The 119,236-nt window shown below is 42.5% G+C and overlaps 4 protein-coding genes across 6 annotated transcripts; 3 read left to right on the top strand and 1 right to left on the bottom strand.

Moving 5' to 3' along the window:
• Positions 1–3,669: 3,669 nt before the first annotated feature.
• Positions 3,670–5,777, top strand: LOC147889904 (uncharacterized). The gene is made up of 5 exons (XM_087390729.1): positions 3,670–3,702; positions 3,793–4,408; positions 4,555–4,629; positions 4,775–4,878; positions 4,990–5,777. Exons 1-5 carry the CDS (start codon positions 3,698–3,700, stop codon positions 5,249–5,251), a joined length of 1,062 nt encoding a protein of 353 aa, XP_087246855.1. The 5' UTR covers positions 3,670–3,697; the 3' UTR covers positions 5,252–5,777.
• A 15,891-nt stretch (positions 5,778–21,668) lies between these two features.
• LOC147889903 (transmembrane protein, putative (DUF2358)) lies at positions 21,669–66,392 on the top strand. Of its 2 annotated transcripts, none has more exons than XM_087390853.1 (5): positions 21,669–22,042; positions 59,655–59,893; positions 60,883–60,963; positions 65,798–66,154; positions 66,261–66,392. In XM_087390853.1, the coding sequence occupies exons 1-5, from the start codon at positions 21,901–21,903 to the stop codon at positions 66,360–66,362; spliced, it is 921 nt and encodes a 306-aa protein (XP_087246979.1). In that variant the 5' UTR covers positions 21,669–21,900; the 3' UTR covers positions 66,363–66,392. The 2 variants fall into 2 exon arrangements, with proteins under 2 accessions (XP_087246979.1, XP_087246978.1); XM_087390852.1 differs by having other exon boundaries at positions 21,670–22,066.
• Positions 66,393–82,472: 16,080 nt separating this feature from the next.
• LOC147889902 (uncharacterized) lies at positions 82,473–84,447 on the top strand. 2 transcript variants are annotated; one of them, XM_087390135.1, is made up of 3 exons: positions 82,473–82,642; positions 82,751–82,905; positions 83,735–84,447. In XM_087390135.1, exons 1-3 carry the CDS (start codon positions 82,481–82,483, stop codon positions 83,742–83,744), a joined length of 327 nt encoding a protein of 108 aa, XP_087246261.1. In that variant the 5' UTR covers positions 82,473–82,480; the 3' UTR covers positions 83,745–84,447. The 2 variants fall into 2 exon arrangements, with proteins under 2 accessions (XP_087246261.1, XP_087246259.1); XM_087390133.1 differs by having other exon boundaries at positions 83,717–84,447.
• Positions 84,448–101,499: 17,052 nt separating this feature from the next.
• Positions 101,500–103,733, bottom strand: LOC147889901 (uncharacterized). The gene is made up of 4 exons (XM_087390964.1): positions 103,626–103,733; positions 103,017–103,465; positions 102,309–102,918; positions 101,500–102,108 (listed from the first exon to the last, which is right to left on the bottom strand). Exons 1-4 carry the CDS (start codon positions 103,728–103,730, stop codon positions 101,653–101,655), a joined length of 1,620 nt encoding a protein of 539 aa, XP_087247090.1. The 5' UTR covers positions 103,731–103,733; the 3' UTR covers positions 101,500–101,652.
• Positions 103,734–119,236: the final 15,503 nt, after the last annotated feature.

Here is a 119,236-nt window from a genome sequence, read left to right as displayed (position 1 = left end):
GGACCAGAGAACATGATGCATGGTCAGGAAAGGTCTTGCCTTTTCCATTGGGAGCAAAGCCTACAGATCCACACCTCCCAGTACATGCATAGGAGCTTCCAAGATGAGCACAAATGCCTCTGCCGATTGCGGAGGTGTGCATCGACAGAGGAGGATGCAACCACATAGCAAACGTACATTCAGGCTTGGTGGTCCACATGGAAGGTTTCTGATTCGAACATCCCTGTGAGGGATTGTTGGGGCTGAGCTGGTGGCATGTTCGATATTCGCGTTGGCGGAAGCAATTTGTTGGTGTGAGTATCCATTCACAAATTCAAAATTTTATTTTCCCACAAAATTTTGCAAACAAACCACTCACTATACTTCACTCTTAATAGGACGTGGACGACATATCGCACGTGCCCACGATAAATCTTGCTGAGCCTCTACATGCAAGTTGGCTGGTTGCCGAAGGATTCAAGGGGACGTTGAATCTGTACGATGCGTGTGTCAGTGACTTAGCCAATGCGTTGTTGCAAAGCACCAAGAGACACACATTCATTAGAGGGAAGTACCATGGTGCCAGCCCTAGTGCAGAGAACCTTGCGAGGCGAGCTCAGCAAGGGAAAAGCCCAACCCCCGCAACAACATCGAGGATGCTGGAGGGTGTCATAAGCTGCACTCCTATGCATCAAGAGCCTGAATTTAGGGGCAACAACATAATGGTGGCTCGTAACTGTAAAAGCATCATGATATAAGGTGAAAACAGAGGAGGAAAATGCCACTCACAAGCCAGAATTTGTGGCAACAAACCAGCCTCGCGAGAAAGGAGCAAGACAACTCAACTTTGAAAGCGCAGCAGAACAAGTGGAAATGGAGCCCACGACGGTTGATACATCTCTAGAGAAGGTGGTGGAGACTGAAGTTCACAATACCGTATGGGCAATTAGAAGGATTCCACTGCATAGCAGAGTGCAATGTCAAGGATGGCTAGGGGCATGACAGGGGAAGTGCAAGAAAAATATCAAGAACACAGCAGTAGGAGTGCCAGCTCCATCCTTTTGGGGGATGATTGAGTTGTCCACCTCGCAATGGCAACCAAGCAATCAAGCAAGCTCGCAAAAGCAATACTTGTGGTTCTACAATGACCACGTGGACCATACTTGGAATATATGCTCCTCAATCAAAAATTCCCCCGCAAGAGTTCTGCAAGTATGGCCAATAGCTCGTGGAACAAATCTCACTAAGAATGAGATAAACTCCCTAGAGACGGGCGGATTTGTTCTACATCGGTGCCATTCGAATGCATCTGCACCAAAATATCGACCGGGAGTCTCGGAAGCTGCAGCTATAAGGATCAATTCCACCCTTGCTCTAGGAGCAACAGTAAAGGACCACACAGTATTGAAAGCCTTGAAACATGAAGTTTTCAAGATAGAGACTGAAAACTCTAGAGTGATGGGGGAAAGTTATAATGTTGAGTGATGGAGGGGAAGGCATTCCTTGCATGCAAGCATCTGTATTTTGTGTACCTCGGCGTGTTTGGGATGGATGCAATGCGAACATGTTCATACACCAATCCATGCTTTCAGATGACAATTTGCAAGTCATTTTTGACAACAGGAGAACATTTTCCAAAACCCCAAATATGTAGCAAAACTATTTATTTGCTTTTTTCCTTGGAATATAATTCCAGGCGCAATTATGTACCATACACCAATATTGTGGACAAATTTGGAGTATTGTGTCCCAAGTGGACTCAACCTTGAATAGTTGAGAGAGATGTCACACACACACACATACACACACAGAGGGTTGGGAGGGACTGAGAGAGAGAGAGAGAGAGAGCAGTTTTAATATGGTAGGAACAATCCCAAGATGCCTCAAAGGCATATCCCACGATACAAGTGTTGGACACAGGTGGGGGACTCAACCTTGAATAGTTGAGAGAGATGTCACAAAGAGAGAGAGAGAGAGAGAGAGGACTAACTGGAATAAGAAATAATGGGTTGCCCAAAAAACTCGCTCCTCGCACACACTCACATTGCAATGAACCTTCCCAATGCAGAACAACTCACAACCCCCCAATCCTTTCTTGGAAAGAGCCGCTAAACCTCCCCTATCTCTAATAGGTGAATTTACAAAAGAATCATACTGAAGGTGATCAAAAGCCAACCAAATACCTTGCTCCGATTTACACTTTACCTCTTGCAGAAGCACAATGTCTGGGTTCCAGCTTCATATTCTTGTAATACAGCTCTTCTGCTTCACTTTGTTGTAGCAAGCACGAACATTTCAGGTCACCATGGAGATCGTTCTGATCCCCTTCACCGCACCCACATGCCAAGTTTTTGAGTCTCTGAGAAACCTCTTTGACTGGCTTATTTTGAATCTTTAGCTCTAGCGGGGGATGAGTTGGGGCCTTCTCTTCCAATAGTCTCTTCTTCGAGTTGGCTTCTAACAGTCGTCTGTGATCGGGATCTCACGAATCACTTCACACATTCCCCCCATAGTTGTTTGCGAGTGTTTTTGCCTTTCTTGTGGAATTGCCATTGTATGCAGAGAACGGGTTGCTGCCACCACCTTGCCTTTTCTCCCCACCACCTTGCATGGATTAGCATCCTTGTGAGTTTCTTGACAGTTAGTGAGAACACGCTGCACACATGGGGGATCTTTAGTTGAAGGAATTGATTCACCTATTAATTGAGTCTCGGCTCTCTTCGAAGAAGCATGCATGTCACGTGAAGAATTGTTTGATGTCTTTTGGCCCAGGGATTGGATTACCAGACAGGATGGAACTAGATTGAACTTCCCCAACATGATCCTTTGATACTTGAGGAGGGATATGAGAAGGGGGTGGATTGAGCTGCTTTATCCTTGTCATACTATCACTTGCCACATTGCGATCTTGTTCCATGGATGGAGTTTCTGCTAGCATGCGAGACTGCTTGTCATGCTTTTGTGGAGCCGTTTCAACCTCAGACCCCTTTGGATTTGTTGCACTGCAAGCCAATCGAGTATTCTCCATGCAAGTTGGACAATTGACCTGTTAATAACATGAAGTTGGTGCTTGCTCTCTAGTGGCCTAAGAGTGCGTTCCCACTTTATTCTCGATAATGTTGCTTGAGCATTGATGAACATTTTCCAGCATTGGTTCCCACGAGGGTCTTCTTCGCCAAGCTCTGACGAAAACCTGCAAAGGAGCCTAAATGTCAGCACAGAAACCTGCAATCTCTAACTTTGATTGGTGGGACGGAGACACCATTTTCGTGTCTCCAGCGAGGCATTCCATTGCCAGATTTGGCTACATGGGGAGGAAATTTGACACTTTGTGGCATTTGCGCTCTCTTGGGAACTTCCTCTAGCAACACCTCATAGGCTGTCGAGGGGGCTACATGTCCACGCGTCTTTTAAAAATGCGAGCGGAAGTAGCTTGGAAAATTTCAAACAAACGGAGAAAATAGCAGGCGCCGCCCAAGCTGCATCCAACGTTACATTACACACATAAGAAAGATCCAAGCAACTGCGCTCGCTAAGCACAAACTATCGGACACGTGGAAGTGTTCACCGACACGTGTTGCAACTCGCCACCGCGGAAGGTTTTGTATAAAGAGAGCGGGGGCCTCCGGAGACTTGACTCACAAGCCCCTTCCCCTCTCAGTCAGTCCCCTTCACAACAATTCCCCTCCGCCCGCCCCACTACTCTGCATCAAATCAAATGAGGTAACGCCGCATCTTTTCATTCCTTCTCTCCCCTTTCTTTTGTATCGCAACTTGTTTTTGAGTTTCCTCCCCCCTCGCTCCCTTCCACAGGTTGAGAGCTCGACAATGTAGCTCCGTCACCACGCCTTTCGCACCCCGCACATTGCGCAGCTCCAAGTACCCGTCTTCCCCCCCGCAGCCGCTTACAACGCCGCCGCCCTTTTCCACCGACCCTATCCCCTCGAATTTTAAGTGTCTAGGGTCCGTTCTAGGTCCTCCCGTTTTAGTAGAAGAAGGGCAGCGTTGCCGAGGCCTTTCCAAACGCAGGAAGAACGAGGTCTTCGGCAAGGCGGGAAGAAGCCGGTCATCGAAAAAGGAGCCGAAAAGGAGAAAGCTCGTCAAGCCAGAAGATTTGACGCAACCTAGCGGCGTCGGTGTACTATGCCGAACTTCTTCCTGCACCACCATCGGAAGGAAGAGAGTAGTAGGAGTAGACGACGGGGAATGCAGCGAGATTTTGAGTGTTCCTGCACCTAGCCAGCAATTTGGATACCCTGCTAGGAGTCCTGTTGCGAGTAACTCTGAGTCAGAATGCACTCCAAGGAAGAGGATTGCTTCTCCCAAAATACCCTCAACCCCATCCATTCAAATATCGGTTGCAGCAGTTCACGAAGAAATGGAGCATGGCGGTGATTCGCGGTTGGAGTGGCTGCCGTTTGACTTGTTGGTATGACTGTAGCTGCTCTTATCATTTCCAGTTTCGGTCAATGTTATTTATTCTAAACGTGGTCTTTAGTTCCTTTGATGAGACAGACCCTAGTGATATGTGTCGCTATGCTTGTCTTGCCTTAATTATTTTCACCTGTCACGCAGGTGCGCATTGTATGCTGCCTTCAACACGACGAGCTGAAACCCGTCTTTCACGTATGCAGGCGATTGAGAAAAGCTGTAAGTTAATCTGAACCACCTTGGCTTCTACTGTGGTGATGTCTGCAGCAAATTCTTGCAGCTGTATTGCTTTCTCAAAGGTTTGTTGGCTCCATGTAAGTCTCTAGGTTGAGGTCTTTGATATGGGGTGTGCTAATGGATGTAGGTGTCAGTGGCACGTTTATGCCACTTCAACTTTACAACGCCTGAACGAGAAAGGAAACAGACACTTGGACCTCTCATTCTGCGGGATGATCAGAATTGGCCAACGTGAGTTAAGCGTTTGATTAAGTTGAGGAAATCGAAGAGTTTAACCAAACGGAGAATAGGCAGGATTTTTCTCCCAATGATTAAAATTTAAATTGGCGTTTGTGTGTGCAGTGCAGCTGAGGCTTCCGAGGCTGGATTTCGTCCGCCCACTCCCAAAGCCCCAAGGCAGCTTCTGAAGCCCACAGAGAGAAGGATTGCTTTTGCTGAAATGATTCCGATTGCTCCTCCGCTTTTTCAAGATTTTTCGTCTCCCTTATTGAACCCTAGAAAATCCTCGAGTTTGCCTCGACTGATTGTCAGAGGCGTAGCATCTCATCGAGTCTTGTTTTATGAAGAAGAACTTTGCAAAGCGGTGGCACAAAACAGCATTTGAACATTTGACATTGGCTCTCATTGTGTGGGGCTATTTACATTCTCAATTGGTCAGGTAGTCTCATCTCTATGATGAGACCTGAGACGGCAATTTCAATTTACGTATTGCGAAAGATTATTATTTGTTCAGTTTCATTGCAACACGTGCTGTCCTCTATTTGATCTCCTTTGATTTCATCTTGTACAAAAGAAATTGCAGCTCTATCAGCTCCTAGATCTGCAATTTGCAACGTGGTCAGAGGTGAAAGACGACTGGCTTCTCGCCGGTTTGGCGGTTTGTAGTCCCTATTCCATTGTATGTACATAATTGGCAGAAGGTAGATAAGTACAAAAGAAATTGCAGCTCTATGAGCTTCTAGATCTGCAGTTTGAAACATTGTCAGAGGTAAAAGAAGATTGGCTTCTCTTCCCTATTCAATTATATGTACATGATGTGCCAGAAGGCAGATACCGGCATCTCTTTTTGTTATAGAAAGTTTGAAAACAAAAATTCTCAATAGAAGGGTTTGTTCTCTCTCTTTGGAATACGTCAACAATTTGCAAATCATAAAGAGGTAAGAAAACTGATCTGTCACTAGTTACCTCATTTCTTTACACGATTGAGTGTCCATATTTTGACCGGAGTGAATTGGGATGATAGCTTCTGCGAGAGGTAATTTCGTGCATGTTAGTTCTGAGTAATTTCATGCATGTTAGTTCTGAGGACGTTGGAATTGGTTTCGTTTTGTTTATGCACAATTCATTGTACGATTGTAATGCTTTTTTTGGGTCCACACAACCTTTTTGAGGATCATGGAGAGAAGGCGGATATCATTTTTTGGCCTGCCACTTTTAAAGTGAAGCCTAAGTAACGGTGTTTCACCTTGTGAAATTGAAAATGGTTGTTTTATTTATTTCATGAAAATTAAAATTAGAATTGCACGTGGAGGTAGTTATTAATCATATGTTTGATATAACACTTCCGTATTTGAGAATTGAGAATAACTACTCATACTTGATTGCGTCTCTGCTTCGAAACACTAACCGCGTTGTCCTTTCTTTGTAGTCTTGGTTCCACCCACGTATCCTCTCGTTCTCTCTCAACTTGAAGCTAAATTTCTATTTATGCCCCCATCATTTTCTCCCCCTTTCTCTCTCTCTCCTTCTCACCTTTTAATTTGCCCCATTAGGCCTCTTGAATGTATTCAACTTGTTTTTTTTGGGGGGGAATAGCATTATCAAGGTTGCATGCGATTTGGCATGAGGAGAAGCAAATATATTATAACATTTGCGCCTCGGGCTTTATCCAGGGTCATTGCGCCTTGAGTAAATATTACTAATGTTATATAGCATGCTTGTAGCACATGCAACTCCTTTCCTCTAATGTCTCTCTCCCTTTTTAGTTTTTTCTAGTTCTATTTCAATCTTATTTAGCCATTGTCCCACGTGACTCAGGTCAAGGTACAGTTTTTGTTGACGTCGATTTTGTGGCATCAAATGACAATTGATGTTCTAGGGGAAGGTCAGTAGATTGCAAGGTAGCTAGTTTGAATCCCTTTGGAGTGGGATTAAAAAGAGCCCATCCCTACGAGAACACCTTTATGTGTAAAGTGCCATGTGAGGGAATTTATGTAGTCTTTAGATTTCAGGTTGCAAAGATGGTGGGGTCATTGCCAAGCTCCCTTGTTACACCTGGTAACTGGCTAGCAAGCGAAATAAAGAAAATAGTAGCAACCTTACAACATACTAGGTGAACCTTGGGAAGGCTTGGGAAGGGAGGATATAAGGGAGACCACAATCTTAGGGGTGGAGTGTGAAATAGCCAGACATTTGGAGGATGTGTCTTGACCCTTGCTTGAGGTGCATGCAATAGGGGACTTGCTTGGATGCAAGAAGCATAGAGCATAACAAAAGAGGGAGTTTGTAAAGCTACTCTCTTGCATTTGATATAAGGGATTAATGAAGATGATACTTAACGCGTTAGCTCCATCACGTGCAGGATATGAAAGAAAGGCAAATATAAATGATACAGGCAAAGATAAATGAAGCCATGTTAACATGCGAAAATAGATACGAGGATACAATGGGAAGTTGTAATATGACGTGCATGGATAACATGGTTTCTTGTATCCAATTGTGGTAGAGACGAGAAGAACAAAATATAATAAAATGGCGGGGGGAAATCTATAGGAGGATGAAGGGAGGAGAGGTAGAAGTGTGAAAGGATGAAAAGAGTAAATGGGGGAGAGAGAGAGAGAGGGGGGGTGAAATTGTGTGTGTGTGTGTGTGAGAGAGAGAGAGAGAGTAATGTGACGTTGTATGCACATGTAGAAAAGCTCATGCGCAGAAGAAGGGAGGGAGAAGAGGAAGATTATTAAAGGGTAAAGGTGGGTAAAATAAGTGTGTGTGTGTGTGTGTGTGTGAGAGAGAGAGAGAGAGAGAGAGAGAGAGAGAGAGAGAGAGAGAGAGTAGCCAACATTTCTCTGACGGGAATTAAAAACTAAGCTTTTACGTCATCACATATAAGATCTTTTTGAAATTTCCTTAAAACCTTTTTGGCCCAACACCCGAATCCAATTGTGGGACGGTGTACAATGTCCATTCATGAGTGGCTATCAGGTTGGTTTTAAACTATGATATTGGCCACAATATCTAAGACATTAGTCTAGGATAGATCAAGAAGATGTGTAGGAAACTATGTAACACCTGAATTTTTTCTTGATCATTGCATCCCCACTCTTTAACATATATAATGTGCTAGTAACTTGTGAGCAAATATTCTTGGGCAAACGCAATACCATAAGCAATGCAGGCTAAGACGTGGATGGGCAATCTTAATCTTGCATGTTCATCATTCGTGGGCATGCCCAAGATGGCGTACGTCTATAAACACCCTTAGGGAATATTAAAAAATACATTTATATGCCAAGTTCCCAATTTAGCATGTGGTCTGAGGACCTATGGGATAGTAGGTGATTCCAAGGCTTAGACTAAACCATGGACATGGGCTTTGCTCTACATGTATGGATCAAGAATGTCCAAGCCCACCTTTTCCTAAGGATCACTCTTTGCAATGCAAAGTAGGCCCTATGACATTGTGAACTAGTTGCCTAAGCTACCCCATGCACCCTCGATGAAAGAACAAATAAGTGTGAAAGTTCTCCTTGCAAGTGAGCCTCGTGGGTTAGCTCATAATTAGTGCAACTTGTTGCTCAAATGACATAGCAAACTTGACATCTCAGATATTGTGTTGTTTGGTTTCTTTGAATCACCTTGAAGCCTAGGGCATAACACCACAGAATAGAACTCTTTGCCTTTGTGACAAACACAATTGGTTTGTGTTTGTAAATCTAAGAGCATAAGTTTAGGTACGCAGCCTTGCTCCCAGATGCAAAAGACCCTCTCTACTCTACACAAAATTCTGGTGCCATTTGTGAATTGTATGTTAAGTTCTCATCATCGTCGACAGATGCATCTTATGAAATTGGGATCTTATATTAGTACCTAGGGCCTTTACTACAAAGAGGGAAAAAGATGAGGCCAAGTGGTAACCCTAGGCAATCGAGTGGGAAACGAAAAAGGCCTCAATTGTATATCCCCTATGAGTGGTCGTCTCAAATTACCAAAGTTGTATGTCCTTTGACAAGGCTTAGTTCACTGTATGAAATGCCTTCTTAAAATACAAATGGAAAATGGTAGCGTAAGAATTTTGTGAAAATATTACAGGATATGACTAGAGTGTTGTTTTACTACCATTAATGAATACTAGGTTTGTTCACTCACTTTGGAATCAGGCATATCATTAAACATGTGCATACTTTTAGGATGTGTTTGTCCCATCTAGGTCCCTCGTGGGACCTTGTCTTTGCATTGCCCAATCATTGACTTAGCAGCAGTCAAGACACTGCAAATGACAACGTTGTATGCATTGCCCTTGAGGATAAAGAACTCTATGTGGAGTGTAAGAAAAGTTAGGAAGCTCATGCTCAAGGTCCCTCCTCAGTTAGAAAAAATAAATCGCATCTTTTGGGAAGGGACCTAGGGATCTTTCAAAGGGAGTCCCAAGCTTCAAGATTGTCCTTTGTAAACGAAATGTTGTTGAAGTCTCCTCCAACAATCTAAGAGTCACAAAGGGAGATTCTGCTTCCTCTTTGTAGTCACAAAGGGAGATTCTCATCTTATTACATACCATGAACCAACACATAACAGGTGGGCCAATTAACACACACCCATGCATTTTACATTGAAGACGTTTGCTAAGCAACAATTATGTTTTCAACTAGAGTGACTACCACATTTACTTCTCTTAAAACACAATTGTTTATATTAGAGAAAGATAAAAGAGAGAGAGAGAGAGAGAGAGAGAGAGAGAGAGAGAGAGAGAGAGAGAGAGATACAAATCTTGACACTTCTCTACTTTTCAGCAAATAATTTTCTATTGAAATCTCAATGAAGCCCTATCACAAAGGGAGATTCTCATCCTATTACATTCCATGAACCAACACACAACAAAGGGGCCAATTAACACACTCCCATGCATTTTACATTCAAGACCTTTGCTATGCAACAATTATGTTTTCCACTAGAGTGATTACCACATTTACTTCGTTTAAAACACAATTGTTTATATTAAAGAAAGATGTAAGAGAGAGAGAGAGATACAAATCTGTTTTTCAGCAAATAATTTTCTATTGAAATCTCTATTGAAATCTCATTAAAGCCCTATCACAAAGGGAGATTCTCATCCTATTACATTCCATGAACCAACACACAACAAAGGGGCCAATAAACACACTCCCATGTATTTTACATTCAAGACCTTTGCTATGCAACAATTATGTTTTCCACTAGAGTGACTTACCACATTTACTTCTTTTAAAACACAATTATTTATATTAAAGAAAGATGTAAGAGAGAGAGAGAGAAAGAGAGAGAGAGAGAGAGAGAGAGAGAGAGAGAGAGAGAGAGAGAGAGAGAGAGAGAGAGAGAAAGAGAGAGATGCATTGAAATAATTTTCTATTGAAATCTCAATAATGGTAGGATGCATTGAAATAATTTTCAATGAAGCCCGACCTTTATTGAGATTTCAGTAGAAATTTATTTGAATGCACTCTGTCTCTTTGTGTGTGTGTGTGAGAGAGAGAGAGAGAGAGAGAGAGAGAGAGAGAGAGAGAGAGAGAGAGAGAGAGAGAGGAGAGAGAGAGAGAGAGAGAGAGAGAGAGAGAGAGAGAGAATGCTAAGAAAAATGTCTTCCCCAACTAAAATAGATGATAAAGCTTAACCGAGATCCAATTTAAAAATCCCCTAAAAAGAATTCAAATATTGAGATTTATAAATAAAACCTAAAATTCTATACTATTCATAGGTTCTGGATTCCCAACTAGAGACCTAAGGAAGGTGGGCGTCGTAGACAAGTCATGCTATAAAGAAGAAAAGAGATGAGGCCAAATGGTAACGGCAATTGAGTGGGAAACAAAAAAAGTCTCAATTGTATATCGCCTATGAGGGGTTGTCTCAAATTACCAAAGTTGTATGTCCTTTGACTAGGCTTTGTTCACTGTATGAGACACCTTCTTAAAATACAAATGGAGAATGGTAGCATAAGAATTTTGTGAAAATATTGCAAGATGTGACTAGAATGTTGTTTTACTACCATTACTGAATTCTAGCTTTGTCCGCTCACTTTGGAATTAGGCATATCATTAAACGCGTGGATACTTTTGTAAGATATGTTTGTCCCATCGTGGGACCTTCTCTCTGCATTGCCCAATCATTGACTTAGAAGCGGTCAAGACACTGCAAATGACAATGCTGTACGTGTTGCCGTTGAGGATAAAGAACTCTATTTGGAGTGCAAGAAAAGTCAAGAGGCTCATGCTAAGGTCCCTCCTCAGTTGGAAAATATAAATCGCATCTTTTGGGAAGGGCCTAAGAAAGGGAGGGACCTTGTGCGAGGAATCCTATCTTTGTAGGAGGGATCTTTCAAAGGGAGTCCCTTCCAAGCTTCAAGATTGTCCTTTGTAAATGAAATGTTGTTGAAGTCTCCTCCAACAATCCAAGGGTCCACATGATGCAATTGGCTCATATTCTATCTCCAAAAGAGTCCCTTTTTTTAAATGGTTGGGGCTATAGGCATTCAATATACCTTTCTTGAACTTTGTTGCCCTAAGCCAAATCAAGCCTCCTTTGCCATCAATGAACTCTCCCTAGTCCAAGCAAGTGACGAGCCCATAGAAATGCATACTTCCTTGCTAGAGACCATATTGAAGGGCCTCAACTTGGAATAAGCCTAAGCGCATGCAAATATCCACTTCAAAAACATATGTTAAAGCAATAGGATGTCTATGAGGCTGCATATATGGGTAGGCTACTATGGTGCTGCATATATGGGTAGGCTATGACTCATGTCAAAGGATGTTCCTTTGTGGCTAAGACCATGAAACTCCCATGAAAGCTATACAAGTCCACTTCACCATGGCCCAAATCGTTAGGAAGCTATGGGCTTTCGAACATGGCTTTTCAAGACCTTGAGGCTTGCGAAAGAAGTATTCCAAAACTGATAGGATTGGATCTCCAAAACCCCCTTCTACCTCTACAAAATAGTATCCTTTCTACATATATTGAGTGTGTTTGGATTTCAAACAAGCCCCCTTTGTATTTAGTACACCCCCATCATAGAGATCCCCCTTTACTTACATTCATGCTATTGCTATAGATACAAAGTGAGTGCCTAAGGTCCAATGTGCCAGACTTAGTGGTTCAGAGGAGATTATAGCTTGCACAAAACCACCCAATATGATTGGAAACAACTCTATGCCTTTACTCCACATTAGTAAAGGGACAAGAAACCTTGGTTGGCCTTGGCGCGGTGGCATGAATATCCACCCACATTGTGATGCTAAGCACCCTACTCTAAACATGCTCTCACTAAACAGAGATCGTGAGGGCTGTGTGGCCTTGAATAATATCTAGAGCAAAAAATGATGAGTCTAACCAAGTCTATAGATATTGCATCAATTGGTCACATAATTGGTAGTTGAATTACGATGGGCAATAGACTTAGAGAACATGATAGAAAACTTTAATCCCTGCATCAAATAGTTTGAGCTATCAATCATCACAATTTGGCCCCCTTTATTGGGCTAGAGAACAAGAAAGATAACCTCCAAGATGTAGTAGTCAGCTCACTGAGATATCCATATACCTCAAAGGGCCTAGTCGAATGCCCCATCTATGAGGTTGATCGAGGGGGGAGGTGTTCACTTGTGGTCAAGACGGACTCAGGACCTAGGGTCCCTCCTAAAGAAAGCTCTAAGGGAGGAGGGGTTGTAGGTTGGGGATGGGGGGGTTGTCACATCTACCTATGAGGTCGAGCATTGACTACATAGGATCAACCCTTGGAAGAATTGAGGAAGACTGAGGGAATAATAATGAGTCCAAGGGAGTAAGGGTGGGATCTAGCTAGCCCTCATGGATGGCCCAAATCAGCAAATACCATAGGCTCTTTGTAGACTCTTAAGGTAGGGCAATTACCATTGGCATATCTATGTTCATGGTATTTTTGACACGTTTCCTATGGGCCCACTTGCATAGACTTCAGGTTACAAACTTTTTTTCATTCTAGCCCTTAAGGGTCCATTGCTTGCTTAGTGGGTTTATATCTTCTTGAGGGTGGTATTAATGCATCAATTACTCATGAGTTGGGTTTGGTGAAACTTTGTCCTCCATGCTATGGAAAGGGATATGATTTTTGAAATGATGCATGCCTTGGTCAAACTGCTAATCTATGTGCACCTTAGACATGGCATTATTAATCTTCCATCTCTATTCACCGTAAGGAGCTCTCCATCACTCACGGTCTCTATGATTATCTTTCATAGGACAAAGTTTGCTCCCGTGTCAAGCAAGTGTACACTTGACACTCCAGCATTAATGAGGACCAGTTCCATTGTTGTGGAAGACTTCAGATGAATGCTTAAGTGTGCTTCGTCAATGAGCACCAATAGCATAGTAATGGATGACCCCATAAGAATGCCAAGGTGTGCCATGATAGAAAGTTAAATATCTTCATATTCTTTGGAATAACTTGGAAACCGTGAAATAACTAGGAAGTGCAGCCAAGTGCAAGAGCATACTTCGATCCATTGAAGTAAGAGCTTCATAGTTTATGTTAAGGTGAACTTGAGTGGAGAAACACCCCCCTATACTTGTTGATGTGTTTTATGTGGTATCTCTCCATGCTCACCTAAAACCTATCTTGAACCTATAATTGTATGGGGGGAAGCCAACAATGTGCCCTAGGACCACCAATCTTTATTGAAGCTCCTATACAACATGCTCAACCTTTTGATAGTGATGAGGTTAGGATGGACATTTGTGGCGGTCCCAACTCAAAAGGTGACCGCATAAGGGGAGGAATTTGTAATTCCTCAATTTCCCTACATGGTACTCCACATAGAATGTAAGAAGTTACTAGCATAGCATGCATGAATGTAGAAGATCTAGTTCATTTATGTGTGGTTGGCTAGATATATGGAGCAATGGACACATATTTCAGTCTCTTATGTCCACACAAATTTTGAAGGTTTGAATTGTGAAGCCTCCCTCCAATCTTGCAAGAAGCATCCATCCCCATTCAATTGTATTCTTCTTCAATTCTATCGTGTATTTTTCCTATAAATGTTTGGTTAGCTGTGCAATATCTCAAAGAGTCTCCATGATCTACATAGGGAAATACACCTTAAAGAGACTCCATAATCTATACACATCAAGAGATGTCAAAAACCTTGCTACAATAGAGGAGCTCGACAAAGGAAAATACATGCTTTGAAGTATGAGTCTCTTCTTTTTTCATCTTTTTTCTCTTTTCTTTGTCTTTTCAATCTCTTCTTTTTATCTATATAATTTCTTAACTAGTAGCTCTTTAAATTATTTCACTTGTTTAACAAAAATGTACTTTAGGGAGGGGCTTTATCAAGAGTATTACGACCATCAGAGATTGAGGATGTAGACCCGTTACTAATATCAAGTAGCATAAGAGAAACATATTATATTCATCAAGTTTATTTTGGCTTGAGATCTATCTAGAAGGGCCTTCATATTAGCTTGGTTAAGGCAAATTGTGTGATATCTAATAGAGACTCACCTAGGCATGCTAAGTTAAAACTCAAGGGATGTGATAACATTATCACAGAGGGCCATGCTAAAGGCAATTTCATGCTCTAAAGTATTACTAATGTAAGAATAGTGATGAAAAACAAGGGATGTAATAATTTATCACAAAGGAGAGGGCCATGATAAGGCAATTTCATGCTCTAAAGCATCAGTTTCTCTTGACTTTCTCTTTGCCTATCCTGCAACACCAACTAGCAACATCCGTGCTTGAGTTCTCCATATGAGCTACAACCCAATGGCCCATGTGGCAGTCAAGGAGGTTTTTCTCATGCATCACACAATCTAGCCAGCCTCATTTTTCTCAAGACCTCACATCCTCCTGAGGTTCTCCATGCTCCAATGTACCTTTACAACGTCACCAAAGTTCTAGGCTCTCTTAGCTCTAAGTCATCTGCAAAAGGATAGAGCACCTCTATATTTGTGAAGCTTTAGCAATTACGAGATGCTCATGGACACATGGTGCCTCATCCTCCGTGGGGTAGATAAACTACATTACTAGTCAAATACATTTGATCACATCCATCCAATGGACATGTGGTAGATAAAGTTTAGGATTAGGTCACAGCGTCACATGTGGCATCTTGATAAGAGCCTCTCTAGTAGTTGACATGTGGTCTCTGAGTACCACATTAGCTTACCTTTATCTAATGACATGTGGTAGGATTCCCATGTCAGCTTATCCTACCACATCAACAAGATACATGGCTTACACCACATTATTCCTATCACATGGGCCTTTCAATTAGTTATGCCATGTCAATTACATGAGACATCATAGCCAAATAGTCAAATCAAAGCACCCATACCGCCTCAACACTCACATGTAAGCATGACATGTGGCATGCAATGCCACATTGTCTACAACATAGGACCACTAGGTTTGGGGGTTTTCTTCTTTCTTTGTTTGTTAGTCATTGTTGTGCTTGGGTGTTATTTCTTGTGCTTAGTCTAAGTTTCTTTAGTGTTGGCCCTCTTTACATGAGCATTCAGTCCCTTTTAAGGAGAGTGAGTGAGTAGTCATTGGAGCTATCGTTCTATGCCATTGAGTAAAAATTTAGCTTCTAGCCTCTTTAATTCTTCAAGCCTACCATCTTTGTACTTTTTCATGATTGTTCTTGCCATTAGTTACTACATGGAAATTATTTCGAATATTGTTAAGAAAAATATTTTTTGTTATGATTTCCTTGCTTTGCTGTATTTGCTAGGTGATCCATAAAGCATCAGAAGGTTTATTTGGGGAGGCTTGATTAAGTCCATGTTTTATCAAGCTAGATGGTTAGTATTGTGGGTGATTCCATGTTAATACTAACATCTTTAGTGTGATTGGTGTTATTGCAATTGGATGTATTTTATGGCTATGTGTTTTGATGTCTATATATTAAGCATAGTTCATGTGTTGAGATTAATTAATATTATGGTTTCATTCAATTAATTTGTTACTAAAATGGTTGGCAAGACAATGACTTGCATATCGAGGAATGGATATGATGAAGATGTTATCAATTGATATATCACTCAAGAGGAATGGTCGAGGTCCAATCTTTGTAAAGAGTGCTAAGTTGTGGGAAAAAATATGAATGATGGTATATAAAACCTGGAAGTATTTGAAGCTCGTAGAGCTACATTGAGAATCACTCTAATTGGGATCAAGAGATGTCTTTAGATTTACTATTCCGTCGAAAGGGGGTGGAATATTTGACACTCTCACATTTTGTGCTCTCTCTTGTGTTTCCTTGTACTTTACTTGTTATTGTGAATCGTATGATTTATAATTGTCAACTCCATGGTTTATAACTGCCAATTTCATGATTTATAATTGTCAAGTTTTGTTTCAATGGTGAATTCAATCCTTCACACCTAGTTAGGAGCTACTGTAGCATAAGAAAAGACACACATAACTCTGAGAAAAATATAAAAAACAACTTTAATTGGACTCTTATACCATGCCCCCCCAACAAGGCGCTTCAACAATCCTATAAGGTCTCCATCCTCTCACAACTACTTGTCCTAGTGAAATAATTTTTAGGAAAATGGTTCAACTTATGTGGACTTATTAAGAGGCTATGCTATCAAGTTACTATATGGAGTTGGGAGATGGTTTAGGTCCTATTAGAGAGAGTCAATATTTGTGGGAAGAGGAATATGGGGCATTGTTGTAGAAGCTCATGGATGAAATGTTGCAAGTGATTTCTTCGATGATGGTGAGAGGGAAATTGGGACAAAAAAATATTTTGGCCACATACATAATAATGGTTTTTATTTTTTAAATATAGTGGTTCCCATCGAGGGCTTTGGCACTTATGGAGAAATAAGCTATATCAGCAGATGATGAAGGTGTAGTGGTGTTCAAGACAGCTTGAGATGCTTTCCAAATTTGAGTGTATCAATCCTAGGGTGTCAATGATAATCCTTTTACCTACAACAACACAAGGTAATTATAACTTGCAAAGTTCAACATTTTGAGAGGGTTGTCAACTACGATTTGTGTGATATAGGCTAAGCAACTCAATACTTATATCCAATGAAGCGCCCCCCTTGTGACTTGAGCATAAAAATTGCATCCAAACATTCGAAGATGGAATGCACTAGGCTTCATGCATGTCTATGACTCTTGGAGTGTGGTTTCCCTTATTGCTCTACTGTGACACATATTGATGGTATGTAGTAGTAAACACTGCCTGAAACCCAACCTCAAGTTAAAACACATTGGGCATACCGACATTAACTTGGATGTACAATCTTCCTCTTTGCAAGGGCCTTCTTTTCTAAAAGACAGAACATTATTTCAACAAAGGACAAACTGATATTTGTATGTGAAAGCAAATCCAAGGTCTACGCATTCGTTCGAGGTTGAGAAGATTTTTAAAAACCACGAAAAGAAGCATGTGGGACGATGCATTTATAGCTACAACTATGCTTGAAACTATAACAACAATTACAAAGCTTCCAGGAGTGCACTCATCCCTACCAAGAGGCTTCTACCTAGAAATATATAGACTTGCTATGATGCTCATGGAAACAAATACAACACAAATCTTTTAGAGTGTTCACAATACCTCTACTAGAAGGGGACAAACATGCAAAAAGAAAGAGAAGTAAAAATGACAAGGACATGCGAGAAGCAGATGGAAGCATGAAAGAAGAAAATGTAGCAACATGAAACAAAGATAAGGCTTGACATGTGGTATACTTAGCATCTAGCATTGTAGTCAAAATATGATTACATTATTGTTGGTAATGCTTAATACTAAGACCAAGTAAAATAAATAGATAAAAATATCTATGTGTATTTCCCCTAGTATATTATAGACTTTGCAAAGTTGATAAGTAAGTTGAACCTTTGCTTTGGAAGATGTTTTTCTTCCATAGGTTTACGTTGCCTTTGGGAAATTGGGAATTCTAGGAATTTTGGGCTTGATTTCATATCAAATCATGTGTACAAGTGAAGAAAGGGCAACATTTTCACAATATTTGCATGGAGACATGCTTGCTTATTGCCTATGACTAAAGACAGCACTAAAGAAGCTGATGGAAGCCTAAATATAATAAGCAAAAGTGAAATATCATTGCAAGCAAACACCTAGGTAACTATTGACTATTATCTTTGACTTATATACAACAATGATAATAAAGCTATATAGAGGAGCATACCATCCAATGGACTCATTGCCCTTTGTTTAATTAATTAATTATTTCATTTTATGAGTTACTGAAGGTATCTTTGATATTGAGAGATAGGGACATGTTGTGGTGCCACCTGACTAATAGCTATCCATCAATCCTAGCATGCATCAATGATATCATAGTAGTATGTGCATCTTTCTTGAGTAAAAAAAATATCTAAAGGTTGGTGAAAGAGAGAGTAAAATGCAAGTGAGTCGATCTCCTTCAGAATCATCTGGGTTACCAAACAATATTTCCAAATATGATAGCCTTACTTTTTATGCGAGATTGTGCCATAAATCTTGCGGAGTCGTTCGATAGTATGGAAACGGTTCTGGAGCTGGCTCTTGGAGATTTCTATTTCTGCGCACTCAGGATATTTGTTTTTCTCTGTTTTCTATTGGTAAGGGTGTTTGTGACAAAGTATAGGACTTTACGGTAGCGGTTGATAGGCAGGAACGAATGGCTATGACTGAAGATTACTTATCATACTTTACATGAGCCATGTTTCATGGATGGAGGCATGTGAGTGGAGCTCTTTTAACATCATTTGCATTTACTATACAATATTGCCAAATATGATTTGCCTTGGCTTCTTACAAGCTATTTATGCAAGATCGCACCATTGGATCTTATATGAGCCATGTTTTGCAATGTTTTTCCTAATATTCATGAGGACGATTGTAATTTAGGTAAAAGTACTCATGAAAACACACATATTATGTGGGGGGGATGGAGAAGTATTCTTGTGTCCAATATAAGACTATGTCATGGTGATATCATAAAAATGAGATACAAAGATCCTTTGTCAACACCTTCAATGAGTGTCCAAGTATTCTTCTTAATCATGTCCACAATTTCATGTCGAGTAGGAACCTTGTTTTCAAAACGTACTCATTCCTTCAATGGTTCTCCTCTTTTCTTATATACACGGTTAAATAAGCAATTATCTTTTCATGCTACTCAAATATGATTGTTGAGGGTGTAAGATGGCAGAGGTGTCAAATATTTGGTCAAAATGCTAAATCCAAACAAATCTAAGACTGTGATAACCTAGAAGCACTAGGGTTTCAAAAATTCCCTCCACACGTGATGGAAGATGGAGAGGTGCTCGTAAGAGAGGTGGGCTCAGTGCCCCCCCCTCCAGGAGGGGTATAATTTAAAACTTGGTTGAGTTATATGGTGTCCTCAGAAACAAGGACAATGGTTGGGCTCATCCATAAGAATTGATAGTAGACATGGAGATACAAGTGGTGCAATGCATGATGATGACGAGAGATGGCGCTCCTATAGGAGTTCACTTGTTGTTGAGGAAAATGGCCTACACTTTTGGAACATGGACACCTTTTTTTAAAAAGTACAAAGCAACGTGATTGTACATACATCATCGTGTCCTTTTTAATAACATTATCTTGGAGAGTATTGATGTTAAAAATGTATTTTGCCATAAATGTTGCATATGTAATTTTGGAATCACACTTCAGGATTCCACAAACTTGCTATCTTAATGTAAATTTCAGCTATATATGAGAGGGTCTCTCCCTACTCAAAGCATACCTAATGGGGAGCTTTAAGTGTAAGTGCATAGATCCAAACATTTGCCTAGAGAAAAGGCATCAAGTGCTTACATTGTTCAACAACCATGCTTCTTAGTTGTAGAGCATATTGATGCATCAAGGTGGAGTGCATTTGTCTCATTGGGAATATTCATAAAGAGGTAATGAATGTAGAAGAAAGAATATGTATGTTCCACAAAAAGTATAAGAGGCATAAGACATTTTAATTTATAGTGCAACATAGGAGAAAGAAGGTAATAGTAAATACAAATATGAATACATGAAAAACAATAAATAAAAGTTATCCAAAAGCTAGATTAAAGAGGGTGTTGTGACAGAACAAAGAAGTCCTACTATATGTATGAATAGCTAGCAATAGAAAGACCTTCAAAATAAGCGCAAATAGGCTGAAACACACATTTATTGTTGTATTCACAATGCAACAAAGACCAAGACAATGAATTAGCATTGAAGATTAGCAAAAGGTTCAAGCTTTATTTATGTGTGTCAATTCTTTTTAGAGGCAAGGCCAACTCTACTACCATGAATGGCTCATCGATGGGAAGTGGGGTGATGGTTTGTTTGCTTTTCAAAGCTAGATAAAAATCATAAGCCTCAATACCCCACACATCAACAAATTGCCATCCTTGGCTCAATCTTAAATCCTTAAGAAAAGAAGACATAATGGATGCACACAAACAATATGCCCATTCGTGCAAAGAGCCAAGTTGAGATAAGGCTGAAGGAAATTCTTTTTGTGTTTCACATTTGGATAGTTGGGAAGTTCCTCAAGCAAATCTAGATAGAGAATGTTGCAAAGGTCTCATGGCCTTAGAATGCTAGTAAGTTGCTGGGTAATACTTACTAGGCCAAAGTAGGGACAATAAGCATATTGGGTCATTAGTCATCATCAGATGACACAAGTTGGAGTGTAGGTACATGTAACAATGCTCGAACACATTTTTTGGATAGAGTGCCACATGACTCTTCAAATCACTAATTCCATAACATGATCTCTCTATTCATGGTTTCATAATGACATTGTGATACACCATTTGGCAATGCTAGGTCTTTGACATAGTAAATCCATGTGTGCATTCTTTGTTGCTTGATGCTTTTACATATTTCCAAATAACCTAATGAAGGAGGCAAATCCTAAACAATATACTCCTTGATCAGTTGATTCACAACAACCACATTAGTCGAAGCAAACACATACAACCATTTAAAAAGGAGATGGAAGGGGCTTCTACCTCTCTCAATATACGCAAGCAAGTGGCGCGAACTTCAAAAAGAGGTATTTTTGGGACATATATACATCACTCCCACCTAAATCATGAATGCCATCCCATGAATGTGCTAAATGAACAATGCAAAGTCTTTGAACACAACAAGGTGCAGGGCATAAGGATACCAATAGCATAAGATGCCTTAAGAAGAAGAGGATATGCCATGCTTGCTAAAGGAAGTGCATGAGCTAGATTAGCAAGCTTTTTGAAGAAGGGTTGCATTTCCAATTAGCAGGTGTGATGAAACCATGATATCAAACAAGGGTGCACAATTGCGCGTGTGCGCTACCTCTTAGTATTAAGGTAAAGCAAGTGCTTTTGGACTCACGAGAGAAAGTAAAGGATTTTAAAAAAGGAGTTGGGCTATTGGTAAGACGATCTCCATAAATGGCAATTCGAAACACACAAATTAGTTATTTTTTTTAAAACTTACAAGTGGCAATTCACAAAAGAGTTCCAAGAGGTAGTGCTAATAAAAGCCTTCCTACAAGAAATCAAATAGTTTGGATATAGATGCAACTTGTCAAACTCTCTCTCACACAGAACACACAACACACTCACACACACACACACACACACACTCTCTTTCTCACCCACCCCCACACCCACATCGGACCATCACTCACACACACACCCCTCGTGCACGCACGTGCACGTGCACACACGCACACACACACACTCAATACACTCACACTCTAAGTGCAAGAAAAGAGAGGACCGTGCTCCGCCGAAATAAAAGATTTTGGGATAAAAGTCTCCCCTTATCCATAGGACGTGGCACGTGAAGGATCCTCCTTCCAATAGTTGCACTTTGAATCATTAGAGCAACTTTGGGATTGTGCCTCTTGTGAGCCGCACCCTCTCCTAATGACAACTACGACCTCTTTTCAATTCTTCCGAGAGCATGCACGGTCAGGGTGATCCTTTCAGTCCAGAGCTTCGCTGATTTTCGACACGTAACTTGGCCTTTGCTGTACCGGGAGTTCACAATGCCGATTATCCTTGCCAACTCTGCGCATGCACCCAATCTCTGCTCATTTATTGCTCCTGGAAGAGTATCCAATAGGAACGCAGCGGGCAAATCGCTGTCACCTTTGGGTCGTGCTTTGAAATGTCGCTCTATATCCCAAGGCAAGAATCTCCAATTTAGGCCTGGTGAGTGGTCCTGTCTGTTGACACTTAAAACGTTTTGAGAAATCTTCTAGGAAGTCGCACACTTTAAAAAATGCAATGCGACGATCGATCTATTTTAAAAGGAACTAAGAAACGCTATTTGAAGGTCGTTCATCGGAACATTCTGTTATACATCGTGGATTTTGACTCGGACAACGACCTTCCTTCTCTCCCATATTGCTTTCGTGCGCACCTCGTTTCTCTTAGGTTGGGCACTGTTATGCGTTTGTAAGATTTTGGCCTTCCCTGTTTGCTTGTCTTGGTTGTGGACTCTTCGCATTTCTCGTGAAAACTATGGATGAATATTTTACTTTATTGGTGAGAAGCACCGAGACATTATTGGTCGAGATGCTTCTTTTGACAAGATTTGTTGGCTGTGTTGTACACGACCTCTTAATGTCCCTGGCTCACCTATGAAAATGTTTTATTTTATGTGGACTCACTTATTATATGACATGTATGCCACCATGTTTGGTGGAAGATATGGCTCTACTTATGGTCGTTTGGCATTGGGATCTACTAGTTTGCTACCAAAACTTCAAAGGTAATTCTTGCTGTTCATTAACAACTTTGTGTGTGTGTGTCTTTGTCTCTTTAGTGCGTGTATATGTGTGTATACATAAATAGACACATATACATACATACATACATATATACGTGTGTATGTATATATGTGTGCGTATGTATGTATGTATACGTACATATATGTTTATATTTATATATTTATGTACACATACATACATACATTCATACATGTGTATATACATGTATACACAAACACACTTGTTTTTTTTTTGGGTGAAATCAATTTGTATTATATTACAAATTGTGAAACCATCCCCCAAAAAAGAGGGGACAATGCACACACGCATACTTTTTTTTAGCAAAATCATACACACACGTATTTGTACATGTACACACACCACATGGAGATCATATGGATTTAAGTACCTAATGAGTGACTATTATGAGATTGAAACTGCACTATATGTTGTGTTTTAGAGGATGAGTTTGGGCATGCTTGTGGATTCATCTAGATGTATGTAGTTTAGTTTTGGTATCTCCACCCTCTAATTTATTTATTTATTATCGTTATTTTTGGTTTTAAAAACAACTTAAAGCGTTCTTGTTTGTGTTTGTTTTATGTTTCCATTGTTTTCTTGTATTTGGGTTGATTTATATTTTGTTATCTTGTGTTAGCATTGGTGTTTCTTTTGTTTTTAACAGATATCAGATATCTTAACATAATATCTCTCATTTACACTCACCGTCATTTCTTCCATTTTTAGACCTAGTGTATGGCCAACGAGGGCTATTGTGGCGCTTGTGAGGTGTCAGATAGCTACCAGGTGGTTATGATGGACCCCTCATCTAGATAGTAGTCATTGATCTATCACGGGCTTCTTGCCTACACTATCTAGTCCATCATCATCGCGTGTATCTTGGCGTTTTATCAGATGGCATCTTTCATGGAGATGTTGATGCGAGAGATGCTTTATGACTAGGGTTACATGTATGATGATATCATTGACTATGTCTACACAGTTTTTTCTAGCATGGGTTAGGATGCTTGCTTAGTAGCTTCATCCTTTTGCTCATTGTACCAGGTTTTTCTATCAGTCTCATAGATCCATTTTTCTTTGGTAGACTTTAATAAACTTTCTTTCTCTCTCTCTCTGCTCTTCTTTTCTTATTTGTTATCGTCCTTTTTGCTGTGACGATCTGTATCGTTTGGGTTGGGATTTTATAGCTTCGTACGCACTTTGTTTAAAGTCTTTTGAAACCTAGATGGCAGCTTTTGATTGATTGATGAGAATATGAGTGTAGCTTTGCTTATTATGTTAAAATCCCCCCCCCTCCCTTTGTTACTCTTAGTTTTGTTTTGCTTGGGCACTGATGACAACGTAAGTGTTGCTTTGCTTGCTAAGTATGTCTTCCTTTTGTTTTTCATAAAAGTTTTTGTTTACCTCTTTTTTCTTCTCTTTCATTTTTTCTTTTTATTTTCTGTGTAGATTTTTGGTCTTTAGAACAACAAAATATCTAAATTTGTATGATTGGACATATTCTAGTCTTACAAAGGTATATATTAGTTTTGTTTAATGTCTCTCACAAACTTGCTTCTTCTTTTTAACTCTGTTTTGCTTGATGTCTCACAAACTTCCTTGTTCTTTTGTCTCTACTTTGCTCTTTTACTCTTCTTATGAAAAAAATTAATTTGTAGATTAGATATCTATGTGTGTATGTGTGTGTAGAGACACACACACACAGACTCTTTTTTTTTTTTTGGGGGTGAAATCTAGTTGTCATATATTACAAAGAACGGTCCCAAGAAAAGGGACATGCAGTTCGATTGCCTTAAGGATGCCCGGAAGAATTGACATTTAGCCAGGGTTACGAGTTGTGGCAATCACGGCTTGGTGATCCAAACTAGACGGACCCACCGAACTAGTACTAACAATTGGCCTACTCTGCTCACTTTGTCCTTGAGTCCTCCTCCTACGAGCCCAGAGTCCATAGTGCCCAACAGCAAACCCAATAAAAAAATAGATCATATCCCTGCCTTACTGGATGAAAACCACACAGCCAAAATCCCTTGTTAAATCAAGCACTAGGAAAACGAGCCCGAAGCCTTTGCCGTAGCATAAGCAAGAAATCATAAGAGGGCATCGCCAAAAGAGATGCGACATAAAGTCCCGTGAGGACAGACATTGTCGACAAGTGACAGGAGCAATATAATGACGAGCCAAAAGCAGTCCAAATGGGAGAACTCCAAGTAAAACAAGGCATAAGAAAATTGTTTACCAAACGGAAGGTTGGAAGCCCAAATATACTGCACCCTTTGGCACCACCATCGAGTGGAGCGTGTCACAGACCAAATGCTATTGGCACGAAGAGGAACCCAAGGTGGAGGTAGCAAGATTTTATACAAAGATGCAACCATGATATTGGCTACCGGTAGCGCATGGCAAACACGATCATCCGATTGAAGAACCCAGTCTTGGAGACCGTCACAAATCTCTAGACAAGGTACCGGCTGAAAATCATGAAACATATATGATAGTAAATACCATACCGGCCTATAATGCTGTCCCAAAGCAAATTGTCCAGCAGCTGTAGGAAAAGATACGACCATGCCAGCTGCATCAAGCACATCATCAACATAGCATATGCCTTTGGACTAAAGAAAATAGGAGCGGCAAGATTCTTATAATGCCAAAGGGACCCATGAATACTCTCAGCACGCAAGGAGTTACCTGCCAAAGTGTCTCTGCCATTCCATTGAAGGCAGGAAAGTCTATGTTTCCAATCAACTATGGGACGGGAGACAAAAGGGAAGCCCTTTATTTTACTATCAATGTGACCCAAAAGAAAGCCCTTTATTTTAACATCAATGTGAGTGGGTTGCCAATGACCAAAAGCTGGATAGACAAGTGCAAAATCAAGTGTCTCATCATGAAAATCCATGGCTGATTAGTTTGCATAAACATTTCCCCTTGTGGGCTAGAATATGCATGCGAATATTCAAAATATGCAGTCCCCCATGCATTTTAGGTGTGCAAATGCGTTCCATCAAAAGTAACCTGAGGGCTTTCCTGTAATAACGTGAGCGCTAGAAGAGCTCCATGATAGCAGACAGGAAACATGAGATGTCTTGCTTGACAAAAAGCATCATAGGCAAATAAAGCTGGATATAGGCAACCGGAATGGATTGAACAATGCAGTATCGGACATGCAAAGGCCATGTTGCCATCTGTCCAGTACTTTGCTTTTTCTTGAGCATGTCAAGAACCCAATCCTTTTGCTGATGGTGAGTAACCGTCCACCCCAAAGGGTAACCAAGATGTCTTACAAGCTGTGTGGGTGAAATGATGTCCCCCGGCCATAATACCTGGTGCCAAGCTTTGAGGCAGCAATTTACATGCAAACTAGCAGCCAAACCATATAGAGGTAATGCACGCAGGAAGCAAGAAAGATCCCTTTCAGTGTTTTGCGGTAAGGAAAAACAATCATCTGCATATGCCTATGCAAAAGGTCTGCAGCCATGTATCTCTAGACCATGCAAGGCACTTGTATCTACCAAATGATTCATATATTGTAGCATGGGATGAGTGGTGACGGCATGAAATAACGGGACAACCATGTCGTATAGAAGAAAAAGAGTCCAGTGATCCCTGCCAGAATGTGTGCAGCTTGATTGTCCTGATATAACCAATAAATGAGATGCTGCATTTTTTCCCCAAATCTCAGACCCTTCATGGTTTGTGAGATGAAATCCCATTGCACCATGTCAAAGGCTTTAGCAATATCCACCTGTAAGAGGAGAACATCTTGGTCAGTGTACTTTGCATATTATATCCTCACATAGGCATTGGCAATATTATCATTAATATGTCTGTAGGGAATAAAACCATATTGAGCAGGATGCAATCCTTCGTGTAGAAAGCCCTGGATGCCAGCCACAATCTTAGCAACCAGCTTATAGATGACATGCATAAGAGTAATGTGTCTCCGATCCGCAAATGAAACCGGCCTCTAGCAAGTTAAAGGGTAGTAATCCATAACTAACTTTACATCCACGCTAATCACAGCCAGGATGCATCATTTCCAGCCACTTCCGGTAGTTAATTACCACTGAGAAGCAAACTTTAAAAACACTGAAAGGGAGGCTAGAGTGCCCTTGCTCATGAACCATACACACGAGACACAGATTGGCCCCAAATGCTTTGGCGCCCCTTTCGGTATTTATTTATTGTTTTTTTGTCAATGGAATTTGCTTTTACAACAAGGGCTCACCCTTGCACTTTACTTCACTGGCAAATCCACTATCGAAGCCAATTCCTGGCTTTAGTAGGCATCCAATTCCAAGCACCCACTAGCACCCAAATGCCAAGGCAAGGCTAAGGCATTTCTTAGTGTCCGTGTCCAATGTCCGTGTCCAATTGAAAGCTGTCAATGCATTCCACAAGGCATCCAGCTAGGTGAAGGGTGTTAGGCAATCCCACAAACCAATGTCCAGCTTCTCAGGGTAGCAATGCAACAACACAAGACAAGTGACCTCATGGTAGGAAGAAATCCACAACATTGTCTCAATTTGACCAATCTAGGCACACCATTGTATCTGGGTGTCCGTCCACAGCTTGAATGGCCAAGAGAGAACTCCGAACAACAAAAGAGCAACAACAAGCTTCAAAAATAGCAAATGGAATCCAAATGAAGGTTAGAACGACCATACCTACTGTCCATGGAAGAGGGGCGAGCTCTAACCTCACACCTATCCCTTGTCCAGGCCCCCAGTAGCATACAGAAGGCCTTCAATCACGAGCAAATGAGATCGAACCAACTTCAAATGGCATCAAACCAGCTTCCAGGTGCTCTATTCCAGGCTGGAACACCTTCAGGAGGCAACACATCCACAAAGCAAGAGGCCAGCAGGAGAAATTGGCAGCTTGAAGGGAGAGAGAGAGAGAACTGAGCGTGGAGAAGATCACCTATAGGAGAGAGAGATAGTGAAAAATGATCATGCGCAGGAGAGGTGCCACGTGGCTCATTATAGCCTCTAACCCCCTCACCAATGACACACTTATGCCTTCCCTTGGGCCCAATTTTCTGGGCCCTCTATTCCTTGCCTTGCCTAACACTTGGGCCTAGTAGGTGCACTCACTTTGCTCGACATTTTGGGCGAGCTGATTCTCCATCACCAGATGTCTTTTTATGATATTCAGCAGGATAGGCTGCAGATAGAAGGCTGCTTTTGGTAAAGATACTTGCAGCATGAGCCATGTAAAAATATGGTGATAGAAGCTATTGCTCCCCTCTGGACACATTGTCGTATAGATGCTGATTTGCATAGAAAGCTTTTGTCACCCGCATTCAGTATGTTTTTCATGATTATGGCAAGAATTTTATGCATGCTCTCAAAGAAGATGTCGCCAAAGCTAAAAGAACTTGCAACTAACTCAAGATGAGGTTGCTTCCCTGAGCTGGACTACGCACTTTTTTCAATGCAATGACAACACGAAGGTTCAGAAATGGGAAACCAGGGCAAGGGGAAAGGCTTTTATGGATAAGAGTTGCTCCTCAAGAGAGTTTTTCAAAAACTTGCATTATAATAGGCAATCAAACAATCTTTCCACGGTTAAAATTTTGGATGGTACCTGGACCAATTCTAGAGCACAACTAGCTGAGGCTTGTGTTTCTCACTTTGCTCGACATTTTGGGCGAGCTGATTCTCCATCACCGGATGCTATCTCGGCTCGGCAAGAGCTCCTTCGTTATGTTGTTCCAACTCCTTCACAACAGGCCTTGTAGCTAGAATCTCCTTTCACAGAGAGAGAGTTCAAAGATGCTATTCAAGCATGTGGGAAATGAAAAAACCTGGGATGGGATGGTCTCACAATGGAGTTTTATCTACAGTATTGGGATGCCAGTTCAACTTTATTATTATATATAGTTAACCAAGCATGGCAAACTCATCAGATGCTTGCTAGTTGCAAGAAAAGTTTGGGGAAATTATTCCCCAAAAAGCATCCAAAAGAATTGGTCCAGGTACCATCCAAAAGTTTAACCATGGAAATATTGTTTGATTGCCTTTTATAATGCAAGTTTTTGAAAATCTATTTTGAGGAGCAACCATTATCAATAAAAGCCCTTTGCCTTGCCCTGGTTTCCCATTTTTGAACCTTCGTGTCATTGCATGGAAGAAAGTGCGTAGTCCAGCTCAGGGAAGTAGCCTCATCTTAATGCTGCATGCGGGTGACAAGCGCTGTCTATGCAAAATCAGCATCTATACGACAATGTGTCTAGAGGGGTGCAATAGCTTCTATCACCATATTTTTATATGGCTCATGCTACAAGTAACTATCTTTACCAAAAGCAGCCTTCTATCTGGCAGCCTATCCTTTTGAATATCATAAAAAGACAGCTGGAGCCGTTGATCTGAATGCAAAAAGGCATAATCAGCCCAAGTGCAGCTGTTGCTCAGAAATGAGTGAGAGAAGGCAAAAAACGAGCTGCTGTATCGAAAATTCTGCTACAATGAGTGGAGGTTCAAGAGTGAGCCAATATGACAAAACCCTAGGGCTAAATGCCCTAACTAGACTAAGTGTCCTAATTGAACTAGGTGGTACATGAACTAACTGTACCAACAGTCCTAAATGACTGTAACTAGTCCTACAAGGCACTTACCAAGGAACAAGTGGCACCTATGGATAGCCCATAGAATGGCCTACAAACCCCCCTCCTTGGTATGGGTTGAAGTACCCTAGACATGGCTCAAGATACCTGGATATCTAATGTCATGGTTGCACATGTTCATCCTGTAAGGATATAGCAACCTATGATTGTACAGAGTACAACAGACAAGTCACAAAAGGAACTAAGTTTAAAGCTTGCAAAAAAGCCTCAAATTTAAGTCGAGGTAGATCCTTCTTAAAAAGATATGCCAAGTTGTCTTGAGTGGGAATATAAGACAATTGAATATTTCTCTCTGACATAGTGATAGTGAACCTCAATATGCTTTGTGCGAGCATGGAAAATAGGATTCCGTGCAATGACCAAATCACTTTGATTATCAGTGAAGATGACGGTAGGAGCAGTCTGACATCATAGAGATCTGCAAATAACTTCCGAAGCCAAACACACTCCACTGTAGCTGTAAAAGCTGCTCTGTACTCAGCTTCACAGCTAGAAGTAGCAATTGTACTTTGCTTCTTGCGGAACCAAGAAACACATGAAGTATCAAGCATGAAACACTATGTTGTGTTTTTAGAGGATGAGTTTGGGAATGTTCCTGGATTCATCTAGGTATATGAAATAGTTGCCACTATGTGACACACGAGTGTTCGAACAACCAGCCCAATCACTATCGTAAATCCATGCATGACAAGTGAAGTATCAACCCCATAAAGAAGGCCTAAATGCTGAGTGCCTTTGAGATATCTGAAGACATGCTTCACGGCATGCTAATGGTGCGTAGAGGGGCTGTGCATATATCTGCTCAACTGTGAGACAGCATACTGTAGATCAGGTCTCGTATGGCATAAATAAATCAAACATCCAAGGCTTGCAGTCCTCAAACTTAAAACGCTGCAAAAGCTGTCCAATATACTTAAATTGTGACATCAAAAGGCCCCCCTCACTGCTAGCAAATTGGATGCGTAGATAGTAGTGCAAAAGACCAAGATCTGACATAGCAAATGTCTTCTGCAAATCAAGCTTAAAATCTGCAATTTGCTGAGCATGTGTCCCAGTCACAAGCATGTCATCCACATAGAGGACTAAAATCAGCAAATCTGTCCCACTCTTGCGGATGTAAAGTGTATCCTCTGTGGGGCTGTTCTGAAAGCCAAGGGTGAGCAAATGAGTATGTATCTGGGAATTCTTAAATGGTGCGTTGCCCTATCAGCTAGATTTAGATTTAGATGCTCGTTTGGGAGAGACTAAAATGAAATCGTTTAGACTTCACAAGCAGTTGTAGCTTGAATGAAGAGATTTGGACTACTTTTTGATTAGCCTTCTCCTTTCGTGCTAGCCTTCGTCATGGCTGAGTTTGCCCTTCACCTCCGGAGTGCCGACAGAAACTCAGTACGAAGACTTTGTATAAATGGATGCCCAAGTATGTGTGGGGGTGTGGATTTGTATGTGTGAGAGCATACTTTTATACAATGGTCTACACCCACTGTTGGGCGCTGATGACGTCAGTGGGGATGTCATAGTAGCTAGTCCTTGCTATGCGTGATGGAGTTTATGGTTTTCAATCTTATGAGTGACTCTCGTGAGATTGAAACTGCACTATGTTGTGTTTTTAGAGGATGAGGTTGGGAATGTTCCTGGATTCATCTAGGTATATGTATCTGGGAATACCAAGCCCAAGGGGCGTGCTTCAATCCATAGAGGGCTTTCTTTAAGCGGAAGACCTTGCTTTCAGAACTTGCAACCTCAAAGCCAGGAGGTTGGGAAACATAGACCTCTTCCTGCAAATGCCCATGAAGGAAAGCTGTCTTAATATCAAACTGATGGGCCTCCCAGTGAAAGTGGGCAGGAAAGGCAATAACAATGCGAATAGTAGTGATCCTGGAAGTGGGAGCAAAAGTGTCCTCAAAGTCAATGCCTTGCTGCTGAGCATAGCCCTTAGCAACAAGACGGGCTTTGTAACGGTCCATTGAACCATTTGCTTCCGCTTAATTTTATAAATCCACTTAGTTCCAATGGCATGCTTGCCAAGAGGCAAGTCATACGACACCCAAGTGTTATTCTGATGGATAGAATTGAATTCAGCTTGCATAGCCTTCAACCAACAATCATTCGGAAAGGCATTGTTATGGCATAAGGGCAGCGGGCTCTTCATTGCATGTTGTAGCAACCAATGCATAAGCAACAAAACTAGCATGCTCCTTCCGGATAGCTGTTGTAGGACGGGCTGGCAGAGGAGTGGCTTGTTTGCTTTCTTTTAATGTGTCAAGGAGCCAACGGGGGACCTTTTTGGGCTCTTGGATTTCAGCTCTTTCCTGGTCAAGAGCCTTGTGCAAATTGTCCTGATCAATCGGAAGCAGAATTAGGGTGAATATCGTTCTGAATATATGGCTGCACATGTGGCTGCAAATGACCAACAGATGGAGGAGGTACAACCTTAGATGGAACATCATCATGAGCATTGGACAGAAACAAAGGCATCAAGCTGTCAAAGATATCTGGGGCATCAACAACGGGTTTGTTTTTGACAATCCAGCAAAGGCATAGTGGAAGATTCATCAAACACAATACCCCGATTGACAAAACACTTGCCCGTGCGGGGCTGTTAGAGCTTAAAGTCCTTGCTTATTGAGCTATATGCACTTGGCAGCTTATCATCCAACTTGGTGCGTGTTTGTGAAGGCACATGAGCATAGGCCAAGCATCCAAAAGTCCTCATGTGAGAAATGCGAGGCTTACGACCTGTCCAAGCCTCATAAGGTGGGATAGTCTGCAATGCCTTTGTGGGACATCTGTTCAAAATGTAATTAGCACACATGACGGCATCCAACCACAACTTGTTAGGCAAACGTGCCTTTCAACATGCACTTGGCCATCTCCATCATTGATCTATTTTTCTGCTTGGGCACGGGATTCTGTTGAGGAGTATAAGGCACCGTGCATCGATGATGTATGCCATGTGAAAGCAAACTCCTTTGACATATATTCACCCCCCCTGTCTGTATTACGGTGAGCATTGTGCTTCCCACTCTCATTCTTAGCCAAGGCAATAAAATGAAGCATGAAGAAACTTCAGATTTGGATTTCAAGGCGAAAATCCAAGTTTACTTGGTGAAGTCATGAATAAAAGTGACAAAATAATAGAACCGCCCAAGAGCTGCAATCTGCATGGGTCCACAAACATCACTATGAACCAAATAAAGCTTGCGTGAGGCACCAACTGTCCCATCCTTGGGAAACACAGCACGGTGCATCTTACCAAGCAAGTAAGGCTTTTAAACATGCTTTGAAGGTATATGCATTTTGGGAAGATCAACAACCATACCATCCTTATATAACTTCACCAAAGGCCCAAAATCGAGGTGTTCAAACCTCTCATGCCACAAATGGGTGTCTGCCATGGTAGAAGAATCAAGAGCAAAGGCATGCGCAGCTCATCCAAACATCTGCTATATGCATCAAGTCTATAAAGACCTCTAGTCAATGTGCCAATCAAGACTATTGTAAAGGCATGTGTAGCATCATACACTGCACACTTAACACCATAAAAGAGAACCTGATAGCCACATCTAGCTATGGCTGATATAGAAATGAGGTTCTTGCGAACGCCTGGAACATAAAGCACATTCTCTAGAGTGACAATACCTCCAGAGACAGAAGTAAGAGCAACTTGCCCAATACCTTTCATGGCATATGATGCATTATTGACACATGTGACACTGCCGCCCTTAGATGTATGCTCTAGTGAGCTGAATAACTTCTTGCAGGAAGTGATGTACTTGCTAGCACCACTATCAAAAAACTAGGCATCAATGAATATCTGAAACCGCCATGCAAGCATCATGAACATCAGGATTATACTGACATGTAATCAAGAAAGCCCAATGTTGGTCTTGTGCAAAATTAGCTGACTTATATCGATCTTTTGCACTAGGAGAACTAGATACTGCAAGACTAGACTCTTTCTTCTTCTTTTTAGATGCAATCCGCTTCTTGCATTCATAAATATCATGCCCAGGTTTCCTGCAGTAGTTACATCTCTTCTTCTTTTTGTTATCCCTTTTACCAGCTAAAACCTTGCCTTTGCCTTTGTTTTTATGCTGGGCAGCAAAGGCTTGATCACTAGCCATAGAAGCATTGCGATTTGCATGACTCTGCTCCTCCTGAAGAAGAAGAGAAATCAATTGGTCAATAGAGAAATGGTTGGCATTGCCACCTGTAACCAACCTCAATGTAGTAGCAAAGCTCTGATAAGAATCATGCAACCCATCAAGGGAATTAGAAACAAGTTGAGAATCATGCATAATCTCATCAGTATTGGCCAATTGCTCTTTCAAATCTTTCACATTAGTAAGATAGGCATCCATGTTACCACCCTCTTCAAGCTTCAAGTCCTTCAACTGCTTGCGGAGATAGGCAACCCTTACCTCATTCCGCACTTGATATATAGATGCTAGCTGATCTCATGCTTGCTTAGCTGTCTTGCAAGACGAGATATGAGGGATAATAACCCTTTTGACTGAAAGACCAGATATGAGGGATAATAACCCAGTATCGAACCCAAACGAAAAACAAATCAAAACTCTTTTGAAGCTAGGTGTATCCCAAAATTTTTTCCAAAGACAACATTTGGAAATCTGGCATATAACCGCTGTCTAAGGAAAGTGAGAAAATCTTGAGTGGAAGAGTAATGCCAGAGAAGATGTGGCATAGGCTCCCGTGGAGCTAAACATCGGCGACAAACAGCCGGAGCAATATGTCCGCGTGCCAATAGTTGTCCAGATGGAAAAACTCCCAATAGTACTCGCCACAAGAAAACTTGTTGTCTAAGTGGCATTTTAGAATGCCAAATGTATCTCAAATCTTTTGCGCCACCACTTTGCCGTGCGATTCATTCGCCAAAGCTGATTGAGCTTGTGAGAAACCCATGGTGGAGATAAAAGGACTTTCTATAATGAAGAAATAGTAATATGTGACAGCCGTAAAGGTTTCAAGAACGACTCTGGAGAAGTAACAACCCAATCATCAAGACGTTCTTGAAGCTCCACACTCAGTTTGTGGGTTCTATGTTCTATGATCTTCAACAGTATCATCATATATGCGCACATAGTTTATGGCCTCCTACAAAGTCGTACTCTTGTTCTAACCTGAAGCTTATATGAATTAGGTAGTCCATCAACAAAGAATCCCAACAAAGTGATGCATCCATCTTTGTCACCCATGTCAACAAGTCTTTGAATTTTTGTATATAATTCTCGAAAGTGAGATTCTGCTTGGCCATGTCAAGGGCTTTAAACTAGCCCTGAATTCGTCAATCAAAGTTAGAGGTAAATTTCGTTTTTGAGAAGAGAAGATGAATTTAGTGCGAAATCATCCAAATTTTGAGAAGGTTGAGCCAAAAAGTTGAAACCAGCCAAGAATCGTAGGAAAGGATTGCATCAGCTTGAAATCATTGGGAAAGTTGGGTCTAAGACTGCCAGAAAGTAGGCGATTTGATGTAGGAGGTCAATCTCCAACTTCTGGGATGTGAATTGTAGTTCAGTTGTGGCACATAACTTGGTATGGCTCCAGTTTCAGCCTGAAACTTAATCGCAACCTAGGAGAAGGGGCTGGAAAGGGGGGGACAGGCTCAATTGCAGCTGTTGCCTGCTTCTTGGCTATACCTGGCTGATGGTCTCCGAGGACAAAAGTAAAAGCTTTGATAGCTTTTTGAAAATACACATCGTAAAGCTGCACTTTCCAAAAGCAATAAGCTTTTGGAAGAAAAGCAAGGTTTTTGTAAAAAAAGCAGTAGCTTTTGAGGAAAGAGCTGCTTTCCAAAAGCAAATTCTTTTTTGGAGAAAAGCAGAGTTTTCCAAAAGCACATATTTCTTGATAGGCCAACAAATATAAAGCCCCCATCCTCTCTTGTTCAGCGCTTCCATACTTAAGTGTGATGTTAGCACAGCAATTTGATCTACAATAGGCCCCCCTACTTCAATTGTGATCCAGTGAATGAGCTGCCACGTGGATTTCATTTGAATTTCAGCCTTTTCCCCTGATCGTTTCACTTTTACTCCAGCCAGTCTTGCTGCTCTAGAAGCCGCCCTCTTGCTATTCTGTTGCGATTTGCAGTCTTCCTCTTTTGGGAGCCCGAATCTCCAATTTCTAAACTTGCCTATCAGCTCCAAGCTCTTGACTTGCACTAGAACAGTTTGTTCTGCATCTCAGGCAGTTTTTTTGCTTCCAAATTGAAATTCGCTGCTACAAAACAGCCGATTCAAGTTTTCTCTCTGCTTACAATCTTCCAAGTTAGATGATTTGCAGGACTTTCCTATGGCTGACCCAAATCACTCTTTACACGATGAAACTATGGATATGGATCATGGTGCGGACATGCATGTGTTGGAAAGGTCACCTCCCCATCTGTAAGCCCCCATATGAGGAGAGCATGGGGGGGGTGAACCTAGGGTTTGAGTGTCTGTCACATGGGCATCTGATTGGATGCCATGTGGGCAAGAATAAAAAAGATGGAGGGTACCTGGAGCTAGTATGGATCTGCAGCAGCAAAAGGCGAAGCAGTAGCCAGCACAAGGAACCCGAAATAAAAAGCAATCACATGGCACTGACATCTACAGGGTGTACGGCTCTGTACAGAACTGGGAGAGGGCCTGGCAGAGGTGCAGTTATGGAAGGATGTGCAGGCGCAGATGTGGAGCAGCAAATATGGCTGTCAGTGGGCAGAAGGCATGCCTTATATAGGCTGGACCCCTGCCTTGAATGGAGGGCCAAAGGCCCTGGAAGTTTGGGCCATAAAAGCCCCGGGTTGTGAGCCCTTATAGGGCTGGACCAGCCACAGACTGGTCGGCCAGTCTGGTCGGCCAGTATGCTGCAGGCTGGTCGGTATTTTTACCAGCCCTTGGGGCCCTATAAAAGGAGGTCCTTGAGGCCTCACTTCACATCACTTGCAGCAGCAGGAACCAACAGATTGGAGCAGCCAAGGAACCCTCTCTTGGGCCTATATATCAGGAGGTGAAGAAGGTGACAAGGAGCTGCAGACTGAGAGCTGGAAGAGCTGCCCACCTAGGCTGGTGCAAAGACAGCAAGGTGGAAGGGATCTGGACGGAAAGTCTACAGAAGCTCGAGGTGGAGCACGCGGACTCGAGTCTAGAGATAGCCAGCAGATAAGAGAAGGACCTTGTGGTAAGATCAGAGGACCACATCATTGGTGGGACTCTGGATCTGTCTCTTTTGTATTGTGTCCATATTTGTGGACGGAAATATACATTTTGGTGGTTTCTCTATCTAGTTGGTTCATTGTCTATTGATGAGTCTGCACATCTATGTGATGCACATTAAGTAAAGAAGTTTGTGATTCCACACCCACACCGCACACTATGTGAGCTCCTGGGCATTACTATAAGTCTTCTGCTGTGTGTACCCTGTTTTGGTCATTTCTAACATGGTATCAGAGCCCTAGTAGGAGGCTCACAGGTGTGGGAGCCTGAAGGCAGGGACCTTGCTGAAGGACGACCCTGATTCAAAAGCTCTAGGGAATCGACTTCCACGACTGGAGGATTGTGCCCTTGCGAGAAGGACGGTGACTCAGGTTCAGTCAGGTGCGTTCAGAGTTTTGGTTTACTGAAATTGAGTTTGGTTGACTTTGCTGTGTGGTATAAACAGCAGAGATGTCGACCTCTACAGCCTCTTCAGCCCTTGCTTTCCCTTCCTCCTCCCACAGTTTTCTCTCTTTCACTATCCCTAACTTTGGAGAGTCTGGGAACCTGGATGGGACTAATTACCTGATCTGGAAAGTGAAGATCCGGAGTCATTTAGTGGCTCGGAAGTTGTGGAAGCTGACCACGGGAGTGGAGTTGAAGCCGGAGGACAAGAAAGGGGAGATACTCATGGCAGTAGACAGAGAGGAGCTTGAAGCTTGGGAAGACAGAGATGCCCATGCCCTGGCAATAATCATAGGGACTACGGCGGACTCCGTTCTTCCACATATCCAGTTGGTCAAGACGTCAGTAGAGGCGTGGGCCACCCTGAAGGATCTGTACGAGACAGACAACACCCTGCCTTCCCCCATGGGGGTGAACAAGCTCATGTTGTATTGAGTTTTTCTTTCCTTGGTCTCATAGGATTTTTTGGCCTTAAGTAGACATTAATAAATCTTTCTTCTCTCTCTCTCTCTCTCTCTCTCTCTCTCTCTCTCTCTCTCTCCGTGCTTCGCCATGCTAACTCCTTGCTCGCCTTGCACGTTGCTCTGCCCGCCAGGCCTAGCCGCTGCTGTTCGCCATGGCATTGCTGCCCACAGTGCCCCGCCATGCTTGTTGCTATCGCCTACCTCTCCTAGCCAACCTGCGTGCTCTCCTAGTCCTTCCGTCCAGCTCCTAGCCTCTCGCCTAGCTCCTAGCCTCCCGCCTTGTGCCCAGCCCCTCATCTAACCCACCGCCTAGCCCCTAGTCCCCTGCCTAGCTTCGCCTCACCAACCTGCTCTGTTCGCCACTCCCGCCTTAAACACACAGGTTGCGAACAAGCAGGCCCCCGCACAGACTTGCAAGAACAGATACTAGGGGCCTGTTACTAGCCCCAACACCTTATAGACCTCCTCACATGCCACCAATACGGGGACAAGAGAGAGCTCACGAGACCGGTGAGAAGGACCGTAAGTATAGCCTCATTTGGACAAAGGGGGAGAAGATAGAAGACCCAAATGTCAAGGCTTACATATCAACACTCAAGGAAGAAGATGCAAGATACTGAAATTGAATGCCTACACAAGAAGCTGAGAGAGACTAGAGAAGACGAGCTCTCAAACCTTCGTGCTCAAATGCAAGAGGAAATGTAGAAATGGCAAGGGGAGATGTAAACCAAATGGACATGTGAAAAAAAGTAAAATGCTGCAGGACATGACCTGTGTTCTAGATGAGAAAACCAGTCATATGGCCTCTTAGATTGAGACATTGGAAGCCCATGTTGCTGCCCTTAAAGAAGAGAGTGAGAAATTGAAGGCAGGTGCACATTGGGAGGAAGGGGAGCTTCAGCCACTTATCAACGAGGAGCTGAACACCATTAAAGAACAAACGAAACAGCTCAAAGATGCAAAGGGGACGTCAGAGGAAGGAGGCAAGATCATTGATGTGCTGAAATCAGAGAATGAACAGCTCAAAAAGGAAATGGCAGCTTTGCAAACAACGGTACAAGCAAAACATGCTGAGTTCATATAGCAAATCATGAAGGGGAAGGTAGATATGCTTGCATGGAAAGATGTACTAAAGGACACAACACCACCCAAAAAAAAGAAGCTCATCTCTGAAACACTTGAAGAAGAAAAATGGCAGAGCAGCAAGGCTCTGGATGTGCTGGTTAGAGGCCTAATAGTAGGTGATAGCCCCATGTTAGATGACAAAACCCTTTTTGACAAGATGGGAGTCAACCTTACTTGTGAATTAGCCTGGAGAGTTGGTAAAGCACAAGCACCGACAAGGCCCTTTGTAGTAAAGCTACGAACAGCCACAGATAGATCAGCCCTTATGAGTACACGGGCAACATTGAAGGGAACCAGGATCTTTGTGGATGAAGATCTCACACTCCTAAAGCAGGAGCATAGAAGGGAAGGGATGGTGTGGGTGATGGCTGCAAGACAAGAGGGGAAATGGGCAGCTTACAGAGATGGCAATGTGATCATCTGAGAGAGGGCAGAAAGAGAAGTACGAGATGAAGGAGAAGAGCACAGCACATGACAGTGTCGGAACAATGGGGTGAGAATGCAAATCAAAATGAAGATGGCAGTGTGGAATTGTAATGGCACCCTCTGGTCTTATCGGGGGGTTTCTTGGAGACATACACTAACAGAGACATGATGTTCTACATCGAGACATATGAGAGTCCAAAGAGAGGGCTACCCACAGTGACATGATACACATGGGAGTCTGCTCATAGGAGGAAATTGAGGAGGGATAGTGGGGTACGAGGCTCTGGAGATGTGGCTGTTCTCTTTAGATCACATGTGAGGCCACTCCTCTCTATGATACAAAGGGACGAGCATGCACGGCACATGTGGATTCAAGTTCAGCTACCAGGTGCACGGCTGATCTTCATTGCACTTTTCCCCAGACACATCATCTTATGTACGAGAGGTCACCACTGACGGTCACAACCCATATGAGACCATCTATGATGTGATCATAGAGTTCTCTAGACAGCGGGACACTCTCCTCCTTGGTGACTTCAATGCACGTATCGGGAACAGACACGTTGGCCTGTTAGATTTCGATGAGGATTCCCTCATAGTACCCGAGATGGAAGCAACATAGCTAGGGATCGTGAGGTAGTCGGCAGATGCAGATGCACCAGTGACAGCATATGGGAGGCATCTACTCGAATTGGGGGCTATCCATGACTTGATCATATGACATATATAGCGGTCTTCAGAGATGGCCATCATCTAGTGGGCTCACTTGTTTCCCACATGGTGGGGGGATAATTACTGTGGACTACCTGCTCGGTCCACTAGCCTTTGGTCCACAGATACATGATTTAATTGTGCCTTCTCCTCCACTCGGGGCCGACCACTCAGACCTTGTCTTTTGTATATGGATCACCATGCCAACCATGAGGAGGGACCCCCGCCACCCACTCTCGTTCAGATCCATTTTGACCGTGCTCTTGACCCTGAGTATGTGAGCCACTTGGCTTCTCAGCTTCCAGTATTACTTGGAGAGGAAATGGACCTCGCACATGCATCATATACTCTACTCTTATCTTAGTGATACAGGATGTTGCCATCAGATCCTTTCCCACAACACGATCTTCACGTGTCCCAGATGGGAAGATGCCCCAAAACCCCTGGTTCGACAATGAGTGCAGAAAGAAAGAAAGAAAGAAAGTTTATTAAAGTCTTCGAAAGACCGATGGGTTTATGAGACTGCGAAAAAACCTTAATACAATGAGCTGTGGTAGTGGAGCTACTAAATGAGCGTCCACACCAATGCAGAATGCAATAAAATGCAAAATGCCAGTACTAAGTCCTAAGTACAGCATAGTCATATCCTGACTATATATATATATCAATCTTAGCATCATCGTCGACGAGCAGCCTTGTGTAGTGAGCGAGTGACTCGGGCAGCACAGTCTTCTAGTAAGTGTATAAAGTCAATGTATGCGAGAAGAATGTACAGGCGACCAGAGTAAGTAGGTGAGTGATCGCGATCAAAGCGTATATCATGGTAAGTGGAGTAAGAGCTCAACGGGGTAGAAAGTGCTGTGCGGCGGGGGGTAGAAATGCCAAAGAAAAGATAGGTATAGTCAGCCCCTGGAGGGAGAGGTGCTACGGTAAAGTCAGAGAGATGAGAGCCCACCTTACACGTGAGCGAGCACTGGGACACTTTACTTTACTAGAGGCACAATGGGTCTCACGCCGAGTGACATTGCGTAAGAAGCGGGCTTTCCTCATACACAGAATGGATGAGGTGATCGGAGGAGATCGTACTATGGGATGGGGGCTCTTGTTGGAGGGGAAGTTGCCCATCTCTATACAAATCCAGGAGTCCGGCTTACATATGTATGCTCTCTATATGATGTCCCAGGTCAGGCACCACCTGATATGTTCTCTATGCTTAGACCCACTACATGTCATTTGTTTACTGTGCAGAATGTATGTGTTGCCTTTCTCTGGCTTCATAACCGGAGATCACCAGATCATGAGGGACTACGCACTGAGCACTTTGCACATGGGGAGGAGATCTTGACCCAGATCCTAGCACAACTGTTCAAACATGCTGTATGCCATGGCTTCTTGCCTACTTGGATCACCACCATCTTAGTACTGATACATCAAGCAGGTGATCCCCCATGGACAGTGGGAACTACCACACTCTTATGATTGGCCACACTTTGGCTAAGTTTTGGGTCGGGAGATCAGCAGCCACACAGAGGGTCATAGGCAGCAGGCTCTTGGGTAGGTAGGTTTTCGGAGACAACACTCCACCCTGGGCCACATTTTCACCTTGAGGGCTATTATTGAGGAGACGAAGTCAAGGCATCAGAAAGTCTACACTTGCTTCGTAGACTTTCTTAAGGCATTTGATATTGTCCCACATTCTCGCCTGATCAGGAGGTTACAGAGATCATGATTTGGGGGGCCATGAGTCTAGATGAGTCTGTCAGAGGGAAGGTACGTGCCCCAGGAGGCCTATCGGACAGGGTTGAGAGCACTATCGGAGTGAAACAAGGCTGCCTCCTCTCTGTTCAAGCTCTATATCAACGAGATCACTTCTTTTGTCAATCGCCTAAGTGGAGAGGGTTCGCTTTTGGCTGACCTGATGGTACAGATATTGTTGTACGCAGATGACATAGTCCTCATATCATCCTCAGTAGAGGGACTGTAAATTCATCTAGAGGCTCTGGAGATGTTATGTAGAGAGAGAGACTTGGCAGTGAACCTTAGGAAAACCAAGGTTATGATCTTCAACACCTCGCGAGTAGTGTCCCGTCGCCATAGCTTCACATACCGTGACGAGCTTGTGGAGATAGTGCAGTCTCACACATAATTGGGGGTAGTGTTCGTGTACCAGGTTTCTCAAAGACCCATGCAGGTACGACACGACTCACATGAGGACGGGGTGCTCTGGTTTGACTAGAGAGGCGATGCTTTCAAGCACACTTCCAAGACCCTTAGATGAAGGGTTGGCTTTTTGACACGCTAGTGAAAGCAACTGCCATGTATGCAACACCTTTCAGAGGGAGTGATATTTCAGTGAAATAGTGGAGGAGATTTAAGAGGCTACAGGTGATTATGGGATCCAAGATGATTCGGAGTAAACCCTCATTCCCCCATTAGATTATACAGGCAGTGTTCGCCATGACCCCTCTCCAGGTTGATGCCATCTTTCAGACAGTGATGTTCCTCCACAAAGTCTGGGCCTTACCCTTTTGGAGAGTACCGAGGTTAGCATTGGAGTCCTCGAGGATACTAGCAGAGAGCGGTGTTGATGTAGCATGGTATGCATGGGTCTTCTATGCGTTTTCTGAGCTTGATCTCAATCAGTTGGAGAGCTTGTCTTGAGCGGTGTAGTCCACTGGGTTCTTTTTGAGTTTTTTAAAGCTTTCAGTGGAAATGTGGCCAGAGTATGAGTTGTATCTAGAGGTGTGTAGAGACAAGGAGTTTCAATGAAAGCCTTTTACCTTCTGATGGTGTTGTTCACTTGATTTAAATGTGGATGAGGGTGGCTGTGAAGGCGGTCTGGGCTCTACTACTTTTGTCCATCCACCGTATCATACGGTTGGACCTCCTCTAGTTCCATACATCTAGGGCTTGGGGGGGAGAGGAGTTCTCCACTAAGATACAGTTCTACCATGACCACTTCTTGAGGGTCTCGGAGCAATGATCTTGTCATCAGACCTCATTATCTCGAGGACAGGAGAGTCTCACATGCATTGAGCATCGCCATCGGCGGTCAATTGCGAGTCTCGTCACATCAATTGAGGATTGAGGCAGGGAGAGCTGTGGGCATACCTAGAGAGCAGAGGACTTGCACACTATGCTAGATGGAGGAGATCGAGAGAGAAGAGCACTTTGTCTGCCCACTCTACTATGAGATCCGAGGATGATATCACTGCCTCTTTCAAGAGGGGCATGGATTTGGTCCACTTACACTGCTGATCCATTTTGCCGATGAGGTCTGTGTTGGGCTTGATCTGATTGAGATGCGGCGGCAAAGAGATATACTGATGCGATAGACTAGAGAGTAGCGGAGATTGAGGCCTCAGGTCATAGAGATCGATAGAGCACAGACACTTGTTACATATTTCTATGCATTTGAGATTGAGGCCTCAGATCATAGAGATTAAGGCCTAAGGTCATAGAGATCGACAGAGCACAAACATTTGTTACATATTTCTAAGCATATGAATTAGTTGCCGGCGAGGCTGAGCAAGAGGAGCTTGATTAGATGAGAGCATCATGGACTAGCAGTGGGAGTCTCCACCGTGATGCTACTAGATCAGAGACACGCGCTCCACATGCGACACGGAGAGGGCCACGCACGATCGAGGTCTGGTCCATCTTAGCCCTCAAAGGTGACCGCCAGAGACGAGGACTCACCCTTGATTTAGCCCTTTAGATATAGAGATCGAGGAGACCACGCTCTCTCCACGGCATCGAGAGACAGCTCGATAGACACATATTCGAGAGCTTCTCACATCTCGTCAGAGAGCCCTAGGTTACCCGGATATATGGAATCTGGGCATGTACTAACTATCATGAGATTGAAACTGCACTATGTTGTGTTTTTAGAGGATTAGTTTGGGCATGTTTTTGGACTCATCTAGGTATATGTTGTAATACTACACTTGACCACCTTAAGTAGCAAGTATGCACTAAGGAGAGATGATGGAATTTTCCTTTCTAAACTCACATCTACCCACCTTGCAGTAGCCACTGGATCATGGCACCAAGCAAAGGCGTTAGGAGTTATGGTGCCATGAGCATATAAATAGAGTCAAAGGTATTAGGAAAGGTACGAAACAAGGGCATGCTGCCACATGGCATGGAGGTGTTATCTTACATGTGAGCAAGCATGTGCAAGTATCTATCCGCTCCTATAAAAGGGGGTTCATTTCACGCAATAACATCAAGCAAGCTCTCAAGTCGACTTGTATGGAACCTTGTAATCTAATTGAACTTGAGTCTATGCTTTTGTAGATTAGCTCTTGTGTAGTTAGATTTCGTCCACCTTAGATTAGGTGATTGCCTTGTCACTAGGAGAGCTCGATCCCCTCAAGCAGACATTAACTAATATTTATTTTCTCTCTTTCTCTCTCTGTATGTGTGTGTGCTATTAGGTGACAAAGGCAACCATTGTAATGTACTGAGACTGTTTTTGAGGGAAATGGCAGAATGCTAATGCTAAAGGATGTAGTAATCGGTAGCCTGCTCTTTATCTTAAATAAAAAATTTAGTTAGAGAGAATAAACTGTAAATTCAAGAAATTGCAAGGGTTTCATATCCTCTTGAACAAGCAGCGTGTGAGGGGGTAGTGCCTTGGGTCATACAAATTAAATTTTGCCATACAATGTTGCTCCCCAATGAACTAGTAGGAATGGTTGGGTCTTCATGGGCAAAGCATTGGAAATAAAATTAAGCAAATGGGCAAAGGAAAGCCAAAGAATAGATGGGGCTTTGGAATGCCCACAATACTCCGGACACGGTGACTCATGATGGAGGAGATAATAGTACAAGTGAGGGTTGCTGAATGCTGCCCAATTTATTTTTGGGGATCAATGGACTGCAAGATAAGTAGCAATGACTTATGAGAGGGGATGTCTCAAATTCCATGGATTACAAGATATAGAATTAAAAAACAAAGAGGAGATGTCATGATATTAATGAGATCAAGGATGCCTCTATCTGCTAGTCTCTTTGGATGAGCTTGAACGTGCCATGGAGGATTCTAGAAACGATGAAAAGGGAACTTTAAAGTGGACTAATAAAATACCTGGGGCCATTCCCATTAGAGAGTGTGAGGTATATTTACTGGACGTAAAACAACACATGCATGTAAGGACTTGTAGTCTACAAAACAACCAATGATCTTAGAGGGGGAAAGCAATTAGAGGAATTTGAGCAGCGGATTGATCTCTCTTCAAATATATGGGAGAGGCGTTTCCACAAGAGGATTGATGCAAGTAGACGACTTTGAATTTAAATGCAAAGAAGGAAATAAATGGAGTTTTTATTTGAAGCGTTAGCTCTTAATGCTATTATTAGCCTTGCACTTTCATCTGGACTGGCAAAGGGCACATGGGATACCTAGGTCCCAAAGATATTCCTCCTAAGTGCATCGTGGTGGTATCCCATTCTTTTAGTTGAGATATGAAAGGTACTCTTGGAGCTCTTAAAACTGTAGATGCTTTTTGTATACTTGTATAATGGCCCAAAGACAAATTGGAGGATAGCTCTTAGGGCACTAAAACTTAAAAGAAAAACAATACAAAGGCTTTGGAAACAAGATGTGGCACTGAAACTATCAAGGGTTTAACATATGGTGCAAAAGAGCTGGTCTTTAGCTACAACCAGCAACACACCAGGCACAGGCTATTAGTTTGATATTCTTGTCATGGAGGAATGATGATGCACCAATTTATTTATGAAAGGCTGCCCAATAGATTAAAGAGAATCAACTACCACATTTGAATATGATCTCACTTGTACATGTGAGAGACAAACATGGTATAGATTCATGTACAAAGAATACATTTGCTCATTGTGTGACCAAAAAGTGGAAAATAACTTACCTTCATGTTATGTAGACCTAGCCCTCGATAAGGGAAAAACAAATGGCAAAATCTTTTGAATGCCTTCAATAAGGGAGCAATGAAACTACTCACCTAGGAAAAATTCGCCAAGGACCTTTAAGTCGCATGACTTCCCAACACATTCCCAATAGAGGTGTGTCAAGGAGGGAAACGTTTTAGCTAATAAGCAAGGGCTAGCACCTGGATAGAGATTTCTAAAATGGAAGCTATGGAAGAGGCTATATAATATAGCTTCCACTCATAGTATGTCATGTGATGCGATCTTCATTGTCCTAATTTACGTTGAGCTATGTCGCTTCCTACCTCAGTTGTACTCTCTCTCTTTGTCTCTCTTATATCTAGACGACGTGGTCCTACTCTTGTTCTCAGCAGAGGAGCTATAGAGATAGTTGGATGTATTGCACACATTTTGTGAGTCACACGATTTAAAGCTCAACCTTGGCATTGTGAGTGGATTGGGCTGAGGGCATACCTCGGGAGAGCCACGTCTACACCTTGTGTGATTGCCATGAGATTGAGTCAGAGGAGCATTTTGCTCTCAGGTGCCCTGTATACTATGAGATTCGAGATCACTATCACTGTCTGCTTAGAGATGGTTTGGGACCCCTCTCCAGCTTTCTCTCTTACCTAGATCAGAGATGCCTTGCCACCGTCATCCATGAGATGATTAGACACATAGATAATTTTCTCAGGATCAAAGATGGGGTCAGGGCACGTAGCGAGACTCTACCTAGAGCATGCTTACGGTTTATATCTGGCAGATCGTACAGACGAGCAGACCACGGGTAGTTAGCGGGGCCGAGATCTAGAGCCAGTGACACAATAGATTTGACAACTTGTTGATGCACAGAGCATGCTTGGGGATGTTTCCTCCATGCTTACTAAACCGGGGACATAACTAATGGAGGTTGCAGTGGCTCTTGTTATGCCTAGGGCCGTTGATAAGAGACCATAGCGGGTTGTACACATCTACCAATGTCAACTCTCTATCACAGGTTTTCTGTCATCACAGCCTCACTTATCATTGGACCCCCTTGAGCTTCCATTTGGGCCACGGATCCAGATTTCTCTCATGTATTAGATATGATATGATATGCTTTAATTATGTTGTACTTATCATGGGTGATGATGCCCGATTACAGGCTCCACTCTTTCGATTCATGGTATCAAGTTTCTTTCAGTATGATACACCCTTCAGTCTTTTGGAGACTTTTAATAAACTTTCTTTCTTTCTTGCTTTCTCTCTCTCGGACTCTCTCTCTCTCACACACACACACATTTCTTTTGTTTCGGTGAAAACTTTGAATGCTTTATATTACAAGGTAGCTATCCCAAAATTGGGAAGCTGAAAAAGTACATCAAGAGAAAATCTCTGTGTAGGACAAATATACATCGTAGTCTATGTAGTGCATTTGCAGACAATCAAAGAGTGATTGTTGCAAAGAATCACGAAATAAAACTATAGGAGAAAACATATGATCACCAAAGACTATGTGGTTTCTATCTTTCCAGAGAGTGTAGAGTGCCTGGTAGCGAACCCAGGTAAAGAACAACTCAAAATCCGGCCGTCGAGGATATATCCCAAAAAGCCAGAAAAGCTGTAGGCCATCTCATGGGCTATCCATAGATGCCACTTATACCTTGGTATGAGCCTTGTAGGCCTAGTTATAGTCAGTCAGGACTATTGGTACAGTTAGTTTATGTACCATCTAGGTCAGTTAGGACACTTAGTCCAGTTAGGGCAGTTAGCCCTAGGGTTTTGTTATGTTGGCTCTCCCTTGAGCCTCCACACTTCAGTTTTGCAGCAAGCATCTCGTTTTTCTCCTTTGTACTTCCATTTTTGAGCTTCCATTTCTTCCAACACCCAACAGTGGTATCAGAGCAGGTCGGGAATCCATTCCCTCAGCCATTGACAGCTTTCCCAAGCTGTTTGGCAGCCTCTGGAGCCCTCATTCCTGCTGGTCTTGATGGTTTTCACACTCCCGCGAGTGTTTGAGACCTTTCCAAGCACTTCTGTTGCGAAAGATCTCATTCTAACGTGAAAAGATCACATTTTGGAGCAGCTACCGCGAAGGGAGGCACATTCAGAGCATTTTCCTGCTGTTTTTCTTCACACGCGTGAATCCGAACAACTGTACGGAACTGTCAGAGCTGCATTTAATGCAGTACGGAGCATTTACTGGCTGTACAGACCTATTTCGACCACACGTGTGGCCTGTACAGACTGTACGGAAGCTATTATTGCTGTACAGAGCATGGCGAGTGCATTTACTGCAGTTCTGAAGCTGTACGGATTTCTGTGCCATCATTTACTGCATATTTACCTGCTGCGCCTGCATTTAAAGCTGTACGTGTACGGACCTGCCAGCTGCATTTATTGCAGTACTGACTGCGTCAACATGCATTAATTGCAGCACGAAGCTGCATTGGGGTGCGTGCCAGCTAGTTCGAAGCTTTCTCGGCATTTCGGAGCTGCCTCAAGCTGCGTGCCAGCATTTTGGAGCTGCCTCAAGCTGTGTGCCGGTGTTTGGAGCCATTTGGAGTGTGCTGAATTAATCTAGAGACTTCTCTTTGAGCCCTTCTCTCCTCATTTGGCATCCCTTTCCCTTGGGCTTCGAGTTCCCCTCCATTGGATCTCTTTCTCTCCATTTCTACGTGCTCTCCCCCTCGTGGGAGCACTTCTTTTGCTGTATAGGGCTTTTGCCTGGAAGTGTATGCAGTGTATGCCTTGAGGCAGAGTGGAGCCAGGGAGCCCACATTGGTCTTGTTTCCGTAGTGTACTCAGTGACATTTCTTGCAGGTCACATTCTGTGTACGACACTTTGAAAATCTCAGTTGAGCCACACTTGGCCAGGGCGCATCGAGTTTACTCGGTCCCTAACTGTCCATCGTTGACAGTGCTCAAAAGATTTTCTCTTCAGTGTTTGTACGTTGGGATCTGTGTTGTTACTGTGTACACAGGGCCGTTCATGCATTACATTGTCAGGTGAAAGTGCCAGGAGAGCGCTGTATTTTGTATGCTACCTCAGTGTTGAGGTGTTTTTCACTTGGTACAGGTGTCAAATCAAGGGGCTTTTGCCCAGCTTTTGCTTGTGAGCACTTGAGTTACTCTTTGAGAACTTCAGATGCCTTTTATCCCCTTGGTAGAAGGGTGATTGTTTGGGATTTGCCCATACTTTGTTGCAGGTTTTGTGACAGGCTGAGGTGTTTGGAGCCTTTTTCAGTGGACAAAACAGTGTATGACAAGTGGTTTATGCATATAAAATCAGTGCAATACCTCATCTGAGGTGGGAGAAGTGATCAGGACATCAGTGTTTTGTGTTTCGTCAGATGATGATGCACTTGTAAAGCACTTGTGGAACAGCTGCAGCATTCTGTAGTTACTGTTTTATGCCTATTTGAGCACGGTACAGTGTGTCAGAAGGTACAGTGACTGGAGGGAAAATTTTCTGTTTTGCTGCAGATTTTTTTTTGACAGTAAAAAACAGCACTATTGTGAGTGCTCCTGGCTCTTGATAGAGCAGGTTTTCTGAGAAATCAGAATTTTATTTAGTCTTTTTTGACTTACAGGGAGTCAGCACTTTCCTTATCTGATATGGCATCAGGGGGAAGTGAATCTTCAATACTGAACATAAAGAAATTGGAAGGGGCACACAATTATGCATTATGGGCAGAACAGTGTTTGAATGTACTTTTGCTAAAGAAGATTTCTAAGCCCATAAGGGTGAAGGGTGTCAAGCCATCTGGGATGGCAGATGATGAGTGGGAGGAGCTTGATTTGTCCGCAAGGGCTGCTATCATGCTTACTCTCACTGATTCTCTTGTGTTCAATGTTCAGGCTGAAAAGACCTCTTATGGCCTATGGCAGAGGCTAGAAGAGTTGTATGCCCAAAAGAGCTCAGCCAGTAAGGTTTATTGGTTGAAGAAGCTTGTTGACCTTCGCATGAAGGAAGGTACAGCTATGACCTCACACTTGAGTGAGTTCAATGCCATCTTTACACAGCTTATTGCACAGGGATTGAACCTTGATGAGGAGTTCAAGGCTACTTTCTTGTTGTGTACCCTCCGTGAGAGTTGGGACACTTTCAAGACCACTCTGTCAAATTCAAATGTCACTCTTATGTATGCTGATGTGGAGAGCTCTCTTCTCATGGAGGAGATGAGCAGGAAGAATAATGCGAGCAGCAAGTCTTCAAATGCTTTGCAGGTACAGGAAAGAGGTAGGACTCAGCAGAAGGGGAGATCTGCTGGCAAGTCCAAATCCCGCAGTCATTCCCGTGGCAAAAAGGATATTGAATGTTTTTACTGTGGCAAGAAGGGACATGTGAAGTCTAAGTGCTTCAAGTTTATACGGGATCAGAAAGCCAAGAAGGCTGAGACAAAGGATGCAGGCAGTGGAAGCAAAGGCAAAGGCAAGGCCAAGGCAGATGACTTGGATGCAGTGAATGTTGCAGCAGAGGACAGTGACAGTGACAGACATGATGTATTATGTTCTTCTGCAGTAATTGCACATACATTGATTATTGATGGCCATGACATGCACACCTGGCTCTTGGATTCAGGTGCTTCTTTTCATGTTACTCCTCATAGGGAGTGGTTTACTTCCTACACAGGTACTCATGGAGTTGTTCACCTTGGGAACAACTATGCATGTCAGAATGCAGGGATTGGCAGTATACAGATAGTATTTCCTGATGGACGCATATTTATGCTTGATGGTGTTCGCCATGTGCCGCAAATCAAGAAAAATCTGATTAGCACTGGCTTGTTGGATGACAGTGGTTACCACACCACATTTGGGGATTCCAAATGGGTGATTACTGATGGCCAGGTTGTAGTGGCTGAGGGTTATAAGAGTGATACCTTGTACCCTCTTTATGTTTCCAGTGCAGGTAATCATGTTGTTGCCATAACCGAGCTGCCAAAGGTTTCATTGTGGCATAGCCGGTTGGGACACATGTCCGTTAAAGGAATGCAAGAACTGTCACGTTTGGGTTATCTGCCGTCTCTTTCATTTTCAGATTTGCCTACTTGTGATCATTGCATATTTGGCAAGCATTCTGTGACTCCTCATAAGAGGAGAACTCCCCAAAATAGAGCACCGCTTGATCTAGTGCACACTGATTTGTGTGAGATGCCACAGCTATCACTAGGGGGTGCAAAGTATTTCATTACTTTTATTGATGATGCCACATGCAAAGTGTGGGTCTATTTCTTGAAGCATAAGAGCGATGCCTTAGATGCTTTCAAAAAGTTTGTCGCTCAGGTTGAGAATCGGACAGGACGCAGGCTGAAATGCCTCAGATCCGATAATGGGGGTGAGTATGTGTCACATGCTTTTGTACAGTTTTGCGAAGCAAAGGGCATTAATGGTGTGAGTGAGCGGATGAATCGAACTATTCAGGAGAAAGTTCGATGTATGTTGTCTTATGCTGCATTGCCCCATGGCTTTTGGGCAGAAGCCGTGCAGACAGCAGTTCACCTAATTAACAGGTCGCCAAACAAGGCTTTGGAGCTGAAAGTGCCAGAGGAGGTGTGGTCTGGCAAGCCACCTTCATATAAGCACTTACGTGTGTTTGGCTGCGAGTGCTTTGCTCATGTACGCAAAGAACTGCGCACCAAATTGGAACCAAAGTCTTTCAGATGCATCTTTATGGGTTACGGTGACGAAGGTGAAATGGGGTACAGGTTATGGGATCCCGTCAAACGGAAGATTATACGCAGCAATGACGTCATCTTTAAAGAGGATAGTGTACACAAAGAACCCGTGCAACCTGTGGAATACATGAGGGTTGTTTATGATGATGTCGGACAGCAAGGAATGCCCATTAATATGCAGCAGCAGGCTGCTGTAAATAACCCTGTTCAAGAGGGTATATAGGCTGAAAATCAGCCAGACAATTTTGCCAATGATGCACCACTGGATATGCCAGCAAATGGCGCTGTAGAACAGCCAAATATGGTGGTACAGCCACCCGTCATGCATGATGAACAGGCTAGACAGCAGCCTATTACGGAACATTATGTTAGGAGGAGCACCCGTGTACAACGGCCTCCTGATAGGTTTGTTCCAGGAGCCAATAATGTGGCTGATTTTATCATGCTGACAGATTGTGGTGAGCCTTCCAGCTTCAAGGAAGCTATGGGAAGAACTGAGAAAAGGAAGTGGGAGAAAGCCATGCAGTCAGAAATGGACTCCTTACTTCAAAATGATACATAAGACTTGGTGCAGCTACCTGCAGGCAGAAAGGTTTTGCCATGCAAGTGGGTTTACAAAGTCAAAGTGGATTCAAATGCTTTACCGAGGTAGAAGGCCAGATTGGTTGCCAAGGGATTTAAGCAGGAGAAGGGCATTGACTTTGATGAGATCTTTTCCCCTGTAGTCAAAATGACCACTTTGAGAGCAGTGTTAGCTCTTGTTGCTCATGAGGACATGGATTTATGTCAGATGGATGTGAAGACTGCTTTTCTTCACGGAGATCTCCATGATGAGATCTACATGAGTCAGCCAGAGGGATATGCTGTTAAGGGGAAAGAGCAGCTTGTGTGTAAGCTCAAGAGGAGCTTGTATGGACTCAAGCAGGCGCCAAGAGAATGGTACAAGAAGTTTGATGCCTTCATGCAGTCCCAAGGGTATCATAGGTGTGAGACCGATCACTGCTTGTACACCTACACCAAACGGGCAAAGGATGGCAATTTGATGCTACTCATTCTATATGTGGATGACATGCTGATTGCCAGCAAATCTCAGTAGGAGATTAGTGCTTTGAAGAAGTAACTACATAAGTCTTTTGACATGAAAGACTTGGGTGATGCAAACCATATTCTTGGTATGCGGATTATCCGTGACAGGTCCAAGGGACTTTTGTTTCTGTCACAGAAGGAGTACATTGACAAAGTACTGCAGCGGTTTCAAATGGAGGGGGGGAAGTCTATTAGTACCCCGTTACCTCCTCATTTAAAACTCAGCAGTAAGGACAGCCCCAGATCAGATGATGATAAGGCTGAGATGGCCAAGGTTCCGTATGCATCTGCAGTTGGTTCTTTGATGTATGCCATGGTTGCCACTCGTCCGGATATTGCTTTTGCGGTGGGAGTCATCAGCAGGTATATGGCAAATCCAGGCAAGCGGCACTGGGAAGCAGTGAAAGGCGTCTTGAGGTATCTCAAGGGTACCAAAGACTTGTGCATATGCTATGGTAGGCAGGATGCATTGGTGCATGGTTTTACAGATTCAGACTATGCAGGGAATGCAGATAACCGGAAGTCTACTACCGGTTATATTTTCACATTTGCAGGAGGTGCTATATCATGGGTGTCTCGGTTGCAGAAATGCATTGCACTGTCAACCACTGAAGCTGAATATGTTGCAGCCACTGAGGCTTGCAAGGAAGCAATATGGCTTACTTGGCTGGTGGGAGATTTGGGCATTACAGGAGATATGCCAGCTTTGCATTGTGATAGTCAGAGTGCTATCATGTTGGCAAAGAATCCGGTCTTTCATCAGAAGACCAAGCACATAGATGTGAAATATCATTTTATGAGGGAGGTACTGGAGGACAAGCAGCTTGAGCTTGTGAAGGTGCACACTGATGATAATCCTGCAGATTTGCTCTCACTAAGAGCTTGCCTACAGAGCAGTTTGCACATTGTCGCCACATCATGGGATTAGGATGAGACCATTCTTATTTTATGGTCTTGTATACAGTAACTATATATTGCTGTAATTTTTTATTCTTTTCTCCCCTTTAGGCACATTGGCCTTTAGGTGGGAGGTTGTTGGGGTAAAGGCACATTGCCACCCTTTAAAAGTTATGACCCATATGACTGTCTTAAGACAGTCATAGGGTGAATCCCTAATCCTAATAAAACCTATGAGTTTGTGGTGTGGCTCAACACATTTTACACACCCACACTTCTTGTGTCTCCCTCTCTTTGTCTCCATTGTTCCACTCCCACTCCCCTCTTTCCCTCACACCCGTGGCATCAATCATCGATGCACGGTGCCTTATACTCCTGAACAGAATCCCGTGGCTGAGCGGAAAAATAGATTAGTGATGGAGATGGCCCGGTGCATGTTGAAAGGCAAACATTTGCCTAATAAGTTGTGGTTGGGTGCGGTCATGTGTGCAAATTACATCTTGAATAGATGTGCTACAAAGGCATTGCAGACTATCACCCCTTATGAGGCTTGGACGGGTCGTAAGCCTCGCATTTCCCACATGAGGACTTTTGGATGCTTAGCTTATGCTCATGTGCCTTCATAGACCCGTACTAAGTTGGATGATAAAGCTGTCAAGTGCATTTTTCTTGGGTATAGTTCAAAGAGGAAGGGCTGTAAGCTATATCAGCCCCGCACGGGCAAGTGTTTTGTTAGTCAGGATGTTGCGTTTGATGAATCTTCCACCATGCCTTTGCTTGATTGTTAAAAACAACCCGTTGTTGATGCCTCTGACATATTTGACAGCTTGATGCGTTTGTTTCCATCTGATGCTCGGGATGATGGTCCATCGGAGGTAGTATCTCCTCCATCTGTTGGTCATTTGCAGCCACATGTGCAGCTAGAAATTCAGCCTGATATGTGTCTCTTTGATCATGATCATTTGCATAGGGCTCTTGACCAGGAAAGATGGGAAATTCTGGAGTCCAAAAGATACCCCGTTGGCTCCTTGACACATTAAAAGATAGGAAACAAGACACTCCTCTGCCAGCCCGTTCGAGAGCAGCTATTCGGAAAGATTATGCTAGTTTAGCTGCTTATGCTTTGGTTGCTACAGCATGCAATGAAGAGCCATTCTGTCATCAAGATGCCTTTCAGAATGATTGTTGGATGAAGGCCATGCAAGCTGAATTGGTTTCCATCTATCAGAATAACACTTGGGAGTTGTGTGATTTGCCTCTTAGCAAGAATGCCATTGGAACTAAGTGGGTTCACAAAATCAAACAGAAAGGTGATGGTTCAGTGGACCTTTTACAAAGCTCGTCTTGTTGCTAAGGGTTATGCTCTGCAGCATGGCATTGACTTTGAGGAGACTTTTGCTCCCACTTCCAAGATCACTACTATTCGCATTGTTATTGCCTTTGCTACCCGCTTTCATTGGCAGATACATCAGCTTGATATTAAGACAGCTTACTGGCTGGCCCCTTCCATGCCCCCTTATTTTTGGGCTGTGTGCTGGGTCTTGTGGCCGACCAGCCAGCCCCTTTGCCCTATAAAGGGCAGGGTGCTGCCCACTCAGCGCTTCCTTTTCCTTGCCATCTGCTGTTGCCAGGCCCTCCACCATCGCTTCTTTGCTGCTGCTCTTCCATCTCCCTGTGCCAGGCCAGATCTAAGGCTTGATGCCCCGCCATGTCTCCTGCACTTCAGCTCCTCTAATGCACTCTCTGAAGCTCTGGTTTGCTGTGAGGTGCTGCCCATGTCGCAGCCCCCTCTTTCTCTCTCTTCTCTGGGCAGATCTTGCCCTAGGTCTCCTTCCCCCACGCTCTCCTCATTGGGGGCTTACAGATGGGGAGGTGACCTTTCCAACACAAGCATCATTGATCATGCGCAAGAGAAGAGGACTCATTTGGTCCCAAAATTCAGCAAAGAATCCCAGCGTGAGGCCATCCCAACTTGGGGATTTAGAATGTCCCAAACTAGCCAATGCCCCTTCAAGTTCAGTATCTGTAAATGGCAATTCCAGTGAATCTGTCTCGCATGCGCGCGCGCGTGCGCACACACACACATGTGCACGTGCACATGGAGACACACACACACAGAGTTTTACTATTGTCTTGTTCTTTTCTCCAATTGTCGGAGTCCGATCTATACCGCTCCCTCTCTTGCATCAGTGTTATGTTGCGTATATGCGGGCTTCATGGTGTGAAGATCATTTTCAATTTAAGTTGCTGAATGGCCTACTATGTGTTTCGGGCAGCTTCTAATGGTTTCCACTCTACCTTGCTAAAATGTTGGCGGTTCATTTGATTAAAAAATGCATTCTTCTTGATGGTATGATAGATGGGTGTAAACAAGACTTGCGATCACGATCGTCAAGGTTTTAATTCAAAAAGTCTTTGGAGGGCTCTCATGTCTCATAAAGCTTGCCATGTTAGTAGAGCAACATGGATCGGAGGCTTGCAATGAGTTTGGTGTATCCATTGCTCATTGTAGAAGGCAAGTGAACACATTGTCAGGAATTTACCTCAAGGCTTTGTAATAGAAATAAGGGATACGGTAGCTTGTATGTAGTGGCTAGAAGGCTTAGCAGGCAAGTTCATTTCATTCTCACAAAGACAAAGTATTCATGATCTTTGCTTGCTTTTCGCCCTAGGAAAATGGCATAGTTAAGGCAGTTTTACCATGACACTCAGCATTGGGTAAATGTGTTGGACTTGCAGAGTTTTGACTGAGCAATGATTGATTGGGATGAACCCGTATGAGCTGATGTATGGGGTGAAGGTTGGGATAGTTGAAGATATTTGGTCATTAAAAAGCAGCAAGCAAGAAATGGCTTGTAGACTATGGAAGCTCTTTTCCAAAGGACAAAAAAAAATGTAAATGGTAAAAAAAGTATGCTGATGAAAAGAGGATCTAATGGAATTTAAGGAAGAGGCTTATGTGTGTACTTGAAAGTTGAGACCGCACAAGCATAGATATGTGTGGTTGAAGGGCGGCACTAACACAAAGCTAGCTTGAAGGTATTTTATGGCCTCTACAAAGTCTATCAGAAATTTGTAAATCTGCACATGATTGGGGGCTGCCTTCCACTTCCCATGATTTTCGTTCTTTTCATTTATCATTGCGGAAACCACCAGTTCGAGAGAGTATCAGAGGAGGGATTCATTATCAGACCCTAGTATCTGGAGGATAGAGGAGTATCTCATGCACTGAGGATTGCCATTGGTCAGATGCAGGTTTCATCCCATCAGCTGAGGATTGAGGTAGGAAGAGCAGCAGGTATACCTAGAGAGCAGCGGATCTACACGCTATGTACGTTGGGGACGGTTGAGACAGAGGAGCATTTTCTCTGTGTTTGCCCAGCCTACTACGAGATTCGAGGACGCTACCACTGCCTCTACCTAGAGGGGAATGGCTTTGGTCCTTTGTCACGACTGATCCATTTCCATGACCAGGTCTGTATCGGACTCTATCTAATGGAGATGCGGTGACACAGGGAGACGCTTCTACAATAGATCAGAGAGCAGCAAGGGGTGGTCAGACCACTACAGGACATAGAGGATGATCGGACACAGCGGCACGTCACAGACTTCTATACATTTGGGTCAGCCCCCGGACACAATGGAGCCCCCAGAGCACACCCTATTGAGGTCCGACCTATCATAGCTTTCCTCAGAGGAGACCGACAGAGACGAGGGATCACTCTAGACAGCCCAGAGAGTCCAGAGAGCGAGGAGACCGTGCCCCCCACTGCAGCGCGAGACAGCTTGACAGATGCAGATACGAGATATTTTCGCAGCCCACAAGAGAGCCATCACTGTACTAGGCTTCAATTTCGTCTCTAGCGCCTGGATAGATTGATTGATATGATATGATATGATTATGATTCTATTAGCATAGATTAGTACTCAGCAAGGGTCCTAGCGTATCCTTTGCTTCAGCCCATTAAGGCTTGTATGAGTTCGCTTTTCTGTGCACTTTGTCCCATAGGCCCCCGAGGTCTCCCGTGGACATTAATATATCTTTCTTGGTTTCTTTCTTAGAGTGTTGGAAAACGGTTCGGGCAAGCTCATTACAGCCTAGTCAGTGCAATGGAAAGCTTCCAAAATTACTACCACTCAAGATCCGTTCTCAGATGACTCGTGAATTTAAGTATTACGAAGAAAAACTCACAGATCCAGAGATATACGTAGCAATACTCAATTGTACATAAAGCTCCAGGATTATGGACAAAGTTTATGACAAAATGTTTGTAAAGGTACCTTCATGCTCTTGCTATTGCTGGTAAGTCTCCTTCTTGTCACATGCTGTCTCACAGGATTTTGCTCGTGAGATCTAAACTGGTCGACTAGGACAGGCAGATCTGGCCGACCAGCAGAATATTGACGACCCTGTAGGGTCCTACAAATCTGCCTAGACTGGCTGAGTAGTCTGCTATTGAGTGACCACCTGTAAAGTCCTAGCCATTCCTTCATTGGCCCTTCGCTGGGGATAGCATTTACCTAGCCATGGGCTTCTCCATGCTACCTATGCTGGCTGCATGTAGCAGCTCATGTAAAGCTGGCAGATACCTGGTTCTGTTAGCGTTGTTGTCCTTGACACCAACTTCCTCAATAGACAACAGAAGACTTCGAATGCCTTTGTCATGAAACCTCTCCCTCTGTCCGTCACTTAAATTAACTCTGTGACCAAAGCATGCAACATTAATGCACATAGAAAAATATATGGCCTGGTGCTTCATCTTTCCGTGGCTTGTTGCTGCTGCAAGCCAGGTACCACTTGGAAGTACCCACTAGATCAGCAACACCATGAATTTATGATCTCAGACACCAGCCAGTGTCACCTCTTAAACACGGAGTGACACAAAAGAACGGTGTTTCTCTGAAAACAAGAGGCCAACAAAAGAACCAAAACGGCCCCCCCATTCATCAGACAAGTGAAGAGACAGTTCGCAAACAACTCACAATCTGTTGCCATGTCAGTAAATGCAAAGATGCTGATCGTAACTGAGGTTGTCATGTTCTCCCTTATTCATAATTTTACTAGAAACACAACGCTAGAATGCCCAGTCACCCTCAACTAAACGCGGACCATCAATACACAAACCTGCAAATTCTTCTGCAAGGATGTGTGCAGATTCTTTCTTCACTTTCTCCTCAGAAGCTTCGTCATCCCATTTTTTGAAGCAGTAATCCTCTGTGTGTCCTGAATGATTGCAGTAATCACAATGCATTGGTTTCTTTGCACCCTTCTTCTTGCTGGACTGAATAGGCTCGATCTTCAATTGTATCTGAAGTCTGTCGTCGTTATTCATCAAGTAGGGTTGAGATCATTTCATCCAAGGTCATATCAGCATTTACCCGAAGAATTTTGACGATTTCACCATAGCTAGGAGGAAGGCTAGACAGCAATACTACTTTTGAATCGTCTTCATCCATTCGAACTCCACGGTCAGGCAACTGGCAAAGTATGGAGCACATATAATTCAGGTAAATGCAGCTCTGATACCAACTGAAAGAATCACACCTCCATGTATACACATGCAATCATCTAAAACAGAACCCGAGCTTAGAAGCAAAGCATTTAAATCCTTTATTGCTTTTAAGTGTATGCTGTCCATTTCATGTTCAGTGTTACGTTTTATCCTTTTAATGTAATATGTATGCTGCCTTTCAACCAAAATGGACAGCATACATTTTCATGTTCAATAACTGTAATATGCTGCCTTGACAGCAAAAACAGAAACAGTACGTGCCTCAGGCTGCAAAATGGGGGTAGCTAACTTTTCTTCTGAGCAAAGGTAGCCGACAGCTGTTCTGCAGGCTGGAATTCGTAAGGCTTGCATTTGTTTCACACATGATCTCCCTGCCCATGTTTGCAAAAGTTTGCAGTTTGCTGATGCTTGCCTGGAACTATGTGTAGAATGCCCATTACTGGCGGTATCTAATGTGCCCCCTTGTATAGTAGCATACAAGCATTCGCATGATGCACTCTCTAGCATATACACTATTGGCATCTGCAACAGAAGTGATTCTATTGCTGACATTATGGCTTACTTTTGTGGATATTCGTGGCAAGGGTTTTATTTCTTCTTACTTCTTCCTCTATTTTACGATGTCCTTGGGCCAAGGGAGAGTTATGCATTCTCATGCTTGGGGCACGGGTGCTCAAGCCTTACTCTTTTGGATATTTGTGGCAACGGTTTTCTTGCTGTTTTGTTCTTCCTCTATTTTAGCACATGTTCTTGGGCCAAGATAGAGTTGTGCATTCTCATGTTTGGGCCAGGGGTGCCCAAGACTGGATGCAGCCTTTACGAATGCATTTTGGATACTCAATTGAAAAAGGAACGATTCAAAGAAGATATGTAATCTCAATTTTAATTTTCTGTGTGACGTATGTTTATTGTGTCTCTTATTTCAGTACGGGCAGCCACACCAACTGATGGTAGCGATGTGTCATCTGCTGTTGCCACATCTGTAGAAAGGTCTGAGGCAGACAAACTAGTTGATGGCATATCTTTTGGTCAGTTATGTAATGATTTTGAATGCATAAGCAGTCCAGCTGTGGAGGCAACGGCTCGGCAGCTTGTCAGAGACATATTGGAGATGAGAGAGGGTAACAGAGCACTGGGATGCTTTGCTTTTTCTGTGAAGTACAAGGTATTTTTGGACGCTTGACACAAATCATTATTTTGAAATCAATTGGTTCACTGATATAGTGCCTTTTATATGCATTTCCAAGCTTATTAAAAGTCTTTGTCATGCTTTGAGCTTCATACCAGTGACAAATCCAAAGTTTCTCAGCTGTCACAAAATTATTGATTACGGCATCTGCAAGCATGGCAAAATATATGATGAACCCCAGATTTTTGCAGCAGAATTTCACTCTTAGCTGCTAACTTCAAGCAAGTACACTGGTCTCTTTTCCAAGTCATTTGTTAGATGGAGCTTGAGGTCCAACCCTCTTAAGGGCAGATGAAAAACCATCACTGCTGCCAATTGGTGGCTTGTGTGGTTCTGCCTAACTTGGAAGGCACACTTTTCAATTTGGTGCTGCCTAAGGCCATTGATTCACCTAGCAAATGAATCTAACAGCAATATGTAATTTGCAGCTTGAACAAATATGCTGGGAACTTCACTTACAATCTTGTGGTTTCTTGATGCAACCAATGCGTCAATACCTGGCATCATAAACAATATATCATCCTTATAATTTCTTGAATCCTTTCACGTTCTATTTATCTTTTGTAAAACAGGAAAGAACTTCTAAATAGACAGGCCTGACATTATTCTGAAACCCGAGGAGTACATATAACCTTGAAACTTAATTAGAAGTAGTGAGAGATAAAAATGGATGATGACTGAAAAAGGACATCAAGAGGCTCTTAGTCATGTTGTTTTTATGATAGAGGCTCTGAGCGCTTCTTAATATTAGAGGCTGTCTGTTTCTTGCCCATCTTTGCAGCTTAACAATTCATCAAGCCCAGGTCAACATCCTCTTCATCATTCATTGCCATGCCATACCCAGAAAGGCAGAAAGCTGTGCAGACATCTAGATCTTGATTTTTTTGCTATACATTCAATTATTTTAATGTTATAAGGTTTGGCTCCTTGGGCATACTGATGTGATGATTATTGTATCCTTGCAGGATCCTCTTCGATCCTTTACAGGTCGTGAGAAATATAAGAGGCCATCTTGGATGAAAGCTGCATTAGATAACCCTTCTGTGGTAAGATGAAATCTCCTATTATCTGATCATGTGGCTTTATTCTTCAGCTATTTTTGTGTTTGCTCGGTGTGATTAACCTGGTGCATAATGCATTGAATCTTTGGCTATTTCCCTTGTCAGACCTGACAATATACATGCGTTGTAAAACTTCTCTTCCTGCCTTGGCCTTAAGCTTGGACATGGAATGTGTAAAATAAGGTGACAAAAGTAAAGGGGTATTGCCCTGATGTTTGAAAGAACGTATGTTTGTTTTCCTTGCAATGCCTTTGAAGGCTCTAAAAAATTGTTTTCTATGCATAGACATTGAAAGCATCTTGGAGTACGTTTTCCTCACATGACCTTAACAATACCAGTTATTAAGGTCCTTTGAAGCCATGCATGGAAGGTAAACTAGTAGGGTCTTTCAAAGGTCCTTATGATGTGTTTGCAAAGTATTGGGATGGCAATCTTCTAGTGAATTGCATCCAGGGAAGTACCTCTCTCGATGTCACTAAATCTTGAATGTTTTAAGAAAGATGGAGAATTTAGGTGCTGAGGTTTTGGTCAAGGAATTGAACATCTTTTCATAGGAAAGATGGCTCCTGATGATACCAGTATAATAAAGCCGGTGGTGACTTATCCTTGCTTCTTTTTGAGTTTTGTACACAATTTATATTATGGCTCAGAATGCAGCATGTTATAAAATAGTTAGTAAAATCTGCATGCTTTGTCTTGTATAAAAATTGTCACTGTGATGACTTGTGGTACCCTCAAGCCCATTAACCCCCAAGGCGTCAATCCTTATGTACTAGGCCTAGATACTTACTATCTTTGATCTATGCAAGGAAAAAGGTACATATTTTGCAAAATATCTTAGTGTAGAAATGAAAAAGCATTAGCACCAAAACATAATATTACAGAAATAACATAAATGCAGTAAACAAGTGGATACTTTGTGAAGGAGATGGTAAAGGATGACCTAAAGTGATACTGATTGGTTGGTAAGAGGCAATTGAAGTCAACCTACAAATTCCAAACTAAATATGCATGGAGCCCATGCACTCTCCATGCATGCACGACATAGCCAAAGTTCTACTCTTGGCCGTTTCATTGCGGTTTCCCTAGCAAGACCCTCCATGATCACCACTGTTTTCGCATAGCAAGAGCCTTACGTTTGCCGCCATTCCACACCACGAGAGCATTTATGCTCATCGCTGCTTTACCTAGCGAGAGCTTTATCATCATTTCACTTGTTGGCAGGAGCCCACTGGCTGTATGGCAAAGTTCACCACATTCATTCATGGAATTGCATGTCTTAGGGTGGATCTAGTCGTTAGGGAGTTTCAATGCTCTAGCTCCCTCCATCCTAGAAGGACGCGCCTCAATGCACATCCATGCCCCCCCATGCACTTTACGTCTAGAGTCCCATGTGTGACAATTGAGATGGAGGGAGCAAGCTGAACTCAAGATTGTAAGATGAAAAAATAGAGTAGAAGGGCTGCCCAACATGACAAAATGGCGTAGCACCTAACGAGGGTTAAACCACATGTGCTAACAATAACTCAACCTCTAACTACAGTTAGGGGGGAAAATCTTAGATAACGATAAAAGGTGCCCCTAACCCTTTTAATTAATAAGTATATTGTTTCTAACATCTCTTGCAATGACAATTTCATGACGTAGAAGGAGTGGTCTCAATCACCAAATGGAAGGAAGCCCAAAGCTGAGGTGCATAAAGGGCTGCACGTTGATGCATAATCCCTCTTTCCTTCAAGAATCCTTGAAGGCATCTGACTCTTGTAGGTGCTCAAGGCTGAGTCACTCCTGCAGAGATATGCTGCATTGGTGTCCTACAGGCAAAGCTCCCTTTGCTGCACCCTTATGCCCTCCTACTGTGAGTGGGTCTGCACCTAGGTGTGTTGCAGACATCTGGATTTCTGCCCTGCAAGAACTATCTGTGTATCTGGTGCTCCCACTTCTCTTCACTCATGCAAGGTGATCTTCATGCTTAGCACTCATGATACTGACTTCTTGGCCCTCTTCTGCTGCTCTGGATGCAGCCTGTTCCAAGGCTTTCAGAAATGTCTATGGCTTCCTGGAGCCCTTAAAACAGGGTAAAATCCCCAGCAAAATGGGCCGGCTGGCCCCCTGATCTGGCCGACCTGTTAGGGTTAGGTCGAGTGGACAGTCAGCTAACCAGTTTGCTCAGACTGGGCCGACCGAGTCTGTCTACTGCCGGTTAAGCCGACCTGTCTACCAGCCTATTTAAGACCTTTCTACCTGCACAGCCTCTGGCCCTTTCTTGTGTGCAGGTCTGCTGTTTGGTTCTGGTCCTTTTTAGGTCTGTCCTGCCTCTGCTGGCCTCTTGCCCTGTCCATGCTGTATCTGCTGCTGCTGCTGCTGTACCATCTGCAGTACCATTTGTACCAATTGTACCTGCTGCAGTACCAGCCCATGTAGCTTCATGCTCTTGACATAACAGTAGATCTATGTGCTGTCCATGTGGCAGCCATACTGCTGCCCACACGGCAGCCTCATCCCCTCCCCCTACAGGTCTATCTATCCTCATGCATGCTAATATCTCCAAAAGCCTGAAAGAATAGTGGAAGAGCAACCCCCCCTTTGGTAGGTCGATGAGCAGCATATGTAGACATAAGATGCTCATTCTGGACAGCCACCATTAGAGAATTTTTTTTGGAAGGGATGGCTGTAATTAAGGGGCAATTAATGCTAGATTAGTGGCATCAGCACTCGGGGAAAAATTAGCTAGAGGGCTAATTGGGAGGATTTGGCGGAAGCACTATAAAAGCCCCAGCCCCACTCATTTTCAAGTGTGTATTCATTTGATGTCTTATCCTCCATCCACATTGAGCGCCTTTTTACTTCAACGCCTCTCTCTCTCTCTCTCTTCCCCCCAACCCCGCCCCCTCTCTTCACTCCTCTGCCTGCTAATCTCTCTTCCCCTTTTCCAATTCTAGTTCCCCCTCTTCCTTACACAGTTTTAAGACAGATAAAATTCACAAGTATCACAGCTCTCTTCTCGAATTTACAAACAAGTTACATTAGGGGTTTCATCTTTTATTAAGTTATTAATGGGAATCGTCATCAATTTGGACTCTTCTATTTGCTGCAAGTATGGCATTAGATAGAATGTCCTACATGCCTCATTTGGAAGAGAACTTAAAGGCTCAACGAATTATCCAGAGCAGACGTTCACTACATAAAATGAGCAACATTGGTAAAGGCTTATGGAAGATTGTGAAAAACACTCTCACAAAAGCCTAATAGAAATGCCAAGAAAAGTGAAGAGTGGGAAACTAAGAGTGCACAAGCAATGCCCATAATAACTAACATTTTGAGGTTTTCATTGATTATTCACATCGTTCTAGGCTACATGAATGTTGCTCATTGGTAAGGCTTATGGAAGATTGTGGAGAACACTCTCCCAAAAGCCTAATAGAAATGCTAAGAAGATTGAAGAGTGGAAAACAAAGGGTGCCCAAGCATTTCCCATCATCATTAGAAAAGTTGAGGTTTTTAGTGATTAATCACATCATTCTAGACAACATGAAGGTGAATAGTACATGTAGTGTTGCCATTCTGACGTCAGTTTAATGTCCCCTGCTCGCCCCCCACCCCCCAAAAAAAAAAAAAAACGCACACACAACACACATGATGACCACACACCCACACCCCCCAGAAAGAAAAAACCTTATATTATGTGCTTGTAAAATAACACACATTAAGCTCTCTGTGAGGTGCTGGTAATAAAATGGAAAAGTTGTTTGCTTTGCAATCCATTACAGAGGGTGATTGCTCACTACCCATGGTAACCCAGTAGCATGCACCAACAACCAGTGTGGCGGGCTATGCAACCAATGGATTCCTTGATTCATGAGAATATAGAAGATGCGCTTGCAAGCCAAGCTTTGCCCAAGCCTTGCTGCAGTTTAGAATCTTCCTGGAAACCTCTCTCCCAGATCAAGTGTAAGGTATATGATGTGTAGTGAAATGTTCACAATGTGGCAACAGGCTGCATATGCCCCCCACCCTCCCCAAGGCTGTGATGCTAGCAACAGTCTCCTAGACATTGTCCACTAGCAAATTTAGGGGTGTTGCTTGAGTGGGAAGAAAACATGTGTTAGTAGAATTATAAGGTAATTCGTTCCTTCAGGAATACCGTATAGAGAAGGTCTGCCATCCCCTCCTTGAGTATTGGTGTAACATAGGGTGGAAGAACTTACACAGAGGTCATCTCCATCATATGTTGGCAACAGTCCACATCATACCATATTTACTATTTTGATTAGTGAGGGTTCAGCTCTCTTCTTTGACACATGAGAGGGTACTAACATAGAATGACAAAGCAATTGTAAGAATGTAGTGCTTGTAGTGAACAAAGCAATTGTAAATGAGATGGATTTAAATCGTGGAGTGTCACAATCCTTCGAAGAGGAAATTTGGAGTTTGTGAAACAATCCACTCTTTAATGTAATTGTGCTAAAGCAGGATGAGTTGAATGAAACATTGGTTCAGAGTCCTCCCTTTGATGGCATTTAGTTATTGCCTGCTCATATTAAACATCAGGACTTCAGATGAAGGATTTTATATCATACCCATGTAAAATATAGATGCTCAAGTTCAATAGACCTTGTTGCACCACCCAATACTATGTTCCACATCGGGTCATTTGAGATCTGTCCTTATGTACCAAAATGGTTTCCTGTTTCCATGTTTTTTAGGATGTCAGCTCCAACACTTTCCTTTTCTGCAGTGTTTGGACGCTACAGCTTGATTGGAATTTATGGAAGTTTACTGAGACACAGATGATCCCATCTGCTGCGGTTTGCCTCAGGCGGTGCGTGAAATGGTGATGCAATCAACAAGTGTCTTAAACATTAGATGGGTCTTGCGAGGCAATCCCAAATTTACACCGTCCATTTTAGGAGGTGACCTAATTTTGAGCATTAAGGCTACATACACACTTAATCAGATCAGTGGCCAGGTTCTAGAGCATGTGGAGGAGTGGAATCTGTCTGGCTCATCTGCCATTGCACAGGCGTATTTCTGGGCTTCTAGGCTTGCGTATTCAGCTGTAGAAAGTGGAAAAGATGCAGTTGAGGCAGTGCAGGATGTTACTAAGCTTGTACAGAAGGAAAAAGATGAGGACAGGCCCACTTATTTTCGGGATCCGTCTGGAGACCCCGCCAAGGTAGGTTCTCAAAGCTGCTAGATTCATAACCTTTGAGTCTAGATTTTTCAAAGATTGTTTTGGAGTTGCATTAAAGTGTTACAATCTGTTTGTCTTCACTGTGCAGTTTTTCCAAATGGACGAAAATCCTCAAGGAGACCTATACCAAGTGGGTCTGTTTATCGCATTGTTATATCTTCTTGTGCAATTCTTAAGATCAACCCTTTAATCAATAGTAATGAAGTTGTCTTGTTATCTATCCTTCCCTTGCTTTGTATGATAACATCTCCAAAATCCTCTCCAGGACTGACTTAGTAGTGTTGTTTACCGAATTCCTTCTGGAATGGAATGCAAGCTTGCATTGGTTTTGGATGAATTGTTTTTAAGAGCTGAGCCAGTTGGTTGTGCGAGCGTGGGGAGTCTGGCCTGTGCTTTAGGCCGTGTTTTGATATGGTGGTTTATGGGTTGCTTCTTGAGGCTGCTATGCTGCTATAAAAAGAGGCAAAAGTTTGTCATATGTGATATGCACTCCCTTTACTGTACTTATGCATTTGTAAATAGGTTACCCAATGGACTTACATGAGATTGCAAATGCATCCTTCTCTGATAGCATTTTCAAATTTCTGCTCTGACCTGTAACATCTCCGCAGGTGTATTGTTTTGTATAAAGTTATTATCAGGCCAGCCTAAGTTGAATTACTGACTGAGTGTGCCAAGATGCAAATTGATATGCCTGCACAATGTTGATGTGCGTTGCTAGACAATGTTCAGCAAAAATTATAGGTGAAAAATGTATATTAAACCGTCTCACAGGTGTTGAAAATGAGGTGCTCACTTCATGATCTATTTTTTCCTTGAAATGGAACTTTCTTTGATTCAGTAGTTTGTAATCTGAATTTTGATATTTCTAGAAGTGGCATATATTGGAGAGGCAGCTAAGTGTGAATATTTGAAGAAGTACTTTCTCGTCTGTGCCAGCTCAAACTCTATTTATTGCCTGAACAACCGGCACGAACCTGCCTGGTGAATGCGTCTTTAGGCATCATAAATTTTGTCTGCATGCTAGGCATTGTGCTCTTTGATAACCCCCCCCCCCCAACAAGTACTTTCTCGTCTGTGCCAGCTCAAACTCTATTTATTGCCTGAACAACTGGCATGGACCTGGTGAATGCGTCTTTAGGCATCATAAATTTTGTCTGCATGCTAGGCATTGTGCTCTTTGATAATTCCCCCCGCCCTAAAAGATGCTTTTCGATATTTGAACGTCATGTCCTTGGGAAATGCTCTTTTTGTGCAGGACTTCATTGTTTTATACACAATCTGCCATCTTCCTTTGAGCGAAAAAAGTTGCTAAAAGAATCATAGGATAGTTGCTATTCATTGTGGGCATTGAATAGACACTTCCTTCCCCGGATAAAGTTGCCACTCTTTATCCGAAACTCTAAAGACAGTGTTTAGGTACTGTTCTCTCTTGTTTCTTCCTCTGGTCAAATTGACGTCGTTATGTACATATATTTTTGGCTTTGATGTTTGCATGATGTCTTGTTCATATGGATAAGGATTTCTAAGGTTTCCCACATTTTATCACTAGACGCCCACGAAGGGAGCCCATTGGGCAGGCAAGTCGCTGATCTATCAATAAAGCAGATGCCTCTCATTTTCTCAGCACACTAACTTGGAATGGATAAGCGTGGCCCAAGTATCTACATTCAAATGTAAACGTACCTAGGGGACATGGGTTGGTGTGTTTTGTCTTGTGCATATGATAGATATCCATGATTTCTTGACACGTTGATACCGCTCTCTTATTTGGGATCATCTTTTTTAAAACTTCATTGCTGCATCTCACTTAATATGTATTGGCTTTAAAAAAAGGCAGTCTTATGGTAGTAACTTTGATATGGCCTACCTGAGAATATTCAAGTGTCCAAGAAGTTGGCCTGCAATCTCTAGCTTGGTAGGTTTTAAATTATGTGTCAAGGGCAGCAGTCAGCCAGCATTACTGCTGGCCGTCAGAACGAAGGCCCGGACAGGGCAGAAACAAAATCTGCCACGTCTACAGGTCACATTGACCGCTGATGTTGCTGTCGGCCAAAGAAAAGGGCCCCCTAACACTCGTCTTCATCCTTCAGGTTCAGGGTTGTTGGAATGCTCAGCTGTCATTGTCTGCATGCTATGGGTGGCCTCTCGCCTGCTGTCCTTGAAGTCAGAGAAAGGCCCCAAGTTGGCGTTTCTAGGACCATATACATGTTGTGATTTATTTAGAGGCTCCTTGTTGAACCTGGGTACATGGTTTTCCCTTCCCTTAGAGGCTCCTTGTTGACCCTGGGTACATGGTTTTCCCTTCCCTTCCGTTGAACCAACCACTTGCATCTTCTCTCCCCCTTGCTTCACAACTTTCCTCCTCCACCGCCTCTCCTCGTGTAGACGTTCTTCCACTTGCATCCCCCTTGGCTCCCCCACTTCTCCTAATGTTTCTGTCACCATGGATCTCCCCTCCCTTATCCCCTCCCCTCCCTTCACCGTAGATCTCCCCTTCCCTCATTCTTTTGTTAGCGTAAATCTTCCCTCTCGCTCCATCCTTGCCTTTGCCTTTGCCTTTCTCGATTTTTTTGCAATGTAGCATTTGTGTCTACCTTTTGTATTTTCGCTAGCCACTATCATACTTGACAAAGTATATAGCTATAGGTGGTTCCATGTTGATAGTGCATATTGATCGAGCTTCTTTGTTTATCAATTAAAGAAAGCGCGATGAGCAGTTGAACGGAGGTTATACGAGAATGCAAGCTGAACCAAACACCAACTCCTAGTAGGCTTTCGAGTGATGATCTAGTATTACATGATGCAATGTCCCAAAGTGTGTAAACTTGATTGCAACATTTAATGAGTTTAGGTGGATTGACATAGTTTATGAAGCTACACTTTATGGGAGGATGATAATAGGCCCCCCCCAATTGGCGAAAACTCATATGAATTAATTTGTTGGTGTGGGGGAGGGGGGAGTGGTATATGATGGCAAAATATTTAGGGATGTAGTTGGGAGGGCTTGAATTAAATAAAGGGAAGGGGGAGGGGCAAACATGTACCCTTGAAATTAATCTCTCTTAAGGGGAAGGGGGAGAGCTTGATTTTAGAAAAAGGTGGAGGGGCAAGGGCATTAAAGATGGAGGGTCGTGTGAGATTGGGCTTAAACGAAAGAAAGAGGGGAGGGGGGGGAGGGGCATTAAAGAGGAAAGGACATTCCGAAGGGGGAGGGGGATGAGGGCGGATATATAATACTATTATAAAGAAAGGGGCACATAATATTACTTTAAAGCTTAGTGGTAGAGCTTGCGTGTGGGAAAAAGAAGGTTTTGAGTTTGAATGTTTTCTTGAACCTTTGGGGAAGTCCCCTTTGGACATTGTATATGCATAATATGAATTAAGCTATGGAGAAATAAAAATTAAAGCATAAATAATTAAGATATAGATAAACATAGGTTAATTAAGTCTCCATGCATCAAAACTAATTAACTAATGGGTTGGAATAGGAGAGGTGAGGGCCATCTCGCTCTCATGAAAATTACATGCCAGTTTAAAAAAAAGTACAGCACATGCTCTCTTGAAACAAGTTTCTTGAAAGATGCAAGTTCAAGCCCATTGTGGACAAAACTTTAAAACATGCAAAATTGCATGTAATGAACCTAGAAGGGAACTTTCTATCTAAGAAGTACATAAAGAAGTTTGCAATAGTCATAGTTTACCTTTGTCTATTTGAAGACCACTCAAAGTGCATACTTTTTAAAGGATAAGAGAACCATTGTAGAGCCGTTGAAAAGCTAGATTAATGTGGGCTACGCAAAATTGTTGCCAAGAGTTGGACCATGAGGTGGATGAAATCTTAGAATAGCGATGCAGCACTAATAAAGGAGGTACAAGTGAAGAATCTTGTTTTCATAAAGTTGATATATAGAGGTAAAGGCAACTACCTTAAAAAACACAATACAAGTTGAAGCCTGTCACTAGAATTTCATGTTTGCCATTAAGACAATAGTAAAAACGTTTCCAAAGTCGATGGAATTAGTCATAAAAATTTGAGGCAATGGATAATGATTCTTAGGAGCACCCATTTGATTTGTTCTTTGGTTTATTAGACAATAGTTCAAATGTTGCCATAGTCAATGGACTTGATACATAAAAACTTGAGGTAGTGGACAATGATTCTTAGGAGCACCCATTTGATTTGTTCTTTGATGAACTAGAGGATCTTCCAGTGCTAGGTATTGTTGAGCTTGTAACAGTTGTGATACAAGATCTTATGGTACAACATGAAAGAGCAACATTGATCTTGTTTATCATAGATGGACAATGGGATGCATTGTTTGTTATTTTGGCATCTACATTCAAGAGAGTGAGTGGAAAGGTGTTGCATGGCATGGTGTTGTGGTATGAGGATCATTTTGCAGGTGGCATTGGCATCCAGATCTTGTGACATGGTATTTGTGCATAAGGGCGATGGTCCATCATTCGTGCTCAACATCTTATTGAGTACTTTGATACATACTTCAATCGCATACCTATATTCAACGATCGAGTAAGCAAGCTCAAACATGGACTTGAGTGAAAACGTCACATAGGACTCAACAACTTTGAACCTAAGCATGGTAGCTCTACATTAGACGACACACATTTGTAACAATACACAAAGAGGCTAGTGGACGAAAGATTGCACATAACCATTGAGGGCCTACTTCTCATAAGGGAAGGTGGCAACAAGAAAGCAACAAAAGTGTTGTAGTGGAAGGTAAAGGTAAGGCACTGGAGGTCCACATCCAAAGCATCGAACCCAAAAGGATGTCATTTTTAAGAGATAGGAAAGTGGAGTAGTGAATGTGAAGTAGACGTACTACCAGGTAGTGATGAACTTGTATCTCAAACCTTGTAGATTGTTCTAAAGAAGCTCATTTGTAGAGAAGGTGGGGCAAGCAAGAAGCAAAACCTATAGCATGTAGTGATGGGCTTACAACTCAAACCTCTTAGATTGGTCCAGAGCAACATACTAGTCAGGACCTTAGTAGTCAAGCCCTCAGTATTCAACACACAAGTTAGGTCCCTACTACACTAACGAAGGACACAGTTCTAGAAGAGAGGCTTGATGATGAGTCATCTTCAATACTTCAAGATTGGTTTGGATGTAGGATATAGTGTAGAAGAACCTAAAGAGGGAGTCAAAAAAAGGCATGGTAGTGAAGAGCAGGGCTGTGAAGAGCTTCAAAATCGTGAAGGACATAATTAAAATAGAGAGAATTTCATATATATAAATTTGATTTTGAAATGAAGAAATCATTTTGATTTTCTCAATTATGTGTGCATATTGTTCAATAGTTTGTTTTAATATTTTAATGGTGAATAGTAAAATCGAGATGATGTTTATGTTAAATAGTTTATTTTGATAATTTAACACTGAATATTAACACTAAGATTGTATATTTGTACACTACCTCTCTCAGAGAACACTTATCTTCTCACGTGCCCAATGATCAAATTTATTCTATGCAAGTGAGTATGCAAAATATTGGCTTAATTACTTTGTTTTAATATTTTAACGGTGAATTCTAACTTGCAAGATAGTGTATATGTACACCACCTCTTTGGGAGAACACTTATCTTCTCATGTGTCCAATGATCAAAATTACTTCCTGCAAGTGGGTGTGTAAATGTTCAACCAATATTGCAATATTTGTTTTGAAATATATGGGGAAAAAAACCATGGGACTATGATAGTTTTAAAAAAAGGACTCTTATTTAGTCGAGTTTCAAAATTGGACTTTACTAAATTTCAAAAACTTTGAAAACGTTGTTCATTTCTTTTAGAAAAAAATCATGATTTTTTTTTGTCCTAGGTGCATTTTAAATCATGGACCAGTTATAACCACTTACCTCATCGTAGGCTAAACTATGGCATGGTAACTTCCCATACATCACACAGGGTATGTATTTTAGTGCAATGATTTAGTTTACCATTTAGTAATTGGTAGTATGATGTCACACCAGAGAGGATATAAACATCCATCTTTGGTCAATACTAACATTTCTAGTGCTCTTAGTCGAGCTCGCTAGAGTCTCCAGAAGTACAAAGAGAATTTGATAAGGATGGATAAAGTTTCAAATTGAATTTCGAGTTTTATTATATCCTTCCAAAAAGTATCATGTGTCAAATATGTTACTCACTTTTGTTGACTTTGGCATGATTTGATTAACAGTGTTTGATATTTTAGAAATGATGAGTGTAGATTATTTTCACTTTTGATAAATGATGATTTGACATTTTTTTTAAACAACTACAGGATTTTTGGTCATGGATTCACAGGTTCCTTGCCTTCCCTTGCCCATTTTTTTCACTTGCAGGTTTCTAGTCTATTGATTCCTCCCATGATTTATTTCGTTGTATTATTTCCACACCTTGCTTTCTACCTTGTCAAGCTGAGCCATGTGCTTCACCAGACTACTACTTGCCCCAATGTAAAGAAACATAGTGGTAACCTTGCGAGTCTACCTTGCCCAACTGCCTCACCTAGCCATTCTCTACTCTAGATTTTGCCATGTTCAACCATTTGACGTTTTTCTGAGAGGCTTGTGTGCATACTTTTAGTGAATTGCTATGACTCAATTGCCTCAACGATTTGTGTTGAGGTATGGTGCCATGTGCACATAATTAGAAACTAAGGTATGGTATAGGAATGTATTAAAGTAGCCACCCTAGGATGTGGACTACATGATGTGAGGATGTGGATCGAGGACATCCACAAGGAGAGATGTGGATCAGAGGATCCCACAAGTGTTGACTATTCAAAGGGCTCTCTCTATATAAGAAGCCTATTATGTATTGTTGATGATATATATACATTGGAATAGATTGAGTGTTTTCCTATTTGGTGTCTCCCTCCTCATGGTTTTCAATATATGCTTTGAGCCTCCGCAGTTCTTACATTGATCTTATGTATACTAGGCTTAGCATGATCTCACTTTATTGACATGGTATAAGATCATAGGTTTAGCTAAGCCTAGATTGAGATTCAGAGATCTAATGATTGAGAGAGAGGTTGTTCACTCATTCTTTGTGTGAGAAATGTTAGTTTCATCGTGTTCTAAGAGAAATGTGTGAGAGAGAAATCTCTATTGTCAAAGAAAGAGAGATTAGGGAGATGAAACCAGAAGGTAATTCTTTTCACCCCTTAATCAACTGGAGAAAGAGAACACAATCACACCATGAAAACGACAACAGAATGGGTACAATCTCCCCCCCTTGATGAGTGGCTCCCGCTTCCTCATCTAGAGTATTTATGATATTTCATAAAAGCATCAAGGAGCCAAAATTATCCCTCCCATCCAAAAATGAGGGATTTGCTTTACATAGCCATCTTAGGGCCCAAAATGATTTATGTCCTCAACAAAATATATTGCTGAAACTTGTAATAATACATACAGATTGACTACAAGAGTATTGGAGGATTCACGATGCCTTTCATGTGAGTCCTCGGGACGGAGCCTACAGAGCCAACAACAGAAGATTCACCAAAAGTGGATGAGTTGGAGGAGGTTCTTCAGCCAGAGTAGATCGTGTACAATACTATACACAAAGGCCCTTAAGATAAGGAATTTACAGATATCTTGTAAAATTCAAGAGCTATTCAGCATTGAATGCCAAGTGGATGGATGAAGACATGTAGTCTGATAATCCATAGCTCCTGGATATTTACAAGGAAGCTTTACAGTTGAGGTCAACTGAATAGAAGCCAAGGGGATGTCACCAAGTTGTAAATACTCTAAGTGAAAGTTCCACTTGACCATTTATTTGATCGTAGTTATAGAACTTTCCATTTATTTAATTATGGTCAAAGAGTTATTTTCTACTTGGTCAAAGTATTGACTTGGTCAAAGTTACTTAACCCTTTTCTATCCTATGATGTTCAGGTCGAGAACATGGTAGTCCAGGCGGTAAATCCTCTAAGAAACAATCAAAAAATTGAGAAAGAAATTTTTGGTGCATAGGCTTAGTGTTTGGCTGAGTAGTCATAACCGTATTCACCAAAATAAGATATGTCTTCTCACGTTTTCTAATTGCTCTTTTGGCTTGTGTGTGGTTGAGTAAAGGACTGACCTTAGATTTCATTGAGCTTTTCAGACATATTTCTTGTCTGTCCTTCTCAATCCACATCTGATGTGAATCGTAATCTATCTTAGGATTGTATTGATGCCTCCATGGCATTCCTAAGATGATGTCCGCTCCCTGTAAGGGTGCCACTAGAAAGTCTCGTGTATCCTTGTAGGGTTTGATTGAGATTTCAAGATTCTTGACTTCTCTAGTGCAATTGTATTTTGTTGTGGTAAAAGCAGCTTTGACCTTATAGTTAGATGGGAGAGACTCTAGGTTTAGCTTTGCTAAGGTTCTTTCTGAAATGAAATCATGTGTACTACCATCGTCATGCAAAATAACAACCTCTTTGCCATTAATGAAACCTTTCATCGTTAGAAGAGCATGACAATTATACTTACCTCCCTCTTGCTTGGCTGCTTCGTCGTCAATCATGTGCACTTTCGCCGTCGGGGTCTTCTTCCTTTCAGGACACTCAGTGGCTATGTGTCCCACCTTGTTGCATTTGAAACACCTTATTTCTTTCTTTGGAAAAGTCCCACCGTTCGGCTTTGAAAAAGAATCTGTCTTCTGCGTAACAAAATCATTTTTAGATTTAAAGAAGGGCTTTTTATCAAATCTCTTTTTCTTATGGAAGGGTACATGCCGTTGCAGATCTTCTCCTTCTTTTGAGATCCCATTCTTCCTTTCACAATTCATTGCAAGAGAAATTGCTGAGCTCAGTGAGTGAGGATGAAACATGTTAATCTTGGCTCTCAACTTAGACTTTAGACCTGCCACATACTTCCTTCGTTGATCGCGCTCATTAATTTTCTCTAAAGATTGTAATTGGATCAATGTTTGCCAAAATCTATCAGTATATGTGGAGATCGTTTCCTTATCAAACTGCCTGAAAGTGTCCCATTGTTGTCTAGCTTTTGCTTTGAAATGTGAAGGAAGGAAATCTCGCTTGATGAGCTTTTGAAAAGACTTCCAAGATTTTGGTCGCCTTTTACTATGCTTAGTGATGTTCCACCAAAGTGTAGCACTCTCTACTAAATGATTTGCAGCACATTTAATCTTATCTTTTTCAGAGAGTTTCTACCTCGAAAAATAATCATCTAGCTGACTGATCCAAGACGATACAGTGCATGTTTCTTTCTTTCCATCAAAATTTTGAAATGAGAAAGCTTTTCTACTTATCTTACTCTTCTTCCTTGAATTTTGTGCTCTCAGTGTGGCTTTGATTGTCTTGATAATAGTATCATCGTCAGAATCATCATAGGATGACTCATCATCAGGCTCTTTATATATATATATATATATATATATATATATATATATATTGGAGATCTGTAAAACCATGCGTGGGCAGATGCTGCTGTAGCGAACTGAGACCTGCTGCTAATGCGTTGCTATCCGCATTGACAGAAGGCTAGAGACTTGTCTTGAAGTTTGGGGATTGCTTGGATCTACGCGCGGGCGAAGGACTATGGGTCTGTGCCCTTGATTGCAGGTCTGCAGGAGAGGTGGCGCACGAAATTTACTGCTGTCATGCGTGAAGTCAGAGGCTTCGGAATCCGAAATGACACGTTGGTCGAAAATACGGCAGGCAACTCCAGGCCCGTAGACGGGGTCGCGTACAAAAAAAGAATCCCAAAACTAGAGGCGGCTGTGCGAATCGCGATGGCTGTAGGTCCTGTAAATGGGGCCGCACAGAAGGAGGAAGTTTATTGCAGGTCATTCTGCACGTGACGACGACTACTCCCAAGTCCCAAGAGTCTTCGAAGTTTGCGAACGAGAGCTGATCCCTCGATGCAAATTTTCTCTCCCCCACGACCACGAGCTTTATTTCATGCATAAGTGTCACATAGTACTCTTGAATCTTCCAGAGGGCTTCTCTTTAATTTCTTCACAAGAGCGTGACCTAAGCTCTGATACCACTGAAACCAGAAGGTAATTCTTTTCACACAAATTCACCACTTAATCAACTGGAGAAAGAGAACACAATCACACCATGAAAACAACAGCAGAATGGGTACAATCTCCCCCCCCTTGATGAGTGGCTCCCGCTTCCTCATCTAGAGTATTTATGATATTTCATAAAAGCACCAAGGAGCCAAAATTATCCCTCCCATCCAAAAATGAGGGATTTACTTTACATAGCCATCTTAGGGCCCAAAATGATTTATGTCCTCAACAAAATATATTGCTCAAACTTGCAATAATTAAACAAATACAAAATTGGCCCATGGCCATATATAATGCGCTGTGCGACACCTTGATCGGTACCCTCACACTAACTCCAATCCTTGCTATGAGTTCCATCACCTGTACTCAAGCCGCCAATTACATTAGTTATTAACAATCGATTGAATGAATCACCGAATCAACCGATCCCAACATAACCGTGCTCAAAGCACAATAATAAAGCACAACACCAATAACACTAGCGACATCAGTATTACATGGAATCACCCATAATACCGATCATCTAGCATGGCAAAACACAAGCTAGTCAGGCATCCCCAACTAACCACACAAAGTATCCACTAGGATCCCCGTCGCGTCCGGTGTGCTCCTATGGAGTACTTTGCCATAGTCACACTCGACTAAAAATGATGACTAGAGTGCTCCAAAGACTACCAGACGACATCGGCTGCCAAGACAACTCCTTCTCTGCAACAACGGGCGACTCTGTCATGTCCAACAAAGGGAGCAGGATGCACTCCAATAGGTTTTCTCAAGATGGATGAAGTGGGAGACGTATGTGCTAGGAGGTACTAGTTGAATTCCTGCTCCACGAGCCCATTTCCATACCCTACTTCTTCCCCCTCTTGCAACTCCACCGCCTCTCTGCCTCTTGTGTAAGACGAGATTCCTCTCTCCATAGAAATCTCTTGCATCACCCACCAAACAAAGCTACTAGATGACCTAGAGCCCAAGCAAGTGAGGATTGGACTGGAATTCGACATGTTTTTGTCTCTACGCCTACCTCGGATCACCATGTTCCACAAACTCGCCAGCAACTCCCCACTGCGTCGCCATTGTCGCTCCAAATTCTCTACGGCCTCAAAGTTTTTTTTTTCTTCTCTAAGGTGTAACCTTAAGACACGTGGTAGATAAGAATTGACGAGGGTTAGTTGAAATCACCCTTGGTTAAGTTGGTTAGACTAAGGTTAGTTCAACCTTACCTTGGTCAATGGTTAAGTGAATCCATAATAACCATGGTTAAGGTTTAGGGCTAGGTTAATGCCACATCATCATGCAACCACCTAAGCACACAGTCCCTTCATAAGCAGAGTGTGAGTGTAGTATATGAACCCCTATGCCACATCATCAATTGCCCCTCTTCCTCATAAAAACTTCGACCAGTCGTAACCTTCAATCCAGAAAGAATTTGCACATGCTCCAAAAAGAAAAAGTGATCGTCTTTTCGCGCTCTACGTGTTTGTCAAGTCCGGATTATTGTATGCAATTACACACTGCCAAAGTTGCAAGTTTCTTCAATTGGTAAGACCTTTGCAATGGTAATACGCACCCTAACTATTGAGAAGTTCACTGGGGAAGGATTTCACACCTGGTCTACACAAATGAGGTATCTCTTAAGCATCAGAAGCTTTGAAAGACTGTTAAAGAAGACATACCCACTACACAAAATGAAGCCTCGAAGGAAAAAGACAAAGTAGCACTATCACTCATTGGTTTGCACTTGGGTCCAAACATAATTCATCATATAGACTCTAAGGATCATGCCAAAGATGCATGGGATGAGTTGAACACAGTGTTTGGTGCAAAAGCCAAAAACCAAAAATTCATCTTAAGATTGAATTCTATGGTTTGCAAATGAGCTTCAATGAATCCATGGCACAATTTGTTAACAAGATCAAAGGCATTATGACCCAACTAGAAGGCATAAATGCAAAAGTAGGAGAAAAGGATGCACTTGCAATCCTCCTTAAAAGTATGCCTCAAGAGTACAATGCACTAACAAAACCACTTTGAAGAATCTTCCAGATCCAAAGTTTGAGGAATGTGTATCCTCTCTTCTTGAAAAGAAAGAGAGTTGAAGGCATCAACATTGACATCTACATCACATCAGCAATAATGAAGAACAAGCATTGTTGAGTAAAACATCAACAAAGTGTTACCATTGTGGAAGGATGGGTCACTATCAAAGTGATTGTAGACTTAAGAACAAACCAAAGTGTCACCATTGCAAGAAGCTGGGACACAAGAAAGAAGATTACAGATTGAAGAACCAGCAGTTCAACTACGTGGAGTCATCATCAAGCGATAAGTAGAATGATAAGAACAACATGTATTGAGAAGCAGAAGCCTTGCCCCTTTAGCCCACACGTTTGTAAATCAAATCTGACCACCTGCAAGTAGCCATGTAAGCACTCAAGGGAGGTATTAACATGTAAAAACCACACTTGACCACCTTAAGTAGCAATGTATGCACTAAGGGGAGGTGATCAATTTGTAACTCACATCTGACCACCTTGCGGCAGCAAAAGCATTAGGAAAAAAGGGGGCTCATTTTGGGGCCCTAAGAGAAATTCACGATTTCTTCATTTTTCTTTCCTCTAAAACAATAAAATATAACATAACCCCAATGATGTACCATGTATAATTTGGTATTTTTGACATCACCGATGCGTTCGGAGCGTGCCAAAACCCCCAACCTATCAAATCACTTTCATTTGTATAGGTTGCTTTCTGAGCCTTTTTGGCCTTTTCTGGGCCTCCGAGGGCTCATTTTTGGTGTTTGAAAAGCCTTTTCAAGGGTTTTGGCCTGCTTCAAATGCATCGGTGATGTCAGAAATACCAAATTCTATAGTGTACGTCAGATATAATAAAGTAGCTCATGTCCTCATTGAATGCAAACTCGATCGCATTTCTTTTGTTTTTTCTTTTTCTGATGTTTTCAACATTACATTGGCCCTCCTTTGATTGGTGGAGGGCTATTTTCTTTCTTGGCTAAAAGGCCCCAAAGTGAGCTTCCTTTTTTCCTAATGTATCATGGCACCAAGGGGAGGTGTTAAGATATGGTGCCATGTGCACATAATTAGAGGCTAAGGTATGGTATAGGGATGTATTAAAGTAGCCACCCTAGAATGTGAACTACATGATGTGAGGATGTGGATCGAGGACATTCACAAGGAGAGATGTGATCAGAGGATCCCACGAGTGTTGACTATTCAAAGGGCTCTCTCTATATCAGAAGCCTATTATGTATTGTTGATGATATATATACATTGGAATAGATTGAGTGTTTTCCTATTTGGAGTCTTACTCCTCATGTTTTTCACGATATGCTTTGAGCCTCCGTAGTTCTTACATTGATCTTATGTACAATAGGCTTAGCATGATCCCACTTTATTGACAATTTGATGTTCTCCTCCCTTTGTGTATTATATATACTCTCAGGTCCTCCTTTTGCACTTCTTTCTCTTACTCTTTCTCCTTTCCATAAGATGTCTTTAAAAGTTCTGCCATGTATCAATTGATTCCATCACCTTTTACACTTTTGTATGGGCCTATGCTTCCCTTATATTTCTACTAAGTCCTTCATGGTTGAGCTCCTTTTCCATTTTCTTTTGCCTATGCTTTTATGCTCCTTCTACACTTCCTAACATGCCTATACTCCCCAACAACTACACCCCATCTGCTTTCACTCTTTGACTTCTAGCTTGCTTATGCCTTTCCTCATCACCTTTATATCCCAACACTACACTTAATGCCTTTAGTTGCTCTATCATAAACTTCCTTAGAACTACACTCCTACTCTTCAAGTTTACTTCCCTTCTATCTTATGGTTATAAACTCTCCCTTATACTTATGCACAATGTACATATTTTTGTAAATTGGACTTTCTTTGTATGGCTACAGTTCTTTTCTATGAAATAGCAAATGTATGTGACCCTTCAATAAAGTCTATACTCTTTCTATAAGATAACATGCCTTGATAGAGAAAGGGCATGTTGAGCATATGTTTAAAAACCTTTCTATAACATTATTTTCCATGTACACCCTTTCTTTCTAATAAATTATTGCTTCCTTCCAATTTAAAACTTTGATGCTCATGAGGGGCTCATGTTTTCTTACATTTAATCTTCTGAATGCATGTGGTTTTAAATAAATTTTTATTGTGATTCTGATAAGAAGGCAGCTATTTTTTTGACACCTATCTTCCAAACTAAGTCAACATAAATTCTCACCCATGTTTTTTTTTGGATGGTGGAAAGTATTTAGACATCCCTCTTACTAAAAAGTTGATCATGCTACTACTTAGAAGCTCACTAGTTATCTTGTTGCCTAGAAAATATGTTCTCGTTTGTGAACATTTGTAACTAACATTTCGAAAAAGAGGTTCATTTTTTCATAGCTTTTTATATACTTCTAAAATAAATTTTTTGGTCCTTAGAGATCTATTTTTTGTTTACAAATTTTCTTTGTTAAATAACTTTTAATTCTGCAAAAAGGGGTCTTTTATGTTTTGTACACACTCTCGTGCTCCTTTGCAATTTTGGATGGTTACACATAGTACATTTAAGTCATCAAGGCCCTTGGTCTCTTGACTCATTTTATTGTTCCTTTTATATAATATTTTTTTGTTCATAACCAATTGATTTATTTTTCTTTTTTAAAAGAAATGTTCGTGGGACTCTTCCATCCCAAGCAGATCTTTGAATAGACTAATTCCCACACCATCCCTGGACTCACAAGCAATACTCTTGTGCTTTCAAAAACTTGAGTTCTTATCTTTCATTAGAACTCATGATGTCGAATTGGTAAACTCAAATACTCCACTTTTACTCAATATGCTCTTTGAGTTTAATGTTTGGGTCAAACTTCTTAAGTTCTCTCGGTATGAAAATTTCGGTGCCTTATCTAGATTGCAAAGAGTGGCTTCCAAGCTTATTGCCATATAGCTTAATGTTACAACACCTCTCAATGAATACGCCACACTTATCCCAAGGTTTGCCAATGACATCTTACTCCTTAATGGAGCTTTTCCTTTCCTCATACATGCTAGCCTAGCCCCCTCCAAATACCAAATCCTTGGCTAATGCTTGGTTTGGTTGTTTATCAAAGGATATTGATGATTGCTTTGTATCTATTTCTATCAATAGTCTTATGAGCCATATAGCCTCACATGCACCTGTTGTGCATGGTCTATATTATGACTCAAAGAAATGGATGGCTAAACAATGAACTTTTGTTTGACAATGGTCATGATATAGCGTATTGAGTCTTGACCAAAGAAAAGTACATATTCTTGTGTGAATCTCTTGGTCTCATGATCTCTTGCATAATTACTATCATAGTATCCAAGAAACCTTAGATGACTTCCTCTATAGTATTCTATTCCAAACTATCTTGTACCCTCACATATCTCTTGGCTACATTCTATGATACTGTTTTGGAAGTGCCATGAACAACGCTAATAAACTTACTGCATAACAAATCTATGACCTTGTGATAGCCAAATATAAAAGAGATCTAATGAGTTGTAGATAGTACTTGTCATTGATTGTAGGCTTTTTTGGATCTCTGGTAAGCTTGAAAATTTTCTCCATGGGAGTGGACTACATGTATTGGGCAATTTTCAACACTAATACTTGTGAAGAAATAAACTCTTTCTAAGTATGGAAGTGCCAATATGTCCATTGATATATCTATGGGTACAAATCCATCAGTATCTATCGGTACAAATCCATCAGTACTATCGGTACAAATCCATCAGTCTAGGTATGGGGCATTTATGCAAAAGTACACAAAGGATAGCCTGAGTATATCCATCTGTCACTACACTATGGAATGTAAATTTTCTTGGTGGAGTAGAATGGAGATTTGGTATCCCCCTTCTACCCTACCATAAGTTAACAAAAAAGATATTAGATCTACATAATGCAAGATGTAGTAAAAATATTCTCTTGTGCCGCATGAATGTATTGTGGAATGCTTATCTCTTAACTCTAGTTTCCGTCACCCTTCTACAATGTTGTCCTATGCCTAATACCCTCTCGAGAGGCATAGGCAGTTACAACTGCATTACGTGTGTGTGTGCCATGTCTACTAGTCCATGTAGGCAGTCTCGCATGGATGCCATGTCATTGATCTTCTCCACCTGCATGGATGCCATGTCATTGATCTTCTCCACCATGCAATGCACCTCATACCTCCCCCTTCTAACTTGAAGCAACGAAAGGCTTCATACGGTTGACATGAGCAAAGGTGATGCGTCCATTCGCCAACCGTTACATCTTGTATGTGTAGCGTTGGAGATGCTTCAGTATTTTATACAGGCTAATCCAACAGTGCATCAAACTCTCGATAAGCCCTTTGTGACAAACAGGATAGTAAACAGAGACGAGATCGCCCTCTTGGTAGGTAACATCTTGACGTCCCTTGTTATATGATCTATGTTGCCTTGTCTATGTTGTATGGAGATTTCTTGCAATTGCGGTTCTCAAAATTGGTTGTACTTGCTACAGGTTGTGGTACCAATCGATTGCGTCAGTGAAATGTCTAGGTATCTAAAGGTCTGGCAACTCTGCTGGAAACTGTGGGTCTCTGCCATACAAATCCCTGAATGGACTGATCCGAGTCGATGCTTGAGCAGTGGTGCGGTAAGCATGCAGTACATAAGGTAAACTTTGATCCCAATTGTCATGCATTGGATTGACATACATCTTGATCATCTGTTTGAAAGTTTTCACCAATCGTTCAGTCAACCCTATGGTTTGGTGGTGGTGTGGACTTACAAACGTGAGCTGCACACCCAAACACTTCGTGACGACCTCTACCACTTGTGATTTGAAATTAGAACCTTGATTAGACAAGATTGTCTTCGGGCAAGAATGTCGAGCGATCGCCTGTTGTATCAGGAACTTGGCTATAGTATTTGCTGAAATATTTGCAACAGCAGCAGCTCCACACCATTTTGTTAGATATTCCGTTAAAAGAATTATGTACTTATTACCTGTCAATGATTCAGGGAAAGGGCCAATAACATCCCAAGCTACTAACTCAAATGGGCTACTGACTTGGATTGATTGCAGAAAACCCGACGGTTTTGTGACGGGTGACTTTGTGGCTTAGCAAAGCATGCATGCATGGATGTGGTCAGTGATGAACGTCCTCATTTTAGGCCAGTAGTATTTGGATCGAAGGACTTCCAAAATTCGATGTACTCCTAAGTACCTGCCCAAAAAGTGGGTGTGCATGAAAATACTTGGTAAAGTGAGTGTGTAATGCTATAGGGACATAAAGTTGAGGGTCACGGCATGGACTAACATAAAAAAGTAAATTGTTTACTAATTGAAATCTATGTTGGTCTGGGTGTGTGTGAAACTGACGTAGATGGGAGATAATTTGAAAGACTGCAGGGTCTTTTTGCTGGACTATGGCAAAACTAGACAGATCGACTAGCTGGATGTTATTCTGTATGTAAAAATCAGGTGGTGGCTGGGATTCAGGACGAGCTAGCCACAATAAAAAATCAACTGGTGGTGGTATTTGAACATTCTGGACCAGAGGTGAGCGAGACAATGCATTGGATATCTCATTGTCTTTTCTAGGTGTGTATTGCAATTCAAACACATAGTCTTGAAGGGCCAGAATCCATCTCATCAAACGACCTAAAGGATTTTTTTTTTAAAGTAATGGAATCAAAGGTTGGTGATATGTCTGCACGACCAACTTCGTACCATGCAAGTAAGGATGTAATTTGATAAAAGACCAAACCACAACCAACAATTTTGTTTCTGTAGTTGAATAGTTTCTTTGGGCTTGTGTCAATGCTCTACTAATGAAAGAAGTGGGTCCCAACTGACCTTGGTCGGCTTGTAACAACACAGCTCCTAACCCTTCATTAGATGCGTCAATCCACAACAAGAATGGTTACTGAAAATCAGGATACTTCTGAATGGTAGTGGAGGACAACATTTCTTTTAATTTACAGTATGCTTCTTTACATTCCACATTCCAATTGTAACTTTCACCTTTCTTGACCAAATTTTGCCAACGGATAAGTTACTTTGGCATACTTAGGAAGAAATCTGGTGCTAAAAATTGTCATCCCAGAAAATGTTATAATTGCTTTACTGATTGGGGTTCGGGATAATGAGTGACAACTCGTACCTTCTCGGGATCCATCTGAATCCTAGCTGCAAACACAATGAATCCAAGGAATTTACACTACAAGGCTTAGGCCCTTTTTCGACGAAAATACTGATGCTTTTTACATTAATTTTTTTTTTAAACAGACGCAAACGTCATTATTAAAGTCGTCAAAAGCATAAAAAAAGAACCGTCGCTATAAACTGTCGCTATATAGCAACACTGATAAACGTCGCTATATAGCGACACTGGTAAACGTCGCTATATAGCGACGATTAACAGAACTTAAAAAAAAGCATCAGTGGGGCTAAACAGGGCCATAGCAAGCCCTGTTTTGCCCCACTAATGCTTTTTTTTTTGTAATTATAAAAAAAAGCTTTTAATTACAAAATTTCCCTTGCGAAAAGGGTGATACAAAATCGCTCAAATGAAATGATCGAGCAACAAAAGCATATACATGTCGAACATATACAACATTGTTTGTTACAAAATTACCCTTTCGAAAAGGGTGATACAAAATTGCTCAAACGAGTGGATATACAAAATGACATACATGGCGAAGTATATGTGAACTGCTACTACTACTACTACTACTAATACTACTCATTCGAATCCTCCTCATCGTCCTCATCTTGTTGGCCTGATCCTTGGTCCTCGTGAGCTGTGCCTTCTCCTTGATCCTCGTCACGTGCGTTTGATCCCTGGCCCTGGTGATCGCTCGCCTCCGGTGATGGGACGCTCGAGCTTTGACCCTAAGAGTGAACCATATAAATTGAAAATTAGATTGGAACTTAAAGAATAAAACAATTTAAAAAGTGAGATTACAAGTAGGAGTAGACTTATACCGTGCGAGCAGCCACCTCAGCCCAATCGACCGTCGCTCCCATTGCCTCTTGCTCAATAAACCACAGCTTTGTTCCTATGCGAAATGCGCATTGCGTCTCTGCATTTGTAGGAAGACGACCCATCGCAGCTTGCTATGGATCCAATTTACAAGAGTTAGAGTTAGATAAAGTGCATGTAATATGTAGTAAAACAAATAGAACAATACATTAAATGAGAAGAAGTAGACTTACCACGGTTACCTCGAACGCCAACCATCCGCCTGCACCAAAGTGCGAAGTACCTACGATGTCCAGCCGTCTCTTCGCAGCCCTCCTCTGACCCTCGAACATTTCGGGATGCTCCCTATTCTGCTTCTTGAAGAACTTCCAATCAGCTTTGTCTGCCCAGCTGGGTTTAGCCATCCCCTATGCAATGGAAGTACGCAAGGTTGATCTACGGTGCTTCAAGACCAAACCCATGCGCTCTCGCATATAATTCTCATTAAACTCCCAATTTGGCGGGTTAGGGTATTTTTGTTTTAATTCATCGATGACCGCCTGCTTCTTTTGGTCATCTTGATACCGCCAATCGGTAGCAATGCCGCTCTTGAAGTGATGGCTCATCAACCGCCTCATGGTGGCCATCACTGCTTTGCCCTTTCTATCTTCTATTATCTCTCTGGCAGCCGTGATTTGATAGGAGAGATCCTCTGATGAGTAAGGAGGACTGATGGTAGCAGAGTCAGAAGGAGTGGAAGCTGTGCAAGCGCTTCCAGAGCGAGGAGTAGCAGTGGGAGTAGGAGAGGGTAAGGGACCTGACTGATACTGTGTCTCCGGACCAAGTGGAGACCTGTAGGGATGTGAGTGTGCTGACTCGTCTACATCTCCCGAGTCAGCACAACATAAGCAGCCCCTCCTACTCTTCCTTCCCTTACGAGAGGCACGTACAGGTGATGACCCCTCGGTCGAAGGGGCACAAGGGGACGGCTGGGCAGTAGGTCCAACCGTCGGTGTAGGGGAGGGAATTGCTGAGGTCCTCTGAGATAGCAGAGAGAAGAATCTCGATGCCTCCTCATCGGTCATCTGTGCTACAAACTCGTCGGGACTCCCGACAAAGCCATGCACGGCTAGCAAAGGAGTTCCCCGAGGGGTAGTCGCAGTGCTATGTCCGAGAGGAGTCGGACCAGGGGTAGTCGCAATGCTAGGTCCGAGAGGAGTCGGGCCAAGGGTAGTCCCCTCAGGTGTCACCTGAGAGGAATCAAAGTCCTCTGGAGCATATAGATCATGATGTCTCCTCCTGTGAGGCTGTCCGTACTCGTCGGACGTGCGACGTGATCCCATGTCTAACATAAACACAAACACGAAAACAAAAGACAAAAAACAAACATAAGCATAGGCATAGGCATAGGCATAGGCAAAGGAAAAGAGGAAGAAGAGGGAAAGGAAAAGAGATTGGAAGAGGGGAAAGAGAGAAGAAGAGGGAAAGGAAAGAGGAAGAAGAGGAAAAGAGGAAGAAGAGGGAAAGGAAAAGAGATTGGAAGAGGGGAAAGAGAGAAGAAGAGGAAAAGAGGAAGAAGAGGGAAAAGAAGAGGGAAAGAAGAGAAAGAAGAGGGAAAAGAGGAGGAAGAGGAAAAGAGGAAGAAGAGGGAAAGGAAAAAAGATTGGAAGAGGGGAAAGAGAGAAGAAGAGGGAAAGGAAAGAGGGAAAGAAGAGAGAAGAAGAGGGAAAGAAGAGGAAAAGAAGAAGGAAAGAGAGAAAAAGAGACATATGCTCATGCATAAGCATAAGCATGAGCATATGTCTCCTTCTCTTATGCTTATGCTCATGCATATGTCTCCTCTTATGCATATGCATAAGCATAAGAGCATAAGAGCATGAGCATAAAAGAGGGAAAAGAGGGAAGAAGAGGGAAAGGAAAAGAGGGAGGAAAAGAGGAAGAAGAGGGAAAGGAAAAGAGATTGGAAGAGGGGAAAGAGAGAAGAAGAGGGAAGAAGAAGAGGGAAAGAAGAGGGAAAGAAGAGGGAAAGAAGAGAAGAGAAGAGGGAAAAGAGAAAGAAGAGGAGAAGAGGAAGAAGAGGGAAAGGAAAAGAGATTGGAAGAGGGGAAAGAGAGAAGAAGAGGGAAAGGAAAGAGGGAAAGAAGAGAGAAGAAGAGGGAAAGAAGAGGAAGAAGAGAGAAAAGAGGAAGAAGAGGAAAAGAGGAAGAAGAGGAAAAGAGGAGGGAAAAGAGGAGGGAAAAGAGGAGAAGAGGAGGAAAAGAGGAGGGAAAAGAGGAGGGAAAAGAGACAAAGAGAGAAGAAGAGGGAAAGGAAAGAGAGATTGGAAAAGGGGAAAGAGGGAAAGAAAGAGAGAAGAAGAGGGAAAGGAAAGAGGGAAAAAGAGACATATGCTCATGCTTATGCATGAGCATATGTCTCCTTCTCTTATGCTCATGCATAAGCATAAGCATGAGCATATGTCTCCTTCTCTTATGCTTATGCTTATGCTTATGCATAAGACTCCTCTTACGCATAAGCATAAGCATAAGCATAAGAGAAGGAGACATATGCTCATGCTTATGCTTATGCATGAGCTTATATAAGAACATGAGCATGAAAGAGGGAAAAGAGGGGGGGAAAGATGAGAAGAGAGAAGAAGAGGGAAAGGAAAGAGAGATTGGAAAAGGGGAAAGAGGGAAAGAAAGAGAGAAGAAGAGGGAAAGGAAAGAGGGAAAAAGAGACATAAGCTTATGCATGAGCATATGTCTCCTTCTCTTATGCTCATGCATAAGCATAAGCATGAGCATATGTCTCCTTCTCTTATGCTTATGCATAAGCATAAGAGAAGGAGACATATGCTCATGCTTATGCTTATGCATGAGCATAAGAACATGAGCATGAGAGGGAAAAGAGGGGGGAAAAGACGAGAAGAGAGAAGGAGATTGGAAAAGGGGAAAGAGGGAAAGAAAGAGAGAAGAAGAGGGAAAGGAAAGAGGGAAAAAGAGACATATGCTCATGCTTATGCATGAGCATATGTCTCCTTCTCTTATGCTCATGCATAAGCATAAGCATGAGCATATGTCTCCTTCTCTTATGCTTATGCTTATGCTTATGCATAAGAGGAGACTCCTCTTATGCATATGCTTATGCATAAGAGGAGTATAAGAGGAGTCTCCTCTTATGCATAAGCATAAGCATAAGCATAAGAGAAGGAGACATATGCTCATGCTTATGCTTATGCATGAGCATGAAAGAGGGAAAAGAGGGGGGGAAAGAGGAGAAGAGAGAAGAAGAGGGAAAGGAAAGAGAGATTGGAAAAGGGAAAGAGGGAAAGAAAGAGAGAAGAAGAGGGAAAAGAGGGGGGGAAAGAGGAGAAGAGAGAAGAAGAGGAAAAGAGAAGCATGAGCATATGTCTCCTTCTCTTATGCTCATGCATAAGCATAAGCATGAGCATATGTCTCCTTCTTTTATGCTCATGCATAAGCATAAGCATGAGCATATGTCTCCTTCCCTTATGCTTATGCTTATGCAAGAGAAGGAGACATATGCTCATGCTTATGCTTATGCATGAGCATGAGAGAAGGGGGAAAGAGAGAAGAAGAGGGAAAGGAAAGAGGGAAAAAGAGGGGGAAAGAGATTAAAAGATTGAAGGAGAAGAAGAAGAAAAGGAGGGAGAGAGAAGGAGAGAAGAGGGAAAGAAGAGGGAAGAGAGGGGAAGAGAGGGTTCCTACGCCCATTACTATAGCTAGCGCTTAAGGTGCTAGTTACAGGCCAATGCAAATAACAAAAATAACAAATGGAAAAAAGAGGAAGCACTTACCTGGAATAGTACGTCTCGCTCGGTGTTTTGTGGATTGGCCCTACAAAAGAGAGGAAACATACCAATTTTCAAATAAGATGTTAGAGGAAAGAGGAGATTACAAAAGCAACTTCTCAAAGAGATTGGATTGAGGAGACAAGGAGAAAGAGAAGGAAGAGAAATACAAAAAAGAGTAGAAGGGGTGAGTCTTCTTTCTTTCTTGAAATCTCATTTTTTGTTTTAATCCTTTGAAATCAAGCATGAAAACTAGTACACAGCTTTAGCAATACAAGGAGAAGCACTCACAAAATGAAATCTCACAAAAAACCTACCTACATTGCTCAAAGAGACTCTTAGATATCAATGCTCCACTCTCGTAAAACTACGCGGGAACCAGCTAACTCTACTTGGAAGCCCCCCATATGAGGAGAAGGCATTTGAGTAGTTCGATTATTTGTTAGGTCCTGGTTTGGACACCAGATGGGGGCCATGTGTGGCCTGATGGCTGGATGGCTTCAGTTAGAGTTGGCACACTACCAACTAGGCTACATGCAAGTGCGGGAAGGTATCCCTTGACTGACCGCACTAAGGGTAGACGGAGCATTTCTTGGGGTAGCCCACTCTCGGGTTGCGGGGCCCGTTTGGAGCCTCAAATGATCCTGGATGGCTCTAGGTCGAACGGAGACTGTAGGTAAGTTGCTCTGTTTTGCGCACCGGTTCTATCGTATGGTCGGTGGCCTATTTCAGGACCGCTGACCCCTAGTCGAACATTTTGGGCAGACTGGGTCGGTCACCCAATTGAGCCTAACCGACTACGACTAGTGGCTATATAAGAGCAAGCCCATGAAGCCCATTTCATCACTGGCTACAGCAACCCTGATTCATTAGCATCCAGCCTCCGTCTTCTACTGTTTTCAGCACGCTATCGAAGCTTCTTTCACACGAGCGCACAGTTGGGAGGTAGCGCCATATATTGTATCAGTTCTACAGTAATCAAATTTTTGATTCTCTATACTATCTTGTTTTCTCTCTTGCATACGAGATCCTGTTATCTATTGAGCATAGACATTGTATTATTTTCTTATATGGTATCAGAGCCTGGACTCTAGTAAGAAGATTTGGTAGTGTGTTTGCTGTTTGCGAGCAGATTGTGAGAGATGGCCCAGCCCGCAAGACTGCGAATCCCACCGTTCAGTGAAAGCGGAAAGTTGGATGGCTCTAACTATCCACTCTGGAAGTTCAAGATGAAGACCATCCTAAGCACCTATGAGCTTTGGGACACTGCTACTGGGGTGGACGTGAGGCCGGTTGCGAGATCGGATCCAGCCAATGCAGGACAATAGATAGTACCAATTGTGGATGAGATTCTCACGTGGACAAGAAGAAATGCAGATGCGTTGTGTTCTATTGTCTGCAGTGTTAGTGATTCCGTCATAGTGTTAATTTAACATGTCACCATAGCAAAGGAGGCATGGACGATCTTGAAAAATCAGTACGAGACCACGAATCAGACGCGGATTCAGAATTTGGAGACTCAACTCGCGAGCGAGAAGTTGTCTGAGTCTGAAGCAGCAGAGAAGTTCATCACCAGAGTGAAGAATCTACGCGATCAGATGACTGCGATTGGCATCACCATCACCAGCGAGAATCTAGCACGTCGAAGGTGCATACGGATTCTCCCACCAAAGTACGACGGTCTTGTTACGGCACTGAATACGCAGAATAGAAATCCGCCCCTCAACTTTGAGGATTTTAGTGCGATGCTTCTGGAGGAGGAGATGCATCAACAAAAGACGAGGACTAGAGAAGATTCGGCTTTCTACACTGGATCAAAGAAAGGTAAGGGTAAGGACTCTGGTAACCCATCTTTTTCTGATGATAAAAAGAGAAAGAAGAAGATCAAGTGCTTCTATTGCAACAAGGCAGGGCACAAGAAGAATGAGTGCCGAAAGAAGATTGCAGATGAGAAGAACGGAGTAAAGAAAGAGTCTAGCAACAGCGCGCAGGCAGTACCAGTAGAGCTGTTCGTCGCAATTGAGGAGATTTGCACGGAGGCAGTTCATGTACCTGCGGATGAACCGTGGATCATTGACAGTGGTGCATCATGCCACATGACTAGTCGGAAGGATTGGTATACCTCTCTACAGCCGGTAGGGAATGACATCCTAGTAGCAGTCGGCAATGATGTAAAATGTCCAACAAAAGGAAAAGGTACGATTGCTCTCAAGTCAGATGGAGTTGTAAAACAGTTGTCCGATGTTCTTTATGTGCTAGATATCAAGAGGAATTTGTTGTCCATTTCTGCGATCACGGATCGGGACCTCAAAGTTCAATTCGATAAGAATGGTGCATAGATCCTGCATCTTCAAGGAAAGGTCATTGGTAAAGGTACACGGCGCAACAACATTTATGAACTCTCAACTTTCAGTGCTCGAGCAGATGTGAAGAACACTAAGCTGTGGCATGAGAGGTTTGGTCATCTAAACCTTAGTTCTTTGAAGGAGATGCATAAAAGTGGAATGATTGCAGTCCTACCAGAAATTTCAGATCTGCCCGATGTATGTGAAGCTTGCATGATGGGCAAGCAGCATCGGCAGCCCTTTCCTAAAGAGGCCAGTGGGGCAAAGGCTCCTCTAGAGCTCGTTCACACGGACCTCTGCAAAAAGATGGAGATGGAAGCTTTGGGTGGTTCCTACTACTTCATGACGCTGATCGACAACTACAGTAGAAGGATATAGATATAATTCCTGAAGACTAAAGACGAGGCTGGTCGAGAAAGAAACGGGGAGGAAGGTGAAGAAGTTGAGATCAGACAGAGGTGGAGAGTTCACATCAACTGAATTCGAAAGTTATTGCAAAAGTGACAGAATCAAGATGCAAAAACCCCCGCCACATACATCACAGCAAAATGGAGTAGCAGAATGCAAGATGCACGTCATCTGCGAAATGGGCCGGAGTATGATGAAAGGGAGAGACTTGCCAAAGACTTTCTGGGCTAAAGCATGTAACACTGTAGTTTACATCCTGAATCATAGCTACACGAAGGCTGTGAATGGGATGACTCCACTGTAAGCCTTTTCTGGTAAGAAACCTTCAGTTGCACATTTTAGAGTTTTTGGATGTGACTGTTTTGTGCATGTCCTTGATGCTACTAGGACCAAATGGGAACCGAAGAGCCAGAAGTGTATTTTCTTGGGCTACAGTGAAGAGGCGAAGGGTTACCGTCTCTATAACCCTGTTACCAAGAAGGTACTTGTAAGTCGCGATGTGGTCTTCTCAGAACAGCTGCATCAATTGGAGGAGGATGCTTCCTTCCCAGACAACCAGGACCAAGATATCCATCTAGTACCGCCACCAATAGCAGACCAAACTCCCCCAACGGTGCTTGGGAGGATTCAAGACAAAGAAGATGAAGAAGAGCCTGCAGAACCACAACAGCAACAGCCATTCTCGAAGTGGGTAAAGCAGCTTTTGGATGACAGAGAACCTCCAACCATTGAGGAGGAACCATCCGAACACTGCCGGTCCAAGAGATTAGAGGAGCAAAGAAGGGCGCAGGAATACTTGGTCAACTATGCTTTGATGACAGAAGTGATCCATGCTGACGAACCCAAGTGTCTTGAAGAGGCACAGGGTGATGATAGGTGGATGGAGGCTATGCAGTTAGAGTATGGCTCCATAATGAAGAACAACACTTGGGACCTTGTGGATCGACCACCAAAACGCAAGGTAATCGGAACCAAGTGGGTGTACAAGACCAAGTACAAGTCCGACGGCACGTTGGATAAGTACAAGGCTTAGCTCATGGCAAAAGGATTTGCATAGGTACATGGTTTTGATTATCAAGATACTTTTTCTCCCATAGCTCGACTAACCACAATTCGCAGTGTTTTAGCTTTAGCTACCCAAGGAAGTTGGCTCGTGTTTCAGATGGATGTGAAATCCACCTTTCTGAATGGAGATCTCAAGGAGGAGGTATACGTGGAACAACCACCAGGTTTTGAGATCCCTGGTTCAGAAGGTAAAGCCTGCAAACTGAAGAAGGCACTTTATGAGCTGAAACAGGCCCCACGAGCATGGTACCAGCGAATTGATGCCTACTTTTCGCAAAACGGGTTCAGGAGGAGCCCATCTGATGCAAATTTGTATATCTTCAGAGAAGGAGGTAGGTGTATGATCGTGGTCCTTTATGTGGACGACCTTGTCATAACAGGGAACCATGAAGAGAAGATCTCGCAGACGAAGCATTTGCTAGGAAGAGAGTTTGAAATGACAGACCTTGGACTGATGCATTTTTGTTTGGGGATTGAAGTTTGGCAGGAGCTGAAATAGATCTTCATTTCACAGCTGAAGTATGTTGGAGAGATACTGAAGGCATTTGGCATGGCTGAGTGCAAGATAGTTGGTACCCCTATGGAGGTTGACGCGAAGCTCTCAAATGAGGATTCATCACCACCGGTGGACGAAGCGAAGTACATAAGGCTTGTGGGCAGCTTGATTTACCTGTGCAACACACGGTCGGACATCAGCTTTGCGACTGGTGTATTAAGCAGGTTTTCCAATAAGCCCCAGGAGAACCATATACATCAAAGCACACTTGATTATGGCATCACCTATACCAAGGGCAACATCTTGACTAGATTCTGTGACTTAGATTGGGCAAGAGACGTGGACAGCAGGAGATCAGTGACAGGGTACTGTTTCTCACTTGGATCTGGAGTTGTGTCATGGGTCAGCAAGAAGCAACCCACAGTTGCTCTTTCTTCTACCGAAGCTGAGTACAAATCTGGATGCTTTGCTTCTTGCGAGGCAGTATGGTTGAGGAGGATTTTGGGGGGCATGGGTGCAGTGCAGAACAAGCCTACGCAGTTATCATGTGACAATTAGAGTTGCATGGCGATTGCAAAGAACCCGGTGTTCTACGCTCGCACAAAACACATTGAGATTCAATATCACTTTGTACGCGAGCTCATCATGGATGGAGAGGTTGACTTGGTGTACTATCCGACTACAGAGAATGTTGCAGACATCTTCACGAAGGCTCTTGGAAGAGACTTGCTAGAGAGGCATCTTCATCGACTTGGCATTGGGCTGAAAAGGTAAGTTCACTTGCGGGTGGACATTGAGGGGGGGTGTTAGATATCAATGCTCCACTCTCGTGAAACTACGTGGGAACCAGCTAACTCTACTTGTAAGCCCCCATATGAGGAGAAGGCATTTGAGTAGCTCGATTATCCGGTAGGTCCTGGTTTGGACACTAGATGGGGGCCATGTGTGGCTTGATGGCTGGACGGCTTCAGATAGAGTTGGCACACCGCCAACTAGGCTACATGCAAGTGTGGGAAGGCATCCCTTGACTGACCGCACTGAGGGTAGACGGAGCGTTTCCCAGGGCAGCCCACTCTCAGGTTGCAGGGCCCGTTTGGAGCCTTAAATGATCTTGGATGGCTCTGGGCTGAACAGAGACCGTACGTCAGTTGCTCTGTTTTGCGCACCGGTTCTATCGTATGGTCAGTGGCCTGTTTCGGGACTGACCCCCAGTCGATCGTTTTGGGCGGACTGGGTCGGTCACCCAATTGAGCCTAACCGACTACGATTGGTGGCTATATAAGAGCAAGCCCGTGATGCCCATTTCATCACTGGCTATAGCAACCCTGATTCCTTAGCACCGAGCCTCCGTCTTCTACTGTTTCCAGCACGCCATCGAAGCTTCTTTCACAGGAACGCACGGTTGGGAGGCAGCGCCATCTATTGTATCAGTTCTACAGCAATCAAATTTTTGATTCTCCATACTATCTTGTTTTCTCTCTTGCATACGAGATCCTGTTATTTGTTGAGCACAAACATTGTATTATTTTCTTACAAGACTCACCTTCTTGAAAAACTTCCTTTCAAGAAACCAAAGAGGGAGAATGTTGGAGAGGGATTCTATGAGCTAGGAGAGGGGTGAGTAGTGGTGAGGAGTGGAGAATAGAGTGGGAGGTCATAGGAAATAGGTGGGAGGAGAGATTGATTTGCTTACAATAGAGATTAGAGAGTGCTAAAGAAAGCGCCACACGTCGCGTCAGGTTTCGGGTTTTAATCCACAGCGTCGCTATATAGCGACGCTGTTCCGTTGCTATATAGCGATGTTTTTAATTAAAAGCGTCGCTATATAGCGACGAAAAAGAGCAAAACGTCACTATATAGCGACGCTTTAAGACACTTTATGTTTAAAGTTAAAAAAGAAGCTAATAGATGCTATTTTATAACTATTAATATATTTCCTTGCAACTTATGTTGTGATTTTATAAGTGTAGATGGAAGGGAGAGTGGAAGCTCATCCGATGATGCGCCAATGCTCAGGAGCACAAAGTGGCTTATGGAGAGGTTATATTGTCATTGCACTCATTGCAAGCGAGAAGTACGACATCAACGTTGTATTATCATGCGCCACTTGCGGATGTATGGGGAGGAGGCCGAACCAGTACCCACCGTTAGTGTTGCATGTGTTGATGGATTATTGGTAAGTCAAAGCTATTTAAGTTCGCGGTTAATATTGGATACCAGGAAATACAAGATCTTATATTTACACAAAATCTTAAAATAGGATGAGGAGGCTGACGAGGGTATGCATATACCTTCACACTTTGAGCAAGACTATAGTCTCCCGGATGATGACGAGGGTATGGTCGACATGATGGATTCTATTTTTAGGGGCAGTACATCCCATGTACACGTGATGTCAGAGTCTGAGGTCAAAATGCAAGAGTTGCAATCAACACAATTGTACGAGGGTGCTAGGATGTCTAAACTATGTGCTTGTCTCTCAATCTTGAATCTGCAAGTAAAGTATGGGTGGTCGGATACAAGTGTCTCGGCCTTAATGAGGTTAGCTCTTGTATTAATTTGACTCATTATTTGGATATTGTTTGTTTTGAGAATCATCATGTATGGATTAGTGTACCGAATCATCATTGTTCGAAGCCTATGTATGTTTGAATTGTGATAGGTTGCTCCAGAAGATGTTGGCTGCACCAAATACCATGCCTGCATCAAGAGATGAAGTGAAAAAGATGCTAACAACAGTGGGTATGGATTATGATACCATCCATGCTTGCCATAATGATTGTATTCTCTTTCGTCATGAGCATGGAGATTTGGCTAGTTGTCCGAAGTGTGGGGAACAATGATATAGAGATGACTTGCAGGGTGAGCAGATACCGGTAAAGGTCTTGAGACACTTTCCCATCAGTGCAAGAATACAGCACATGTTCCGATGCAAATCCATAGCGGAGTTGATGACATGGCATGCAAATCCATAGCGGAGTTGATGACATGGCACAAGGTCTTATAGGTATTCTAAGCTGTACAATTAGTGTACCGATAATCGTGATGCATTAACATAATTATGATTATGTTATATTGTTGACATGACTTCTTTGTTGCTTTGATAGTTCATCCTCCCAATTACAATAAAAGGGTGCTTACAAGAAGATATTAGAAATGCTATATTCAAGATCTGTGGTATTGTGAGGTATGCTTACTATCAAATCGCATTGATTGCATTTTCTTCAATTTAAGCTGATAATCTGTAGTATGATTATGAAAATATCTTACATGGACATGTGAAATAAGTGGATATCTCAAAAAGAGATCTCCATATTGAGCATCGAGAAGGCTAGGGTGGAATCCATCAAAGCCGTATGCTTGCTTGAGAAGCACTTTCCCTCGAGCATTATGACAACTCAAGTCCACTTGCTTGTGCACATAGTTGATGAGGTGGCTATTGCAGGTACCGTTTATAGTTGATGGATGTTTTTTCTCAAGCGGTTTATGAAAACTTTGAAGGGATTTGTAAGACAAAGAGCAAGACCAGAAGCAAAAGCATGGCAGAGGGATGGCTTGTGCAAGAGTCATTAGTATATATCACGGAGTTTCTTGCATCCACGGATCCCGATATGCTGCAAGCTTGGCATAACAAGGATGATGATCGCATCATTGGTGAGGTTCCCCAAGGAAAAGGGATTGAAAGAAAGATGAGCGAAGAGCAAATGGAGAAATTCAATAAGTTTTGTATCCTCAATAGCCCTGAGATGTAGAAGTGGATTGAGAGATATGAAGTGGCCAAAGCAGAAAGAATAAATGCAAGGACGAGATTCAGAGTAATGTACAGGCAATCGCAACCATATCCATGGGATCTGGCTCTTCTTCCCACTCACATGTCACTTGATTGGCTACAACTGGTCTACGTAAAGCCAAATGCGATGGAGAGACAATAAACGAGTGCGAGCGAGAGTTATCATCTGGATATATGATGCATGTAAGTTTCTTACCTCTTGACGTAATTAAGTAATTATTTGTGGCAATATACGCTATAAAATAGATGCATCTTCATTGTTTTAATGATGCTCTTTTACAGTACAAAAGGTAAAGTGCATTATGGTCATATGGGCGACATTTTCGGGTGGATCGCATCGATTCAAAGAGAGTCACGTATGATTGTGGAGTCATGGCTAACTTCACACAAGATAGCCGAGCAAGTGCTTCGGATACCAATCTTCTCTCGTCACAGTTGGATTATTGTGGAACCATACGTGAAATCTATGAAGTTGATTTCAAACGATTTAGTATTTTCATTCTTGAAGTAAAATGGTTTAGAACTATTTACAACGGTCCCCATGCGATAGTGAGAAAAGATAGTAGCGGTTTCTTTGCAATAGACTCCACCAAACATTGGACCGATGAAAGTGATACTTTTGTTCTTCCCGAGCACTGTGAGTAGGTGCATACTAATGATTTAATTAATCAAAGCTTTTGTTTTTAAAGATCCATTGATACATGTACTTGAGCATAATTTCATATATATAATTGACAACATCTGGCACCCATCTTCAATATAGGTGGTTTTTCATCCGGATCGTTTTGATCCAAGATGGTGGTACGTGATCCAAGTTGCATCACGAAGTAAGCAAATTTTTGAAGATAGAGATGTGGATATGGAGATGCCACTATCAATGCTGGATCCAATTGATCCCGATGAATCTAGCGAAGAAGATGAAGATCACAATATGAGCCAAGAGGAAGATGCCCATAATGACATCGCACAGGAGGAAGATGGAGATCACGATATTAAGGAAGAAGACAACAATTATCAAGAATCACCACACTTTATTGAAGAAGATGATCAAGTACTTTTAGGTGAACGTACGATGCTAGAGTATGATGATGATATAGGAGATCAACTCGGTATAGAGTTGGAGATAGACTTGTTTGGCGCCTTAGACTTGGCTCAAGATGAAACAGTTGATGTAAATGCTCTTCATTGATTTTTTTCATCTCAAACTTGGACATGAATATATGAGCTTCAAAGGCTTGATGTACATGCTCTCATATTTTTATTCTCTCAAAAGATCAAACATGTATGAAAATTTAAAAAATTTTGTCATTGGAAAAAACTAACTTTTAAGGCCTATATGAGTAAAAAACCTCTCTGGAAAACGTCGCTATAAAATAGTATCTCAGTGTCGCTATATAGCGACACTTAAAAGTCGCTATATAGCGACCTTTGTAATAGTCACTATATAGCGACGTTTGCCTAAAGTCGCTATATAGCGATGCTTTACGGGATGCGCTTTTCCACCGATGATTAGCGCCCCGCATGCACTAAACGTCGGTATGTAAACGTTGCAATAGGATCCGTGTGTAGTAGTGTTAACTTTTGTTGCTACCCATTTGCATTTCTTTAACTGCAACTTTAATTGTTGTGTTGTAATCTCTATAGTACTTCTTCTAAAACCTGTGTGTGCTGCTCCCAAGTTGCTGTATGAATCAAAATGTCATCAATATAAACCACTAACACTTTCTATTGAATTAGATCATGGAAAATGTTATTCACATTCCTTTGGAAAGTGCTAACAGCATCCAAAAGACCAAACGGCATTACTTCGAACTGGTACAATCCTGTGGGAGTCCGGAATGTTGTCTTTTTTGCATCAGACGGATGTAAAGGTATTTGCCAATATCCAGCTGCCAGATTCAATGAATTGAAATACTTTGAAGAACCCAGTTGTTCCAACAGATCATCTAGACGAGGCAAGGGGTAAACATCATATACTGTGATAGCATTAAGGGGTCGAAAATCAATGCAAAATCGAAGTTCTCCATTAGCTTTTTTCGTCAAATGGGGTTCGGCTGCCCATGGGCTAGTGGATGGATTAATGACTTTCTTTTGTAACATCTCTTGTATTGCTTGATTGATACACTCTCTCTGCTTCGGAGAGCGTCTTCGGATGGCCATTTTAATTGGATGCGTCTCCCTTGTCTTGATATAATGAAAAACTGTTGCTATTGTTCTTGTCGGGAGAGTTGGGTCTGCTATTGTGGTGGATATTTTTTCAACAACTGTTGTATATCTTTTGCTTATAGTATGGGTGACACTTCTGAATTTACCTGGTTACACATCATATCAGAAAATGATTCCCACTGAACCCATAGAATGTGAACACCATTACTAATTGTTAACATATGGCTTGAGAAATCTAAAGTTGCTTGCTGTCTCTCTAACCAATCACATCCTAATGTTAAAGGAAATAATTGCTTTGGCAATTAATAGATTGAATGTGTGAACTCATGGCCCCCTTGCGCTGAACCGAATTGTAGCTAGTGTTTCTGAACTGTATAATGTCTGGTGATCCCCAAACAAAACTTGAATGCCTTTGCCTCTGTATGTTGGAACCCCTAAACTGTTCACCAAGTCTGTACTTATGGAAGAAATGAAGTAGCCCGTATCCACGAGAGCTGAAACAGTCATCTACCTTATCTGGACATCAATAACACACACCTGTCTTTTGTTGGACGTAGAGTCTTGAACATGTGGTTTGTTGGCCTCCATCAACCAATCGCTCAAGCGTTTCCTGGGAGCTCTGCAAGTGAGGCAGCATCTGTCACTTGTACTTGTTGAATCTCTTGCTTAGAAACATCTTTCGCTGATCTGCAGTACTTTGTCACGTGTCTGTATCTATTACAGTTAAAACAATGGGGTCGGCCTTTTTCATCTCGATCAGGAAGTCTGCTTTTGAAATCTCTGCTAAACTTGTGTGGTTGGAATTGCCTAGCCATATTCTGCACATCCACGTCCATCGGAACTATTGTATCTACTGTCGGTTTTTTCCTATCAACGGGTGAGGTGTGGCTATTTGGTTCGCATGTATCGTAAGATTCAATTCGCTGTGCAATTTGCATGGCTTCAAAGAATGTTTTGGGTCCTTGATCTCTGGCGTGTCGAGAAATGTCATGCCTCAACCGAGGCCAAAGAAAAAACAGCTTCATTTCTTCTAACATAGTTGAATCTGCCCGAAGTAGCAACTGATTTAACTTGACCACGAGCTGCGCGACTGGCTCATCCACTTTTTGTTCCAAATCTTTCAAATGTTGTAGGGCTGTCTGTGTAATGTTGGAATGGGCAAAATTCTGTAACAATTGATGGCGCAAACTTGGCCAATGTTGCTTAACAGTGTCGTGTTGTTGTACGTGACCACGTAGGAGCAATTCCTTCCAAAATTGTACGAAGTTCGAGGCATCAGTCCAAGAATGATAGTCAGCTATATTCTCGAAATGATCAATCCACACGATGACATCCTTGGTCAGCAATCCATGGAACGATTTGGGACGTACACGACGATCGGTTTGAACGCTGGAAACCCGTGAATTATAAGTAGCAGTGAGCATTGCCATCAACGTCTGATTTTGATGCGACAATTGGTTGAGCAACGCCATCATATGTTCATTCGCCATGTGACTGTGCTGGGCCGAATCGTTTTATAACATATGATGCTCTGGTGTTGTGAATTGCTGCTGCGTAGGATTCGAGTGCTCCATGGAGAAAAAGGAAGGTCCGGCATCTCCACCAAATGTGGAATGCTTATCTCTTAACTCCAGTTTCCGTCACCCTTCTACAATGTTGTCCTACGCCTAATACCCTCTCGGGCGGCATAGGCAGTTACAACTGCATTACGTGTGTGTGTGCCACGTCTACTAGTCCATGTAGGCAGTCCCACATGGGCACCATGTCATCGATCTTCTCCACCCGCATGGATGCCACGTCATCGATCTTCTCCACCATGGAGTGCACCTCACAGTATAAAACCACACTAGTTTGTCTTATTCTAGCTGGCTCCAAGCTCTCTGCTGATTCGTTGGGGAAACTTTGACTTGGAAACTTGTGGCGCTACACTTGACATTCGTGCTGTTGACCTTGTTAACGGAAAATGAGGGGTCGCTATTCTTCTACCGAAAAACCGAGTCAAGAGCTCACGCTTGGAGCATCGCACGTGACTGCTTTTGCAGCGTCTGATTTCTGTAGGAGCTGTCACTCCGACTCACTTCCATGGCATTCGAGAATGTGTTAAATGAATCGGTCTATCTAGGTACGCAATATCAGTATATTGTAAAAGTCGTTGTGAATTACGTTGTTTCGAAAGCAAGTACCAATTCGTTTTGCATCCGCTTGGCTATCACGGCTTCCTTTTATGCATTATATAAGGTAGAACTGCCAAATGCAATCGCGTCGTGGAAGGACGTTATCATCCCGAGCATTCATGGAAGCACACAAGAAAAGCAAAAGAAGTGTGAGCTGCAAGGCCGCAACAAAGCGTGAATGGCATTCATCGCGGTTCGTTTCAAAAAATAGATAATTTACTGGGAGATGCAGAAGGCATAGAGAGAGTCCCCGCGAGTGCCGTTGTAGCCGCGTCCAACGTTGGTGCTGGCGCCGGAGCCGACATAGATGCAACCGGATGCAATGGCACAGCCGCCGTAGACGGAGGCATTGGTGGTGGCATTCCAGAGGACGGAGCCGCTGCGGGCATCGAGCGCGAAGATGGTACCGTTGGGGTCCATGGACGTCCCGAACACCACGCCGTTGGCCAAACTCACAGGACCGATACACGGGAACTGTCGGGGGTTAGGCTCCGACCACAGCACCGCCCCTGTGCTCGCGTTCACCGCTGCCCACCCTCCCGTCGTTATTACGCTGTCCTCTGGAACTAGCGTCCAATTCTTGTGCCGCGAGTTGGGCACGTTCACGTATATGCTCTTCCCGTCTGTGGCCGTACCCCAGATCTGCCCGCCGCCTCCTCCGGGTCCTGTTACCTGCAACACATTGAACCAACATCAATCAATCACAACTGCATTACCAGTGTCCGAGACTTGGACAACACCCATATATAAACGAGCGCGCCATTCCCATTTCCAGATCCTGATTGTACAAGTCACGGCTCTGGTAAAAACATAGGAAAGTAAAGCTACTAACTGACTAAGATTTCTTAACAACGTCTTTTCTTACGACTTACCGAGCTCCACACGACTTGCCCTGTACTACGATCGAGAGCCCACAGATTTCCGCTCTTCTGTCCAGCCACGACGACATCCCGTGTAGTTCCGTTGTTATAATCGATCGTCAACATCGATGGACAATCGCTGAAGTCATAATCCGGGTTTGGGCCGGTTGGACAGTTCGGACTGCTTGAACCATTTGCTGAACTGCAAGACGCAACCCAGGCATCGTAGCCCCCAAGTTCATGGTACCAAGTGATGTTTCCACTGTCTAGATCAAGAGCTAGAATAGACTCTTCGTGATTATCAGGTTCGATGCACGGATCCGGAACATCTGGTGTCGTCTTATTGTTTTGTTCTGCTTGACACTCTGCGATTGCTGGCGGCACGCCATAAAGATTCCCGGTGGCAATGAACACCAGATTCCTGTTCACATCTATGGATGGACTGCTGCCCCAGATCGGTGCTCCTGAATAGAGACCCTGAGAACCGTTGTTATCAGGTAACATCTTCGTGCGCCACACGATGCTTCCAGTTTCCACGTCCATTTTCATGAAGCTACCCTGAAATGTGCAGCAAAGGTCGACGAAATTCTCTTCAATCGAAGATGTGCCCACATAAAAACCCCTGGAAGGAAACCCGCAACAGAAGACTTGAGAATGCCGCTGGAGACGTGATTCAAACGCTTCAGGATAGACAATCAAAGCATAGGGATCGGCAAATACCCATTGTGAAAAGTTCCCGACATAGTTATCACGCCTCCAGGATGATGGTCTACTTGCTGCAGCCACAGCAGATCCCCTGTATCGCGATGAACAGCAACCACAACAGCAGGGCCATAGAGGCCGACAATCAACCTGTGGTCCGCAATCGTAGGAGTTGCCCTTGACAGAGTTGTGTTTTCTCCTCTTTGATTGTCTCCATACTGAATTCCTGTGAGTTCCGTAAGATTTTTCATCCATACGAGACTCCCTGAATTTGCATGGACGGCATATAAATTCCCATTCCAACTTGGAAAGTAGACGACACCCTGGTAAATGGCTGGTGTTGCAGAAATATCAAATCCAGCGACAAACCGCCATTTTAATTGTAAGTGGGGGACCGAAGTTGTATTAATCAAATCTTCATGTAATGCATGGCGCGAGTTGTATATGTCCGCACCGTGGTTCACCCACTGCGACAGAGAGCAGCCGTCTGGTTGTTAAATGAACGTAAACGGAGGAAAATGAATGTCTCAACAAATCTTGATCCACAAACAAACCTACCGTTATTTAATGCTGCAGAATCCAATGAGTAAACCTCAGACTGGGAATTATAACAGAAGAATATCATACCGTTTGAGAGTTCGTGTAAACGATTGGAAGCAGCAGGATATACAGGAGAGCGAGCCGAAGAGCACGGTTGTTTGTCATGGTTATGGTGAGGACCTTGTCTACCATCGGGATTCGGGGCTCCCAATTTGTAGTCCAGAGAACCATGAAAGTCAAAGTGAGTAAAGGTCCATGGTTCAGGCTGCCAATGTCAAATGTAGGGTATAGGGCTCGTCGTGTCTCCAGACGCAAACGTGGCCGGTTCTGAATTATTATCTGAAGCGTGATGCTGAATGTACGTACATTGTATACGCCACTCCAGCACAGATTGCTAAATTGCAGTCTCCTTTGACCCGAAACTTGTCGGTTTACATTACCTACTACTGTTCAAATTGCAATCCCTTTGGTTGACGGCCCACGTGTCTTTGAAAACATAAATAAAAATAAGAATGGAAACGAGAGCACCCTAATTCTAGACAAGTATAAAATGCTTGGGCCCACTAAGTTATGGAAGGAGTCTTACATTTAAATACTCCAATTGCTGTGTTCACATAAAACACGCATACAAACTATGTACAATGAAAGTGCAAATTTTCAACAAGGGAAAACCTATCAAGTGGGAAGTTCATATTATAGGTTTCTTTATCTACAAACGTAAAACTTCTCTCTTGAACAAGGACTTCTTTGAGAAACATAACTCCTTACTACTTATTTGTACTAGATGTCCATTCACACTAGGCCTACCCAAATGCTAACTTGAACACACATATCTAGAGATATTTGACCCCTAAAGTGATCAAATGCCAATCATAATAAAAGGGACAAAAGCTTACAATACAACTTTTCAACTAACTTGTCCACTTTCCCTTCCATCATTAAAACATCATTGAGTAAGCATATCGGAAATTGTTATCTAGAGGCAACAACCCCATGGTTACATCTTTACCAATCAAGCATATTGTGTGTGATGAACAAAAGACTTTCCTATATCTTTAACCTATTAACCACGGACCCAAAAAAAAAAGGGAGGATGGAGGAGAGAGGAGCTGCCATGTGTCAGGATTTGCAGGAGGGAGCCATATCATTCATAGTAGCTATAGTAGGTGTAGGCATATCATCTATAATAGCAGGCGTGTCATTTATAGTCACTGCAAGCATGTCACCCATAGTAGCATCAACCATATTATCCATAATAGCTATAGAAGCTATAGGCATATAATCCATAGTAGCTATACAGGCATATCATCCATAGTAGCAAGTATAACATCCATAGTCGCTACAAATATATCATCCATGGGTGGGTGCATGGTAAGGTGGTACACTCACAACAAGACAAAGCAACTATAAACGTGCAAAATAGCGGGTGCATCTACAGTCGCTGCTAGAATAGTGAAAATATTTGCATGTCTATTTGCGCGTCTATTAGCGCGTTTGCATTGTGAATTAGATGCGGATTTAGACGCAAAATAGAGAATACAGAAAGTGAGATTTTGGTGCAGACTGATAAATGTACATCACTGCTTTCCAAACATTGCCCGTGATTACCAAAGCACATAATTTTAACAAAAATATCAATGCTTTTTGGCAAACCCACATATATAAAAATTAAGTGAGGTGAGGAGAATGAGACAATATGTAAAATAGTTTTGCCAATATCAATGATGGGCTATGGTTCAATCTCATCCTCAATGAGATCAAACTATCTACTTCAAAATCTAAACTAGTGTTGAGATCTACAAATATATTCAACCCACTACTACTTGTGCTACTCATGTGCTCATCGAAATCAACATCACCAATGGTAGGCTCGTCCTCACGGGTAATGGCCTCAATATATGTATCTCCTATCTCATGATCATCCTCCTTTCTCATATCACGGTCATCATCACCTCCATCACCATGATCATCCTCCATATGCTCCATATTAGTAAATGTACTATACATCACTTTGGAACATGGCGTAATAGGTATGGCATGCCACCACCTATTATTATCCACCATTGGTTGATAGACAACCTAATTCAAACACAAATACAATCATGTTATTTTCCTTGCATCGAAGGTATCAAATATTTTAAAGTGAGTATTTTTATATGTGTGTACAATCCCTGTTCACATTGTTGCAGTAGTACTAGTATGTCCTTCTTACTTTGCCAAAACTTTGTGGAGTCAATAGTTACAAAGCCACTTGTGATTGTTGCATTAGGGCCTCTTTCCACCACATCCTTAAACCACTTTACATCCAAAACATATACAAAGAAGCGTCGAAAGTCAAGCTTAATAATCTCTTGGATTATGCCACAATAATAATCCATGGCTCCACTGGCTCCCTCAAAGCTAGCAATGACACCGTAATCTTGTGTGTTTTCTTATTATCAATCCGTTGTGTTCGAAAATGCTTGCCCTCACACCATATAGCATTGAACATAGTACACTATACCAAGACAAAATCAATTAAATAAGCAATCTAAATTGTTGAAAGCTCCTAACTTATGCATAACATTCTATATACCGACCTTGCTCATGCATCCCCTAGCATACTCCCATTCTTCCATTGTGATATGCATCCCCTGGTCTCTCTCTGCTCTCTCCATTTCGTTAAGTAGCCAATCCACATGAATATCCTTTGGAAGTGCTCTTAGATGATGGGGGTATGGCACACAAGATTCATGGTGTGTACGAAAGAGGGCCCTTTCTCCTTGTCTTCTTGTCTTTGCATCCTCGTATCTTGTCACCCATCTTTTCATCACATCACTATTAAACATGAAATAAAGGTTGATATTATTAAGCAACTCCATGTCTATTACTTTGCTGCGTCCTTTCCCTTGAGGCACAATAGAGGTCATCCTTAGGTCTTCATCATCTCTCCATAGTCGTGGGAGAGAGCTATCCATATCAACAAGAAACTTAGAAATATATACAAGTGACTCTTGTACCAACCAACCCTCGGCCATGCTACCTTCAGGTCTTGCATTTTGTCTCACGAAACCCTTCAAGGTCTTCATGAAGCGCACGAGGAAGAACAACCATCATGCATGTACAGTACCGCATATAGCAATCTCATCCACCAAATGCACTATGAGATGTAGTTGTCTTGTGAGAATAGAACGTGGAAATGTCTCCTCCACTAAACAAACCACCTCCACTGACATAACTCGAGCATTCTCAAGCATGGTGGGATCTATTTTCTTTGAGCTCACATACCTAGAAAGGAAAAAGTACGCCATATTAGCAATATGAACACCTTGCATGGAGCATTGATACGCTTCACATTTTGTATCCTGTAAAATACGTCACAAGCTCGCCCATCTTGTAAATACAATCCTTCACGTCCTTCGATGCACTTCGAGAAATGCTAGTAGGTAGTATGAACTGAACACACGAGGATTGGTTGATTAGTTGCTTCTAATTCACTCACAAATTTGGAAGGCAGCTGCCTTTATTGAAAATACAAAAAACGGTACTGAGGCTCTATCTCTAAACCTCGAATGATCTAGAAATTGTAGGAGGGAGCTGCTGCTGCTCCCCGACTCCCCTTGCTGCCCCCTCTCAGCCTCTCCCTGCTTCCCTCCCCGCCCCTCTCTCCTCCCTCCCTTCAGCCCCCTCCCTGCCTCCCCTCTCCCTCCTCCCTCAGCCCCCTCCTTGCCTCCCTACCTCCGTCCCCTCAGCCCCATCTACCCCCACCCCCTTACCCCCTCCCCCGCCCTCTACCCCCTCCTCCTTCTTCCGCCCCCTCAGCCCCTACCCCCGCCCCCGCCCCCTACCTCCTTCCCCCTTCCCCCATAAAAGATATTGTGCACATAAAATACTTACTTGGAGCATCTTGTGCCAATCATGAGATTTCAAGCCATATAATTGCTCTACACCTCTTTTCTTGCTCTTTGTGAAAGCCCTCTTTGTGAAGGCCCCCTTCAAACACCTCATGCATCTAGTGGGAGTATAAATTGTAGTGATAGCTTGCTTCACCACCACCATCTCTAGCTTTGATAACCTCCACGGTGCACGAGGTAAAAAGACACACCCATTTGGCCTCTCTTGTGGCCAAGCTTCATGCATCCTCCCTGTGGTGCGTAGATCCTCCCTTATGCTTGCAGAATCTCGTGTCCCATTCAAATGTTCCCAAATGGTAAACGCCACATTCTTGAAGATATGCATGGGATCAAGTAGGTGATTGATCTTGAGGTGGGACTAATATGGTAAACGATAAAAGATGGAGTATCTAAACAAAATCTAGTGTTATCAGGCAATCTTTATTTCCATTCAATATAGCACATAATAGTTACAAACCCTTACTGGCTCATGCTAAGTGGTGCCAGAGTCATGGAATCGTCCCAAATTCGCATCCAATCTCCTGCAGTGAGTGACTGTGGGGGGACTTCATTCCAAGGGGCAACATATCTAGGATGATCAGGTGGAAGAAATCGATGGTGATTCTCATAGATGACCTTATTCAATGCGTTTACTCATGAGTCAACTAGCGAAGGATCACAAACAGGACATGCATGGTAACTCGATGTAGGGAGACCTGAACAATAGGCGCAATTAAGAGTTGAAGGTGGGTTTAGGGTGCCACATCGATTGCCTACTCATTATTAAAAGTGCAATGCTTACTTGAACACTCGCCATAGCCTGGGAAGTCATACATCGTCCACATCAAGACTACTTTGTAGTTGAAGTCTCATGTGATGAGGGAGGCCTACTCACATCATGCACCTCGATACCTCTCCAAAGTATCTCTAGCTCATCAATAAAAGGCTCCAAATAAACATCAAGATTTTTAACTTTATGTTTCCATGGAATTAGAAGGGCTAACATAACATGTCCTTTCTTAATCGCCATAGAGGGTGGAAGATTATAATTCACCAATATCACTGGCCATACACTGTAAGAGGTGCTTTTGAGACCAAATGGGTTCACACCGTCCATACCCAATCCAAGTCTCAAGCTCCTAGGTTCCTCCTTGAAGCTTGGCCATGTATCTTCAATATGCTTTCACGCAGAAGTGTCTACGGGAGTTCTCCACTTGCCATCGGTTGATTGATGGGGGGAATGCCATGACATGAGCTTTGCAATGGATTTGCACTTGAACATATGTTGGATGCGTGAGGGATTATGAAAAAATGTTGCAAAACCTTATGAGGCACATCCAAAGTTTTAAGATCTGCTCTATATCTTGCCTCTCCACAAGTAGGACACTCTCTTGCATCCTTATGTAGTCCATGAAACAGAATGCAATCATTAACACATGCATGGATGCACTTGTAAGCTAATCCTCCAAGAGAGGTCACATGTTGCCTTGCCATATCTCTTGAGGTCGATAATTTATTCTCCCTTGGAAGCATTTTACACAATAGCCTGCATGTGAAGACCATAAATGAGAAAAAGCATTTGAGTAATTGACCCACTAGCATAATTGACCATGTTTGCAAAATAGACTTTAAAGCTTACTTGAGCAATGCATTCAAACTTGCATTAATGCATCCATAGATGGTTTGCAAGTTTAGTAACTCAAGGGAGGCACGTAGAACAGAGAATGTGCACCCCTCAAACAGTGGAGTCGATGCTGCTATCATTCCTACCTGAGGATTGATGGACATATAAATCCCGCACCATATCATGAAACACCTCCATGCATCCGTAACGGTCCCTCCTGAAGATCCCACCTCATATCGTCGATACTTTGCCTCCTCACGAGACGAGCATAGGGCAACATATGCAGGTGTGGCACTGCATCCTGTATCAAATTAAAAGGGGATCATAACTCAAACACATGAACACCCATAGGTATCTCAATCAACCTTAACTCTTTAACACTTACCATGTTTACGGTCGCATTCCATTCTCCATATTTTGAGACGTGATTGAGTGTAATTCTATGTGCACGATACATGTTTCCTCGATATCGATCACACATACATTTGATTTTTTGCTCCAACCAGATTTCGCAATAGTGGATACAGAGGGATTCATCCTCACTAGAGCTACTTATTGAAGATGAAGACATCCTACAGATAAACAACCCAAAAAATTTGTTCTTGCATGAGTTTTAAATGTCAAAACTCTGTGGAGCGTCTAAAAGCGCATCTAACACCGCGTCTATACTGTGGAATGCGTCTATAGGTGCGTTTTGATGGTTGATCTTCTTTGGAAGTTGCTCTCTTTGGATTCATCCTTTGTCATATGTAGGGAAGGGATGTTTTTTATACTAGTTCTTTTTGGGGTTGAGCGCATGTCCTTTTCAGTTTCTTTGAAAAAGGCGTCTGTCGGAGCGCATCTGTCTTTTGAAAAAATAGACAGCTATGCCTATAGATGCGCTACGACAATCTTTGTTATGTGTTCTTCCCTTTCCCCTTCCCCTTCCCCTTCCCCTTCCTTTTCCTTCTCTTTCCCTTCCCCTTTCCCTTTTAAGAAAAGGATTGCATGAATGATGGAAAGGGATTGCATGAATGAAGAAAGGGATTGCATGAATGATGAAAGGGATTGCATGATTGAAGAAAGGGATTGCATTCGTGAGGAAAAAAGGGATTGCATTCTCTTTTTCTCTCCTTTCTCCTCTCTTTCCTTCTCTTTCTCCTCTCTTTTTCTCTCTTATCTCCTTTTTTCTCCTCTCTTTTCCTCTCTTTTCGTCTCTTTTCTCATCTCTTTCCTTCTCTCTTTTTCTCCTCTCTTTTCTCATCTCTTTCCTTCTCTCTTTTTCTCTCTTTTATCCTCACCTTTTCTTTCTTTTTCCTTCTCTCTTTTATCCTTTCTTTTCATCTCTTTTTCTCTCTTGTCTCCTCTCTTTTTCTCTCTTTTTCTCCCCTTTTTTCCTCTTTTTTCCTCTGTTTTCTCCTCTCTTTCCTTCTCTCTTTTTCTCTCTTTTATTCCCACTTTTTCTCTTCACTTTCTCTCTTTTTCTCTCTTATCTCCTCTGTTTTTCTCTAATTTTTCTCCTCTCTTTTCTCCTTTTTCTCCTCTCTTTTTCTCTCTTTTTCTCCTCTCTTTTCCTCTCCTTTCTCCTCTCTTTCCTTCTCTTTTCTCCTCTCTTTTTCTCTCTTATCTCCTTTCTTTTTTCTCCTCTCTTTTCCTCTCTCTTCCTCTCTTTTCTCATCTCTTTCCTTCTCTCTTTTTCTCTCTTTTCCTCCTCTCTTTCCTTCTCTCTTTTTCTCTCTTTTATCCTCACCTTTTCTCTCTTTTATCCTCTCTTTCCTTCTCTTTTCGTCTCTCTTTTTCTCTCTATCTCCTCTCTTTTTCTCTCTTTTTTCTCCTCTCTTTTCCTTTATTTTCCTCTCTTTTCTCCTCTCTTTCCTTCTCTCTTTTTCTCTCTTTTATCCCTACTTTTTCTCTTTTCACTTTCTCTCTTTCTCTCTCTTATCTCCTCTGTTCTTCACTCTTATCTCCTTTCTTTTTTCTCCTCTCTTTTCCTCTCTTTTCGTCTCTTTTCTTCTCTCTTTTTCCCCACGTGAAGCTTCAATAGCCTGACATTGAGCAAGCAAATACAAACTTCAGTCACTCTAATTCAAAGAATGGAGGAGTCTATAAATGCTTGCTCAGTGTCACACTGTCACTCTATCTTTTCTTTTGCATCTCGTGATGAGGGCATGCTCGATGGTAATCTTTTTCTTTTCTTTTCTTCAGTTCATCATGTGGTCAGGAAGCTCTTCAGCCTCACTTGATCTTTGGGATGCCATATTTTAGGAGTTATATAACATTTTGGGGCACCCTCCCACTCCTGGGGAGTTATACACATACATGACGGGTACTACAAACACCCCCCAGGAGTCGGCAGTACAGACTCCAAACCACCCCAACCCCACACCAGCTAAGATTACCCTAGTGGAGTCGAAACAACCCAGCCGGCTATAGAGCTGAGCCCCTTCTCCCCCCTATCGGTCAGGATGTCCTTCTGTCTCATAGAGCCACCGGCGTACTCTTGTGCTGTCGAGAGTTGCTTCTCTAGCTACGAGTGGTCAGCATACTCCCATGTAGTCGAGAGTCGCTTCTCTAGCTACGAGTGGCCAACATACTAGCTCGACACGACAGGGTAGCAGGGAGAGCGATGGGGGATGCATGGCATAGTGCTTTGGGGGGGGGTAATGGTGGGGGCAGGGATGATTCAAATGATGCAAATGTGTCAGAGGGTGATGGTACGATCTTCTATGACATCACTCAGACGGGAGGCATCTTGATGGATGCACGAGGGAAGGACATCATGGCCTTCATGCGCTCTGTAATTGCTAACAATTATAGAGATTGCTTTATTCACTACAAATACCATCCAAAAAAGTTGGCTAATGAGACCCTCGCTGTTGTTCACTCTAGGTATCCCAATCCCCCCAATGTTCAGTTCACAGATAAATGGGCCAAGTCAAAGATTGTTAGGATACTTGGCAATAAAAGATCTTCGCTTAAGAGGCAAGCACTAATCAAGATTGCCAGGAGAGAGGGAGGTCAACCACCAAGGGACTAGCCCCACACTACTCACAAGTGTGAGTGGAAGAAAGCAATGAAGGCAGCAAAGGTGGACCCTAGTTTGCAACATGTGGAGGCACGAAGGATCCAAATGGAGTAATATAGAAGCATGCATTTTAGAGCACGGGGTGTTGAATCATGGGAGGCCCAATTTATAAATATCGATCTCAAATTATATTGTTTATGTGGTTTATTAGAAGGTTGTTTCTTGGTACTAACCCCTCCGCAAATTGTGTCATCTTGCAGCTTGATATTGTGGGCAGGTACCCTACTCCCATCGAGACAGCCTACCACCACCACCATCACAGAGGAGATACATGGAGGCACTTCTATGATGACGGGTTGATTACTGAGGAGCAGTATATCCGACCTACTGGAGCGCCCCCTAGGTATTTAAAAGTAATTAAATAATGTCAATATTGTAAATAAAGATTTGATTTTTCACACATTGATACATGTTGTCCCTCGTTTACAGGGCCCTACGGCTAATCAAGAGGAAGAAGATGAGGAAGAAGGGAGCGAGGACACAGAGAACTTAGATTAGTCGTAGAAGTAGTGCTAGCTACTTTTTTTGTACTTGAAGCCATTGGCTTGGCTTCGTGCCTCTCTTGTATATACACTCCTCTTATTTTTTGTAATTTAAGCCACAGGACGTGGCTTGGCTTCATGCTATATGTACATACAATCACTTTTTGAGCTATGAATTAATATACAGTCCTTTTATTTTTTTGGCTTTCCATTTCCTTGTGCAACGTTCTATCAATGAATGCCTTGTGAACTAAACATTTTGGACTTGTAATATTTTATTCGGAATTGTAATCGTCGGCTATAGATGTGCTTGCAATTGTGCTAACTAAAATGCGGTTGGCTGTAAGAATTGAATTACACAATGTAGAAATGGGATTCTTGTAACTACATAGCATACACAGCATACACAGCATTCTGTTCAACCATACAAAATTTTTCTTTTATTAAAAAAAAAGATTCTGTAGAGCATCTATAAGCGCGTCCATGTACGCATCTTTTTGTTTTTTTTAATTTCTACCAGAGCATCTAAAAGAGCATCTATAGGTGCGTCTGTCTACTATATAGATGCGCCTATAGATGCCGGTCTATAGATGCGCAAATAGACGCACCCGTAAGTTTTTTTTAAGTTAAGCAAATGCATCTGTGTGCACGTCTGTGGGTGCTTTGTCTCGTTGTGACTTGCATTTGCTAAATAGTGGTGCCCCAATAGCAATATTTTAGCAACAAGTAGAGGGGTGAATAATTTAAAAAAAAAGCGTGTAACTGAATCATGGATGAGTGAAAGCCTTTACCAACTAACTCAGTGTAACGGATTGTTATGATTTTGGCGACACGCACTACACTGACTATAGATTCCATCTCTCACACACACTCGTAGACAAAACAAAAGTTCTGCGTGAACCAAGTCGCCCTGTGCAACACATGCAAAGCTTCCTTCTTGGTCTTCTTCTTCCTTCTGCTAAAGTCTGCTTCTTCTATTGCTGATCGTGAGCTGCAGCGAGCTGCAAGCGAAACCCAACGACATCCTTCTTGCATGAGCAGGTGGACCAAGTGAGATGACATAGCTCTAGGACTGTTCTTTTTTTGAAACAAGCTTCTTGCTTGTCCAGAAGGAGCCATTGATTATGAAGCTTCCAAACATAGGATTGTTCTTTTTGTTGTAAAAATGAGCTCCTCCAAACGTAGGACTGTTCTTTTTGTAAAAATGAGCTCCTTGTTTGTAGCATCCAGCTTCAAAATGTAGGACTGTTGTTTCTTTTAAACAAGCTCGAAGCCCTCCATTGTGAAACTAATGGAGAGGGCCTCTATAATGACGAGAGGAAGAGAATCTGTCAATACAAATGCATGTTCACTTTGGGCATGCATGAAAATGAGCTGCAAATACAAGACACTATTAGATAAAGACTTCATAGAAGAGCTTGGTTGGTGACGAAGCTTCGGCATCTTGCCTTTTCGAATCCTCTTTAGCATAGCTGTTGGCTTGTCAAATGTCATGCAGCAACAAATTAGCTTTACTATTTTAACACAATCTATATCTGTTTTAATTGTGTCTTTAATAATATATCTCTTTCCTTTTTTGCAATCCATATCAGATCTTTGTCTAGCTGTGTCTATATTTTAAATTTGCAGTATCAGTATTCAATTCACTTTTTGGGGAAATGTCAAGGTTTAAAGCACCTCACATTGACACTCCATGCCAGAAGGTGTTTTGCAAGACCAAGGAGGAATTCCACATAGAGTATGGCCTGAGCTTGGTGGGCCTGACCCCACTCTAACTCATAGAACTTGATGTTTCGGACAGGTTCTGGTTGACTGTTTTTTCCCACCTTCAGTAGGGAAAGAAAAAATAAAGTGCCGGTTAGTCAGCTCGAGGTGTACTCCCAGCTTCTAGAATTTGATCTGAAGGTCTATCAAGAACCTCCGATTGTCCCTCTCATTTGCGAGAGGATTTGCTTATGAGTATGAATAGGATGGTCGTACAAACACAGGGTTGATTGCTTGGGCAGATTTTGCTGAGAACATAATTTCCCTAGTCCAACATCAAGACAAGCTCCAGCAAAAGTTCAACAAGTGGCTGAGCAGGAACAAGAAGGATGAAAACAAGAGGAAATCTAGAACTCCTTTGGCTTCCCAAGCTTTTGTTGGCGGAATCGTTTGTTTCGATGGGAGCAACCAAGGGTAGCCAATCCCAAGCGCAGAAAATGCCAGGTTGGAGAATTTCAAATCTGTGATGGTACTATTGCAAGACAGAGAAAATATGCTAGCTACAGTGAGGGAGGAATACAAAAAGGCAGCGGAGTCTCTTGAGAAGGCAAAATGCCAGCTGCATGAAACTCGAGGCATTAACTCAGCAGCCAAGAAGGTGAAGAATGATATGGCCAATGCCATGGAGACATATGAGACTACAACAAAAACAGAAAAACAAAATCTGCATGTCAGAATAGAAACTCTGAAATCCATGCTTGCCTACATGGAGGTTGATAGCTCCGGCAATGTTTAGGCTACCGTGGATTCTGCAGAGGTATGTTAGTCTCACCTGTGCAAACTTTGGTGCTTGCAAGACTTTGATTTTTCAAACACTTGGGAGATGGTTTTTCAGTTATTCATGTGTTTGTAGGAAGAAGCACGCCGACGGGAAGTGGATCTGAGGGAATGTGAAGTGCATGTAGAGTTTGTTTGGAAGATGGTCCAACATGTGCGGTGGAGCAGAGCCTCTAAAACTGTGCAGCCTCCTATGCCATGTTGATCGTAGCAAGCCCCTACGATTCCAATCCCTTTGATAGTTTATGGTTCTTGTGGTGGTGCGGCGTTGGCCATGATGATGAGGTACAGGGTGTTTGCATGCTACCATGCAAACACCCATACCATCTATTTTGCTTCGCATAGCTATGCGCCATCGAGCAAGAGTGCATGCATCCGGGTTGTGGACAATGAATAACTGATGCTGGACGGTCATTGGTGGTAGGTGCACCTCGACCACCACATGAGGACACAAAGCTACATGCTTCAATTGGCTTTGGAGGTAAGTTTTCACCAAGACTACCTTGGCCATTGTTTAGAGCTCTAGCATAGCACTTACAATATTTATTACAGTAGTGGCACATCTTTGACCTGCACCATTGGAGCACATAACAAGTACTAGCACACCATTGACTTACAGTGTTACTACACTTACAGGCACTATTGTAGCACTAGTGGACCATTATTAGAGGAATAACATGTACTAAAACTCTTAAGAAATTCTAGCTTAGCTTTGACTAGCACTAATTGTGTACTAACAAGCACTATTAGAGCACTATTACAGTAGTTCCAAGATCTAGGACTATATCAAGTTTTAAGATAGCCCTGGAGAACAATATTACAACACTATTATAGCACTATTAGAGGACTAACATGTACTTGAAGTCTTGAGAAGTTCTATTGTGGCTCTAGCATAGCCTTGGAGAACACTATTAGAGCACTATTAGAGGACTAACATGTACATGAACCCTTGAAAAGTTCTAGTGTAGCTCTGACCAACACTAATAGTGCCCTAACAAGCACTAAGTGATCAAAAGATAGGGAGAGTTATTCACTAAGAGAGATTCATTATGAGTGAGAGGTATCTTTAGAGGTTCTTAGAGAATCCTAAGAGAAAGGATCTCAGCTCTTACAAGAGATTATGGAGATCTAAGCAAGCTTCAAGACCTTCAGCACATAGGCTGGCAACCTATCTACAAGGTAAGGCAGCTTCTACTACCATCAACAAGGCAACCTTCTTCAAAGGCCCTCCTTTAGAACTGAAGTTCTTGTAGCCTCTGACGGATCCTACATTGACATACTCGGCTTGCAAATCGATGACTGACATCTTTTTACAGCCCTTAGAGAGTATTAGAGCACTATTACAGTAGTACCAAGCACTTGGACTATATCAAGTTATAGCATAACCATGGAGAATACTATTACAACACTATTAGAGCACTATTACATTAGTAACATATAGTTGAACTCTTGAGAAGTTCTAGTGTAGCTTTGACCAACACTAAGTGCACTAGCAAGCACTATTAGAGCACTAATAGAGTAGTACTAGGCACTTGGACTATATCAAGTTATAGCATAGCCTTGGAGGACACTATTAAAACACTATTAGAGCACTATTAGAGAACTAACATGTACTTGAACTCCTAAGAAGTTCTAGCATAGCTCTGACCAACACTGATAGTGCACTAACAAGCAATATTATAGCACTATTAGAGCACTAATAGAGTAGTACTAGGCACTTGAACTATATTAAGTTATAGCATAGCCTTGGAGGACACTATTACAACACTACTATAGCACTATTAGAGGACTAATAGGTACTAGAACTCTAGTAAGTTCTAGCATAGATTAGACCAATTATTAGTGCACTAAGAAGCACTATTAGAGCACTATTTGACCACTATTAGAGGACTAACAGGTACTGGGACTCTAATAAGTACTAATTGAGCACTATTAGAGTACTAAAATGTAGACAGCTTGATTCGAGCACTATTATAGCACTAATTGAATACTAACTTGCACTAAAAAGCATAATTATGGCATGAAGTAGGACTAGTAGAGCACTATTAGAGCTCAAACAAGAGTGGCAAATAACATAAGCACTATTAGAGACTATTTCATGCATTTAAGTCTTGTTAACGTTCAATCACTTGACTGTTGTTACTTGCAGGGCAACAAATGTCTCAAGCATGTTCAGAAAGAAAAAGGAAAATACCCTATAGGGGAGGATGAACCTTCAAGGCACGATGTTTCTATAAAGGAGGATGACCTCCTACTGCAGAGTTTTGTTGGTAAAAGAGTAAAGAAATGAAAGACGGATGGATTGGAGAAAGGTGAGACAGTTTTGGATTTTCAGTAATTTTAGAGTCGAAAGATGAACATGTGCCTAAAATTTACAGTCTATGCCTTCACATGTCTCAGGGTGCTGAAGAACCCCGGAGACCAGGAGGGAGCTGCCAGCAAGGAGCAAAAGGAAAAAAGTCCTGCAGTTGCTGCAGGCTCCAGTGCCAAGCTTGCAGATGTCCCGGTAGAAAAGCACTCCACGAGGTAGTGATGCTGGTCCAAAAGCAAAAACAACTCCCTCACACAGTCCCCACTTAAAGCCCAGAGCCTACAAGAAGTTGTAGCCCTAGATGGCCCTATGGGCAGTGAAGACTTATAGCTTACATTGTATCTATTATTGGGCATGCTCAGTATCAAGAGCTTTGACAAAATCTCAGTATTCTAAGACTTGTAGGGATCTATGCAAAGTTTATCAATTTGAAGCATTTTGCGATTCCATCACTGGGAGTTGTATGATTTTGTGGTTATACAATTGAAATTTTGCCTCTGCTTACATGTGCTTTCAATTAAGGGTGTTAGCACACTGCAATGGATTTATTTATCATTGAGCTTGTCTTGTATGTAGTAAGATTTGAACTAGTTCACCATCAATGTCAATGTGGATGATTTGAGTTGTTCAAGTGTCCTTCAATCTAAAATGCCCAGATTGGAATGATTCCAGAATAGTTAAAATAGGTATTTCAACATGTGTTCTTAAATTTTATTTATCATTTGTATTTAAAATCTATTTTAAATTCTAGTCTTAAACCTCTATTTAATTTCTGTCCAAATATACTCTTTCTAAAAATTGTATTTAAAATGTGATTGACTATTGGAATCATGTACTTAAACCTGTCATGTTTATCTATCCAAATGTATTTCAGCCAGACAATGTGGTCTAAGATTGGATGTATGTGGCAGAAAGGGAAGCAAGCTTGCAATTGGCCATCCACATTAGTAGCTACCATGAAAAGAAAGCACACCAAAAACGTATCGCTAGGAGGCAAAAGAGGCAACAGAGGAGGGAAGAAAAAAAATGGGATCAGATTCACAAGAGGTGTCTGGACATATTGGAAAGAATGAAGCCAAAGCCTTCAGTACTTGTAGACATCCCTTTGATGGATCACCCGCAACTCCTATCCCTGCCTCCACCTCCTGTGATGCCCCTGATAGTGGTACCAATGCCTCTCCATCAAGAAATAAGAGCTATAATCTTAGATTTGGACGGCCTACTAGTGAAGGTCGTTGAGTCATATCATGGCGATGCACACTTGATGGAAATCCATGGTGGGTACACGGGACGGATCGTGTTTATTTGTATCCTATGCATGTGAAGATAGTGGGAGAGAGGGAAGGAGTCTCACTTGCAGCTTTCTCACATACACAATGGGGGAATACACACAAAGGTGGAGGCTGAAAATAGTTTTCCTCTTCTTAGTTGTGAAAGCCAAAAGAACTCAAGTACAAAGAAATAGAAGAACCCTATATGTGGGTCTCAAACCAAACTCAACTAACTAAGGTGGCATACTAACTGAGCCACAAACTAGAGTAGATAAGGATAGCTGTCATCCGGCTATTATTCATGGGCGGTGTACCAACCGCATCTCCAGCTAACAAGTCGGTGACATAAATGCACAACGATCACCCTGGCACATCGTGAGTGGAGCTCGATATCTCAACACTCCCCCTCGAGCTCAATCCCAATTCTTGCACACCAAGCAAGTCTCTGAACTTGCGCAGCTTCTCTGCGCCCAATGCCTTTGTGAATATGTCAGCTACCTGATCCTCTGTGCTGACATAAACTAGATCAATAA

Source organism: Dipteris shenzhenensis, chromosome 19 (assembly GCF_047967505.1).
Source record: "Dipteris shenzhenensis isolate YYH24624 ecotype China chromosome 19, Dip_SZ_1.0, whole genome shotgun sequence".
Taxonomy (NCBI): domain Eukaryota; kingdom Viridiplantae; phylum Streptophyta; class Polypodiopsida; order Gleicheniales; family Dipteridaceae; genus Dipteris; species Dipteris shenzhenensis.
The sequence above is the reverse complement of the archived record's forward strand: the minus strand, read 5'-3'. Positions and strand labels throughout refer to the sequence as shown.

Excerpts from the sequence above, each read along its gene's own strand:
- LOC147889904 (XM_087390729.1), top strand. Across the intron at positions 4,409-4,554 it reads GGCTGCCGTTTGACTTGTTG|GTGCGCATTGTATGCTGCCT; the intron begins GTATGACTGTAG and ends CCTGTCACGCAG. Across the intron at positions 4,879-4,989 it reads GATGATCAGAATTGGCCAAC|TGCAGCTGAGGCTTCCGAGG; the intron begins GTGAGTTAAGCG and ends TTGTGTGTGCAG.
- LOC147889903 (XM_087390852.1), top strand. The coding sequence starts at position 21,901 with ATGCCGATTATCCTTGCCAACTCTGCGCATGCACCCAATCTCTGCTCA. Across the intron at positions 22,067-59,654 it reads GAATCTCCAATTTAGGCCTG|TACGGGCAGCCACACCAACT; the intron begins GTGAGTGGTCCT and ends CTCTTATTTCAG. Across the intron at positions 66,155-66,260 it reads CGTCTGGAGACCCCGCCAAG|TTTTTCCAAATGGACGAAAA; the intron begins GTAGGTTCTCAA and ends TTCACTGTGCAG.
- LOC147889902 (XM_087390133.1), top strand. The coding sequence starts at position 82,481 with ATGAGCAAAGGTGATGCGTCCATTCGCCAACCGTTACATCTTGTATGT. Across the intron at positions 82,643-82,750 it reads GAGACGAGATCGCCCTCTTG|GTTGTGGTACCAATCGATTG; the intron begins GTAGGTAACATC and ends TACTTGCTACAG. Across the intron at positions 82,906-83,716 it reads GTAAGCATGCAGTACATAAG|GTGGTGGCTGGGATTCAGGA; the intron begins GTAAACTTTGAT and ends TGTAAAAATCAG.
- LOC147889901 (XM_087390964.1), bottom strand. The coding sequence starts at position 103,730 with ATGGTAGACAAGGTCCTCACCATAACCATGACAAACAACCGTGCTCTT. Across the intron at positions 103,466-103,625 it reads TTTACACGAACTCTCAAACG|TGGGTGAACCACGGTGCGGA; the intron begins GTATGATATTCT and ends TCTCTGTCGCAG. Across the intron at positions 102,919-103,016 it reads TCGGGAACTTTTCACAATGG|GGGTTTTTATGTGGGCACAT; the intron begins GTATTTGCCGAT and ends GTTTCCTTCCAG.